Source organism: Girardinichthys multiradiatus, chromosome 23 (genome assembly GCF_021462225.1).
Source record: "Girardinichthys multiradiatus isolate DD_20200921_A chromosome 23, DD_fGirMul_XY1, whole genome shotgun sequence".
Classification (NCBI taxonomy): domain Eukaryota; kingdom Metazoa; phylum Chordata; class Actinopteri; order Cyprinodontiformes; family Goodeidae; genus Girardinichthys; species Girardinichthys multiradiatus.
In genome coordinates this window covers 27,320,739-27,421,697 of record NC_061815.1, presented here as the reverse complement: position 1 = coordinate 27,421,697, position 100,959 = coordinate 27,320,739, and the positions used below count along the sequence as shown (strand labels likewise).

The window sequence follows — 100,959 nt, the reverse complement described above, 5'->3', positions numbered from 1 at the left end:
TTCTCTATGGGGTTCAGGTCAGGAGAGTTGGCAGGCCAATTGAGCACAGTTATACCATGGTCAGTAAACCATTTACCAGTGGTTTTGGCACTGTGAGCAGGTGCCAGGTCGTGCTGAAAAATGAAATCTTCATCTCCATAAAGCTTTTCAGCAGATGGAAGCATGAAGTGCTCCAAAATCTCCTGATAGCTAGCTGCATTGACCCTGCCCTTGATAAAACACAGTGGACCAACACCAGCAGCTGACACGGCAACCCAGACCATCACTGACTGTGGGTTCTTGACACTGGACTTCTGGCATTTTGGCATTTCCTTCTCCCCAGTCTTCCTCCAGACTCTGGCACCTTGATTTCCGAATGACATGCAGAATTTGCTTTCATCCGAAAAAAGTACTTTGGACCACTGAGCAACAGTCCAGTGCTGCTTCTCTGTAGCCCAGGTCAGGCGCTTCTGCCGCTGTTTCTGGTTCAAAAGTGGCTTGACCTGGGGAATGCGGCACCTGTAGCCCATTTCCTGCACACGCCTGTGCACGGTGGCTCTGGATGTTTCTACTCCAGACTCAGTCCACTGCTTCCGCAGGTCATCCAAGGTCTGGAATCGGCCCTTCTCCACAATCTTCCTCAGGGTCCGGTCACCTCTTCTCGTTGTGCAGCGTTTTCTGCCACACTTTTTCCTTCCCACAGACTTCCCATTGAGGTGCCTTGATACAGCACTCTGGGAACAGCCTATTCGTTCAGAAATTTCTTTCTGTGTCTTACCCTCTTGCTTGAGGGTGTCAATAGTGGCCTTCTGGACAGCAGTCAGGTCGGCAGTCTTACCCATGATTAGGGTTTTGAGTGATGAACCAGGCTGGGAGTTTTAAAGGCCTCAGGAATCTTTTGCAGGTGTTTAGAGTTAACTCGTTGATTCAGATGATTAGGTTCATAGCTCGTTTAGAGACCCTTTTAATGATATGCTAATTTTGTGAGATAGGAATTTTGGGTTTTCATGAGCTGTATGCCAAAATCATCCGTATTAAGACAATAAAAGACCTGAAATATTTCAGTTAGTGTGCAATGAATCTAAAATATATGAACGTTAAATTTTCATCATGACATTATGGAAAATAATGAACTTTATCACAATATGCTAATATTTTGAGAAGGACCTGTATTCATAATCTCCCATGTTCTTACACTTCAGAGTGCTTTTTCTCTTTGGAGGATAAAACAAGCTTCTATCAAGATTTTTATAGGTATTAAAAGTAAAATAACAGGTTAAAAGGTGTCTTGTGTCTGCAAAGTTTGTGGTCTAAAGCTCAGCTGGAGTCTGTGTTTTTCTAGATGTTCTCCTTACCACCCACCTTCTGAAAACTCATGCATTTGGTTATACAGTGGTAATAAATGAATTGTGGTTAAGGATTTGAAAACGTATCATATGGCTGCAGAAAGATTTTATCCTGGAGTGACCATAATTAGTAATAACTATGTTATTGCAAAAATATTCATACTCCTGCAACCTTTTCACATTTTTTAATATTTCAACATCAAACTTTATTGCATATCATTTACATTTCATGTGATAGTACAAAGCAAAGAAGTGCAAGGTTGTGAATGGGAAGAAAAAGGATGAAATGTTTCAGAGTATTATGCTAATAAAATCTGAAAGGTTTGGCATACATTTGTATCCACCCTGTCCCAAATAAGTAAAGCATGCCATCAATATGATGCTGCTACCACCATGTTTCCAGGTGGTTTTTAATGAGCCATGTTAGTTTTCCTCCACACAGAAGTTTTGGACCCTGCTTGCTCATTAGATCAATTTAATTACTTTTGAAGATGATTTATTGAACTGCATTTTATTAAGATCTTTCTGCAAGAACAGATCAAGTTTTAATCTAAGTAGCTTCATCACTTCTGACATCAAACTAAACTATTAAGAGTTGAAGATTCAAATAAAAAATGGACCTACCTGTATTTCACTGCAGAGTTTGACATTAAATGATTTGGTTTACAGACCATTATACATGTTATTCCCCTTACTAAGAATGAACCATTTTCATTCCTTTAAATGCAATGTCCATAAAATCTGTTGATAAGATATTTAGTTCAGATTTCACTTCCAAACAAGTCCTCCAGTATATTAACTAAAACTAAAGAGACAGTAAGAGCCACAGGACCTCCCATTCCTTCTCCATGGAGACTCATCCTAATTATTAACAAACACTAAAGAAACACAGGCCCAGCATAGTGGTACCTGCTTAAAGTCTTGTTTACCTAAAAAAATAGCTGCTTTCTTATCAATTTTCCTTACTGTAAGATTGCCCATGTCAGCCTTATGCAGGCCGATGTGGGGGTTAGAGACTGATGGTCATGCATAACTATTCCCTTTTCCATATTTCAACCACAAACCGTAATGTATTTCATTATGATTTTTTATGACAAACAGAAATAAGATTATTATGAGATGGAAGAAAATCACACACTGTTTTCAAATACTATTTTACATATGATAACCTGTTGCAATTACAAATGCAAATATGTTGGGGTATGTCTTTACCAGCGTTGCACATGCAGACCAACATTTTTGGCCGTTGTTCTTTGCAAAGTGGCTCCAACTCAGATTTAATGAAAAACATAAATTTTATGTTTGTGCCCCTTAATGGTTTCTTGCAAACTTGAAATGGGACTTAATATTGCTTTCCTCTTAAAAAAGCTTTCTTCTACACGCAGGTGGACTGTGTTTACTAATAGTGTTTGAAGACAACTGATTGGAATAGATTTCAGGGTAAGGATGGCTGAAAACATATACAGGTCCTTCTCAAAAAATTAGCATATTGTGATAAAGTTCATTATTTTCTATAATGTAATGATGAAAATTTAACATTCATATATTTTAGATTCATTGCACACTAACTGAAATATTTCAGGTCTTTTATTGTCTTAATATGGATGATTTTGGCATACAGCTCATGAAAACCCAAAATTCCTATCTCACAAAATTAGCATATTTCATCCGACCAATAAAAGAAAAGTGTTTTTAATACAAAAAACGTCAATCTTCAAATAATCATGTACAGTTATGCACTCAATACTTGGTCGGGAATCCTTTTGCAGAAATGACTGCTTCAATGCGGCGTGGCATGGAGGCAATCAGCCTGTGGCACTGCTGAGGTCTTATGGAGGCCCAGGATGCTTCGATAGCGGCCTTTAGCTCATCCAGAGTGTTGGGTCTTGAGTCTCTCAACGTTCTCTTCGCAATATCCCACAGATTCTCTATGGGGTTCAGGTCAGGAGAGTTGGCAGGCCAATTGAGCACAGTGATACCATGGTCAGTAAACCATTTACCAGTGGTTTTGGCACTGTGAGCAGGTGCCAGGTCGTGCTGAAAAATGAAATCTTCATATCCATAAAGCTTTTCAGCAGATGGAAGCATGAAGTGCTCCAAAATCTCCTGATAGCTAGCTGCATTGACCCTGCCCTTGATAAAACACAGTGGACCAACACCAGCAGCTGACACGGCACCCCAGACCATCACTGACTGTGGGTACTTGACACTGGACTTCTGGCATTTTGGCATTTCCTTCTCCCCAGTCTTCCTCCAGACTCTGGCACCTTGATTTCTGAATGACATGCAGAATTTGCTTTCATCCAAAAAAAGTACTTTGGACCACTGAGCAACAGTCCAGTGCTGCTTCTCTGTAGCCCAGGTCAGGCGCTTCTGCCGCTGTTTCTGGTTCAAAAGTGGCTTGACCTGGGGAATGCGGCACCTGTAGCCCATTTCCTGCACACGCCTGTGCACGGTGGCTCTGGATGTTTCTACTCCAGACTCAGTCCACTGCTTCCGCAGGTCCCCCAAGGTCTGGAATCGGCCCTTCTCCACAATCTTCCTCAGGGTCCGGTCACCTCTTCTCGTTGTGTAACGTTTTCTGCCACACTTTTTCCTTCCCACAGACTTCCCACTGAGGTGCCTTGATACAGCACTCTGGGAACAGCCTATTTGTTCAGAAATGTCTTTCTGTGTCTTACCCTCTTGCTTGAGGGTGTCAATAGTGGCCTTCTGGACAGCAGTCAGGTCGGCAGTCTTACCCATGATTGGGGTTTTGAGTGATGAACCAGGCTGGGAGTTTTAAAGGCCTCAGGAATCTTTTGCAGGTGTTTAGAGTTAACTTGTTGATTCAGATGATTAGGTTCATAGCTCGTTTAGAGACCCTTTTAATGATATGCTAATTTTGTGAGATAGGAATTTTGGGTTTTCATGAGCTGTATGCCAAAATCATCCGTATTAAGACAATAAAAGACCTGAAATATTTCAGTTAGTGTGCAATGAATCTAAAATATATGAATGTTAAATTTTCATCATGACATTATGGAAAATAATTAACTTTATCACAATATGCTAATATTTTGAGAAGGACCTGTATGTGCTACACTTTCTTTACAAAAATATAAAAATCTGCTTTGTTTTCTCTATTTTTCTTCATTTTAACAACTAGGCACTGCTCTGTTTTGGCTGTTAACAATAAATCCAGATGAAAGATTTTTACAAGCACAACACGTTTGTTCTTGTAATGTGGCAAAATGTCAAAAAAGTTGAAGGGGTACTAATATGTTTACAAGGTGCTGTGAAAGATTTAATAAGGTGGTGTCAGTTATTCAGAGCTTCAGTCAGAATAATCTGTCATAATACCGTCAGTTGCTTCTGCTCTTTGTGTGCATCTGAGAGTGTATCAGCTCTGCAAGGGATATATCTCCAACCTGCAGGAGAGTGTGTGTTTGCACATCTTAACCTTGTGTCTATATGTGTGTGTGTGTGTGTATGTATGATGCAGAGTGATAGTTGCCACCAGCGAGGTTAAAGGGGTTCTTTTTGGAAAAGGAGAGGTGGACGAGAAAGAGGAGTGGAGGCATGGGGTGCTGAGGTTGTAATTTCACCCCGAGGTGATGCTGTCACTCCATCGCTGCCGCCTGAAGAGTCGGGGGGCCAACGAGTGGAGGTGGGGGTTTGGAATGTGGGCTACTCACACCCAGAGATCAGCTCTGTAAAAGGTGGGTTTCTCCTGCTGTTGTGTCTGTGCAGATGGGTCTTTGAGGCTGGAAGGTGGTTATGTTTTGTTGCATCGTCATGCAGCTGCAATGTGACAGATATTATCCCTGCTGGGAGTCATTTCCGGCATCCTACATGCTAAGATTCAGAAATTCTGCTGAAAATAACCAGCTGAAGGAAAATAATTCTGTTTGTGTACATGTGTAACATTGTATTTTTCGCGTTGTGTCTCTGCCATCTGGTCCTTTCAGTCCATCTCAGAGCTGATATATTTAGAGGCAAAGCACTATCAGAGCTTACAGCTGGCCACCTCTGATTCAATTCTGACAGCATCAAAAGTAATTCCTGCTCTTTTTGTTCTGCTCACTTTTCTGCATACCTCTTGTTTCTGTCTCTTATTCTCTTCTTGTTGACAGCATAATCTATTTTCTTTTCACTTCATCTGTTCTGGTTCTTCTTCTTTCCTCTCCTCTCACATAATTGTGACCAAACTCTGCTTTGTTTTCTGTATTTTCATTACATGTGTTTGTAATGTTCCTTTATACACTTGGATCTTCTTTCTTCAAAGGCTCATTGAAAGAATTTTATTTTAACCCATAACCCATTTCTCTCAGCTTTACCCTTTTTTTTCTGAGCTTCATTACTGCTGTGCATCGTGAAATTCGATATCTTGAAAATAGTTTTGTCTCTCTTCCACTCCTGCTTCCTTCCCATTTTCTCCATTTTCCACATTCTTTATTTTATCCTCTCTCCTCTCCAGCAGGAGGAGAAACGAGTAAGTCCATGTTGAAACACACATAAAGCAGAGAAACATCTAATTTGTGGAAAAAGACAAGCGATTAGTTGCTATTACATCTTGAATGTGCTTGCAAAGGCAAGCCTAATCTCATTAATCACGAACAATGGGGGTGGTAATCGAGAAGCATGTTTATGCACATTCCCCCGCACTGTAATCTCCTGCATGCTTAATAGCCAAAACAGAGGAGGTGTGCTTGTTTAATATTTTTTTTCTTATTTGACTTTGTTATGTTTCTCTTCCCAAACACTCCAGGTGCTTCCAGGATGTGTGAACCAGGACACCCATGAGAAAGCATTGATTCCTGGACTGACTGAACCTTTCTCTTCTGAATCGCAGACAACACTGACATGATGTAAAACACTGAGTTTTACATCCCACCTCCATTCAGCTGCACCTCCCTTCTCCTTTTCCTCATCCCTTTGGCAAATACTCCGTCTCATTTCCCTTGTCCTCAATCAGTTCTCTCTATTTCTTCTGTTTTCATGCTTACCATTTGCATGTTTATTGTCACAGTGTTTGCCCCTCTCTCTCTTCTCTCTTGTGTCTGTTCTCATCTATGCCTTTATTTCACCACATCTTAACTTTCCCATTATTGTGCTATTTTTTCTGCATTTTTCATTAGAGCTATTGGTCCAGGAGCAAAACACGATTCATGACTAAATATAGCCTAGGTAAAACATTATAAGATTACCTCTGTGCATCCTCTTTCTCCTTTCTTCTTTCTCACGAGCACCCTTTCCCATAATATCATCTCTGTTTTAGCCTTCATCTCTCTTGAGTTATGTGCCAGTTTCAGAGGAAGAAGATGAAGACCGCACAATGTAAATCCAGGAGTTTTCAGAGGCCTGATAAAGGTCAAACACACTCCCTGACAGAGTGAAGTAAAATGCATCCATGAGTTATGAGAAAAATAAATCAATAAGGTGAAACAGGACAGAATAATAAACATATTTCATAAAACTGTATATGTTTTAGGTGGTAATCAGTTTTTGGAGAAAGTGGATGCTTCTTGCTTTTTCATACACTTGAATCAGCTGCAGTGTTGTTGTTAATGTCGAGCCCTGACTTTAAATTGAACAGTTCCAGGGAAAAGTCAGAGACCCAGCCTACAGCTTGATGAGCCAGACCAGAACAAGTCCAGAGAGACGCACACCAGTGCTGGCGCTGGGTTAAACTGGGTCATCGCCTTCTAGCCACCACAGCACCACTCTGCTTAATGTTTTGCACATTGTGCATTTAAGACGTTTTTATCCACATGTATCTGTTAGAGTGAATGAGCACTCCAACATTGAATTCCTTAAATTGACTCTCTGAGAATCACATCAGTTAGTTTGCATTTTTTATTAAATAAATTGTACTTTGGATCAAATGTTGCAGAAGGAGAAAACAGCCAATGAGGTCTAGAGTCAATTCTTTCTCTGACTCATTTGCTCTTGCAGTCTTATCTGGTGAACAGTGTTTGGAATCAGACTCAGTAGTGTGGGGAATGGTGGAAAATAGTCCATGACCTTTGGAGATTTTGTTTGCACACAGTTGCATTGTGCATTAAATGCGACCCCAGCTCAAACCGACATCCCTGCAGTACAGTGACAAAAATAGTTTTTTTTAAGATTGCAAGTTGATTTTATGCAGATTTGGGTGATTATTTTTCAGGCTTCCTTTTAATAAATCCATTACCTTTATAAAGAAGCTTATTGTTAAATAACTTGACTATAAACAACAAAACAAGTTAGATCTATACTGTGTGAGAACTTAAGGGCCATGGTGGCCTTGGTCCCAAAACACCAACCTATACTATTGCCTCAGGTCAGCTCTGGGTGACAACTTTTAGAAGAGTTCAATAGTTCTATCCAATTGGATAGAACAACTATCCAATATCCAATACCTCCAACACCGGGAGAGACTAAATTCAACTTTTCTACACTCCTACACAACAAAATGTATCTAAGGGTTAAAAAAGTGGATTTTGCATGATATGTCCTCTTTAACTTTATGAATGAATTATGGTTTTTAAACTTTAATGTCTACACTTGCTCTTTAAAATTGTGACTTGATAAAAGTAATTAAAAAACAACAGAAAGAGCAGAGACGAAATTCTGAAAGCATCAACACATTATTTTTAATATATAAAAAATGTGTTGTGTTTATGATACTGAAATTATGAAGCTGCAGCTGAAAAACACCTGTTTTGATATTTTAATAAAGACCTCTGAATTCAGAAACAATATATTGCGCAGTTACAGTAACTTTTATTTGCATTTCCCTTTTTATTAACTGATGAACAAATAGTAACGCAGTGTGTGGTAGGTTTGTTGAGGTCAAAGTAGGAGTGTTTACGCTCTGTGTGGGTCTCTGTGTGTTTGCATTTGGCCACTGGGAGAACCACAGATTGAGCTCAGTGCGCTTCCTCCCCAGTGTGGGAGCTGTCTATTGTCACTAGTGCTGAAAGTGGATTACTGCTTCCCTTCTTAAGTAAATAGTGAATTTGATAATCAGGAGGGAAGAAAAGAAGAAGAGGAGCAGAAGCAGGAAGATGAGAGTCAAGCCAAGAGGAGTTCAGAGAATTGCCTTGTTACTACGTTCCCACTAGCTGGCTGCAGAGTGAGAGGAAGTTTTTACAGAAACTTGGACAGTAAGAGCACTTTTTATATTTGAAAACAAATCTATTTCCCTTAACACATCTCCATTCTTCTCTCATCTTTGTTCTTTCTTCCACGCATTTCACTCCTGAGCAGGCACTAATTTGGACACATTAGGAAGGTGGGATGGAGAAGACGGAGGTGGAGCGGGGGAGGGAATACAGGGAAAGCAGCAGGAGATCATAGTTTCTTTTTCTCCCCTCCAGCCTCGTATGGGAAATGGCAGCTCATTGAGAGAAGCGGACTCCCTCTGCCTCCCTCCTCAGCGTTGGATTCATAAACTGCACCACAGGGAAGTTGTGCGGGCTCTGATTTGAAAGCGCTGCTGCAGCTGTTGGTGGTGGACCTGGAGACCCTTGTCCTACGCTGGCTCTGCTCAGCCAGCTGTGTCTTGGGTCAAACAGGATGACGGGGTGTGCCAAGCGCTGCAAACAAGGACTCGTTAAGTTTGCCTTGACTCTGCACAAACTGGTCACTGGGACTCTTATCAAAGGTATGTTAAGAGATTATAATTTTGTGTTTTGTAAAGGTGCAGGTGTAAAAAAGTGTTTTTAGTGAGATGAGAGCAAGAATAGAGTAACAGAGAAACCTGCATATGAACTCCAAAAACAGAAGATAAAGTTGAGTCAACATCATCTTTCATCTTCAGCTGGTAAAACTCTTTTCTCGACTCCCCTCTGTCTGCAGTCGACCTTGTTCTGCTCTCTGTCTTCTCCAGAGGGATGGAGCGAAGGAGACAGAGATGAAGGGAGTGAGGAGCTAATAGAGAGGAAATATGTGGTTGAAACAGAGGGGATAGCGTATGTGCGTGATTGTCCTCTTGTGATAAATGTCTGTGATAAAATGTGTCGCTGTGGTGGTGGGGAAATTGAACTGCAAACACATAATGCTGAGAGGAAGAAAAGGTGTTTTAATAATGCGGTGCATTAATTGTTATCCTGTGAGTGTGGGTCTGTTTTTGCCCAACATTTGAATCTTAAACTGATATTTTACTTTGGAAGCATGGAAAGTGACACACACAATGCCTCAGATGTGCATACACTCTCACTCACAAAATAATAATAAACGTATAATAATAAACTCTTGATATTTTGTCCAGAGGAATGGGAAGCATGAAAGGAGTCAGTCAGTTACACATGTGCAGTTGACATACTTAGATGTCCACCCTCTCTCTCACTTCACATGGTCTTGTATGGCTCAAGTATGCAACCACAGTGGGAAGAATTACCCTCGAGGTCTCACACACTCATGAAGTCACGAAGGAGCTGATGCTGAGCCTTTGGTTACATAACAAATTACTCCTCAGAGGAATCACAAAGATATTAGAACAATCTCCTTTGTATGGAAAAAAAAACCCAACAGAAAAAACAAACACACGCAGGGTAAAAAGCTTTAAAGAACAAGCTGGATATGCGTGCAAATGTTTGCTGAAAAGACATGCAGGATGAATACACAGACAATAAAACACCCACACAAATGATAAGGAAAGGAACTACAGGAGAAAGAGGTCTGCCTTTGCAAGATATCACGCACAAAGGCACTGGTGCACATCTGGTCTTTTTCAAACCTCAGGCAGAAACTGAATCTGATTAGTGGCACTGGTCATAGAGTCAAAGGTACGCTGATACACATCATCACATGCTCCTTAAAGAGACATTACTGATTTGTATTTCAGGGATTGTGCATTTTTTGCAATCACAGTAATTGCTATGGGAAGGCAATGCTAAGTCCCCCTTTAGGAACATATCACTAGTGTTGTTGATACGATTAACATTTTGTTTTATTTTGCTTAAAAAGGGGACAAATGGGTTGGTCTTAAATAGATTTTCTATAAGTTACTATAACTTTCTGATGAGTGCTTGAATCTGTTTTTGATTAGTTTCAGATAATGTTGGATCCGGAAACTGGATATTTAATAATGGTTTATGGAGCCATTTAGAGCAAACTGGAAAACAAGAGTGGTTTCATTTGGCTTTTTTTTTTCTTTTTAAATGGTGCATAATGGTGTCTAATTGCATGTTTCCAATGATCACTTTTCCAGATGACTGGAATACAGGTCCTTCTCAAAATATTAGCATATTGTGATAAAGTTCATTATTTTCCATAATGTAATGATGAAAATTTAACATTCATATATTTTAGATTCATTGCACACTAACTGAAATATTTCAGGTCTTTTATTGTCTTAATACGGATGATTTTGGCATACAGCTCATGAAAACCCCAAATTTCTATCTCACAAAATTAGCATATTTCATCCGACCAATAAAAGAAAAGTGTTTTTAATACAAAAAACATCAACCTTCAAATAATCATGTACAGTTATGCACTCAATACTTGGTCGGGAATCCTTTTGCAGAAATGACTGCTTCAATGCGGCGTGGCATGGAGGCAATCAGCCTGTGGCACTGCTGAGGTCTTATGGAGGCCCAGGATGCTTCGATAGCGGCCTTTAGCTCATCCAGAGTGTTGGGTCTTGAGTCTCTCGACGTTCTCTTCACAATATCCCACAGATTCTCTATGGGGTTCAGGTCAGGAGAGTTGGCAGGCCAATTGAGCACAGTGATACCATGGTCAGTAAACCATTTACCAGTGGTTTTGGCACTGTGAGCAGGTGCCAGGTCGTGCTGAAAAATGATATCTTCATCTCCATAAAGCTTTTCAGCAGATGGAAGCATGAAGTGTTCCAAAATCTCCTGATAGCTAGCTGCATTGACCCTGCCCTTGATAAAACACAGTGGACCAACACCAGCAGCTGACACGGCACCCCAGACCATCACTGACTGTGGGTACTTGACACTGGACTTCTGGCATTTTGGCATTTCCTTCTCCCCAGTCTTCCTCCAGACTCTGGCACCTTGATTTCTGAATGACATGCAGAATTTGCTTTCATCCGAAAAAAGTACTTTGGACCACTGAGCAACAGTCCAGTGCTGCTTCTCTGTAGCCCAGGTCAGGCGCTTCTGCCGCTGTTTCTGGTTCAAAAGTGGCTTGACCTGGGGAATGCGGCACCTGTAGCCCATTTCCTGCACACACCTGTGCACGGTGGCTCTGGATGTTTCTACTCCAGACTCAGTCCACTGCTTCCACAGGTCCCCCAAGGTCTGGAATCGGCCCTTCTCCACAATCTTCCTCAGGGTCCGGTCACCTCTTCTCATTGTGCAGCGTTTTCTGCCACACCTTTTCCTTCCCACTGAGGTGCCTTGATACAGCACTCTGGGAACAGCCTATTCGTTCAGAAATGTCTTTCTGTGTCTTACCCTCTTGCTTGAGGGTGTCAATAGTGGCCTTCTGGACAGCAGTCAGGTCGGCAGTCTTACCCATGATTGGGGTTTTGAGTGATGAACCAGGCTGGGAGTTTTAAAGGCCTCAGGAATCTTTTGCAGGTGTTTAGAGTTAACTCGTTGATTCAGATGATTAGGTTCATAGCTCGTTTAGAGACCCTTTTAATGATATGCTAATTTTGTGAGATAGAAATTTTGGGTTTTCATGAGCTGTATGCCACAATCATCTGTATTAAGACAATAAAAGACCTGAAATATTTCAGTTAGTGTGCAATGAATCTAAAATATATGAATGTTAAATTTCCATCATTACATTATGGAAAATAATGAACTTTATCACAATATGCTAATATTTTGAGAAGGACCTGTAGGTCAAATGAGAAAAGGTCACGGCTGTAGCCATTGTGACACACCAGCTAATCTGAATCCTTTTCAAATTTATGTCAAACGCTGGAGATTTAACAAGGGGCTTCAAATTAGCATGAATCCTCTTGTTGGGGTAGTTTCACGTCATTGCAGAGATAAATTGGCATGTCATTTACACTCCCCATGCAAACCTCTAAAGTGGAGTGTTCGTCCAGTTCAAAATATCTTGCTCCTTTAATAACATGCTATTTTTTACTCTTGTATATTATTGTTTGAACAGAAAAACATAGCACCTTCAAGCATCTGAGACTTGTTACCTAGGGAGAACCAGAGAATCTCTTCCTGGTATTTTGTCTGACATCTTTACATTTTTACATATGTTTGCCTCCACTGAACTCAAATGTTCTGAAGATTACAAAAAGCTCACAAAAGCCATAACCCTTAAACCCATTTTCTAAATGGGTTTGTAATCCTAACTAACCTAAAAGAGGAAAAGTAGTTTCCTTTTATACATTGTGTTGTGATTATGAATATGAATATATATATTAATATTTTATTAAATAATATTTCGGTCTGTTAAGGGTTGTCCTGTGAATACCGGCCCAGTAAGGCGATGGTATTAGGACAAAATAGAAAGGTGTGAGATGAGCTCTGATATTATTGAACAGCATAAACTCTGCACACACATGGAATGAATTCACACAATTTCTTAAAATACAAGAATTTATTAACAAAAATAAGTAAACTCAAAGTCAAACATATTTCAATCAACAAACTCTTTACTATGCTAAAACAATCCAACTAAACTACCAAGCAGAATTAAAGAATAAGGAAGACTGATGCGCTATGTACAATTTAAACAAGGGAATCAAAGATGGTTAAAAACCACATTAACAACATTTCATTGCAATGTTATTTATGTTTGAGAACCAAGGATTATCTTGAAGAATCTGGTAATGAAGTTACGTTAGTCTTGGAACAAACTTAGGCAATAATTGGTATACCTTTAGCCATTCATAATGCAAGATCAGATAAAACATTATTTTCATAAATTAACATTTTAAAGAATGATTTGCTGAATAAAACCAACCTTCTGGATGACCAATCCTCAACGGTGTTTAGTTAGCTGCCTTTATTTAATAAAATAATATTTATAGAAACATTATTAAGGAAATATTAAAATAATATTTTAGAAAATATTATTTTGAATAAGAATCAAACCTTTCTGGATTAATGGGTCTTAATGGTGTTTAATTAGTTATCAAGTTTAGTAAAATAATATTTAGGGAAATGTTATTTCCTAGATTGGAAACTAACAACCTTTCTGGGTAAATGATCTTGTGCTGACTCAAAGAGGGCGAGCACGTGTTCTTAGCCATTAGCGGTTGGAGCTAACAAAAGAAACTTATAGCTGGTTACCAGAATCAAACACATACCTTTAAAATACTACTAATAAAAGGGTTAAAATGCATAAACATGGATGGCGCGTAATGGCCGATCTTCTATTACTAAAAACCACCCTTTAAATAAAGTTTGTCTTAACTTTAAAAAAAACAAAAAACTCGGAACACATCCTTAGCTGAATGCTAGTCTGCTAGCACTTTCTGTAGCTGAGTTTCATAACACAAACAAAACAAACATCATTAAACGAACATTTAGATTATTTAACTCTATTATTCAATTATTTAACTAATCTTCTCTGCCCAAACACTACCTCTTACGTGAACCGTGCTGAGGAGAAGTTGTCCGGGGCGATGAAGTTGAGGAAACATCCACGTGTGAGTAAAAGACTTAACTTGCAGCTAACCTCCGTAGATGAGGGGTGGGCGGCTAGTTCCCACCGTCATGGGAAGTCCGCAGTTATTCCCTTCTTGTTCCTGTTCCTGGCTGTGCTGGAAGTAGGTTATTGATATTTATTTTGAAAGTTCCAGAAAAGTTCTTACTGGCCTTTAATGTTGTAACCCATGGCTGGGGTCCCAACATTGTATGAACCGTATTTCACAAAAGTGAGTGCACTCTCTCTTTGTAAATATTTTATATCTTTTCATGAGACAACACTGAAAATATGACACTTTGATACCATGTAAAGTAGTTAGTATACAGCTTGTATAACAGTGTAAATTTGCTTTCCCCTCAAAATAATACACAGCCATTACCACCAAAACCACTGGCAACAAATGTGAGTACAACCCTAAGTGAAAATGTCCAACTTGGGCCTAATCAGCTATTTTACCTCCCTGATGAGACTCTTTAGTGTTTTAAGGTGTCAGGTGTGAATGGGGAGCAGGTTTGTTAAATTTGATGTTATCGCTCTCACTCTCAAACTGTTCACTAGAAGTTCAACATGGCACCTCATGGCAAAGAACTCTCTGAGGATCTGAAAACAGAATCGTTGCTCTACATAAAGATGGCCCAGGCTATAAGAAAATTGTCAACCCCCTGAAACTGAGCCTGTCAGTGCTCAGACCATATGCTCCACACTGCATAAATTTGGTCTGCATGGCTGTCATCCCAGAAGGGAGCCTCTTCTAAAGATGATACACAAAAACAGTTTGCTCAAGAAAAGCAGACTAAGGACATGGATTACTGGAACCATGTTCTGTGGTCTAATAAGACCAAGATAGACCTACTTTGTTCAGATGTTGTGAAGCATGTGTGGTGGCAACCATGTGAGGAGTACAAAGGCAAGTATGTCTTGCCTACAGTCAGTCATGGCGGTGGGACTGTTATGGTTTGGGGCTGCAAGAGTGCTTCTGGCTGTGGGGACCTACAGTTCATTGAGGGAGCCATGAATGCCAACATGTAGGCAGAGAATGATCCCCTCCCTTTGGAATCTGTGCTGGAGGCCAGTATTTCAACATAATAAGGACCCCAAACACACCTCCATGACGATCATGGCCTGGCTAGAGAAACTGAGGGTCAAGGTGTTGGGCTGGCCAAGCATATCTCCAGACCATGCCCTCCTCCACCTTTAAACAGAACGTGGAGCAGGGAAAGGTCTCTAACATCCACCAGCTCCTTGATGTTGTCATGGAGGAGTGGAAGAGGGTTAGAGGTGGCAACTTGTGAAGCTTTAGTAAACTCGCCAAAGAAAGTTAAGGCAATGCTGGAAAATAATATTGACACTTTGGACCCAATTTGGATATTTTCACTTGGGGGTGTACTCACTTATGTTGCCAGTGGTTTAAACATTAATGGCGGTGTGTTGAGTAGCTTTCAGGGAACAGCAAATTTACACAGTTATACTAGCTTTACATTGACTACTTTACATTATATCAAAGTGTCATATCTTCATTGTTATCCCATGAAAAGATGTAATAAAATATTTCCAAAAATGTGAGGAGTACTCACTTTTGTGAGATACTGTAAATATTTGATTTCAACTACATATTTTTAGAAACAAATGAGAAAGGTATCTGTGCTTTGCATGAAGTGTTGTAAGAACATTATAGAAACTTTCTTAAACTAGAAATAAAACATCTGTTGCTATCAAGAAAAAACAATGGACCATGTGATTGGGACGTTTTGCTGGCAAATGGTTCTTAAATGACACTTTAATGTTGTAACCCATGGCTGGGGCCCCAACATTGTATGAACTGTATTTCACAAAAGTGAGTGTACTCTCTTTTTGTAAATATTTTATATCTTTTCATGAGACAACACTGAAAATATGACACTTTGATACCATGTAAAGTAGTTAGTATACAGCTTGTATAACAGTGTAAATTTGGTTTCCCCTCAAAATAATACACAGCCATTACCACCAAAACCCCGGGGACAAGAAATTGCGAGACCTTCGGGGTAATTTCATTTACCTTGGTGGTGGCTCAGGGACATGTAAACTTAACAGAAACCTAACTAAGCAGCTAACAATGCCATTGGCTGTAGCACTATTCCAGAAGAGGGCAGAGATACAAAACTATCCCAGCTGAAACTGAATTACCACTTCTTGTTCCTGCTTGTAGACAAGTTAGTATTAGTGCTGCAGAACAGCTAGCTGCAGCAGGAAGTAAAAAAAGCAGATAAAGATTAAAACTCCAATGAGCCAATGCAACCACTTACTGACTTTTTCCATGCAACAACTTTTTAAGCAGATAATTATTGTAGTGAGCTTATTTAACAGTTTCCAATATTGGATCAGCTAAAAATGTTGATTTAATTTAGGCAAAGAAAAACTACCATAAATGCAGTTCTTTGAATTTTGAGAAAAACTTAAATTTGCACAAACTAGCTTATCGCTCATGGATTTGCTGCTGAAATTTGTTTTGTAGTTGAAACACCCATATATAAACTGTCCGTGGACCTATCCACAAAGGTAATATAAACATTCTCTTATCTGAGTTTATGCTTAAACATTTCAGAAGTACTATACAACAATGATGAATGTTTAAATCTAATGGTAGGGTCGTGTTTCATTTGACCTTATCTGTTTTTTTATTCATCGAAGAACTATTGAGTCTTTCTCCCCCTAAAATGCTGACATTATGTGGATAAGTTATTTCATCTGTTCCCGTTGCTGAGAGGCCTTGCCTGCTAAGCTTCAGTCTAATTTAAAATTACCTTTAATAGTCAGCATTTTCAAACCATTGGACTTATAGTCATACATTGACCTAAAACAGTTTTCTACTCCCTCAGTGGCAACAGAATGTTGACACTAGAACCAGCTTGGTAGGGTTCGGGTTAGGGTTAGAAACATAAACTACTGATTTTCTGTTTCAAGAGTTTACAGCAAGATAAGAATTTAAATAAGACTCTCAAAGGATTTCAGTGTCGTCTTTTAACAGAGCAACACTGACCTCTAGTGGTAGTTTTAACAAAGTTTTTGTCGATCAGAAAACAAGCATGCATTATCAGGACGTGTGCCTGCAATTTCTAACGAGAATCTGTGTTGACTGAAGAATGAAAGAAAAATAATTTAACATGAAATATACATAAAAAAATTTAACTTACATGACACAATCTCTTACTGTAACTCGTTTTGATCAAATGAGAAATATATGCAAAACAAGGAGTAGCATTCAATGTAAAGAATAGTTATTATGTCACTTGGAAAATGTACAAATATCACACAAAAAAATTTTAATTGTGGAGAAAACATTTTAGTTTACATTTAGTCAATAAATTGTTAATAGTTCATTTCTTTAAGCAAATAAATAAATAATGGAACAGTTTATGTACATATATAGCGAAGTATGCCCCTGATATGAACTTTAACCTAGAGAGTTGTCTTTTGGATGAGTCACTTTAAATAGTCTCAAAGGATCAGACATTTAGCGAAGGCAAACTTTTATCCTTGAAGGCAGCAGTCTAGATCGCCAAGTAAAATGAGTTTGCTTGGTTCCTTTTGTATTAGCAAACTGTCGTTATCCAAAACTAAGCTTGGGACCATCCAGACATGAAGACCTGTGCTAGAAGAAGCAGCGCTGTCTTTCATCCTTGGAGCGCCCCAAGGCTGATCGGTCAGTGTGAGCTGAAACCCAACTCATGTCTAAGCTGAGAGACAGGTGTCAGAACCACACATCCACAGAGACCCAGGCGGTTCTGTGAGAGTTAACACAGCAATGGCTTTCTCACATTACATCTGTCTTCCACTTTCCCCTCTCTGATCAAAGTTGTGTACTGAAGTTCTAAATGAGGTCTTAAACTCTTCAGCTTTCAGCTTCTGAGAAACTCATGAGATCCAGGTCATCCTTAGATTTTTGATCTGTTTTTATGACTGTGGTTTTAAGTATTTGATTCCTGATAGTTAAGGTTTCTTCTAAGAGGTAGTGTGTACGTTAGAATAAGGGTTGTTTGTTTTTGTTTGTCAGTTGTTTATGTTTTTTTACTGCACAATAACTAAATTATCTTCTTGTTATTCATAATCTAATCAGTTTGATCTGGTCTGAGCATTTAGCAATAATTAAAATCCAGGGGTTTCAACACTCCCTGTCTCTTCAGTTCGTTCAACGTCTTGTGGCCAGAGTTATGCCCTTTAATTTAATAATCTTTAAAAACAACTTAATACCCAATCTAACAAAAATACCCTTTCCAATACAGAAATCTCTGGACTGAGTGTTCTTCTTATTGTTATCTGCTGGCTGATTACACTAAATCACCTTTCTGACTCTGTTTTCCCTCTCTGTGCCTGTCAGCTACTTTCTGCAAGGTGTTATCCATAAACCTCCCTTGAGCTTGGTGTCATCTCTGCAAACATTGTGTCAAACTGCACCCAGCTGCATACAGCTTATAATTTCACTTATCCTTTTCATACAGCCACCTCTCTTTGCTTCCAGCTGCCAGCCTGCAGCAGCATGGACATGTTTACCGGCTCCTGTTGGCAGCTAACTAAATCCTGTTCATTTGAAAATCCAGCGCCACACTTCTCACCTTATTGTCTTTTTGTCAGTGAAGTTTGTAATGAGACAGGAAGTTCAGTGCATGGCAAGAACTGGGACACAACCATTGGTCCTTTTTGAGAAAAAAATTGCTATGCCACACAATCCATTAATAGTTTGTCCTGGAGGCTCTCTGAAAAGAAGTAACAAACTTCCTTCAGAGAACAAGTATGTCTACAACTCCAACTCACTTGTAGGCTTCATTCTCTTTCCTGTATATTTACCGCCTCAGCAGGAAGAAATAATAGTAAAAAAACCCTCTGTCCATAAAGTCACAATTTTCCGGTGTTATTCCAGTGATATTTGCTCTCTGAACAGCAGAGGGCATCAGAACATGCTTCCTTCCCCACACTAAAACACTATAACCACACATTCCCACGTTGTCAGAGCAGATGAGAGCAAAAAGAGTCATCTTAACCAAACGAAGCTTTAAATATTCAGTGTCTCAGAGCACTTGCTGACGAGGCAGCTCATCCCCTGATGGCTGATGAATGACAGACAACGAGGTGGATTTTTAGGATTCACTGTCATCTTGCTCAGCCAGTTAGGTCTGCTGTTTTCCCTATAAGCGTTTAATGAAATATTCAGCATCTTCATTTTCCATTAGATATTCGCTTGAGGTCCCCTTCCTGCTTTGAATCAGGAGGGGATATGGATGCTTGTTTGTATTCAGAGAAGTGAAGGAAGGGAAAGATGAGCAAATTGGAACAAAGTCTGTGCACATGATTGCACTTTTTAATCGTGTGAGTGAGCACATTTAAATATTTGTGCACGCATAATCTGAAGTGAATGTGTGTGCAGTTTGCCCAGTGTCTCGCTTCTCTTTGTGTGTTGCTTGGCAGCAAAATGCTGTCATGTTACTGTCAATGTGCCCCTGGAGGGAGGGGGGGGGCAGTACATGTTTAATGCAAAAATGGAGCTCATAAAAATTCCTACAGGAAAGATTCACTGGGGATGAGATGCCTTTTTCCACCCAGCAAAGCAATCAGTTACAAATCCCTGTGCAGTTAACACTTCCATCATCTTCTGCGAGGAAAATAGGGAGAAAAAGTGGACAAGAGTCTCTGGAAGTGTTTGCATTCAGTTCAGAATATCTACTGGGATGCTTTAGTTGAGGAGATAACTGTGGTGTATTTAAGAAATATGCAAACTTCACTTTTCAAGAACTAAATGCTGTGGTTTATCAAGTTCTCACTGTCTATGTTGAGAAACAGAGACACAAAGAGAATGACCCAGGATAAAGTAACAACAGGCAAGGTGATGTAATCTTTGAAACAAGAACAGCAAATAAAATTGGGTTTTTGTTTATATGTCTAATGCAGGCTTCATCTTCAACCATGTCATGGAGAGAAACTCAACCTGCAAACACCTGGAACAGCAGCAGATCCAGTATTTAAAAACATTACAATATAACCAGTCTGTCAGTCTGCTAGAGACCTGGTCTTCTTTTGAGCTAAATAGGGCAGCAAATATCAATGTATTTTCAGTTTATTTTGGATTGTCATGTGATGCTAAATTAATCCTAAACCAGCTTCATTTATATTAACTTTGTTAGAAGCAAAAATCTAAAGAAATGTAAAATGTATTCCTCAACAGAAACTGTATTTGCTGTATTCCATTTTGCTTCATTTTAAAAGATCTTTTCTTTAGTTTTATTGTTTTATTTTTATTACTTGAATTTGATATTAAATATCCATACGTACAAAGATGCTGGACAACTGGATGTGACACTGGGTGCTCTGTGTGGTGACAGAATCTTGTAGAGACTGAACAAGCAAAACATTTGCTCACTGTTTGATGTGAGTGTGAAGGAGGTAATTTGTGATCTGTAATTTAATGGAAATTATCCATGGAGAGACAATGAAGTCAGAAACTGTATAATATAATGAACCAACAAACAGATGAAATGACTCTGGCTCTTCTTGTTCTCTTGCTGCATATTGATTATATTGGTCAGAGCCTTGTCTTCGGTCTGGTTTTGTAACCACTGACAGAGGTTTGGCTTTGTTGGAGGAAACCTGACCTGCATTGGTATTTCTTTTCACTCCAATGTCAGACAGGGATGGTTGGGTGTGTCTCCTTTGTGGTAAAGCAATCTGTTAGTTGTGATAACTCAGATATCAGTAAGACTGAGGACAGGTACAGCTTTCACACTGCACCCCCCCCCCCCTCTCTCTCTGTCCTTTCATCCTCTCTTGCCTTTTTCCTCTGATATCTGTTTTTGCTGCCAGCTCTCTGCTCTCTTCCTCTTCCCAATCCATCCATCCTGCCAGATTGTTTGCTGTATTTTCAGTGTTGTCCATCTTTCCAGAGCTTCCTGCTTTCAGCTTAATCACCTCCTTATCTTTGTGGTCTTCACTGTGTCAGACTTTATCCAGCGTTCTCCTAATTAGAGCAGACAGCAACTAACCAGCCATTTTATTATTCAATGCCTGTTCACCATTTTCTGTGCTTGTCAAGACAACTTCTGTCTCTGCAGAGAAATGCTTTTATCTTTCATCATGACAGCTAAAACCCATGCTTTTTTTCCCCCTTCTGCCACCATTTATTTACCCACACTGCCATTCAGAGCCTGTAAAAGGTCTGTGGTTTGATGGTTAATAAATGATGAAAAGAAAATCTGGGTGCCACTCAGAATGATTCACAGCCCCCTGGATGATGTGATGAACCCTATTTCACAGCAGTTCACAAAGCAGTTATGCAAAATGATTCTATTAATGGTGCAGATGTTGAACCCTAGAGTCATTTTTCAAACATTAAACTTTTTTTTGGTTCTTTATGTTTGCATCATTCTGAACTGATTTTATCCAACTATTTGATGACTGCAGTTAATCCTGATGTCTTCAACTTGTTGCTATCATAGTAACTGACCAAAACCCCATGTTTCCGTGTCCTTCTTGAAATAAATGCCTCATAAAAATAAAATGATGTTTGTGATAATTAGTGATCTAATTTATATTTGGCTCTTATAAAGGACAAAGACAAATCTGTAATAATAGATAAACAATTTAAACTATTTTTATGCAAACACTGAGCCAGAGGACTGCAGCAAAACAAAAATGAATAAAAAGAACTATTAAAAACTCAATATAACTTTCTTCATTTACATTGTAACTAATCTGTGGGTAAATAATTTCGTCATTCACTCTAGGAATCGAATTCCGGAGGATTTATTGTTTGTTAAGAGCAAGCAAGTATATATTATATATAGTTAGGGACTTGTAATAAGCCATATTCTATCATATCTTAAAAATGTAGTGAATTCCACGCACAGCATGGGCTCTGGAACCCATCTCCTTGAGAGTGGCTGGACTCTCTTCTACTCTGGAGTGGCCCATGAGGAGAAGCGGCGGGCTGGGGTGGGTTTGCTCATTGCCCCCCAGCTCAGCTATTTCGTGTTGACAGGTCTTTGACTGTCGTTTCAGGCTATGGGCCGAGTGGTAGTGCGGAGTACCCGGTCTTCTTGGTCTTCCTGTCGGGGGTGCTGGATAGTGCCCCTCCCGGGGACTCCATTATTCTGCTGGGGGACTTCAACGCCCACGTGGAAAACAACAGTGACACCTGGAGAGACGTGATCGGGAGGAATGGCCTCCCCGATCTAAATCCGAGTGGTGTTTTGTTATTGGACTTCTGTGCTAGTCATGGATTGTCCATAATGAACACCATGTTCAAAGATAAGGGTGTCCATCAGTGCACTTGACATCAGGACACCCTAAGCAGGAGGTCGATGATTGACTTTGTTGTCGTATTATGAGGCTGCATGTTTTGGACACTCGGGTGAAGAGAGGGGCTGACCTGTCCACTGATCACCACCTGGTGGTGAGTTGGATCCGCTGGAGGAGGTGAAAGCTGGACAGACTTTTCAGGCCCAAGCGCATAGTGTGGGTCTGCTGGGAACGTCTGGGAGAGCCCTCGGCCAGGGATGTATTCAACTCTCACATCCGGGAGAGCTTTGACCAGATTCCGGGGGATGTTGGAGACATAGAGCCCAAGTGGCCCATGTTCTCCGCATCTATTGTCGATGCTGCTGCCCGTAGTTATGGCCGTAAGGTCTGCGGTGCCTGTTGCGGCGGCAATCCCCGAACCCGGTGGTGGACACCAGCAGTAAGGGACGCTGTCAAGCTGAAGAAGGAGTCCTATCGGCTGTGGTTGGCTTGTGGGACTCCTGAGGCGGCTGACGGGTACCTTGAGGCCAAGCGTGCCGTGGCCCGGGGTGTGGCAGAGGCATAAACTTGGGCCTGGGAGGAGTTTGGTGAGGCCATGGAGAAGGACTACTGGTTGGCCTCGAAGCGATTCTGGAAAACCGTCCAGCACCTCAAGGAGGAGGAAGCAGTGCTTCGCCAATACTGTTTACAGTGGGGGTGGGAAGCTGCTGACCTCGACTGGGGACATTATCGGATGGTGGAAGGAGTATTTCGAGGATCTCCTCAATTCTGCCATCACACATTCACTGGTGGAAACAGAGGCTGGGGACTCGGGGTTGGACTCTTTCATCACCCAGGCTGAAGTCACCGAGGTGGTTAAAAAGCTCCGCGGTGCCAGGGCTTCGGGGGTGGATGAGATCCGTCCTGAGTACCTCAAGTCTCTGGATGTTGTGGGGTTGTCATGGTTGACACGCCTCTTCAACATTGCGTGGGGACAGTGCCTCTGGACTGGCAGACTGGGGTGGTGGTCCTCCTTCATAAGAAGGGTGACCGGACAGTGTGTTCCAACTACAGGGGGATCACACTCCTCAGCTCCCTGCTAAGGCCTACGCCAGGGTATTGGAGAGGAGAGTCCGGCCGACAGTCAAACCTCGGCTTCAGGAGGAGCAGTGTGGTTTTTGTTCCGGCCGTGGAACACTGGACCAGCTTTATACCCTCTACAGGATACTCGAGGGTTCATGGGAGCCCAACCAGTCCACATGTGTTTTGTGGACCTGGAGAAGGCATTTGACTGTGTCCCTCGGGATGCCCTGTGGGAGGTGCTCCAGGAGTATCGAATCGGGGGCCCTTTATTAGGGGCCATCCAGTCTCTGTACAAGTGGAGTAGGAGTTTGGTCCGCATTGCCGGCACTAAGTCGGACCTGTTCCCGGTGCATGTTGGACTCCGGCAGGGTGCCCTTTGTCACCGGTCCTGTTCATAACTTTTATGGACAGGATTTCTAGGCGCCGCCAACGGCCGGAGGGGTCTGGTTTGGGGACCACAGGATTTCGTCTTTTGGCTTGTCCTCTTCATGTTGGACGGGGGTTCCTGCCTCAAGTGAAGGAGTTTAAGTATCTCGGGGTCTTGTTCACGAGTGAGGGAAGAATGGAGCGGTAGATCGATAGACGGATCGGTGCGGCTGCCGCAGTAATGGGGGCGCTGTGCCAGTCCATTGTGGTGAAGAGAGAGGTGAGCGAAGCTCTCAATTTACCGGTCGGTCTGCGTTCCTACCCTCACCTATGGCCATGAACTTTGGGTCATGACCGAAAGAACGAGATCCCGGATACAAGTGGCTGAAATGATCTTCCTCCGTAGGGTTGCCAGGCACTCCCTTAGAGATAGGGTGAGGAGCTCGGCTCGGGAGGCGCTATGAGTAGAGCCGCAGCTCCTTCACATCGAGAGGAGCCAGTTGAGGTGGCTCGGGCATCTATACCGGATGCCTCCTGGTCAATTTCCTCAGGAGGTGTTCCATGCACGACCCACCAAGAGGAGGCCCAGGGGACGGCCCAGGACACGCTGGAGGGACTATGTCTCTCGGCTGGCCTGGGAACGCCTTGGGCTCCCCCCAGAGGAGCTGGAGGAGGTGTCTAGGGAGAGGGATGCCTGGGTGTCTCTGCTGAGTCTGCTGTCCCCGCGACCCGGTCCCAGATAAAGACGGTGAGACGAGAAGTTAATGCAGAGATTGGAAAACTGAACAAAGAAAGGATAATGCTTAGATACTGGTTGTCGTTTTAGAATAGTGAGCCAGGTAGAACAAGGGCCCTTAAATTCTTATTTTTCTTTTGGAGATGTTTGATCTGTGCATAAATTAGACCATATACAAAATGACTAATTACAGTTTCTGTGAAAAGCACTTGGAAACTGGGAGATATACATTTCTTGAACTTGAATCTGGAGAATTTAATAAAACACTCAAAATGTCCGTTTTCATTTTTAAATGAGTTTTCCGAACTGCAACTCAGGCAGTTTTGCACCATGTCCCAGAAGAGCCGTTTTGCCAAATCTTTCTCATGACACTGTAAAATCTTAGACATTTAGCATTTTATGCACTTTCAGAACTGCAGTCTGGTAAACTGACTAATATGGATCATTTCATATTTGTAGGAAAACAGCAACAATATTTTTTCCATTAAATGCAATGAAGCGAGTGAAGGTCACAAATTCATCCTGGTAATGTACCCCATATGGCCGGCTGTGGGTAAAGCATTTGTGTCACACATTATGTATTCAGATGCACAATTGTGATATATGCGGTTAACATAAAAAAAGAAAAACAAGTCAAGAAAGGCTTAGGGTTGTGGTGGAAATATTTAATTTCAGAACAGTGCATATGTGGGCCATGAATCTTTGTCCTGCTGCCCAAAAAAAACATAAAATTATGTGCTTCAATCAGATTAGAGTCATAATATGTTTACAAAACGTCTTAGGTGTTTAGTGCCTCCTGAAACTGTGGTGTAATCTGTAAATTTTACAGAGATCAAAACCAAAGGATCAAACTGTTTCTCAGTCTTTCTGAGCTTTTATACAGCTTTTTCTGATGGGTTTTTTGAAAGTGTTTGAGCAGGAAAAAAGGTTGTCTTTGGACTGATTAAGTTAAGCATTGATGTTGCAACAAATTGCATCCTCTTATCTGGTCTTTACATGTAGAGCCTCTGTTTAATTAGTGATTTTTTATATCACTGCTGGTTTATATTCAAATACTTGTTTTTTCTTCAGTTTAAATATTGCCATTCTCTCTCGCTGTTACGTGGGTGTTTGTGCATGTTGTTAAACGTATAAGCATCCGTGGTAAGTTGAAATGAGGCTGCAGTGTACGTGTTACAATCCAAACATGCTATTAACTTTTTGTCTTAAAAGGGAGAGAAAGCGTATGTTAAATATTTTTTGAGATCTTACGCACATGAGCACTCCTGCTTTTCTATCTTTTTTGGATCTATTTACATTTCCCTCCCTTCTTTTTCATCTTCCTTTTTCTAAATATTTCTCTAAACTTTATACCCGGTGAGAAAGGGTTGCCAAGGCTATGGCCTAATAGCTTTAGCATTGGCTTTAGTGGCCTTGGGTCATCCTCGTCGATGACTTATTTGTAAATCGTTTTCTTTAACTATAGCCATGAGAGGAATTTCAATGAGCAGTGCCATCAATATTATCAGTGAAGCTTCCTAACTTCAAAAGCAGGGGAACAGCATGAAGCTAAACACAAGTGACAGAAGAGTAAATGTGAGGAAGAGCATCATTCCTCCTTTTGTGTTGGAGCTCTAATCTGTTTTTGTGTGTGGGGAATATCTGGCTGTAAAATGCAGGGTTTAGCACTGAGTGTTAAATCCCACCCACTGTGAATGAACTGGATTTAGGTCTTGAATTGGGATCAGTGAAATGGATTAGATCCTAACTGGTTGTTAGCATGCAATTCATACAAAGCTGTGTTCTGCACTGACTGCCTGATGTAGGGCCGGAGGCATGACAAAACTCACCAATGGTGACAAACTGACAAAACAGTTTATCATTTAACATTTTGTTTGTCTGAGTGGTTAAAAGTTACTCTATTAGATTTTATTTTACTGCAATGCAGCCCAGACTTTGCTGATGTACTCTAGTTTATGAGATTTCTGAGTCAGATCCGTCACAGCAATTAACTAAGTATATTAAGCTGGTTTTCCTACTGTCATTTAAAATAAGAAGAAGTATACCTGAGTATCCTACACTACTACCAAAAAGTTACAGATATATGGCTTGCTGGTGAAATTTATGGAAACCATAAAAGGTTCGCGCTACAGTAATATTATATTCTGAAAGTAGGGCATTTAGGTAGAAGCATGCAATGGTGATTTGCTTTTCTCAAACAATTTATACCACAACAAAAAACGTCTCAATAACATGTCATGTCCCCTTGAGCATCCATTACAGCTTGACAACGACGTCTCATGTTGTTCACAAGTTGACTTATTGTCTGCGGAGGCAAAGCATCCCACTATTCTTGAAAGGCGGTCTGTAGGTCATTGAGGTTGGGTACAGAGTTATGAGCCTCTAGACGGTGATTAAGCTGATCCCACAGTTTTTCTATGGGATTCAGCTCTGGAGAAAGTACAGGTCACTCCATTTGTGGTACCCCAGTCGGCAGCAGCTGTTTCCTGATGATGCAACCTTGATTAGCTGAAACGTTGTCGTCCATGAAGATGAGATTAGGCCTGTGTTGTCCATCAGAAGAACAATGACTAGATTCCTGTTTTTCAGGTAGTATGGGCTTGTCTCTGTACCATTCACAAAATGCAGGGCAGTTCTGTATTGACTGGACACATCTGCCCATACTATAACACCACCACCACCAAAGGCTTGTCCGGTGACAACAGTGGCTGATGCATAGCGCTCTCCTTGATGTCTCCAACAATGTTGGCAGTCATCATTTATGCTCAACGTTAAATCAACCTTTTTCAAAGAACAGCACTAAGGCCCACTGGTCGCTCATCCAGATGTTCTCCCTGGCCCATACAAAACTGTGGTGCCTGTGCCTGGTGGTGTGGTCAGGTACCCTTGCAGGTCCTCTAGCATGCAGACCATGCTGATATAGACAGTTTCAATGGTCTGATGTGACACTTGGGTGCCTGTCACCTCAGTTATATGCGCCTGGAGTGTGGTGGCATTCATCATCCGGTTCAGCAGGACACTGTTCACAATGAAGCAGTCATTAGTTTGGGATGTAGCCAAAGAACGTCCACGTCTATCTCTTTCTGTGACTTTTTCCGGTCTCTAGCATCTCTGTTGCCACCTGCTGATGACTCTCTGTGACACTGTAAGCTCAGTGGCCACCTTTGTCTGACAACAGTTTTATCAGTGTGCATTCATGTTTATCACTCACACTCTTAGTGCATCATTAGATCATAGGTTGCACACGGTCAACCATGGTGGGACCTGTTGGACACATACTGACTGATACAGATTTGTTACACCAGCTTCATGGTCCGGTGCTGTGGATGCCTGCTTTTCAGGTTCTGACTGTCAAAGTCACTCGTCAGGGTTTAAACATATAAGCTGTTGGGGTTTCGGGCGCCTGGTGTTGCTGTCTCCTCCTGTGACCACCAGAGGCTGTCAAGGAGCATGAGGAGTTGGCCAGTTACAGATGTTCCTCATCCAGAGCTCGTTAGGGATCACCTGGAAGGAGTATTTAGGAGCCAAGTCGCCAGTCCTTCTTCGGCTGAGTGTTTGCCACTGGGGTAACGTTAAGCCCTCGTGTACTTTGGCTTTACTCTGTACTTCGAAGTATTTACATTGTACTTTCTACTTCAGATTCTGTACCTGTGAGGTGTTGGAGGACCCAGGACGAGCTCCAGACCCAATCCCCAATGAACCACCAATCTACAGTTGCTTACAAGTATCTGTCTGGCAGATTGGCTACGGATCTCAGCACTCCCCTCTGACATCTGAGGACAAAGATCAGACTGGCTTTGCCACTGGCTGGCGGGGGATAATGCACCTGAGCTCCTCTGACACCTCCATGGACACTAGCACCCTAGGACCCCTACTGGATTACCTCCCCCACCCCCAGAACTACCAAGACAAGTAAGCAGGTTTGGTGGAGGGAAAACTTAATCTGGAACTATTCCTGAACTAACTACACCTGTACTCCTCTAGAAATTCCTGAGACGCCTAGTGACCAAGGCTGTGATTGTTTCACTGGGCCTGATCGGTGTTAGAACTAAGCCGCTGAGAATAAACTGGTTAAACTGCTCTGTGTCTCCTGAGTGTGGTCTTGCATGTGGGTCAAACAGCTGTCCAGAACTATGACAGAACACTCAGCCCAAGCTGACCCAGCAGACCCGCTCAGTAGAGAACTAGCTGATCAACATCGATTAATCCAGTCACATGATTCTATGTTGAGGTCCCTCCATGATCAATTGACTGCCACAAACCAATGCTTGGAACAAATGGCGGGGGTACTTCAGAATCTCCAGCCCAGCCAGGTCTCCACACCACCTGAGGGTGATACTGCTCCGCCGAACTCACAACATTTGGCCCTCCTTGGCGTCACCTCTCCCAACCTGGAAAAGTTTTCCGGTGATGTGGGTTGTGGTGGCTTTTTGCGTCAGTGCTACCTAGTTGTTAATCGCTCACCTCACTCCTTCCCACATGAGGACGCAAAGTTATCAGTTTTCATTCTGGGCATATTAACTGGGAAGGGTTTGAAATGGGCGGAGGCCAGGTTTCAGGATCCCACTAGTTTCGGGTGCACCTTTAAGAAGTTTGTGGTTGAGTTTAGAATCACCTTCTCGGAGGAATCCAATCGCACTGGCTTATCCCGCTGGCTCTGGAGCCTGAAACAGGGATCTAGGTCTGTCTCTGAGTTCGTGATCGAATTTCGAACTCTCGCTGCGGCTTCCGGTTGGGATTCCTGTGCCTTGAAAGCAGCGTTTTTTCAATCCCTGAATGAGGCTCTAAAAGATGAGCTGGACACATTGGATGAGCCAGACTCACTGAACGAGTTGATCTCCTTAGCAGTAAGAATAGATAATTGACTAAGAGAGAGAAGAAGACAGAGACAGGACAGACAGGCAACAGGACAGGGTTTTAGCACTCCACCTCCCAGAGAGCCCCATCCGCTGGCCTCGGCAGCACCAGCCTCCGACCCTGAGCCCATGCAACTGGGCAGAGCCCATCTCACTTTAAAGGAGAGACTAAGAAGGAGAGAGGCGAACGTTTGCCATTATTGTGGTTCACCTGGACATTTCATAGCCTCATGCCCGGTGCGGCCAAAAGATTGGGTCCGTCAGTAAACACGGGGGATCTGATGGACCGATCCTCTTCTTCTCCATGTCCCCGTTTCACTCTCCCAGCCAAGCTCCAGAGCAAAGACTCGTCATATAACCTGACAGCACTCATTGATTCGGACTGCGAATGAAATCTCATTGACAGGAGCCTAGTAGATCATTTACAAATTGAAACTGTAGAGTTATCCACCCGTTGAATGTTACAGCCTTAGATGGGAAATATCTACCCTAAATAACTCACCGGACCAAGCCCATTCCACTCATCATCTCAGATAACCACCGTGAAAACATTTCCTTTTACATCTTTCCCATATCGCATTCCTCCATAGTTCTTGGGTTCACTTGGCTGCAACTACACAATCTGCACCTTGACTGGGGAACGTCCAAAATTCAATCATGGTCCATTAACTGTCTCTTCTCCTGTCTGCAGTCGGCTGTCCCACGCGGTATTGCTCCGGCATCAACCGAGGAGGCGGACCCCAGTGATCTGTCCAGCGTACCGGCTGAATACCACGATCTGAAGCTGGTTTTTAGCAAACAGCAAGCCTTGTCTCTCTCCCCCCACCGCTCCTATGATTGCACAATCGACCTGCCACCTGGCGCACCCAGTACCGCTACTTTCCTCAGCCTTTGAACCTGTTCAGGGTGCGACAGTTTTTACCAAACTGGACCTCCTAAATGCATACCAGTTGGTCCACATCAGGCAGGGTGACGAGTGGAAGACAGCTTTTAAGACCCCCCTGGGCCACTTTGAATACCTAGTGATGCCTTTCGGACTGTGTGACGTACCCGCCGTTTTCCAAGCCCTTGTAAATGACGTCCTTCGGGACCTCCTGATTATATTCGTCTTTGTATATCTAGACGATATTCTGATTTACTCAAAAGACCCATTGAGCATCGGAGGCACGTCCGCCAAGTCCTGCAGCGGTTGTTAGAGAACTGACTGTACATAAAGGGTGAAAAATGTGAGTTCCATAGGTCCTCAGTCTCCTTCCTAGGCTTCATTGTGAAGGAGGGACGGCTGTGTTCCGACCCGTCAAAAATAAGAGCGGTACTTGAGTGGCCCATACCTGACTCCTGAAAGCAGCTTCAGCGGTTTCTTGGCTATGCCAACTTTTACCGATGCTTTGTCCGGGATTTCAGCCACATTGCTGCACCTCTTACCTGTCTCACTTCTACTAAGGTCCCCTTCACATGGACGCCTGAGACCGACTCGGCTTTCTCTGCTCTAAAGAGGGAGTTTTCAAATGCACCCATTCTCCTCCAACCTGACCCATCCAGTTTGTTTTGGAGGTGGATGCTTCCGAGTCAGGGGTTACGGTGGTGCTGTCTCAGCGTTCCAGTGAGGATAATAAACTCCATCCCTGTGCTTATTACTCACACAGATTGACACCCGCAGAACGCAACTATGACGTAGGTGACCGATAGTTACTTGCCATCAAGACGGCTCTGGAGGAGTGGCGCCACTGGTTGGAGGGAGCGAAACATCCAGTGCTGATCTGGACCGATCATAAGAACTTGTCTTACATTCAGTCAGCCAAGCGGCTAAATTCACGGCAATCTCGCTGGTCTCTATTCTTTTCTCGTTTCAACCTCACAATTTCCTACCGCTCAGGCTCCAAAAACATCAAACCAGACGCACTCTCCCGCCAGACCTCCCCAGACAAAACCAACAAAACACCTGACTCCATCCTGTCCTCCGACTGTATTGTTGGTTCAGTGACCTGGGAGATCAAAGACATTGTTTCACGAGCTCTACGTGATGAACCGAATCCCAAAATTGCCCTCCCAACAGAACTTATGTTTCAGCCTCGGTTCGCTCCCAACTGATTCAGTGGTACCACTCCAAGACGTTTTCTGCTCATCCTGGGTCAGCCCGTACCGTTGCCATGGTCACTCGGCGGTTCTGGTGGCCATCCTTACATAAGGATGTAAAGGAGTATGTTAATACATGTACTGTGTGTGCGAGAAATAAGCCCTCACATCGACCTCCAGCTGCGTTATTACAACTCCTCGCCATACCCAAGCACCCTTGGTCGCATGTGGCCCTGGACTTTGTTACAGGATTACCAGCATCCAAAGATATGACAACTATTCTCACAATTGTTGACCAATTTTCAAAAGCCTGTCATTTTGTTGCTCTCAAGAAGCTTCCCTCAGCCTTTCAGACTGCATAGCTTCTGGTCAGACATGTTTTCCGGCTCCACGGAATTCCCCAGGAGGTCCTGTCCGACCATGGCCCACAATTCACCTCACAGGTATGGAAGCAGTTCTGTTTAGCACTAAACGCCAAAGTCTTTCTCACATCAGGATATCACCCCCAGTCCAATGGCCAGATGGAGAGGCTAAATGAAGAACTGGGAGTGAGCATTTACTTCGGATGATTCTCATGTTTCTGCCGCCACAGGGCTGTCCCTGTTTGAAGTCTCATTGGGCTACCAGCCCCCACTTTTCCCAGCTGATGAAGCGGGGATATTTGTGAAATCCGTCCAGCATCATGTCAGCCGCTGCCGGAGGGTGTAGTCCACTACACTCTTGGCACTTCGACAGAGTGTGGAGCAAAACCGCCGCTATGCAAAGCGACGTAGGATACCTGCGCCCCAGCATTCCCCGGGATAAAGGGTTTGGCTGTCCTCGCAGGACGTCCCACTAAAGTCTGTCTCCAAGAAATTAGCCCCACGCTTCATCGGTCCTTATGAAATTGTCTTGGTCCTTAGTCCGACTGCTGTCCGTCTCCGCCTGCCTTCTTCCATGCGCATCCATTCCACCTTCCATGTCTCCCGGACCAAGCTCGTCCAGACCAGCAGCTTGTGCCCTCTGGCCGAGCCCCCTCTGCCCGCCCCGGACCTTGGGGGCCACCCTGTCTATCCCGTCCGCCGGATTGTGGACTCTCGACGGCGGGGTCGCGGCTGGCAGTTTCTGGTTGACAGGAAGGGTTATGGACCATTCCTGGGTGCCCCTCTCTTTTCTGTGTGACCCTTCTCTGGTCTCGGATTACCTGGCTTCACTTCCTTAATCCTCTTCGGGCCCGTTGGGGGGGGGGGGGGGGGGGGGGGGGGGGGGGGGGGGTATGGGGGGTACTGTTGGGGTTTTCAGGCGCCTGGTGTTGCTGCCTCCTCCTGTGACCACCAGAGGCCGTCAAGGAGCACGAGAAGTTGGCCAGTTACAGGTATTCCTCATCCAGAGCTCGTTAGGGCTAACCTGGAAGGAATATTTAGGAGCCAAGCCGCCAGTCCTTCTTCGGCTGAGTGTTTGCCACTGTGGTAACGTTAAGCCCTCATGTACTTTGGCGTTACTCTGTACTTCAAAGTATTTACATTGTACTTTCTACTTCAGATTCTGTACCTGTGAGGTGTGGGCGGACCCGGGACCAGCTCCAAACCCAATCCCCAAGGACCCACCAATCTACAACTAACATTCTGGTTACAAGTATCTGTCTGGTGGACTGGTTCCGGATCTCAGCACTCCCCTCTCACTTCTGAGGACAAAGATCAGACTAGCTTTGCCGCTGGCTGGTGAGGGATAATGCACCTGAGCTCCTCTGACACCTCCATGGACACTAGCACCCAGGACCCCTACTGGATTACCTCCCACAACCCCAGAACTACCAAGACAATTAAGCAAGTTTGGTGGAGGGAAAAGCTTAATCTGGAACTATTCCTGAACTAACTACACCTGTACTCTAGAAATTCCTGAGACGCCTCATGCCCAAGGCTGTGATTGTTTCACCGGGCCTGATTGGTGTTAGAACTAAGCCGCTGAGAAAAAACTGGTTAAATTGCTCTGTGTCTCCTGGGTGTGGTCTTGTATGTGGGTCAAACAGCTGTCCAGCACTAAGACATAAGCATTGCTAAATAGCAAAAGAAACAACACAAACTGCCCAAAAAATCACTATATATTTCATTGATTCCTCATATTTTTTTGTGACAGTAACTGAAATGCTAATGGAAATCTTTACAAATGTATTTGTATCTGCTGTTTAATGACTTACAGACAAGAGTCCACTACAACAATTGGATGCTGATTAAAAAAAAAATCTTGATGTTTGCTGGAACAGTGGACTGTCACCAAATCTGATGACCTATTGGACTGAATCATCTGCAGTTGAACATCTCAGGGCTGCAACTGCTCTTCTATAAATGCTTTGCTGTCCAAAATGGCAACTCATCCTGTTCTACCTGTTCTGGTTCAAGGTTTCACCTAACACTTTATTTTTCTTTTCCAAAAGTGGAATCTGCTGGGATTATTTCAAGGTTTACTCTTCTGTTATTGGAAAATAAGTTGATATAAAATAAGATACTATTTAATTCACTTTTCTAGAAGAAAGTTTTCTTAGAAGAAAAAGAAAGTTGACTTTGGTTCTCATAAAATCAAAAAAATCAGAAACAAATGGGCTACATGATAGTCAAGTTACCAGATGAAACTTTCATGCCACTACATTGCAACAAGGCAACCTGTGTCATGATCCATGGGTTTTAGCGTTTTGGTTGTCACTTAGTTTTGTATTTGAATCCTTTTAGCTTATGCTTTATTTTTCGTTACTAACACCATTCAATATAGATTATTCTGTTTTTTATTTATTTCCTGTCTTCTATTCTTTGTGTATTTGTTTAGATTTGTATTTTAGTGTTTACCTTTGGGTTTGGTTTAGTGAGACTCATTTTGTGTCCTGCTCCCTGTGTTGAAATGTTTGTGATATTGTCACAGTTAGTGTAGCGGAGGACCCCAGAATGCAGACATGCCGGCAGCATGGTAAGAGAAATGATTTTATCTTAGAAAAAACAAAAACTCACTCAAAAGAGGAGGCAGGAACAAAACAATAAACGGGCAGGGAAGACAGGCAAAGCATGATCCGTAACACAGGGTGGCATGATCCGAAATGTTTCCACGATGAGTAACAGAACAGGTGTGTATTTATGGAGCGTGAACCAGGTTAAGCAAGGAGACAGATTCGCAAGGTGCAGGTGAATCGAATAAGTTAATTGTCAGACAGGAGAGTACAAAATGTGGCTGGAGAAAAACGGAAATCCAAGGATACAAACTTATAGAAATATGACTAGAAAAACATGAAACTAAAGCACAACCAGATCCAAAAAACCTAACTTGACAAAACATGAACTAGAAGACAAAAACTAAAGCATGCAGGGAAAATAATAAATCATGACAGGTATTTAGTTACTTTCCCTCAGCTGCTCTGCTTAGGTTCTCACTCAGATGCAATGCATTTTCCTGATAAGTCACACATAGTTCTCATGCCACTCTATCACCTCACCAGGAGTCAAATGCCAGCCCATTTCCTTTCCTCCTTGTCAGGTCCTTACATTGACTTTTGTCTATAGTCCTTCTTGCCTGTTTTTTTTGTTATCCTTTTAGTCATTGCTTTTTTGTTCTTGTCAGATGCTTCTCAGTTCCTATTGTACCTGTTTTGTAATTATTTTATTTTAATAAATAATCATCGCCATAAATTTGAGACTTTTGTTCCAGTCTGCCCTTGGGTACAACTACAACCAAAAACATTGTGCTTTTAATACAACAAACTGCACAGAGACACACCTTAAAAACATCTGGATAAACCTTTTTGGAGTGAAGGGACCAAAATTTTACCTCATGGCCAAAACTGCAATTGTTACAATTGGAGTGTAGTAAGCCAAGTCTGTGATGAAAAGTAAAGTACTGATGTTTTATGGGACATCTGAGCCACAAAGGCCCTAAAGGTGCACATAGGCATTAGTTGGATGTTCAAACATAATAATATTCCAAAACACAACATCAAGTCAACCTGTCATTGTAGCAGTAAAAAGAGAAGGTTCTGAGGTGGCAATCCTAGTCTCCTGCCTCAGTGAGTTCGTTCATGTAAGATTGCCAAAGAGTTCACAGGAACTGGAGGGTTTTTGTCAACATGAATAAGCAGCTTTACCATCCAAGAAAATGAAGTGCCTTCTCCAAAATGACCACAAAGCCTTCAAGGTGTCATACAGGTTAATAGGGCAATACTATATCACAAGTGATAAAAATGTTATTGTGTTATCATTTTTATTCTCTGGAAAAATAGCCAAAAAATCCCAGGATATGTAAACTTATGAGCACAACTGTATATCAGTTACTGTTTTGTTAGCCTTCATAACTGATGCTGGTTTGATGATGAAAATATTTTGGAAACTAAAACACAGATGTGTCAAAAAATGACAAACTTATCTGTAAACATGCTCTCTCACAGCTTTAACACTGCTTGTTTTTCACACATTTTCTGACGGGGTCATGACAAATCTATTCAGTGTAATGGAGAGGCTCATATATTTGGACTTAATAGTCAAAGCATGTTTGACGCAAAGCGTGGATGCAGATGCTTGCATGTGTGCAGCAGCATATCAGTATCAGATATGCAGCGATTGTTTTGGTGTCCTACCCTCTAGTAGAGTAATGACACGTACACACCACCAGCCAGACTTGTGCATGTAGAGATAAAGCTGCACGTACGCTCTCCATAGTCACGCTGAATAGCAAAGGGGGGCATATCAGTCTGTGTCTCCTTTATTTCCGTTCACCTCTTGCTCTCTTCATCTCAGTCCATCTCTTTGCTTCATCCTCAGTCCTCCCACCCTGCTCTCCATCTCCTGTTTCCCCTTTCTCTATCATCATTTTCTCACCCCCCTTCTTTTGTTCTCCCTTCAGTTTTGTTCTCCTTTTCTTCCCCTCCCCTCAATCTGTCTCCGTTTTCCCCCGTGCAACAGTGTGCAGCCCCACGTCCCCCACCAGACAGACAGAGACAGAGCGACTGAGATGAACAGGAGGGGAAGCAGGGAGAAACAAATACATAAAGAGACACGGAGGAACTGATGGAATGGCAGTGGTTTCGGGGTGAAGGGAGGTTCACATTGAGACGAAGGGTTTTTTAAGAGTAGAAAGAGACCAGAGGCATGAGGAATAAGCAGCTCCAGTGACAGCGTAGACAAAGGCAGTTTCAGAGCGCGTCTGCCGCTCATTTCATTTACACACACACACTCACACACTCACACAAACACACACACACACACACACTCTTTCCCTTTTTCATTCATTCACACACCCTCGAGCAGAAGCAGCCGAGTTGCGTGGGTGTGAGGCGGCATGAGAAGTGATATCTGTACTTCCACAGATACAGCCGGCTGACGGACTCACTTAATCACAGATGACACACACCTGCTGGGTGTGCACTCACTAACACACCTTAATTATAGCATACACACAGACATCATACACACCTTTACTACCATAAGAAGTCAACATGGGTCTGGTGATGGGAACCTTCTCTCTGCAGTCCAAGCCGGTGACCTTCCGCAAAGGTAAGAATTCATGCTTTAAAACGGAGTTGTGTATTTGCTGAACATTTGCACATGCATGCAGCTGTCATGTTGCGTGTTCGGGAAGCCAATCTGCATGTTTGCTCTCGGGAACATGAATATTGTACAAGTTGGGAAACAAATTATGTAGCAGGCCATCTGTCTGCTGTTTTAACTGTGGATTTGGGAATATTTGCGTCTGTGTGGCCGTGCCACTGGTTATGTCTATAATAGGTGATGGCATTTGCCCGAGTACTTTCCATGCCAGCCCGCTTCCTGTCTGCCCCGCTTCAATTTGACAGCTGCTGACACTTCACACATGCTTGCTTACGTTCTTTTGCATACCTAAGTGTGAGCAGCTTTACAAAAATTACACGAGTAAGTCTTTAAGGGTCCTAAATTATCTGTGTGTTATGTGACATCTGTGGTTGTGTGTGGTTATGCTGTAAATCACGGTGGTGTAATCCCTCAGCCTTTGAACATGGTTTGCCTTGTATTTGTTGACCTCATACCTTGGCATTTATACTGAGGTACTTCAAACATGCCTAGTAAAAAAAATGTTTTTTTTTATGTCTATTATAAACAGAGAGAAACCAATTAATAAAATGTTTAATTGGAGAACTAACCTCAATAGAATCTTGTGGTAAAGGCTGCATATACTGAGATGAAAACCACAGACGCGTTGATATTAACTGTATGTTGTGAATTTTCAGAAAGTTACAGAAGAAATGCCTTCAGGTTGTCTGTATTTTCTGTTCTATAGCTGTCTAACACTACAGTCAGAACAAACAGCTGTAAAAACTCATCAGAGACCGTGTAAGTGGTTCACATATATAGCATCTTGCGTGGGTATTTTTTTTTCCTGACCTGCGTGGCAGCAGCTTTCAGCAGATACTTCAGATGTTTGCTGAGCTGATCCTTAAGGCAGATTTTCAACCTTTCAACGCCAAAATATATCATGCATTATCAGTGGCGGTTCTCTGTTAACCGCTACTAATGAACTGCAACTTGGGCAAGAACCTTCTTTTGCTTCAACCAGAACCACACACACACACACACACACACACACACACACACACACACACACACACACACACACGCACACACACACACACACACATACACACACACACACACACACACACAAATGCAACCAAACACACAATTTAAAAGGTCCTTCTTCCGAAAAACAAAAACCTTTGACAATGTAACTTTTCTTTTCTTAGGTTAAATTCTGTGAATAAGATACCAACTTCAGCAGCATAATCCATCCGCAATATTTTTTTCTCCTTTCAGTACTTCAGTGTTCAGAACACTATTGAGTGCCCACTCCATTTTGACTAAACATGAATGCAAAGCACAGAAAAATAATGCTTCACCCAGGCTTTGGCACCCTGGGCGATAAGCCTCTGAATATCATTTTTTAATAAAAAATATTTCTGAAATATCTGTCTTTAACTTTCCTAAAAAACCTGCTGTATTGCTAGATATAGTTCACATGTTCTTTGTACAATCAGAAAATGAATTGTAGAAAATATATCTTTTTGGTTTACTTAACCACATCAGCCTTGCATATCAATTATGTTACATTTTCTTCTTTGTGAAAAGCGTCCAATAAACATTTCAGTTTTTAAAAATCCGCAAAAATAATTCTGACCATTATTTGTTCAAGCAAAAGTTCAAGGTAGTTGATTTCTTAATTGACGTTAACATGTCAGAAATGTTGGCTTCGCAACAGCATTTAAGCAGACATTCTAACATTTTGTTTCATTTAATATTTTTGTTGAAACCCCTCCTGTTTTATTTAGTGGAACCTATAAATATCTGCAACTTTGAAGTTTTCATGGCTTCGGAACGAAGAGGAGGAGGAAACAGATGAGAAAAATTGGGGGTGAAAAATTGAGGAAAACTCAGAGAGGAGACGAGATTGCTTCTCAGGGGCTGGAGTGTGTGTGTGATGGTGAATGTGAGTGTGTTCACCATCTGCTACAGTGCAAAAAGTTGCCTAATGAAATCTGGGCAGGATTTATTTGGCAGGGAAGGCTGGGCAACCCTTGATCACAGCCCAATGTGAGGGAAAAGCCAGCTGAGAAGGACTCAAAGCTAAATCACTGAGGTGTCAGCACTTTGAAGGAAAAATGTGTTTGACCTCTTTGCTGAACTTGTGATGTACCACCTGACTCAACAAAATTAGAAATTGATGACTTGCTCTGATGATTGTCTTTACAATGAGTTACTCTCAGAGAATAAGACCTATGTTACTTATTTATTAGCTTTATCTATTCTCTCAAGTCCATTTTAACCACCAGTCTACTTTTAAGGATGGATGTGGACATGCAAAGCACAGGGACCTCAGATATTAAACTGAACCTAAATGTCGAACTTGCAGGGTTACAGATTTAGTCAAGGCAAGTTCTTATTGACTTTAGTGTGTTTTAGGATTTCAAAACGCTAAGTATAAGACCTTGCTAGGATGTGTTGTTAAAACGTTTAACTGAATGGATGACTGTGCATGTGAAAGTTTCTTCTTGATGGGGCAGAGTTTCACAAATTTTATTTTCTAATTTAAAAATCCAGAAAGCTTTGAAAACATCTGACATTGACTGTAGATATAAATTATGGTTATCGTTTTTAACGCGGTAAGTTATTTCAAACGGCCGTTTTAAGCAATTTTTCAGTCATGAACCAAAGCAAGGGACCATCCAGACATCAAACACCTGTGTCAGCTGTAACATCACCACCTTCCATCCTGGAGCGACTCCAGGTTGATGGAACAGCTGACCTTCCAGGTGAGAGACAGGTGGCCAGAACCATACCTACAGAGACCTAGGCAGGTTCCTTGTTATGTGAAACAATCCAGACCTGACGTAAGGTGTGCCGTTCTTTCTTCTGTGGTGGCTGTCTAGTACTGGTTAAGTTGTCTGATTGAGATGGTGGCCCTGAGACATTTTGCCTTCCAAACACGCTTAGACCTTTGTGAAACCTGTAACCCGCTTTAGCAGAATAAAAGAGACAAAGGCTATTCTGCTTTTCTACTTTTTGTAGACTGAATGTCTTTCGATTTTTGTCTCCACATTTCCCATTTCAACTTTACCTCTTAGGTTAAGATTAAGTATAGAAGTCAGATTTAGGCCTTAGAATCCTCTTTGCCTTTGGCTTCTGATAACCTAGTTAGTAATTATTAGACTTTAAATGAGTTAGGTGTTTTTGATGTTGGTAATTCTTTGTGTTAACTATTTGCGTTTAAAAATGTTATAGTTTATAAATAGTTATAATCATCATATAGTTATAGTTTATAAATGTTATTTTTATTATTATTAAGTAATTAATTATTTGTATTTTGAGTGTTTGTTTCCTGGTGAATATTTATTTATCTTTAATATAGAGTCTGTAGATCATAAATAGTGTTGTTTGTCGTTATTTGTTTTTTTAAGATCATCATTGGTGATTGGTTATTGGTTGTTTGATTAATTGATACTAAATTTTATACTTGATTTTGTTGGTGATCCGCTCACAGTTAGATAACCAATATAGTATTGTCATTTTCATGGTCTGGAAATAATTATCTGAATTAAATGTCAGTGCATAGATTTTTAATCCATGCTTTGTTTAAGACCACTGGTGTGTTTTTTGGCGATTTAGTCATGTAAATGTTTTGAGCCTTATATTACATATTATGTACGTTCTGCCCAACCTTTTAAGTTATTTACTTAAACAGGGGTATTAAGCTTTTTAGAAAGTTGCAACATGCAAGTTATGCTATCCATTTCAAACATCACTGTAGCTCTGTACAGCTACTTAAACAGTCAAACGCAAATCAGCTGTTTTCATTGTTTTCTTTAAGTTAATAATTATACTAAATAAATTAGAAAAATAGCACTGTCCAGACATTAAATATATAAATATCTATAGTGTGTAGTTATTTTCTAGCATCTGATTCAAAAAATGAAAAAATGTGGCCAAAGCTTCTGCTTTCTGTTGCATAATCTATCGATATTCTATACAGCTCTCATACATTAGTTAGGACAGTGGAGCACATTCAGAAGCTTGATTTTAATGTTCTTCAACAAATTATTATTAGATCCCTCCTGAAGATCTTTAGAGGGCTGTCCCAACTTTTCACAAACAGAGAAGGAGACAGCACCATCAGGTGAAGTTAGAAAAATGAACAGACTGGTGGAGCCAAATAATGTTTCCATCCTCATGACTGAAAAAAGTTTTATTTTTTGCTGTTTAGTCAAATAAAACCACACATTAATAGACTGAGACAATGAGAAGCTGTAGATTCAATGTTCCCTGAGGCAAAATAACTGGAGCTGGTGTCAAAAAGACACAGATAATTATCTGGTTAAAGGTCACATTTAATCCTGTATTTGTAGATGAAGCTGATCTTAGTATTAAAGCCTTCTGTAAACCCTCTCAGGACAACACAATGATGTGGATCTCTGTGTGATCTTGTGCAGTTGCAGATGTGAGAGGTACGGCACCCTTTGATGGTTACATGTGTGAAAATGCTGCCTGACAATAAAAATAGACTCATGCAATTCCCACCTTTCTTGAGTTCTCACATCCCACATTTTCCACGTACTGTAAAATAAATTCACAACAGACTTAGTCAAGTTACCAGAACAGAAAGGATAAAAGTAAGAATCTATTGTTACTGCTCGCTGTTTGATGTTGTAGGCACCAAGGATTACAGAGTTAGTTAAGTTACTGCATGATTCCCAGAGAGTGGTAGCAGGATGTCTCTTACATATGCAGTTTCGAGGCAATGACAGCTTAGACATTTCTGAGTTAGCAAAGACAGCATTTTAAACTTTTTACTAACACTGGTGGAAACCAGGGGAAAGCAGGATTTTAAATTAATTAGGATTTAAATTCTGCTGAGGTATTATTCTGAGCAGTAAAATGGGTTCTCTGGAAGAAAGCCAATGTAATAATGATAATGCATCAAACACAAAACCATCATCTAAACCATCCTTTTATTTACAGCGACAAACTGTTTTGTTTTGGGATTTTTTCTGATATGCAGCTGAAACAAGATATTGTCATAGACTAATATTAAATCAGATTAATCGTAGCCTAGGTCAGTGAGGATTACTAAAATTTATTACATTTCTTAAATGCCAGAATAATGAGAGATTGATTTTATAACTTTGTTTAACATCAGAAATTCCCATATATTTCCTTACAATTTGGTAGAATTGCCTTTTAAACTGGGCTGCACGGTGGCGCAGTTGGTAGCACTGTTGCTTTGCAGCAAGAAGGTCCTGGGTTCGATTCCCGGCCTGGGGTCTTTCTGCATGGAGTTAGCATGTTCTCCCCATGTGGGTTCTCACCGGGTACTCCGGCTTCCTCCCACAGTCCAAAGACATACCTGTTAGGTTAATTGGTAACTCTAAATTGCCCTTAGGTGTGTGTGTGGTAGTTTGTGTGATGGACTGGCGACCTGTCCATGGTGTACCCCGCCTCTCGCCCATAGACTGCTGGAGATTGGCACCAGCTCCCCCGTGACCCACTATGGAATAAGCGGTAGAAATGACTGCCTTTTAAACTTAGGTCAAGCATTTTGGGTATCATTCCTTGAACTATTCTCCTGACAGAACTGGCTTTACTGAGTCAGGTTTTCAGGCCACCTTGCTCCCACTCACCTTTCCAGCTCTGCTCAAATATTTTCTATGGGACTGAGATCAGGGCTTTTTGATGGCTACTCCAAAACATCAACTTTGTTGTCCTTAAGCTACTTCAACTAATTTGTTGGTGTTCTACGAGTCACTATCTTTTTGGAAGACCCAATTGTACCCAAGCTTTAACTTCCAGGGTCATGTCCTGAGATGTTACCTATTTACACACAATGTTCATTTCACATCATAACATCTATTTTGTGAAGTTCACTCCTTCATTCCACAGCAAAAAACCCAATTCAAAACAACACTAAACTAAATTAAACAAAAAAAAAAACAAAAACAAAACAAATACCATGATGCTACCGCCCCCACGAAGCTTCCCCCCTTTTCTACCAAATTTAATAGGGTGATTATGGCCAGTCACTTCAGCTTAAGTCTAATCAGACTGCATGGCATGCATTTAAAAATCAAGGTATTTCTTCCTGAATGTATTTGCAAACTTCAATCTGACTGTTTTTGTTGCATTAGAGAAGTGGCTTCTTCCTCACTCAGTGACCTTTTGGCCCTTGTTGGTACATGACTTGATTCACTGAGGATAATTACACTGTCCTAGTTTTTATTACTTTTGCTCTGGGTTGATTTGCAAACTTAGCTTCAAAACACATTCATCTTTGGGAGACAGACCTACCTTCCTGAATGATATGATTGCTAGATATTTCCATATTCTTTCTACTTGCTTATAATTGTATATAATAATAAAACTTTGATGAAAGTAATAAAAGAAATCTCTAACAATATTATCTCTTATTATTCTGGCATTTAAGAAATACAAGTAATGGTAACCCCAAATAACAATAGAAAGGGAATGTGTAGACAGTTAATTGAAAAGTTGCATGATTGAGTTTCTACAAAGACAGCTGTTGTGATTATGAATCTGAAAATATTATTTAGTATTTAATATTAATATTTTATTTATTTTATCAAATCCTATTTTGGTCTGTTAAGGGTTATCCTGTGAATACCAGCCCAGTAAGGCGATGGTATTAGGACAAAATAGAAAGGTGTGAGCCAAGCTCTGACATTATTGAACAGCATAAACTCTGCACATATATGGAATGAATTCACACAATCTCTTAAAATACAAGAATTTATTAACAAAAATAAGTCAACTCAAAGTCAAACATATTTCAATCAACAAAATCTTTACTATGCTAAAACAATCCAACTAAACTACCAAGCAGAATTAAAGAATAATGAAGACTAATGGGCTATGTACAATATAAACAAATTATGATTAAAGATGATTGAAAATCATGACCGAAGGAGTGATGCAACATTACCATGCAATGTTTATGTTTGAGAACCAAGGATTATCTTGAAGAATCTGGAAGTGAAGTTAAGTTAGTCTTGGAACCGACTTAGGCAATAATCAACAAACGTTTAGACAACCATTGACAATGCAAGATCAGATAAAATATTATTTTAATAAAATAATGTTTTAAATAATGATCTGCTGAATAAAACCAACCTTCTGGATGACTAATTCTCAACGATGTCTCATTAGCTGCCTTTATTTATTAAAATAATATTTAAAGAAATATTATTAAGGAAATAGTAAAATATTTAAGGGAATATTTTGGAAAAGAGCCAAATCTTTCTGGAGAAATTTGGCTTACTGGTGTTTACTTAGTCATCAGATTTAGTAAAATAATGTTTAGGGACACATTATTTACTAGCTTGAAAACTAGCAACCTTTCTGTTAAATATTCCTTAGCAGGCAAGCACATGTTCTTAGCTTGTTAACAGTTAAAGCTAACAAAAGAAGCTGATAGCTTAGCGCCAGAATCAAACACACACCTTTAAAAATACCATTAATAAAAGGGTTAAAATGCATAAGTGCAGACAGCGCATTATGGCCAATCTTCTGTGTTTAAAATCATCCTTTAAATAAAGTTTGTCTTAACCTTAAAAACATACAAACAAAGAACACAAAACTGAACATGTGTGCTGCAGATAGCCTGCTAGCACCAAGATAGCTGAGTTCAACACAAACAAAACCAAACTTCATAAAATGAAAAACGTTTAGATCATTTCATCCTAAATATCTCTCTATTACTCTGCCCAAACACCTAACCTCTGAACCATGCTGAGGCGGAGTTGTCTGGGCGACGACAAAGTTTGAAGAAAGCTCTGTGAACAAAGGGTGAGCTTCCAGCTAACCTCCGTAGCTGTGGATGAAAGACGGCTCGTTCTGTCCGCCAACCAACTGCACATTACCGTAACCACAGTGATGCGGGGCCGTTGTCCTTCCTTCAGACTCGGCTTGTAGAGACCGTGTCTCTGCAGGGAATTCTCTGGAACACAGTTTGCTTCTGCAGGTCTCAGAGAGAGAAAGTCAAGCCAGGCTTGTACCTTAATTATTATCCCCTTTCATGAATGAATACTGGATACACAGACAGTAATTCATTCTTTCTGTACTTAACTTAATGCATATGATCGATGATCTTATGACACCCTTGGACCCAGTTTGAAGAGTTTATGTCTGTTTGCCAGCAAAGAGACATTAGCGCGCTGCCTCCCCTATCCTGGTCCCGCAGAGGAGCAGTGGAAGAGAAAGGACCATTGGAAAGGTGGAGGTTTTATACGGGCAGTGGCATCATGGGAAGTCCGCTGCTACCCTCCTTTCCCGTTCTGAAGTTGTGCTGGAAGTTGGTTAAATGCAATTTATTTTGAAAGTTCCAGAAACGTTTGTACCGGAGTTTTCATGTTGAAATCCATGGCCGTGGTCCCAATATAGCCTTAAAGGAAAAATGCTTGTAAACTGCTTGTAAGCACTAAAATCCAGTGATAAACACTGAGGCAAGCAGATCTGACACATAGCTTCTCTGAAACTGGCTAAATTTGCTTAAAACTAGCTTCTCAACATCTTCGCCTAATGTAGAAGAATATCAAGAGAACAAGACAAAACATACGATCAAACATTGCTTTCATTCTCGTTTTTTCATCATCTGCTGTGTTTTACACTTTAGATGAATGCAATCCATTTACAGTCCTACTCAGGGCAATTTAGAGTGATGAATCGACCAAACTGAACAAAAGATAGTTGCTAAACTATATCAAAAGTTATGTATTTTTCTGTGTCAGTTACTGAATGAAGCTAAATGGATGAGGTGACCCACATATATTTTTAGCTAAAAAGGCAACGAGACAGAATGATAAGCCACTGACCCACCAGCTCGTAAGGACTTAGGTTGGCACTAAGGCATTTATCAGTATGTGTCTTTCTTCACCTGGGGCAAAAACAGGAAATTTATTTTCCATTCCTTCCCAAACTGCTCTGGATCTATGAAATATTTCCCAGAGGTTATAAACTACAAAACCTGGACCTTGCAGACACATTTATCTCCCTATTTTTTCGCTTCATTTGGTTCTGCCTTTGCTTTCATTTCTCTGCTCCCTCACGCTCTGTCAAGTATACTCGCTCTCACCTCATTTCAACTCTTTTGCCTTAAAAAAGTTGCTCCTTTTAGGTTTCCACCATCCGTTTGTGGAGCTTTTTTCTTGCCTTTGTTGTTTCTGTCTCTTCTGTGCCCTCAAATCTTCAAATCTTTTTCTCTTCGGAGTCTCAGCATAGATACTAAAAAACTATCAGCTTAGGTTCAGCAGACTATATTAAAATAGAAGTGGGTTTCTTTCTGTTCTCCTGAAGAACATTTGGAGCAGTGTTTCCTTCTGCTGCATGGAAAGAATACCTTTCCTTTTTTAAGCTTCCCTGTTGTCCTCCCTCTCAGTCTCTCTCTCTCAACCCTTCACATCAAAAGACATCCACGAAAAGGGCCAATTAGGACAGCAAAAGAACTTTATTAGGCAATTGCTGACATGAAACGGGCTCTTGGTTAATCCCGAGCTAGGAGCGTGGGCATGAGCTTCCAATGATGAGATTTGAAAACTACAACCTCAAATCTCATATTTCTTCACACTCTGCTGCTCACCATGTTCATATTCACAGCAGGTATAATTTTTATTTTAAAGAATCAGCCTGCCATTTTGGATCCTCTGCCAGCTTGTGATGTTTCAGCGTAACAAATTGAACCCACATTGAGCCATTTATAAAGAACAAAACTGCTGTACCAGTAAAAATACATTATTCACATAAGGTTTTCAGAGAATTTCTTTCTTTGGTTTTTCTAAAGATAAATAGCACTTTTGATTCAGTTTATCTCTGGTTCAGCCCTGTGGGAGCCCTCAGGTCTTGGGAACACTGGAGCCAATGGCAGAGATGCTGATGATGAATATAGACGGCTCTGAATATATGGTTAGTGCTGCAGTTTAAGGAAACAGATGCAGTTGTTGTACGCACAAAATGTAATGACAAATAAATGAGTTGTTTTCAGATTAAAATGCACTTAAAACAAAAGCAGCAAGCAGAATCCTGTATTAGGTGAAGTCATTGCAGTTACTCTAATGTCAGTAATCAATAGTAAATTCCAGTTTATTTTCTAGCAAACACAAATGTAAGAAAGTTCCTGGTTTGGAAGCAATCTCACAGCAACCTGCAGAGTATGGCCCAAAGATTCATGTTCACTTTACACACGATGGAGTAGAAACAAAACATTTTCACAGTATTATACGTTTAGCATGAGCTAGCCTTTAGCTTTACATTTTTATCCTCAGACTTTTAGTTTTTCTCCTTGATCTGGGCTAACCGGCATCTTTCTAAAACAATGAGCTGTTCAGAACTCAGCAAATCTTCTACCCTTATTTGCTTCTTGGCTGAATGACAACACATAACTCTCATGTTACCTGAAAATCCTTTCCTGATGTCATTCCAAGTTGGTCTGTTTTGCGTGATTGAGTATGAGTTTACACCTCAAAAAATAGCTTTGATCCAAGCCTGAAACCAGAGTCAAATGAGTTATGCTTCCAATGTGATCAGCAGAACATCTAAAACCAGAACAAAAGAAGATGTGGGTGGATTCTCTGGTGGTTCAAAAGCTTCCAGCATCTCAAATCCAAAACTTCCATCTTAGATTAGAAATAAGTCATATAACTCCTTAGAAAAAAGTCTAAGTAATTTTCCTCTATACCTCTGAGAGTCTTGATAACCTTTAGCTCTTGAGTCGTTTTCCCTGTTGGACCATCGTCTGCTACTACTCCTCCAAGCATGTATTGCAAATGCATTGCAGCACAACGGCGATGCAGCTCAACAAGCGTCGCAGCTCTGACGTCACCCGGGTCACCTGGGACGTCAAACTTTTGTTGCCGTTTCCAACATGTCTCATGGGACGATTCAATGGAGGCGCATATCTAGAGAGACAGCAGCTCACAGGCGAGTAACTTTCCATCCACACGGCCATTCCCGGAAGAGCTGAAAGCTGGAAATCTGTCTGATACAATAGGGTCAGAAGATTCATAAACTGATCAAAGATGCCGCCAACACTTCAGCGTAGGTGAAAAACCCACAGAGGTGCTTCCAAGGAGTTTTCCTCCTTGTCTTGTTCAGTCGACTTCGATGGTTCCTCATATTTTCCCCGTTCTGGACGGAGGAGAAGCTGACCATTTTGAGTTATCACGAAAGCATGACTCTTTGTTTGAGATTTGGGGCAATCAGCTGCTCGTGGCTAAGGCGTGGCCCACCGCCTACCAGCTGATAGTCACTATTGAGACATCAACACACCAGGAGGGCTTCTCTTTCCAAGTTAACCCAAATTGCACATTTTGTCCCAAAACTGCTGGTTTGATCTTCATAGACACTCAATGTGCATATATTTTCTTTTATTATTATTGTTAGGTAGTCATTTTTATCCCCTTTGTGTAGAATAGTGGTTAGGTGAAGGTTTTTGGACCATAGTAGTAAATATATCAGGGCTATATGGTTTCAATAAATGTTCACATATATAAACAATAAGTGTTTGTGTTTATTTTGTGCAAGAGTGATTTATCTGTCAAAATAAGGTCAACAAAATAAGTTTCCCCACCATTTGGTGGAGCAGCTGATTAAACAGTGACATTTAGCGTGATTTTTGGTTGATAATTATTCATTATTAAATATAATTAACTAATTGTAATTATTAAGTGCTTCTGAACCCATAATCACAACACCAGAGTGCAACTCTGATTTCTATTCGTAAGCAATGATTTTTGGTAAAAAATTATTTTTCTGAATTATGACATTTAAATATAATTTTTAATAAATATTAATTAAGCAATAATCATAATCCATACCTCACTTTTATGAAAAAAATAACAATTTCCCAATAAATTTCTACTTCGAAGTCATAACCTGGAAGTAGAAATGTATTTATAGTCGATAGTAATTTGTGTCCATCTTAATTTCCTGCTTCAGTAATAGACAATTATTTTGTGTTGTACTCCTCTACAACTTTCAGTGAACTTTTATTTCTTTATTTTTTTAGCCAACATCAGCTATAAAGGACATTGCTTTTTTAAAATTCTGTCACAAATGTCCCGTTTTGGAAGCCACATTCCCACATTTCCTTTACGGTAGATCCAGTCTTATATCTGAGCTGTCAGCTACTGGAATTTGAAAGAAACTTAACTCATGTATTTTTCTTCTCTGATTTCTTGCATTTTCAGTGATAATTTAAAGTTTTGCAAACTAATAATTTAGTATGACATTAAACATTGAGTTATTATGATTTGACACAATAAAAAACCTCTTTAACAACTGTATGAAAATACCACTTTAATTCACAACAGCACTCAAAATGTGGCGCACAATATCATTTGAATTACAATGTGGACCATGAAAACATAAGGGTTTTGAGCCCATTTACTGTATATTTCTTGTAGTTTTTGTTATGTGTGTTTCACATGTTGCCTAGATGCTGGCCAAGACATTTGCATGCATGCTGTTTTTATTTCTGTTTGCTGGTTGTTAAATTGACCAACTCAGAGATGTTATCCAGCACAGCCTATGCTACTCTACAAAGAAAAACATTGATAATCACTTTAGTTCAACCCCAACTTTAAACTTAAAGTCCTTATTCATTCTTTTATACTTTTATGTTCATCTATTTAAAATACAATTGTAAGCAGTTACATCTTAAAGTAAAGTTCATCATCTTTTGCAGATTCAGTTTTGGGATACATTCAACACATTAATAAATAGAGTATTTGCAGTGGAAGTCATGTAATGTTTTCTGTTACAATAACCAACCTTTTCCTCTTTGACACCTCAAACAAGCTGGCTGACCTATTTGTTGGTGAAATTATTTTCAAAGTTTATGTCTGTGTGGCTCATAAATACATTTTGTGGCTTCAGATGATCAATAACAGCACTCGGCTAATATTTTTATTAAAGCTGAAAAGCTGCAGAGAGGGGTATAGTATGGAGAGACAGTAGAGAGGAGTGGCCAAAAACACTCCAAAGTGGCACATTAAAGTAAACCATGAAATATGGTTGTGATCAAAATCACCATCCTTCTAAAAGTATCAATATTACTATAACAAGGAAAACTTTAGTTGTGATAAGAGTTCTTTCTTCTACTTCTTTGGTACTGCTTTTGATGTAAGAATATAAGAAAATACTGTTAATTCAGAAATTAAAGATTGTGGAGACAGATGAGTTTTACAAAATGAAACATATGTACCTTACAAAACAAACAAGTATGACAGTTCTTCTTAAACTTTTTATCATCAGTAATGCCTTACTAAATATACATTTTTCAACTACCACTAGGCCTTCTAACATTTGGACTTTTTCATTTGTTGTGAAATATTTAACCACTGCTTGTTTAAAGTAAACATGTCCAACTTGCAAGTGGGGGAAATAAACAGGAAATGCCCATGAAATAAATGTTTCCAAGAGAGAAAGAAAGATGGTCCTCACCAACTCTAACCCCAAAATCCAATGCCATGTGTCTGACACTGTGGAAGCTGCATTCATAAACCTAACCCTAATTCAGTTGCACTTCCAGCAGTTTGTTTTTATAAATTCTTTTGCACATTAAACCATGTACAACCTTTACTAGTGATTATGTTCCTTTAGTGTTTGAATTCCTCAAAACATACATTACTCTGACCTTGTAATGGTTAGACTGGTCACTGAGTACAACGGCTGGCAATTGCTACTTGATTTCAACTTGTTACTCGATTGAAGTAAATGTTATATAGTTTGGTTTGATGTCTTTCCAAAAACCAAGGTCTGACTTGCAAGGTAGACTGAATGCAGCTTAAGTAGCCATTTACACTTTTGCCTTGGTCCACTGCCATCTGCTTCAGTTTCTACTGAGAAGTTTTTGTAATATTGTCTAATGCACTTGTCATGATCCCTGTATTTAGGGTCTACTTTGAGTTTTCATTTCTGTAACTGTATAGTAGGTCTTTCAGGCATAGAAGCTTGAATTTATAGTGATTATTGCAGATCTTTGTTTCCTTTGTTAAGACTACTGTTTCACAGCCTCAGTAAAGTTTATCTGCCTTTGTTTCTTTGTTCACTTATCCAACCATTACTTTCTGTCAGTGCCTCAGCTCCCTGCTTTTCCTACGGGTTAACGTTCCCTAGGCTGTTTCACATCCAGCAATCAATCTCCCAAGTACTTCAACACTGCTACTCCTCTCTGTAGTCTTCACGTTGTCTCCCAGTTTTATTGTTCCTCTCGGATAACCTCCAGTTTGTGAGTTTGTCAGCTGTTTAAATCATTCACTCTTCAGAGCGTCCTGCCTGCCTACCTGCCTCTTGCATGACCCAAACCATGACAGCACTTCTCTTTTGAGTGGTATCTGTTTAAAGCAAAGATCGGTGTGCTTCAGCTTCTCATCGTTTTTCACAGTTTGGGCTGATTAGCTCTACATTACAGCTGATTTACTTAACATTTACTTTGTAAATAGTAGATAAGGTACCCCAAATCCACCAGTGGTACTTGTGCCCCAGTCTATTACATGCAGTGTTCCTCTAGCGATAAACATTAATTAATTGCAGTGGATGTCTTTGCATCAGAGCTGAGGGTAGTTTTTTCAGCACATCACCCTGAGTGCATGTCAGACAGTTATTTTGTTCTGTTTTAGTCTTGTATGTAAAACTGCGGTAAATATTCTCAAATCAGTCTGAATGTGATCATCTACCTGTTGCTGCTTTATTTTTTGCATGAAGACCTCACCAATCAGGACAATTCTGCATGAATAACATTAAAAGGTTGTATCCTATTAATTTAGAAAAACACAGTCCTGGCAAGCTCATTCTCAGTTCATCAATACTATATAATAGCAGATCAATATAATATTTTATAAGTGGAAACAGGGAAGAAGCTTGTAATATGTCTTGGAATTATGATACAGAGAAGCAGTGGTGTGAGGAGTAATCTGTGCACCTATAACTATTAGTATTGATTTTCCTAACAGGCTCATTCCCAGTCAGCCATGCTGCCTCTGATGAATAACTGCAGATGCTTTGTGTGTACAGGAGACCATCATATAGCACTGTGAAGAATATATAAGTGTTCAGATTAATCTTTTAAAAGGTAAAGATTGAGCCTCAGCAGTTTAGCACTGAGGTAGATCTTTGTATGCACTGTTAACTTCATTGAGCTGATGTGCTAAAGCTTCCCCTTGTTTTTTAATCTTAATCAAGATCTTAACAGTTTCATTTTCTTTCAGGCTCACTCTCTCAATTTGGCTCATTCTCTCTGTTCTCCCACCCTATTCTCTGGAAGCAGGTTTGCGTGCCCCCCTTTGCTCTCTTCTGCATTTTCTATCTTGCAGTTCCAGTCGCCCACTCTCTCGTTTCTGAACCACTTCTCTCTCTTTCATCGCACCCTAATCTCCCGCTGGAAGCTTTTCCAGTGTACTTTGTCATTCCTCTTTTTCATCATCCACTGCCAAGCATTTTTGCATCTGCAAAGCTCCAGCTCTTTTCCCTCTCTTCTGTATCCATCGGTGGAATATATAGGAAGAGGCGTATCTACGCACTTCACACTCATGAGGTTTATTTTGTTGTCTCACCTTTGTACTGAAAAGTGTGACAGGGGCCTTGTAGAACAACGTGCAGCTTTTCACTCATGTCCTTGTAGGGAAACACCAGACAAGTCAGTCCCAATACTCCACTCACAAGCACAAAAATGGAAAACAAGCATACACACTGACTCCAGCCTCTCGCTCTTTGTGCTCTGCAGACAGACATTAAAATGATTACTAGACGGAGAAACATTTCAGTCATAGTGTGGAAATGGGCCTGTCAGACACTGCAGGGAGATGACGATTTGAGATTAGAACAAGCAGGGAACTGTGTTTGAAACGACAGGAACATTACTCCATTACAGGAACATGGATTTGTAGGGAGAGATTGTTAGATAAAGATGAGCTGGTTGTATGACTAAAACTGACACATAGCGGGATGGAGAGAGGTGCTTATGTGTTGTTTAAGTCTAGAAATGAAGTGGAGCGCAGCAGAGATGTGAAGAAAATGTTTGATAGCCTGTGAATCCAGACGGAGTTACTGAAGAGGAAGCAGAAAGGAAGAGTTTGTATTTGTGTTTTGTAGCATGGCAGGGTCTTACTCTTTAATGCTGGATTCCCACAGAGACCTCAACCCTTGATTGGTCTTTCTGACCGTGATCAGTAAATGTGTAACATGTATGTGCAACCATATGCACATGTGTGCTTCTCTCTGTGTTTGTGAAAGCATGTGTGCGAGTGGGCAGGGTGAAATGATTGCTCCCCACTGATGTCCGTTCTGGCTCTCTCAGTGTTGTGAAGAAAAAAAAAAAAACACACTCTCATACAATCAAATATTCATGAGCCTAGTTTTTACAACAGCAGATTGCAGATTTTTTATTCACCGAACCAAATCTTTTTTGACTAATTCCCCTTATGGCATCCTTACAATTACAGTTAGTTCTTTATCTGAATGATGATGTCCTATTCTTGCATAGCTGCTACATTCGCAGAGATATTATTACAAACAGATGGCTTTAAATAATGAGTCAGTGTTTCTATTCTACAAACTAGCTACTGAAAACGTAGATGTAAAAGCAGACATAAGCTTCATTTGTAAAAATACTGGAAACTATAATAAACAAAGGAGAACTTCATTATAGCACAGATTGTATCCTGAGGCTTGCAATCTTTTACATCTTTCAGCTCAAGCTGTCAGGCTGTGATAACATGAAAAGCAAGGTCCCTAAAAGTAAACACCCCTTACCCAAAACACATGCAAGATTGTCTTAAAATATAATGCTCTGTTGGAGTTCCAAGGTCATTTGTGAGGATGGGATTTTGACACAAATCCTTCATGTACAGTGGGCATAAAAATACACACAACTGTAATAAAATGCTTGGTTTTTGTGATGGAAAAAAAGAGACCACAATGATTTAATTCACTTTTTTATTCATTTCAAACCTTGTTTCGCTTTAGTGATTACAATTAGGTAACGGAAACAATTCCAAGTATTTCTTCTTTCCTGTTGGTGGGTCATAACTAGATTTTAAATAGAATTTTAAAATACAAAAAGCAGAATGGAAAGCAAGAGAGTAAAACAGAATGAAAATAGAGGGAAATTAACAAAATTTGCATTTAAACTCAAATAGGCTGTTTATTAGATGGTCAAATGTGTGAGAAATGTACCTTTAAAAAGTCAAAATCTGAGGAAAAACCTGGCTTTCATTTAATATTCTGTCAGGCATTAACACTGTCAGAAACCCCTGATGGCAAATCCAATGAGGCAGGAAATGTATGCATGAGCAGGGCCTCTAACCATGCTCCATCATTGCTCTAGCTGGATAAGATGGCATTTTATTTCTTTTTTTAATCCTGAGGAGGTGGCACCTAGTGGGGAGTCCATGAAGACCCAGGCAGGCCCTTGACCTAAATTAAGACCCTTAGTGATGATGACTCCAGCCCAACAATCACGAGACAGCATCAGTGAGAGAAGGAAGACAAAAGTGTCTTAAGACATCTCATCTCATGCTCCAAACTTGACCTTTTGGACTTTGCAAGGGAAACACCATATATGACATAAAAAGGTGGAAGAAAGTTTTTACTTCTGACAAGAAAAAACTTAATTTAGATGATCCTGATGGTTTTAGATTTTATCTGAACAGAAGTAGGAGGTACCATGATCTGGGCAACGTTTCTGAAACTAAGAATAGGGCTTCGGGTTTTGCAGGGGTATCAAACTGTGGCTGGCTTTGTGGAGATATTGCAGCAGGGATACCTTTTAAACTTAGGAAGCCGCACTTAGTCTCTCTTCAGGACATTGTTGAAGTTGACACCGCCTGTCTGAATAACCCCTAATCTCGACTGTTCTATTTGTTCACCTGATCTAAACAACAAGAATGGCGGGACTACAACAGCCGAGTCTTTTTTTGACACTTCTGTTCTGTTTTTGGGTTTTATTAGTATTGCTCTTAAAGTTTGGATCAGCTGATGAAAAGCCTTTCTTCTCCACTAATTGTCCCCTCAACTTTATAACTGGTTGTGCTCCATTGGTAGAAGCACCTCTCTTGATCAATGAACTTTTCTTTGTCAGAATTATTTTAATTTAGGCGTATTGGAGCCCATTCTTTTAAGAATGAAAAGCCTGTGTTAGGCCATGCCACAACTTGTTTGTTTGGACTTCAACTAGACCACTTCAAAACATTAATTTTGTATTTTAGAGCCATTCAATGGTGGACTTACTGGTGTACTCTGAATCGTTGACCTGCCGCATAACCAAAGCACACTTCAGCTCAAGGCCACAAATGGTGACCCAACGCTCCCCTTTAGGATTTGCTGACTATGAGCAATGATCAGTTAACAGTAAGTTTTGTGATTATCAGTGATTTTTTTTCTCATCTGTTCTTGATCTTTCTTTAATGAGGGTATAATTTGTTGCTTTTAGAGATATTTTAGCCTACTTCATGTTGCCAGGTAGTTTCTGTTTCAGTGATCTCTTGATTCTACAGATCTGTCCGTTATCAGACCTGGATGTGGCTGGTGAAATTAAACTCCAGGACCAGGTTAGTTTGCATAGCTTTTTTATTTTATGAATTAAATCATTATTTGAAAACTGCATTTTTTATTTACTCAGTGATGAATAAACTAGATGATTTAAGTCTGTAAAAAAGTAAAAACAGTAAGAAATCTGTAAGCAGGTAGATACTTTTTTCTTGCACTACATGTCATAGCTAAAATGGAAACATTCAGAGATTATTTATCATTATCTAAATTTTTACACCCTAAAAACCTGGCCATTTAATAATGGTGTTTACATCTTTCATATTCAGTGTAAATGTTGCTGCAGACCCTTTCATGGCAGCCGAGCTCCCTGATGGCAGATGCCTCCCCCAGCAGGACAGTGCATCCTTTCACACAGCAGTAACTGTCCTAGAACAGCATGGGCAACAAGAAAAAGAGCCAAAGATGTTGACCTAGCCTTTGGTATCTCCCCTAGATCCCAATCTGATTGTGTAATTCTCTTCAAGCAAGTCCAATCCACGGATCAGCTAAAGTTTCCAAGCCAGGAACCACAGGACATCCCAGATACTGATGTAAAAGATTTGACCATTAATCAAAAACCTTGGTGCATGAACTGGGTTCTTGTGTTCATGTTATTAGATTAATGTTAGAATTTTATCAAGTTCATGCACTATGTACAACAACAAAAAAAGTGGTCTAATTAAAAATCATAAGTTTAAATTTTGGTGTTGACATAAAAGGAACATTGCCACTGAATATAAAGTAAAAAAAAAAAATAAAGCTTCTATATTATATTATATTGATGTCAAAAGATCACTTTTGAGTCAGATTAATCCAAAGAGTACAACTGTGCCTCATTTTTGAAATATAATGACCTGGTTCAAAGGTTTATATGCATGAAGGTACATTTAATGGCTCGTTTTAGGCGGTGCGGCTCCACTCCACCCCACTCTGCTTCACTCTACTCAGTACCTGTTGTGCTTCCACTGAGCCACTGACAGCTGAAGCTATGGTGGCTGGAGCCCCTGTGTGAAATTGTCACATTAAATGATCTGCATGAAACAAAAAAAAAATTAATAAATAGAAAATAAAAACATAAACAAAATAATAATGTATTATTGTATATGCAGGGATATCTTTTTTTCATGTATAAAATGATTCACTGGGATAATTATCTGGACCCGAACCCAGCCAGAACTTATAAAATAAGGCTCAGGGGTTCTGATGTGAGGAGGAGTGTGGCAGGAGATGCAGAGAGGAGAGACGCTGCTGTCTTGACTGGTAAAGCTCCAGAGTTTTGGGCTTCATGAGGAAGTTTTTGTCTCAGCCATGGCAATAACGAGGACAAGGACTTTTGACCACGGGGAACTTAGTTTTAGGTAGGATATTGGATATTCGCGCGCCGCGGATACAGCGGGACTTCCTCCCGTTTGATCCGAGGCAGGCAATCTGATTACGGGCAGCTGCTCTATGCCTGCTCCCTCCTCCTGCAGATGCTGGTTTGTTTAAGGACAATAAATTCAATACATTTCAGAAACAAACTCGCTGGTTCATTGTTGTGGTGTTTTGTGTTTTATGTGTGATCAGCTGATTTAGGATGTTATAAATACAGCGCCCCCCACCTGCATGTAATTCAGAAAGCTGATGTGCCCTTTTTCTTTTCTTTCAGCCTTCAGGCATGGTTTATGATTTGTAAAAAGTAAAATTAGGTTTCGGTATGACCTGCTCCGGCCATTGTTTCCTTAATATTGTTCTAGTCGGTCTTGAGTTTTATTAACATTTCCTTGCACTACCTCAGCGCAAACCTTCTCATTTCTCCCGGTCCCATGGAAAAAACTAATGGAAAGGTAATGGAAAGCTCACAAAGCGAGCCGAGTGAAATGGAGTAGGTCCAAATCGAGCCAGTGGTAAAGGGGCATAAGTTAAACCACATAGTGCTGGCCTTGTGGCTCACATAGCAACCATAAATTGGTTATTTCTTTCACACGTATTCATTGTCTCTTTCTGCACGGATAAAAAAACTTTAGGACTTAGGATTTCTGTAAGATTGGCAAAGATGCTAAGATGGACAAATGCCACAGAATCAGCAATGGTTCAATAAAAGTATGTACAGTTATGTAATGTGTTTCAAAATCACCTCTAGTTTTTAAATTTTCATTAATAGGCTTTACCACCAACAGTTCCTGGTGATATAAAGTGTAAATTTGTAATTGAGGAGTTATTTTAAGGTCTACATTATACCCCCTCCATTATAGAGATCCTTAAATCTTTAAATAAAAAACACTTTTTGGCAGAAAGCTACAGTCCTAGAAGGCTTTGAATCTTGTTTAAAGTGTGCCACAATTCACGTAGGGGATGATGCTAACGTGGAAGAAGATGCTCTCGTCAGATGAGACCACAATTAAAGTTGCATGCATGTGTGGAGGAAAGAAACTGGAGACTGGGGACTAAGACCTTCGTTCAGCAGGACATTGACCCTAAATATACAGCCAGGGCTGCAATATAATAGTTTAGATCAGTGTTTTTCAACACTGGTCTGCGAGGCACACTGCCCTGCAAGTTTTAAATGTTCCCCTGCTTCAGCACACCTGATTTCAATTGATGGTTGATTAACAGCCTTTTGCTGAACTGCAACCATCTAGATCAGGTGTGTTAGGGCAGAGAAACATCTAAAACATGCAGGGCAGTGTGCCTTGAGGACCAAGTTTGAAAAACACTGGTTTAGATCATAGCCTAGCAGTTAGATTGGATAGAGAGCAGCTGTTAACGCCAGTTTTTATGTTCTGCCACAAATCTTCAAACAGATTTAGGTCTAGACTCTGACTGGGCCAGTCTTATCAAGCTTTAGTGATTTTTCAAAGAATGGGCAACAATTTTATTCTGTGGATGAGAAAAGCTAGTAAAGGGAGCTGTGGCTGCAGTTGGTTCTACAAAAACTTGCCTTGTATTGGCTTAATACAAATGCAAATTCAGAAGATGGAAAACCACGTCTCCTGTGCCTCCTACCTTACAGTCATTCACTTCTTTAGTTGTTCTGTCACATAAAGTGTCCACAATAAACAGTATGTTGAAGTTTGTGGTTCTAATGAGACAAAATATAGAGAAGGGTTAGGGTATAAATACTTTTGCAAGCCACTGTATTTGCAGTTGTAGCTGCTTCCCAGATTTTGTGGACTGTAAAAAATATTTCCAACTTGTGTGTTCAGCTCTTACTGACATGAACACACAATCCTACTATATTATCAGATACTTGTCTTGATCCCCCTATTTCTGTCCTATTAAACTTCTCAGCAACTTCCTCTTGGCCTTAATCCCCCTCTCTATTCACATCCTCGACTTTAAGCGCTTTCCGTTTTTTTGGCCTATCTCTCTTTCTTGCTTTTTTTTCCTGCCTCAGGAGATAATCTACCACCATGCATACATAAACTCTAAGTCCCTTGATCCATCTCGCTGGTGTGCATAAGATTGTTGGGGCATCGTGGATGAATGAGCAGGATTGATGAATGGGGAAGATGGGGGTGTTGATAGATTGAAGTGGCCTTCTCATGAAGAATGCAGCAAACACTCAGGGACCTTTATAATTTCCGTCAAAGTCACATGTGTTCCTGTTACCCCACAATTTATAGCCGCTTCTCTAATCAATTTTTACGGCTGAATTTATCTGCATATTTGTTCACCCTCTGAAGGTAACAGGTGCTTTTAGGTGGACAAATGTAATAGGGGGATGTTTGTTGTTTTCATGCAGAGTGAATCACTCAATATTATCATATCAAGGGGCACACTCATATTAATTTATAATTTAGTGAATCAACATCCTGCTGATTTCATACTGAATTACTGATGCCCTGCTCCTGCAGTGGGCTTCTGGTGAAGTTGGGAATGTGATAGATAGATAGATAGATAGATAGATAGATAGATAGATAGATAGATAGATAGATAGATAGATAGATAGATAGATAGATAGATAGATAGATAGATAGATAGATAGATAGATAGATAGATAGATAGATAGATAGATAGATAGATAGAGAGTGAGGGAAAAGGGGAATGAAAGAGGGAGGGAGAGAACAACCCCTGATAAAAAACAAAGAATGGGGAGGGGTGTGAGGAGAAAAAGGGGTGAGAGAGAGCGAGAGAGGGCGAGCATTTCGAGAAGGAGTGAGAAAGCATGAAAGGATGACGGAGAGAGGGTTTATGCCAAGAGCAGCCACTGAGAGAGGAGAGGAGGATGAGAGGAGGAAAGGAGGGCGAGGGAGTGTGTGCTGTAGCCGTCCAAACACGTGACGAAGAAATACAGACTTGAGCATTCAGACGCACTTGTTTCCACAACGACAGCGGCAAATATGGGGGCTGTGGTTGGCACCTTGACCATGCAGACCAAGCAGAGGAGGCTGTCCAGGGGTGAGGGAGCACACACAAACACATGCATGCACAATATCTCACCCACACATAGACATAAACTCATGCATGGATCTAAATATTTCTGCAGAGAAACTTAAGATTTTCCCCTTTTTAAAGCTAAGACAGACTTCAGAACAAATATATACAGTGTACATATGCAAGCTGCATAACTGCTGGTGTTCTTTTAAGATAAATGAGAACAAAAGTGGAAATGTGTGAGGAAAGAGCAAAGGGCAGGTTGTCTCAGAGAGAGAAATGCACCTGTTTATTCAACAGTAAAGTTTTACTTTGACAGTGTGTTTGCAGTTGTCTTTTTTAACTGCACAAAGATCTATATTTCTTACCGTTTTTAAGCATATTCACATATTCTGATCTAATGTTCTTTACGACACATACTAGTATATTTTTCTTACTGTCGATGTGTCTACCGGCAATATACATCACATTGCTATAGAAACTGGGTGCGTTTAATTTGCAATGTTAAGACACTGTCCTCATCAACATCAATATTAAAAATATTAACCAAAGTACCAACAAGTTTTGAAGCTGTGGTTCATGACAATTTTAGAGCTATTATAACAATCATATTCCAGTTTTTTTTTTACCCAAAAAACCCCCAAATGCTCTGTTTTGGAAAACATCAGCATCCACAGTGTATTTAGTAGTCCAATAAAAAACACTGTATTACCTTAGCCACACAGCAGGTGCTTGTAGCATTGACTTTAATTTTTGTCTGTACCCGTAAGTCAGATTTTCCGAGGTCCCAGTTGGAAATGCAACTTATATATTGTGCCCTAAAGTCATAATTCAGATGGAGAAAGTCAGAGCTCCTCGAACAGCCCTGAGTTCAATACTTAAAATGTCTTCCACTCATATAAAATGTTATGAAAATCGCAGATATAAATTATTTCTCAGCATTTCTGATGGTTTGTGTCACATTAAACCAGAGGTACAAATAATAATGTACAACTGAACATGTTGCCTATCGAACATGACTCTATTTGACACTACTTTCATTCCAAAGTTTAGTGTGAGTGTAAAAAAATTAAGATAAATGCATTATCATCTTGTACAGTTAAAAGTTAAATGATAATCCCAACACATAGCAAATCCCACTGGTCTTTCAAACACTCTCAACTAAATTGTGACGTTATTTCCAGATCCAAGGCCTTACTTCCAAGGCTCAAATGCCATACTACAAAAATTCAAAACAAGATCCTGAGAATGGTTAAGATAGCACAATGTATATTATCCCAAAGTTATATCAGCTTGTTTTCTTTGATACTGTTCATGATTTCCTCTCATTTATTAATGTCTTTACAAAACATTTGAAGTTTAATGGAAACAGCTTTAGGACAAAACGCGACAGATGTGGAGAAAGCTATGAAAATGTCTTTGCTGCTGTCGTGGTTTCTAGCACAGAATACCATGATTGGCATGTGCAAAGTTGCTCATTTTTTCAAAAGCTAGTGTCAAAACAAGATAATGTCGTAATCATGTTAAAATTAGTGGGTAATTGTGGTACATTAATTCTTTTACATCAATTCTTGAGTGTTGCTTTTGGTATTTTGGTATCTTGTTCTGAATAGTGTATGTATACTGGGATCAAATGTGACCCAAGTGCTCACAGAATTAATTAATTAATCAGATCACTCAGAGAGTAAGTGATGCCATTAGTTTGACCTATATGTTCAAGCATCCCGTATCCCGAGATGAGTGAAGGGTTTTTCTAGTGTTGCGTTAGATAAAGTACTGCTAATATTGAGTCATTGTTGCGATATTTTTATCGTAGCTTTGGCAATTCTGTAGCAGTGGCAAACATTTTTGGCATACATGGCACTTGTGAGAGCTGTGGAGCTCATGCAATTGAAGTTTTCAATGTCCAAAAAATCTGTGGCAGCCTGTTTTACCTAGAGATCAAATTATGTATGCTACTGTGTGAAGTGCATTGTAACATGAGATGTGAGGGTTAAATTTCTATGGCATCATATCTTCCTACACCACTGAAATGGAATAGTGTGTATCATAATGTTTGAATCTTGAATTTAAATTCTGCTTTAAAAACAAAGGTTTGTGTCTGAAACACAAATGTGGCAGAAAAATCTAATATTTGCAAAATGAGTGGGGAGAGCAAACTGGGCTTTAAACTGTCACTTTTCTAACTTTAACAGTAGTTTACATGCATAAACAACAACTCATAGGGAGTTTAATTTAAATAAGTTAATTTTAACACATGCCCTCCATATCAGCACCACAACAGTTTTGTTAGCATCTGAATTACAAAAAGCAGTTTCTGCTACCGCTTGCATTACTGTTACATTAAGTTGCATCGTCTTTTAGCTACCAGTAGGGGAGGGGTGTGGTACTGCAGCTTTCTGTGCAAATGCATGCACAATTGTATTTTACAAAAGTTTGTAGGACAAAACGTTTTGCAGTGAACTATTTTTTGATCTGAAGACTGTATTCATGGCTTTAAGTTGTAGCATTCGGATGTGATGGTTAATGGAGATCATTATGTGTTGAAGAGTCTCCAATAAGTAGTGAGACAACAACCTGGATGAGTGTGTGTTACTCTGTCTGGCTGTGTGCACTAATACAAGATATCAGTGCTGGTAAACCCACATGTTGTAGGTATTTGTCACTCTGCTCACACACTGCTTCTCCGTCTTGCTGTTACCTTGGAAGCATGGTAGCCATGGCAACAAAAGATGTGGATTTTGGGGTGGGAGGGGTCGGTGGTGTGGGGGGTTGATGAGATTGGGGGCTTTCCTTAAGTAAGCACAAAACACAGAAAGACAGATGGATTTCTGCTGTTTATCCCTGCAGTGGCATCTTTTCATCAAAACCTGTTGCTTGTGAGAACGCTTTTTTGGCCTCGTTGATTATTTTGATAAAGTCACATAAACCTTTACTCATAAAATATTGAGCAAATCCAAACTGGTATCAGTAATGAATGAGCACTATAAAGCTGGAGATCATTGCCAGTATGAAAATATCCCCTGTTAATAGTGTGCAGTCATTTAAGCTTATGTCTCCAGGCAGGCTGTTATCAGCTTTCAGTCCAAATTAGACCACACAGGATATTTTCCAAGTGAGCGCATATGGCTGGTTTGATCTCTTGAATAAGCCCTTTTTTCCCTCCTCCACCACAAGCCCAAACACCTTCCTAAGGGTGTGAAAAAAAAGAAGGTGTAAATTTGTTGCTATTTTGAAAAAATAGGTGGTTGTAGAAGCCTTCGCAGCGTGCAAAAGTATGAAAGCTCTTTGTGCAAATGAAAACAAGGCTTTTTATTACCACCACATTGGTCCTGCGACAGCATGACAGAATGGGGAATGGAGCCGGGGCAATTTGGGGGTTGTTTGTAATTCTGGTGTTGTGTTGTTAGCTCAGAAGCTGTCTAATGCTTTAGCTCCATGTGGGGTTGGTGCAGCAGTAAGTGAAGACATTATTTCTGTGGTGTTGGGGATAAGTTACCCAGGATGACAACAATGACCACAGCTCAGACAGGGAAATAGTGTACGATTGTATTTTTTAGAGATTACTGGCCAGGTACTCTGACTTTAGAGTTATCAGTATAGTTTCTGCACCAAATCGGTCAACCTTTTTCACCTTCTGTTACAATTTATTTTCTTTAAGCTTTTGACTTGAGCGGTTGGTTTTGTTTTATCACTGTCATCTTTTTGTTGTGACCTGAATTCATCTCCTGAGAAGTTTGCTATAAGTATTTTCTTCATGTCCCTGGTGAATGTTCCTCACTTTCTCCCTGCAGCAGTGCTGTTTCACTTCCTGCATTCTCTCTTCTCTTTACCTGTCACTTCATTCTTCTCATCCTGCCTTTTACTATTTGCTTTCTCCTGCTTCCTATGGCATCTTTGTATTCTTGCTTTGCACTCTTTCCCTGTGGCTTCCCTGGTTTCTTCCTCCCACTCCATTTTTTTTTTTTTTGTTTTGCTTCATTTTACTTTCCTCCACTTTTCCGCTCACATGCCACCAACACAATCTGCTCCTGCAGTCATCCTCATTACAAAACCTCTCCCCCTTTTTTTTTTTATCTTTCTTCTCCTCTACTCCTTTTCCTCCATCACCCACACTCTCATTAACTTGTGGGAGTGCTTATTAAGTCGTCGTCATCCCTTGGCATCCCAGCAGTATTTGTGTGTACACATGTATTCCTGCAGATTTAGTCTAGACTTGTGTTTACTCAAAAATCAATATTGGCACGCTACTCAGTGTGTCTAAATGAGCTGTACTTGACTGACTCTTTCCAAATATAATCAACAGTGGCACACTAATATGTGAGGAAGTGGCGTTGTGTATTTCTTTGTCTTGCACAAACACACAAAGCTGCAGCTACCCTCCAGCGCTTCAGTTCTCCTTCACAGGCTGATGATGTGTTTGTATACACAAGCTGGGGAGTGCAAACTGTCTTATGTGCATATTGTGATTTTCAATGACTCCTCAAGTAATAGTTTCAGCCTTTTAGTGTTTGTGTGTGAGCGAGTCACTGGATTTAACCACCCAACAGGCCAATCCTGGGCTAATCAGGGCCTGTTGGGTTTTCTGTGGAAAACAATTCATCTCAATCCAAAAGGTTTGCTGTGTGGAGCGCGATTATTAGCACTTAAAAGCAAATACAACTGTTGCAATTAAAATCTATTTTAACAATGCTGCCTCTGCACCTATCTAGAAGCTCACAGCCAGTTGAGCTGTTACTTTCTTGGAGAGCGACCCCTTTCTGAAGCCCAGTTGGCAGATTAGGCTAATTCAGATTATGTAAATGACACACTCTGGAAAGAATTACAGGACACAGAATGAGAAGGCAGAGGAGAGGGGAAGGCAAAGAAGGAAGTTTGGCAGAGGGAGAGATAAGACATGGAGAGAAAATAGTAGAAAACACAAGAAAGGAAACAATGGAGTTAAGGGCTTTAGGTTGTGATATATAGGGTGAAGAATGCTGGCTATAGAAAGAGGAGGTTATAGATTTCAGGATTCTAAACAAGCTTCACAACAGAAAGTTTCCTGTTTTCACTCACCATACTCCACAGTTGTTAGAAGCTCATGCGAAGAATGAAGGGTAGCTCTGAAGTTTGTTTTCAAGCTTTGGTTAAATTCCTTTCACCTACTAAGTCTGCTGGGTCTGCTTCAGAAAATGAATCATGCAAGTTTCTGGATCACACCTGTTAAATGAAAACCTTGTTAATGACTCACAAACACAGTGTTTTTATGTTTAAAGACAGGCTTTCTAAAGATGTTGGGGCAGTTACTTCTAAATGCTAATGTCTCTTCCTCAGTTGTGAGAATCAAATTATAAAAGCAGTGCGAGGAACTTAATGAAAAAATCTAATTCCCTATAACAGAATTGTCTTTATTCAAAGCTCAATGTTTTGGCCAGTTCATCGTTAATACGAAGTGCTGAAGGCCACTTTCAGTGAACTCTTTCTATGAATGATGTTGAGTAATTTAAAACTCAGCAGTCATCTTGGATAATTTATATCTTTTTGAGTCCTCTTACAATATCTAATCTTCTGTGAATGATTGAAATACCAAGTACTTTCATTGAAATCAAATCTGTTATTTTTTTTTTTTCAGAATCTTGGAACTTCAGAATTTAATAAAATAATATTTCAAGACTTTTGATGATAGAATAAATCTAAAATGGAGAGAATTATAATCCTCCAGGCCATAAAACCCTCTCTGTTTGCCAGTACATTAAATGTTGACGTTTATTCTCGTTGCATCTGTCTTGCTAGACTTGAAGACTTCATGTTTAGGTTCTTATATGTATCCAAAATCTTCATAAAATAAAAAATAAAACAAGTTGAAAGGCTAACGAGAGGAGATCCAATTAACTCTATGTGCATTCAGGACGATAACTACAGCAAGAAACATATTTAAAAATCTAAGAATAAAATTGACATAGAGGCTGTTTCAAAACCTTTGGCCAGTTCTGCTTTGCATCCAGTCTGACAGAGCTTCCTTTTTGGCACTTAAAGTATTGATGTGATGCATCTACTGCCATGTTATGCTCAAAAGAGAAAGCTACAGTATCAAGTGATGTCTGCCCACTTTCAACATGCTGTATCTTCTTTCTACATCCAATTAGTCCAAAACACACAGCAAAAAGAAACTCTTAATTGATTTTAGAGAAAAAAGTAAAACTTCTATAAGGTCCCAGACAATCACCTGACTTGTTTCCAACTGAAAATCTATGGAAAGATCACCTTGTATTGAAAGGACCCCTAGAACCTTAAATATTTGAAAAGTACTTGTGTGAAAGAATGGGTCAAGAACCCACCCGAAGATTACATGGAACTAGTTTCCCCATACAGGACACATCTTGAAATTGTCATTGCCAAAAAAAGTCAAGTCAAGTTTATTTATATATAGCGCTTTCCAGCAACAAGGCACTCAAAGCGCTGTACATGAGGAAAAACATAACAATGATAGAGAAAATCAAACACAGAAAAACAAATCAAAAAATGACTTTAATAATCCTTGGGAGTTTACTGGTAAGAGCTGGTTCTAATCCAATCTTTCTAATAGAGGTAATTAGCTCATTAAGTCCTCTGTGGTAAGGAATTCATCCGGTGCTAGAAGAAAAATTATAATAATAATAATCCTTGAGGTCGCTGGTATGAGGCAGTTGTGGTCCCATCATTCAAATAAGCTGAGTCACTGGTATAAAATAGTTTAAGTCCAAACTTTAAAAAAACAATAATGTTTGCCTGTCACTGGTATGATATAGTTGTAATACAATCCTTTTAAGAAATCTAAAATTCTCTGGCCATTGGAGTAAAAACAGCTTTAGTCCGAATTTTCAAATACTAATAATATTTGGCTTTTGCTGGTAATCCTTCTGAGAAATCTGAAAATCTATGAAAAGTAATGAAATCACACATTTAGGTAGATGAGAAAAGAGACCACATTAGGTGTTGTGACTATGAATCTGAATGTATTATTTAATATTTAATATTAATACTTTAATATTTTATCAAATAATATTTCGGTCTGTTAAGGGTTGTCCTGTGAATACCAGCCCAGTAAGGCGATGGTATTAGGACAAAATAGAAAAGTGTGAGACGAGCTCTGACATTATTGAACAGCATAAACTCTGCACATATATGGAATGAATTCACACAATTTCTTAAAATACAAGAATTTATTAACAAAAATAAGTCAACTCAAAGTCAAACATATTTCAATCAAGAAACTCTTCACTATGCTAAAACAATCCAACTAAACTACCAAGCAGAATTAAAGAATAGGGAAGACTAATGGGCTATGTACAATATAAACAAGTGGATTAAAGATAGTTGAGAACCATGACCGAAAGAGTGATGCAACATTACCATGCAATGTTTATGTTTGAGAACCAAGGATTATCTTGAAGAATCTGGAAATGAAGTTAAGTTAGTCTTGGAACCAACTTAGGCAATAATCAGCATATCTTTAGACAACCATTCACAATGCAAGATCAGATAAAACATTATTTTATTAAAATAATAATAAAATAATAATGTTTTAAAGAATGATCTGCTGAATAAAACCAACCTTCTGGATGACTAATTCTCAACGATGTCTCATTAGCTGCCTTTATTTATTAAAATAATATTTAAAGAAATATTATTAAAGAAATAGTAAAATATTTAAGGAAATATTTTGGAAAAGAGCCAAATCTTTCTGGAGAAAAGGGGCTTAATGGTGTTTACTAAGTTATCAAGTTTAGTAAAATAATGTTTAGGGACACATTATTTACTAGATTGAAAACTAACAACCTTTCTGGGTAAATATTCTTTAGCAGCAAGCATGTGTTCTTAGCTGTTAACAGTTAAAGCTAACAAAAGAAGCTGATAGCTTACCACCAGAATAAAACACACACCTTTAAAATACCATTAATAAAAGGGTTAAAATACATGAGCGTGCACGGCGCGTTATGAACAATCTTCTGTGTTTAAAATCCCCCTTTAAATAAAGTTTGTCTTAACTTTCAAAAAACACAAACACAGAACATAAAACTGAGCACGTGTGCTGCAGATATTCTGCTAGCACCAAGATAGCTGAGTTCAACACAAACAAAACCAAACTTCATAAAATGAAAAACATTTAGATTATTTCATTCTAAATCACTTCTATCACTCTGCCCAAACCCTAACCTCGTTTGAACCGTGCTGAGGAGGTGTTGTCCGGGCGACGACAAAGTTTGAAGAAAGCTCTGTGAACAAAGGGTTAGCTTCCAGCTAACCTCCGCAGCTGTGGTGAAGGACGGCTCGTTCTGTCGGCCGGCCTACTGCACAGTTACTGTAACCACGGTGATGCGGTCCCCTGTTGTCTTTCAGACCGGGAAACTGCTTCACTCGGTGTCGTAGAGACTGCTGGGAATTCTCTGGAACACAGTTTGCTTCTGCAGGCCTCAGAGAGAAAGTCAAGCAACGCTTGTACCTTAATTATCTCGTTCATGAATGAATATACTGGATACACAAACAGTAATTCATTCATACTTAACTTAGTGCATATGATCGATGATCGTATGACAGTCTTGGATCCAGTTTGAAGAGTTTATGTCTGTTTGTCAGCAAAGAGACATTAGTGTGCTGTGTCCCTCCTGTCCCGGTCACCACCGGCGTGGAAGAGATTGATTCCTTGGAAAGGGGGTGCTTTTATACAGACAGTGGCATCATGGGAAGTACCCCTTTCCCTGGCTGTGCCGGAAGTAGGTTAATGCAAGTTATTTTGAAAGTTCCAGAAAGGTCTGTACTGGACTTCATGTTGTACACATGGCTGTGGTCCCAACATAGGTAAGAAGAGGGAAAAAAATAATATTTCACACTTTATCCTTAGCAGGATACAGTTTGAGATAGCAAAAAACCTCAGCACAAAGAAGCAACATATAAACAAAATTACATTATGCAGGAGGATGCGGTGAAGGCAGTGTGAAGGGGTGCATATGTTTATCTTGAGCATGTGTGTGTGTGTGCATGTGAGTGTGTGCAAAGTAAGTCCGTGAAGCACTGTCACAGAGGCCATTGTCCTTGATGATACGTTGGAAGGTTCTGAGCAGGTCCACAGATGTTCTCAGGGAAGGGAGGGGGCAGAGGGAGCAGAGGGTCATGTTTACATAACTTCCAGGAGAAGTTGAAGATATCCAGCCATCAAGGCCGTGCAGGGTGCCAGATTCAGAAAAACAACAATTATTTGAATTAGGCTGACTCTTCATTTTCCATCAGCCTTGAGAGTCTCGCTGGTGCTTCTCAATGGCGAATCCAAACATCCAAATTCCTGGTCTTTCTCCAAGATTTATCCCATTTCACACCTGAGTCCAGGAAGCACAACCTGCCTGCGATCCTGTGTAAGGATCACATCCAGTCTGCGAATCAGCTCACGTAACATCTCAGTCTGAGTTTTGATCGCTCTGCAGATCCCATCATACATGCCAGGCAGCTTTACAATGGCCAGAACAGTTGCTGACGTTTTTGAATTTCTTGATATGCCAGGTAACCGCCAACTCCAAAAAGCAGAAATCCTGTTATCAAACATGCAATTTTGTACACATCTTCGACATCCTCGACTGAAAGACACACAATCCTCCACTTCTGCCAGGAGTCCATCGTGTATCTGGAGAAAAATGTCCCATCTGGACAAGAGGGTTCTCCTTCACCCTGTCTTCTCGTTGAGAAAATGTTATCAATTGCATTGAGAGACTAGCTGACCAAATCCAAAACTCTGAATTTTGGAAGATATGCAAAAAGAGGCTCCAAAAAGAAAGACAAGACACAGAGCTGAAGCAGGGCCAAATTTGTACCATTCTTGACTTGTGGTGCTGGGTTGAACAAAATTTATCCGAGGACCATACATGATCCCTTTGCCCCAACATTCTTAAATTGAATTAATTATACCCCTTTAACATTCATAATTTTTTATTCACAATATGCAGCATTGCATTAACAAATCCATTTCACTAAGTCTGTTGATTTGAGCAACATCGTTCTAAATGTGATACCAACTGCAGTAAGGTGCTGTCCTTAATATTTTAAAAGTGCCTAGCTATGTCAGTTTCTGGATTTCCCTGTTAATTAAAACTATTATAAATAACATTTTTCATCCCTTTAGTCACTTCTCCCTCCATGTGTTTGCTTGTAAAACTGAGCAGTTGTATCTTGATACAAAAAACGTCTAAGTTACTCACATCGGATTTGCGGGCGTGTTTGTGTCTGCATCTAGTTAGTGCAATCTGCACCCTAAATTGGGTGTAGAAATAATGCGAATAGCATGCACAAAATATGTGCAAAACTTAGGAGATGGCTCTGCTTTGTAAATTCCCCTCACTGTCTATTGCTGTGTTTTTTTTTGCTGCTTTGACTGTTACCTGTGTTTATTGAGAGGCTTGTTAAGCAAGCAAAATGTGGAGAAATGCCCACCCAAAAACCGACCTAATATCTAATATCCTCAGCAAACCAGAAGTTGCCTAAAACGGACTCCTGACTCCTTCATGCTGTTTTTTCTTGTCACCTTCTAAATGGACTAAATTTAAATAGCTTTTACCCCACAAGACTCATTCACCTATCTGCACTTACAAGGTGAAATTCATACACTGATCACAGGTTGGTAGGCAAAATTGGGCTAAGTGTCTTGCACAAGGACACTTTGAAATGAAACAGGGGATTCTGGCATTAGGCTCTCTACTTTCTGATCCCAGATACCTGCTATTCTCACGAAGCCCTTCTGAACAGCCTGCTTCTTGAACATAACCTTTATGGCTTTATAATGGCTATTCTCCTGTGTGGAAGGAGCTGTTGTGCAAATAGATATAAATGGTGCAGTTAAAGGCAATAGAAACATAAGCATCTATTAGATACTAACTAAAACATAGTTTTTATTATTTTGTTTGCCATTGATCTTTGTTATTGTTACACACTATACCTTTCAAATCAAGTAAACCATAATAAACAAGCAAAAAAATCTCCCAAACATGATTAGCTACATGGATCTTATTGAATCTTAAGCTTGTGTTGAACAATGGTTAATTATTTAGGTCTTTGAATGCTCAGCAGGGATGCATGGTGATCAAGAACTGATGCAATATATGGGTTATCATTTAAAGTTCTTGTGACTATATATCATTAAAACCTTCTCTTGCTCATTTTGAACAAACTGGATCAGGACACAAAGTGTGCTTTTGATAATGCCATTTAAAGTTTGTAAGTGTTAGGTTTGTGCAGCTGAACCACTCTGCTTGGATTGAACACATTCATATGTTTTGCTAAGGAACAATTAGTGATGCACTAACCAGTTGATCAAAGACTGAAAAATCTGATTTCCCCCTAAATATTAAATCCATTAAACCTGAAAATTGTCACTTTTTTGGCCTTTTAAAACAACATATACATTAACTGATATACCTTTAGACAATTTTTCTCTCACATGGAACTGAATAGGCCTCATATTTTAAAACAATGACAGCAGCTTTGCACTTTTTTTCCGCTCTACAATCTTTTCCTTGACCTGGAAATATTTAGCTCACATTGCACCTGTGAACCATAATAAAACTGTGGGATCAGCAATAATATTTTGTGTTACTCTGCGCAACTCCACTCTTTTATCTACAGGTCCTTCTCAAAATATTAGCATATTGTGATAAAGTTCATTATTTTCCATAATGTCATGATGAAAATTTAACATTCATATATTTTAGATTCATTGCACACCAACTGAAATATTTCAGGTCTTTTATTGTCTTAATATGGATGATTTTGGCATACAGCTCATGAAAACCCAAAATTCCTATCTCACAAAATTAGCATATTTCATCCGACCAATAAAAGAAAAGTGTTTTTAATACAAAAAACGTCAACCTTCAAATAATGATGTACAGTTATGCACTCAATACTTGGTCGGGAATCCTTTTGCAGAAATGACTGCTTCAATGCGGCGTGGCATCGAGGCAATCAGCCTGTGGCACTGCTGAGGTCTTATGGAAGCCCAGGATGCTTCGATAGCGGCCTTTAGCTCATCCAGAGTGTTGGGTCTTGAGTCTCTCAACGTTCTCTTCACAATATCCCACAGATTCTCTATGGGGTTCAGGTCAGGAGAGTTGGCAGGCCAATTGAGCACAGTGATACCATGGTCAGTAAACCATTTACCAGTGGTTTTGGCACTGTGAGCAGGTGCCAGGTCGTGCTGAAAAATGAAATCTTCATCTCCATAAAGCTTTTCAGCAGATGGAAGCATGAAGTGCTCCAAAATCTCCTGATAGCTAGCTGCATTGACCCTGCCCTTGATAAAACACAGTGGACCAACACCAGCAGCTGACACGGCACCCCAGACCATCACTGACTGTGGGTACTTGACACTGGACTTCTGGCATTTTGGCATTTCCTTCTCCCCAGTCTTCCTCCAGACTCTGGCACCTTGATTTCCGAATGACATGCAGAATTTGCTTTCATCCGAAAAAAGTACTTTGGACCACTGAGCGTCCAGTGCTGTTTCTGGTTCAAAAGTGGCTTGACCTGGGGAATGTGGCACCTGTAGCCCATTTCCTGCACACGCCTGTGCACGGTGGCTCTGGATGTTTCTACTCCAGACTCAGTCCACTGCTTCCGCAGGTCCCCCAAGGTCTGGAATCGGCCCTTCTCCACAATCTTCCTCAGGGTCCGGTCACCTCTTCTCGTTGTGCAGCGTTTTCTGCCACACTTTTTCCTTCCCACAGACTTCCCACTGAGGTGCCTTGATACAGCACTCTGGGAACAGCCTATTCGTTCAGAAATTTCTTTCTGTGTCTTGCCCTCTTGCTTGAGGGTGTCAATAGTGGCCTTCTGGACAGCAGTCAGGTCGGCAGTCTTACCCATGATTGGGGTTTTGAGTGATGAACCAGGCTGGGAGTTTTAAAGGCCCCAGGAATCTTTTGCAGGTGTTTAGAGTTAACTTGTTGATTCAGATGATTAGGTTCATAGCTCGTTTAGAGACCCCTTTTAATGATATGCTAATTTTGTGAGATAGGAATTTTGGGTTTTCATGAGCTGTATGCCAAAATCATCCGTATTAAGACAATAAAAGACCTGAAATATTTCAGTTAGTGTGCAATGAATCTAAAATATATGAATGTTCAATTTTCATCATGACATTATGGAAAATAATGAACTTTATCACAATATGCTAATATTTTGAGAAGGACCTGTATATAGTGAAGGAGTTTTCTTTAGGAAAACACTTTACTTTTGTTTACAGTGGCAATGTCATAATATATGATGATACATATTAATGCAGTGCAATGTTGGTGAAAAAAAGCTGAAACCCTGTGTTCTTTTAAATCAAAGTTAAAAACCCATTTGTTTAGAGTTGTCTTTGGCTGTTCTATTTAAACTAATTTCTGAAACATAATTAATTTCTGTCTGTGGTCCAACTTTTGTTTACTTTTCTTTATTATGACTCTGCAATGTGCTTTTTTATGTTGTTGTGCAACTACAAGTTCGGTTTGGCTATTGCCAACCACTAATATTTATAATTAATAATTAAATATTATTAATTATAATTAATAAAAAAGTTTTAATATAGCTTTAATATAGCTTTAATATCGGTCAGACTAAAAAATCAGAGCACCACTGTTGGGCAACTGTCATTGGTTAAATTATTAGCAACTATTACTAATTTAAATTGACAATTAATAATCATTAACAAAGTCTGAATTTTTAATTTTAGCCAAACAACTTTCTTCTGTCTGTCAGGTACTGTACTGTTAATACCAGACTGGTGATGCGGTATCATAGAACAATTGGTGACAGCGAAAATTCGAGCACTGGTGTTTTGAAACAGCAAGTCCTGCATAAATATAGATAGTAAAAACAAACAGCAACTTTCCAAAATAGGAGAATTTATTAACAAAAATAATTTAACTTCAAGTTAAATTATTTTAACTAAACTCAAATAGTTTAGTTTTAGCTTTTTAACAGACTGCTACTACACTAGTAACACTGAACTACATTACTAAGTCAAATGAGAGGAATGAGGAAAACTAAAAACTACAAAAAAGGAACAATGGAATGAACCATAACCAATAAAATGATGCAGTATTACAGTTCAGTGTGAATATTTTCATTTAAGAACCTGATATTGTCTTGAGGAACTTTTAATGAGATCACATTAGTTTTAAAACTAATGAAAGGCAACAACAACTAATTCATAATGCTAGTCAGAAGCTTAAATACAATATTATTTTACAAAAAATAAGTATGAATCCCAATATTTGTTAACCAGCTATCATACAGTGATGGACTACTAAAATTGACAGCGAGGAACATTTATGGCCTCTCACGAGATGGCGAACGAACAGATATAAAGCTGACCGCACTCATGGTGGAGGTGATGACGCCACATCCAGGACTAAAGGTTAAGCTAACAAAGGAAAAATTGCATGTTTAGCAACTGTTACCTATCATTATTACAAATATTAAAGTGTATTTGTTGTTGAACATAGCGGGGCTAATGTTGGCCACTGTTTAGCAATAGTAGAGTTTTCAGCTTTTACCACTGGCAGTTAACAGAGACGTGGTGAGAGGGAAAACACAGATAATATAGGTGTCCTCAGGCTACCGAACCATCAGTTAAACCACTAACTAAAATAAGTTTTGAACACAACCCAAAACAAATTTATAAACATCAAGGCTAGGTAGCCTGCTAGCACTCAAATAGTTTAGTTTTAGCTTTCTAGCACCACAAACAAAGCAAAACACAATGAAATAAACATTACTGAAATTGTTTTATCCTAAACTAATTTTCTCCACCCAGACACAATCTCTTACGTGAACCATTCTGAAGGACAGGAGGACAGGAGGTCCAAAGGGTGATGTGATGTGTGGCGGCCAACAGCTCCTTCAGCTGCCTGGGGGGGAGTGTCTACTCAAACTGGACACAAGCGCAGCGTGCCAGGCTGGAATGAGCGTCCTGATATGAGTGGTGCACATGGCTCCTACGCAGTGTTCATTAAGGCAGGGAGGGGGAAGGCCTCATCATCAATTTGATTAGAAACACTGTCTCTTCTGTGGTTCAGATTCTTTTTCTGCAGAAGCTCAGAAAGAAAGGTTAAGGACAGCTTGTCTAACTCTACAGTCGTATGCACAGGCAACAGACCGCATTTAACTTTTTGGAATCCAAGGTTCTTGAAGAAGTAGTCTAACTCGGACAGCGAAATCAGACATCCTCCCATTGTCCCCCCAATGCTGCTCTAGTGAAGAGCGGGAAGGAGGTTGTGATGCTGCTCCGCGTGGAGATTTTTTCTGTTATGTCATGGGGTTTCCAGGTGTGACTCCTCATTCCCGGGGGTTGCCCTGAAAACAGGTTAATGCTGTGCATTCTGGGATTCAGAGGTTTTGCCTGTCTCTTTTGTTTGTGTAGTTCAGTGGTTGCTCTTCATCCATGGCTGGGCCTAACAATGTGTTTTTTTTCCTATGTTTTCATCATGTAAAGTACTTTGAATTGTCTTTATGCTGAAATGTGCTGTGCAAGTAAACTCGCCTTGCCTAAAAATTAAAGTCCCCACTTTGCTCATTATTACACCTGTTGCCTCCAACGAATATCCACATAACAACAGCAGCTTCTCTGCTGATACAGAACACAAAACATCAACATATAACATAAATATGACATACGAATTGTCTGTTTTAACCAAACATGCAATGATCAGGTTTTTACTAGCTTGTGCTGCTATATAATTTTCTGTGAAGAATAACCAGCTGATTCCAATTCATTTTATTCACATTGAAAAAATTGGCAAGTGGGTTTTTTTGTTGAGGGGTTATTAAATCAAAAAGAAAACGAGAGGACTCCAAGGTTATCCACATTTTTGCAACAGATCCTTTGTGCATTAAAATACGCCTCTGCATCAATAAAAATAATTGCACTTTGACTTTCTATCAACTTCTTGAACTAATCTGGCTGTTTTCAATTTCAGACAAACCTGTATTTTGTGTGTTTTAGCTGTAAGGCTTCGTAATCGTTCGCAATGTCTTAGAGAAGGAAAACAAGCCTCTATTCAAGGCTGCACATGTTGATGCTGTTTGTGCTCAAATCACAACTTTGGCTCATGTCCATCTCTAGTTATGCTTTCTTCAAATTGTTTTAACATCACAAAGTTCAATTGGGATATATTTTTTTACATTTTAACTCACAGCTTTAACACTATCTTTCACGAAAAACACACCCATAGATCCATTGATTGGCTTGACTGCTTGTCCTTGCACGGTCACGGGTGGCTAGTGCCTATCTCCAGCAGCAGGGAGCTAGTACCTATCTCCAGCAGCAGGGAGCTAGTGCCTATCTCCAGCAATCATTGGGCTAGTGGTGGGTTACTCCCTGGACAGGACACTATCCATCACATGGCAACAATAACTGAGAACATACCTAAGAACAATTTAGAGAGACCAATTAACCAAGCTGTAATGTTTTGAACTGTGGGAGGAAACTGGAGTACCTGGAGAAAAGCCCGATATGCACAGGGAGAACATACAAACACCATGCAGACAGACCCTAGGCCAGGATTCAAACTCATGACCTTCTTTCTGCCAGACAACAGTTCAGTCAGGCAAACGTTCTCCCACTGTGCAGACCCAGGTAAATAGGTGTCTGGAATAAATGTTCAAAATGTTAGGTGGCTCTCAAAGAATCAAAAAAGGCTCTAATGTAGGCTGGATTTATGTTCCCATTTAAATATTTTCAGAAAAAAACTACCTGTGACTGAAACTGAGTTGAGTTGTGGGTGGATTAAGATAGTAAACTGTCACAAATTAGTCTAAGGTTTAAATGTGTCCTTGTTAGTGTTATAAAACATTATGCTTTAATAGATGTGTTTTCCACTCCTGTGCAGTGTCCAAGGTCCTGAAACAAATACAACATTCACATATTCAAAATTCAAAGTTTAGATGGATATTAAAGATATGTGACTATTCACCTTTAATGAGGTGCATAACATTGTTAGATGAGATCAAATATTCACAACTACCTTAGATGTTTTGACCAGGATCATCATTATGTTTATATCTGCTTATGTTTAGAAAAAAACATTTTGTTAATACATTGGAATTTGCTCTATTCTACTCAGACACATTTGTTCTTTGTCAGGACTGCAATGTGCTCAGTTAATTACTATATGTACATCCGCTCGGTGTAAGTTTAAACTGCTAAACTGACTACTCTTATCTGTGCATATCCTACATGGCCTTTCAGCCATTTAGGTCACATAGGTAATTCTCAACCAGCCATTGCACTTCACCTTTCCTGTCAGCAAACAACTTACTCCTTCAGGGCTCAGAGTAATATAATCAACACCCACAGTCAAATCTGTTATTCACAGAATAGCATTAACACACCTGATAGATATGTTGTTCAACAACCACCCGAGCCTTGTAATACCTACATTAAAAGCATTTGCAGTTCATCTATTTCATGTTTTAAAAGCAACAAGTTATTATAAGTTAGTTATACCTTTTTCATGTCTTAATTAATAGGGATGTGCTTTGGTCCGTTTTTGAAAAATCAGAGGTGCCTTTCAAGTTAAACAGCGTCAGTGGGGTTAACAGAAAACAGGGGAACGATAAACTATTTTGTCTACAAAATCTCAATGTCTGGTCTGCTTCTGTCAGCCTAACTGAGATGGGCAAATATTGTTTACTTTTTATGTGCAGCACCTGAAACTCTGCTGAGCCTTGATTCATCCTCTGTGCGATTTGGACAAAACAAAGGGTATTAACATACTGTATATTTCCAATAGGTCCACACTCCTGGTAGGACAATATTGCCTGTCATGTGATGTGAAGTGATGGATTTTAGTGTCATGTCATATGAGAATATTTTCTCTTTGTAGTGACATCTCCTAATCTATTAATGTAAGATTGCTGCAGTGATTTTAGTATGAATCTGCTACTGAGTTTATCTTCATCTGCTGTGTTTTTGTATCTTGTCAAATAGAAGTATTGCTATATAATCACAGCTTATGACCTGAATAAACACCAAAATACAAAAGGAATTTGTCCTGAAAAGGTGAAGTTTACACTGATTAATACTGTTCTAAATGTGTCATAAAATAAGGTTAAATGCTAGACGTTTCTCTGCATTTAATTGCTCTTGGCACTGCAGCTGTAATTTAGGAGCTGCAAGTAAAACAGACCTGTGACAGACAGCTCTGTGGTGCAGTAGAGCCCCCTGCAGGCTACAAGTTGACAGCTTCACTGGAGTTCACTTTGTTCCTTTTATCAGTAACATTTATATGTATATTTGGCTGAGAAGTTTATCAGAAGGTAACTTACAAGAGTCAAGCTTCAGAACAGTGAGTTACTGTCTGTTATGATCCTCAGGTATTTAAGCTTTTGGGTTTCTTCTGTGTCTCTGTTTTCATAATTTTCCTGTTGTTTACGTTCTCAAAATGTTGCCTTATTAGTCCATTCCTGTGTGTTCTGTTTCCTAGTTTGTGCTTTGTACATTTGGAATTATTTCTATTCTGTTAGATCTCTGTTAGATTTTTCTCCTTGGTTTGATAGGTTCTTTGTATCCAAGTTCAGCACTTTTTGGTTAAAGTAGTTTCCCCCCCTCACTCTGCTTGATTTCTGCCCCAGTTGCTCCACATTTCTTCTGATTAGCTTATTTGGTTCCTCTGTCATCTTTCACCCCTGCCTCGATATTTGAGCTCCTGACTTCTCATTGTTCACTGCCAGATTCTTTCGTTAAACCGCCTCATACTCTGTTACTCTGTTTAATTGCCCACGGTGTATGTCTTGTTTTCCCTGTACCTCAACACCTTTAGGTTTTTGTATTTTATTATTATTATTGATATCTATCTGCATGTGGGTCCTCCTGTTTAGTATGGGAGAAGAATCTGGCCAACTGGACCCAGCCGTTTCCTATTAAGATGAGAACTTCAAAAATTTTACAAATATAGTTAGGGTTTATTTTGACAAACCCTTAGAGCCTTTGTGGGCAGCAGCCAACTGCATTTATCAGCTGAATGAATTGATTCCTCTCCTTCCTCCTATGGGCTTAGAGGAGTTGTTGAAGGAGACTAAGAGGAATTACAGGAAAGGATTGACTGAAATTTGCTACAAGCCACCTCTGCCTCTGCCACAGCTTCAACCTCCTCCACCACCACCAGGTCGGTGCCTCCCTCTGCTTTCTCCTCTGCTCGCGGCAGATGATGCCCTCATAGACATGCCTCTACTCCTGTCCCGGAGGCTCTGGTTGATGCCACCACCTTCCCCATTACTACCTTACTTTCTCAGCCTAGAGGAATACGTCTCCCTAAAACCTCCACTTCTGTTCTAGAGGTTCTGGTTGATGCCTTTACTCTTTCCCCAGTGTCACAAGAAGTTTTTCCAGTGATTCTCATGTCTTCAGCACCAGAATTTTCCACATCCTCATCAGTAACAGCAGCCTCAGCATTGTCATCTTCATCTTCTGAGTCATCATCACCATCATTGTCGCCATATGTACCTTACACCGATCGTTATTAATATAATTGGCATTGCCATCTGCACCACCTTCTCCATCATCATCATTGCCATCTACACAACCACCTTTCTACACCTCTACATAACACTCACGTTCCTGTTATCCAGGTGGACCCGCCTAGTGTTTCTGTTCCCAAGTTCTGTTAGAGTGTCCAGGTGGACCAGCCTCCATCTCACATTCCTGTCTCCGAACTCTGTCGAGGGATCTTCGTCCATGCTGTCCCTGCTGCTCTCCAGTGCCAGTCCGAGGGTTCCAGTATCCCCTGTGCTGCTCTCTAGGGTTCCACCATGGGTTCTAATGTCCGGTGGACAGGTCTCCACTGGCCTCCTGACCTCTTGCGCTGTTGGTGTCCGGGTCATCTTCTACGCCTCCTCTATCTCAAGTCCCAGCCATTCCAACATGGGCCTCAGAGGGCCCTTTGCTGGACCTGACACCCACTTGAACTCTATTTCTCCTTTGGACCACCTCTTGGTCACCCGTCACATCTATGTGCTTCCTTGGGATGACTTCTGGGTTGCCTACCTAAGTTCTGTGCCTCCTTGAGGCAATCTACAGGTCACCCACCTAAACTCTGGTTGTTTTTTGTTTCTTGCTTTAGAGAAGTATGACTTTATCAGTAAGATACATAGGATGATACATGGAGACTATTAATAATGATAATTATCTTTGTAGCTTGCCCCACTATCTCAGAAGCCTGAATCAAAACAGCCTGAACTGCATCTGGCTTGTTTGTAGAGATGGCAATGCAAGACAAAGTTCACGGTAAAGATAAAGTTGTGGAAATAAAGATATTGCCCTCAATAAGATACAGTAGATGTGGGATTTGTATTTGCTTCATGGCTATACCTTGCTGTAATTATCCAAAACAACAATGGAACAAGTTTTACAAGTAGAAAAATAGAGAACAATTACTTAGAGCTACACAGGCAAACTGTGATAGCAACATTTCCAAGGTAACCTAGTGCTAATATTTCACTCACAACAACCATGATTTGAACAAGAAATGTTACATTTGATGAAGCAAGAGCATGATCTATAGCTGACGTTTTAATAGACGCTGGGGATTACTTTAACTAATTTCCAAGCAGGCTTAAGTAGGGGTACTATTATGATTAAATATAGTATTTCTACCACTTTTGATTTCTAGATGATTTCTAGATTATATACTCTGTAAGCTGCCATAGAAAACAACAGCTGCTGCAATAATGAGGGCCATGACCTTAAAGAGTCTAAACACTTATTTGGGGATTTCAGATCGCAGATGATCCAGCACCATCATATGGATTCAGTTTCTGTTCTGCTTTTCTTCTGAGAAATAGCCTCAAAGGTAACTGATTAATGACTGAGCTGCTTCCCATACCCTGACTAAAATCGTTTTTCAGAACACAAAAGTCATCTTAAACATAACCTTACTCTAACAATGTTTTTCAGTCGATCCCTAACTTTTATTTAACAGTATGAAAGAAAGGTCAAAGAGTGGTATAAAATTTGGATTCAAGATTCAATTCTGCTGACTTTCCACTTTGACCAGCATACATTGCTTGTCGGCTTTATATTTTAAGAACAAATCACAACTATTTTGGAAATAATGTATTGGTTTTTATAGCTCTCAAGGTATAACTGAGACATTAGCTGAATATAAAGCTTTCAGTTTTGATTGTGTGTTGCTTTCTGCTGCATCCTGCTGGTAGTTTTATCTGGTTGTTTGGCTCCCGGCTTAGATCACCCTTTAAACTCTGGTGCTCAACGTGGAGTCAGTTTAATTTTTTTACCTGGGGTTTTGATTTAAAAAAAAAGATTAAGACAGAGTGTTAGGTCAGAAAAGTCACTTTGTCATAAATAGTCCACTCAGTAAAGATGATGTATGCAAATGGGAACAACTGATAAAGTGCTGATCTGCTTGAGCACACACAGAGACATAATCCCATACAGCTGAAGGTGAGTTCATTAGTGTGACTGTGCAGAACACAGTGGACCCTCCAGTTAAAATACAGCTCCAAACAATGAAGGACACAGAGGCTGTAATAGGGCTGGGAGCAAAGGGGCGAGGGGGACAGAAAGAGAGTTTCTGGGATGGAGAAAAGGTTGGGACATGGGAGGGAGATGCATGGGGACATGAAGAGATGAGAGGATAAATAGATGCAGGTGAGTCCAAATATCTCTGTTTGGTGGAGCAGGCTCAAGAAGCTCAAAGTTCATAGAGTAGAGGCGAGGAGGGGAAACAGTTGTTCAGAAGTTACATGTTCTTGTTTAACATTATGTGAAGTTGTCATTAGTAAGTGACCAGAATGGAAAGAGAGGAGCAGAAGGACAACAGCTTACAGACTATAGCCATCATTCTGTTGTGTTGTGGTGCTTTCAAACTGCTGCATCTGCTGGGAGTCATCGCTGTGGAGGGTGAGTTAACTTACAGTTGTAATCCTGTTCGGATTCAGTCAGAAGAACAATTGTTTCAGTCTTTATTCACCAAGCTCATGAAAAAAGGATGATATAAAGACTAAACAGGGTAAAATGTTCCTTTTTCTCTGCCTCCACCTCTTAGTTGTTGTTGGTTGTTCAGTTGTAATAACTGAGGAGTGTGTGTGTGTCCTTTCTACGCTTTGTCTTAAAACTTTCCACAATTGTATTTCAATTATTTTATTTTGAATAATCCTATCTAGTAATGCACACAACTTAATTTGCATGTATATATTTTATTGTTTTTGTAGAGACAAAGAAACAACGGAGCAGTTGGCAGAAGAGAAAATACATTTGCACTGATGTTCTTATTAGTTGAATGCAAACACATGTTCAGTCATTATGCTATGTTATGCTTATTCTCTAGTTAAAATCCTATCTATCTGCTTATATGATGGAATTTTGGACACTATTCAGTCCACGCAGCCAGCAGCAAAACACCAACCATGCTAGTCTTATCAGTCTTGAATAATAAATTACGAAGAACTGCCTGTGTTGCATAAGATCAATTAGATCTTATGCAACACATGCAGCAATTTGTTATAAACTGCGCATCACTTAAAAATATTAAATAAGTGTTGTAGGTTCTTTTTTTCTTTTGGTATAATGTTTTTAGAAAAATGGCCTTCTGCGCAGAGGTTGATTTAATCATTGAATAAAATCCTAATTGCTTTAAAGTGTTTTGTTTTATGTTTGTGTTTGTTATGTGGAGTGCCTGCGTTTAACTGGACTCCCTGATAGAATACTGTAAAGTCTGACCTCCCTGTTTCATGAAGCATGTGACCTTCAGCCGGTTGTGAGCGTGTGTATATAAAACAGGTTCAGGGGGGAGACGGTAAAAGTTATGCAGTATTTTAAGTACTAACAATTCTTATGGTTCAGGCAATGAAAGGGCATCATTCTGTAAAGCTATTGCTTGATAAAATTGTAACAGCATTTAAACAATGATCTGAGTTCAGAAGATATGTAACATATGAATAAAATGGTGAATTTTATGGCTGTAAAGAGCAAACCCAACATTTCTAGTGACATGTATAAAGGGTAAAGACATTTTGTGCCTTGTGTGCTGGATTTAACTTGTTTCAAATGGTGACCTCAGCAGGGCGATAGAGTTGCATTTTACCATGACAACCATGTACTCGCGATTTATTGAGAGGACAGACTTGGAGAGGTGCTGGAGTAATGAGGCTTTGCAAAGCTCCAATGGTTTTCCCCCAGACATAAAAATGTCTCTACTTCAAAATTGCCAATGTTTCAAAGTTCGTTCGTTCGTTCGTCGTCTTCCGCTTATCCAGGACCGGGTCGCGGGGGCAGCAGACTCAGCAGAGACGCCCAGACGTCCCTCTCTCCAGATACCTCCTCCAGCTCCTCCAGGGGGAGCCCAAGGCGTTCCCAGGCCAGCCGAGAGACATAGTCCCTCCAGCGTGTCCTGGGCCGTCCCCTGGGCCTCCTCCCGGTGAGACGTGCCTGGAACACCTCCCGAGGAAGGCGTCCAGGAGGCATCCGGTATAGATGCCCGAGCCACCTCAACTGGCTCCTCTCAATGTGGAGGAGCAGCGGCTCTACTCCGAGCTCCTCCCGGATGGCCGAGCTCCTCACCCTATCTCTAAGGGAGTGCCCGGCCACCCTACGGAGGAAGCTCATTTAAGCCGCTTGTATCCGTGATCTCGTTCTTTCGGTCATGACCCAAAGTTCATGGCCATAGGTGAGGGTAGGAACGTAGACCGACCAGTAAATTGAGAGCTTTGCTTTTCGGCTCAGCTCTCTCTTCACCACAACGGACCGGCACAGCGCCCCCATTACTGTGGCAGCTGCACCGATCCGTCTGTCGATCTCCCACTCCATTCTTCCCTCACTCGTGAGCAAGACCCCGAGATACTTAAACTCCTCCACTTGAGGCAGGAACTCCCCTCCAACCTGAAGAGGACAAGCCACCCTTTTCCGGTCGAGTACCATGGCCTCGGACTTGGAGGAGCTGATCCTCATCCCAGCCGCTTCACACTCGGCTGCGAACCGCCACAGCACATGCTGTAGGTCTTGGCTAGAGGGAGCCAGCAGGACCACGTCATCCGCAAAAAGAAGAGACGAAATCCACTGGTCCCCAAACCAGACCCCCTCCGGCCCTTGGCTGCGTCTAGAAATCCTGTCCATAAAAGTTATGAACAGGACCGGCGACAAAGGGCAGCCCTGCCGGAGTCCAACATGCACTGGGAACAGGTCCGACTTAGTGCCGGCAATGCGGACCAAACTCCTGCTCCGCTCGTACAGGGACCGGATGGCCCCTAATAAAGGGCCCCCGATTCCATACTCCTGGAGCACCCCCCACAGGGCATCACGAGGGACACAGTCGAATGCCTTCTCCAGGTCCACAAAACACATGTGAACCTGTTGGGCAAACTCCCATGAACCCTCGAGCACCCTGTAGAGGGTATAGAGCTGGTCCAGTGTTCCACGGCTGGGACGAAAACCACACTGTTCCTCCTGAAGCCGAGGTTCGACTATCGGTCGGACTCTCCTCTCCAATACCCTGGGATAGGCCTTACCAGGGAGGCTGAGGAGTGTGATCCCCCTGTAGTTGGAACACACCCTCCGGTCCCCCTTCTTATACTCAGGGCGGATCTCATCCACCCCCGAAGCCTTGCCACCGCGGAGCTTTTTAACCACCTCGGTGACTTCAGCCTGGGTGATGAAAGAGTCCATCCCCGAGTCCCCAGCCTCTGTTTCCACCACGGAATGCGTGATGGCAGGATTGTCCAATAACAAAACACCACTCGGATTCAGATCGGGGAGGCCATTCCTCCCGATCACGCCTCTCCAGGTGTCACTGTCGTTCCCCACGTGGGCGTTGAAGTCCCCCAGCAGAATAATGGAGTCCCCGGGAGGGGCACTATCCAGCACCCCCGACAGGGACGCCAAGAAGGCAGGGTACTCTGCACTACCACTCGGCCCGTAGGCTGAAATGATAGTCAGAGACCTCTCCCCAACCCGAAGGCGCAGGGATACAACCCTCTCATCCACTGGGGTAAACCCCAACACGAGACGGCTGAGCTGGGGGGCAACAAGCAAACCCACACCAGCCCGCCGCCTCTCCCCGTGGGCCACTCCAGAGTAGAAGAGAGTCCAACCCCTCTCAAGGAGATGGGTTCCAGAGCCCACGCTGTGCGTGGAGGCGAGCCCGACTATTTCTAGTTGATATCTCTCGACCTCCCGCACAAGCTCAGACTCCTTCCCCCCCAGCGAGGTGACATTCCACGTCCCTAGAGCCAGCCTAAGCATCCGGGGATCGGGCCGTTGAGGTCTCCACCTTGTTTCAAAGTCTCGATTGAAAAGACAACATAGAAAATTTTGCATTACTCACAACCTTAAAAGAAATGGCTCTGATCACGTTTTACAGGTCAAATCCATAATTACTACAAATTATCAGTAAAAAAAAAAATCCAGATTACAAGTAAAACTTTATCTAATTAAGGCTGAGACTTTTCACAAAAGCTGGAAACAGAACAATTTTCACTTGATTTTAGTCTACCCCATCGATGTTTGTTTCCTCTTTGTGGGCTAGAACTTTTATTTTCTAGGGTCGCTGTGCCACTGTCCTGCAGCTCAAGACTCATTACAGGTATATTTTATTTAAGACATATTCATTTCTGAAGTTGAATTATCATTCTGCGCCGCTCCGTCACTTGGATGTTATCTTGAAAGGGTTCTCATTAAACATCACATTTTATTTATTATCAAAACATCTCTGAGATTTCTTCCTTTTTTGTTTCAAGCTTTTATTACTTGTCATTATGACCACTTTATCATGTTCGGAACTTTATTAGTATTTCTATTAAATTATGCACAGTTATAACAGTATGCATAATTATTACTGTGTAGACAGCTCAGGGGTCTGTGAGCTGTGAAGATGAGTGTGTTAGAGAGAAGAGATGGAGGGAAGGTGTTTGAATTTATGCTGGGATGTTCACCGACAGGCATATGTGTGAGAGGAGTCAATGGTGTGTCCTTTCTCCTCTCCCCTGCAGCGAGGATGATGAGTTGATAATGATAGGGCCCGGCAGAGGACGGACATGGGAGTGCTAATCTGACCTCTACCTCTCTGCGCTGCCATGTTTCATCCTCTCTTCTACTAATTAACTGGAAAAATAAAAAAATAAGACTCCACAAAGGTTGAACTTATATTTGAGGATCATGTTGGTGCTTGTCATTACATCTTATAAGAGGATATGAGATTTGGATATATTTTTCTGTTTGGCAGAGTGGAAAGATTCTGTTCAGCATCATTTATATATCACTTCCTCTGTGTTGTAGAGACTGTGATGGCATGTGATGGGTGAAAATTTGAAACACATGTGAGTTTTGTGTTTATTGTGTTGGTTTCCTTACAATTCAAAATCCTTCCTTTTTTTTAAAAATAAATAGTAAAAGTCAAAGGTCTAATGTGGAAAGTACTAAATTTAACTGAGTATTTGCTGGTTCTTGACAAGCACAGAAGAAGAAAAAAGAGTAAATACATTAAATATAAATGATTTATTTCCATACCTTATTCCCAACTGAAGCCAATTTAGCCTTAAAACATATTTGCAGAATATTTGTTCCAGGAAAGAATTTTTTTCTGTCCTGGAACAAAATCTACTTAATATCTTTATTTATGTAATTTTATTTCCATTTTTGTTCTTATAGCAATAAAAAAAATAAAAATAAATAAAAAATCTAGCTTTGTATAAAATGTGACCAATTGTATATTTGCTTTTATTTCGTTTTTTTTTTCCGCCTGACCATAATAGAATACAGGATAAACAACCACGGACACACTCACACCTAGGGGCAACTTAGAGAGTCTAATTAAACCAGTGTGTGTTTATGGTCTGTGGGAGGACGCTGGAGTACCTGGAAGAAAACAGAACATGCATGAGGAGAAAATTCAAACTTTGTTCAAAAAAACCTCCTGGCTGGGAGTCAAAACAAGAATCTTCTTGCAGGAAGGCAACAACTGCACCACACTGCAGCTCTGCCAGCACTGCTCACGTCTTACAAAATGAATCTCTCCAAAGAAATTGTTTTTATTCCCACAATTCTTTAGGGCTTCTATGATTTCTTGTTCTATTGCTTAAATGTTCCAGTCAGTGGTTTTTGCAAATTGTGTATTAAAGGACTAACACTGATAACACTAATAACCGAATATCTGCAGTTAATTCACGTTGAACATTTATATTAACAAATCAGACTAATGACTCTGCTAATTAATCTGAAAATATATAACATTTGGACATAAAAAATGTGTAGAATCAAATCCATTCTAATGTTAACCTGATGTGTTCATCTGTCCTCTTTCAGACAAAGCTGATGATGACTTGGAGATGACCATTGTGTGCCATCGGCCAGAGGGCCTCGACCAGCTTGAAGCTCAAACCAACTTCAATAAAAGAGAGCTCCAAGTGCTCTACAGGGGTTTCAAGAATGTAAGAAACTTTACAAGTGCAAAGAGAAGAAGTCTGAGAAATCTTTTGCCATAAATAAGTCCTCTTTATTTTTTTTAATTATGATATCTTAAACCCAGAACTCTCATGTGGAATGTTGTACATGATTATATTCAGGCAGGAATAACTTCAGAGCAGTAAGTTATTCTCTGATGGATACCCTGAACATACATTAATATGGGGATAAATAATAGTCATTAATACAACATTATTTTTGACTTGTAAGGAGGCTTTCTAATTTGTAAGAAAACTTAAGTAAAATAGGCTGCTATGGTTTGCAAATGATTCATACACAACCTAAGCGAAGCATTTTGTAGTTCTTTACCACTGTGCTGCATCTCCTCTGATTTTAGCCAAACACATTGCAGAGGTTGGGAGCTGAGGAGACCAAACGTTATAGTTATGAAAGCAAGATGTTGTCTTGTTTAAGCCTAAGAAAGGATTAACTGCTGCATATGAATCAGCATTTTGTAAATCTGTTTTTTTTTTTTGGTATTTGAAATATAGGCCCATTTTAATTTGATGCAGAAGTTATGCACTACATCATCAAAATCAAATAATTATTTGTTTAAAGAAAAACTAAACAACAACAAATGCGGGCAGTTTTATTTGATGACTATACTGATTCATTGTTTGCTTGTTATATTTTTTTCATTTCTTACTCAGTATTTCATCTCCTAAGGTAATATATTCGTACATACAATTTGCAGAAAATGTTTGTGAAACATTGAAAGTTTAACCTTCCAACAACAAATAAACTAAACCTTGATTTGAGGAAACATGTGTTATCTACAGGCGGCAGTTCATGAAATTCTGTTAAGGTTCAGTTTTTTTCTCAATGTGTTAGTGGTTAGTTTGTCTCTTCTGGCTCTTTTGAATTTCAGTGACAATTAAATGTGAAATAGATTGACATTTTGACAAAACAGTCTATTAAAGTGAAGAACAAGAAATAAGTTAGGTTAAAGCTCTCTGCAACGATTTCAATCTGCAAGGCAAAAAAACTGCAATAAATTATCATAAATTGTTTATTAAAACAAGCTGTAGCTTGTAACAAGGTTATTAAAATCTCCCTTATCACTAACCTGTCTAACTCATTTTATGTTGTCTCCACCTGTTAAACTGTAGAATAGTGGATTTATTCTCATGTTTCAGCATTTGCTCTTTGTTGTATCACTTGTCTATATCTCAACATTAATGTATTTTATATTTTTAGAAATTTTCTGAGGATATATGACTGTTACATGCATGTATTATTTCCTCTAACATGTCTATCCAGATGTCTGTTAATCTTCTGGCCTGATTCCTGCTTCACACCTGCCACATTTCTTTCACCATTTTTCTGCTCCTCTTTTCTTTTAGGAATGTCCCAGTGGAGTTGTTAGCGAGGAAACCTTCAAACAAATCTATTCACAGTTTTTCCCACATGGGGGTAAGGAGCCTGTGTCACCTTTGCCTCTGTGTAGACTTTAATGTGTTAACTGTCCCTTTTATTTGCTGCTGCAGATGCCAGCACCTATGCTCACTACCTGTTCAATGCTTTTGACACCGGACACACTGGATCAATTAAGTTTGAGGTTTGGTTTAGTGAATTTTACAGCTCTTCTTGGTGATTGTCACCATGTAAAAGTGTTTCCCCTCTCTAACGTTTTTTAATTTGGGATTGAATCTTTATGTTTTCGTTTTTCAGGACTTTGTTACGGCTTTGTCCATCCTCCTAAGAGGTACTGTCACAGAGAAACTCCAGTGGACCTTTAATCTCTACGACATCAACAGAGATGGATACATCAACAAAGAGGTTTGTGATATTTTTCTTTTTCTTTCAGCTGTGGGTTTTTTTTTTTTAACCTCAGGCCTCTTTAAGTCTCTCTTTTGTTCTGTTTCACAGGAGATGACAGACATTGTCAGAGCAATTTATGACATGATGGGGAAGTACACATACCCTGTCCTGAAAACTGATGCGCCCAAGCAGCATGTGGATGCCTTCTTTCAGGTAGAATCATCATGATGGCTGCATTAAAATCTGATAAAGCACAAACACTGATGAGTGGCACTAACAGCTACATCTGGAAACTGCAGTGAAGGAAAACTAGTACTTTAGAGGGATATCAAAACTAAACAGAATGCTAACCTCACAATGTTGAGTCTTATAAAGATGAGTTATTTTATACATGCAGTGTATTGCAAAATTATTAATACCTCTTACATCTGTTTATGTTTTTCTGTCGTGTGAAAACCGCAAACTTCAGTGTATTTTATGTGATAGACCAACACAAATTAGTGCATAATTGTGAAGTGGGAGGAAAAGCAAGCAAAGTCTTGAAAAGGCTAGAGTCTATTTGTATGTAGCCCCATTTTTCTGATACCCCTAAAAGTTCAACCAACGGCCTTTAGAAGGTACCTAATTAGTAAAAAGAGTCCACGTGTGTGAGCTAATCTCAGTATAAATCCAGGTGTTCTGTGAAGGCCTGTGGAGTTTTGTTAGAGAAGATAAGTGAACAAACAGCATCATGAAAACCAAGGAACACAGCAGTTAGGTTATGGAGAAAGTGTGGAAAACTTTGAAGGAGGGTTGGGTTATAAAACTATATCCCAAGCTTTAGGAATCTCATAGAGTACTGTTTAATCCATCATCTGAAAATGGAAAGAAGATGTCACAACTGTCAAACTAGCAAAACATGGTCATCCACCTTAACTGACTAACCAGAGAAGCAACCAAGAGGTGCAAGGTAACTCTGGAGGAGCTGCTTGGGATCCACAGCTCAGGACAACTGCTGTGCACTCCAACAGTCTGGCCTTTATGGAAGAGTGTCATGAAAAAAAAACCACATTGCTGAATGAATCCCAATTTTCTGTTTACCAGTGACACAGCAAACATCTGTAAGAAGATGTTCTGTTCTGAACATACCATCACCAGCTTAATACATGGTGGTTGGAGTGCCATGATGTGGGTATGGTTTTTAGCAGGGACAGATAAACTTGTCAGAGTTGATAGGATGGTGGATGGAGTGAGCAAACACAGGGCAATACTGGAAGAAAACCTGTCAGAGATTGCAAAGACTTTATAGGCTGTTGTGGAGGTGCACTTTCCAGTAGGACAACCACCCTGAACATGCTCAGACTACAAAAAATGGTTTAAATCGAAGCATATTCATGGGTTAGAATGGCCCAGTCAAAGTCCAGACCTCGATAAAATAAGAGTTTGTGGCAAGAGCTGAAAATTAATGCTTACAGATGTTCTCCATTCATTTTTTTTTCAAACAAACTAGCAAAAATATGGTTCTACAAAGTATGATCCCTGGAAAACTGAATACGAATGCATACCACACTTTTCAGGGTTTTTTGTAAAGAATATTCAACACCTTGCACATTTTCTTTCCACTACAGTTATTGTGTTGGTCTAACACATAAAATCCCAATAAAATACCTTGTTTGTGGCTGGAATGTGATAAAAGTAAAGTTCAAGACTACTGTTGTAAGGCACAGTATATTTTTAACATGCATTCATTTGTCCACAGAAAATGGACAAAAATCGAGACGGTGTCGTCACACTTGATGAATTCATCCTTTCTTGTCAAGAGGTAGAGTTCATCTTTTAAAGTATCCAAACCAAGAGATCTATACACTTTTCTAACTTATTGTTTATAAAGACATTCAATCTATGAGTTTGCAGTTATTGTAATGTTGTTGTTATTTCTACAAGCCAAAAATACTTTCCCCAGATATGACCACCTTAAATGTCTGCACAAAATTATTCCTCCAATAAAACTAACATTTCTCAGCAATTATCAAAGACCTCCCACCTTCGCAAGTTTCGCTATAGTAGCTATTAATTATGGTCTTTGCTATCTTCCATAGTAGTGTGTTTGTGTTGAAAGACATCAAGATTGTATTATCTTTTACCGCCCCCTAGTGGCTAGTAAAATGAATTAAAGTGTGGTTGTTGGATGGCTCTCTGTGAAGTCAGCTTTTTTAATTTCTTTCTTTTTTGCACAGGATGAAAACATCATGAGGTCTCTGCAGCTCTTTGAAAATGTCATCTAAATGACAAATGTCAGGAGGGAGATCGAGCAACAGATGAGAACACGGAGCAAGAGATGGGGAAATAAGGAGAATAAGGACAATGAGAGATCGACAGCAGTTTGCAGGAGTGAAAACACCAAAACCTTAGATAGAAGCGAAACAAGGACAACTGCCACTTTGGGTTTAGAAATGTATCTGTGGGGACAAACCTTCACTGGTTTTGGAAAATGTCCTTTACATTTATTTGGTATTTCTGTCTCCTTCATTTGTTGCTGTTGTGGCTTACTGTAAGCGTGGATTGCGATTGGTTTTGGCCACTGTGTAAATACGCTGCCAGTCTCTTCTTTGGTCTGGTTTATCGCTTGTTACAAACTCAAAAGCAGCTTCCAGATGAACTGTCTTAAACGATGAACTGTTTTCAGCATAATTTCACGTAACAGTGCAGCAAAACTGAACAAGTTTATGAAGCATGTAGGACAGAGGCCCACATTATACTGTATTTAGTGCATACTGTATATGCAAAGTTGGTGGCAGAATATTTTTTCTCAATCCTTATTTTGGAGACTGCACATCTATTTGCAGAGCTGAACTCAGTCAGTGTGCGTTAAGGTGTCGTAAAGTCACTTCTTCAATGTTATAACAACTAAGCTGTGCTATAGGTATTAACTGTTGTTTTTGTAACTTTTTTTTACTGCTTGATGTTTGTCTGCTTCTTATCCTGATGCCTGTCTGTCCTTTTGTCTGAGTGGATATAACTCTGTAATTTAATCGTATAACTCCTAAATAAAGAGCTCGTGAACTGGCTTCTATATAGAGAGACATGAACATGGGTGTGCTTGTGTGTGTGTGTGTGTGTGTGTGTGTGCGTGTTTGTGGTGTCATGACGTTAATGTCCTGCTTGCTAAACAATTTATATTTTGGCATGTGCATAAATCAGTTCATGTTAAGGAACCTTTAACGAAGAGAATCGTGTTTTAGGAAGAGAGGAGAGTTTTGCTTTCAGCTCTGTCTTGTTTAAAAACCAAACATTGACTCCGAGTGACCAACATTTCACTGTGAGAGGAGGAAGGATGACGGAGGAAGGCAAAGATCCGAGAGCTAGACCTTATCACTGATTCCGGAGGAATGGAAGCCATTTTTCAAACACGAGCCATCGTTCAGAAGATTGCGCAGGATTGAATGATTTAAATATTTTACTTTTACTCACTGTGCTATACCAATAATGTCATCTGAATGAGTTGCAGAAATCCAGACAAGAAGACAGAGAGGTAGACAGCATGTATACACTAAAAACTGTCAATTCAAATGATGTGTGTATTGAAATATTGTATAAAATCATATTTATCAATAAACTTTTCATGAAAAAACAAAAAGCTCATGTAATGTTTTTACCATTCTACCACACGTGTTTTTCCCCTTCTGTACCTTATAATAACACACAGTTAAAATCCTAAAAATCATTTTTGCTGCACCAGAAAGGAGCGTGAATGAAAAATAAAAAATCACAACAACAGTTTATAATATTATTTACACATGTACAGTAATAGTACAAAACAGAGTTTTCTGGCTCGATTGAAAAACATAATGTGCATATGGAAGGACTTCAGCAACATCTCTGAGCATGCATCACTTCTTTTATCATTCTAACTTATAGCAATGGGTGAAAAATTTCGTACCTCCTGCAACCTGTTTTCGTTTTATTACAACTCAAACAACGTTTCTCGCCCGAAATTAAATATTTTGGCATCTTTTTGTTAGGCCCAAGTGTTGCTTTTTATATATGCAGGATGGTGAGGGTGCATTAGAAACATTTTTTTTTTTTTTTTTTATGAGGGAGCTGAATAAGCACCACAAAAATGAAAGAATGATGAGAAACAACATCAGCTTTTGTTTCTACTTTGACACATGTTGTATTTTAGCTGAACTGATGCACCCAACAATGGGTATTTTCGGGAAAAAGCAGACTCATAAAACAATAGAATCCCATGTTTTCCTGTGTGAAATTAATTACATCCCTCAGACAAACGGCTGACCAGACATTTCTTCCCCCTCTTATTCTAATGAACAGAATAAGTGCAAGCATAAGAGGACAATTACATGGTGGCAAGGTTTCTTGAAAGGGTCTGCTTTAGATTTTTTTTTTTTTTGCTCCGTTTTGATTTTTCCACCCACCGTAGTAAATTGAAATTAACCCAGTTTCTGCTTCTGAGTGCGCATCACTCACCAGATTTTCATGTCCAGTTCTAAAATCCTCCACTCAAATAGATGGGACCCGTGCTTCAGTATCAAGTCACATTTGTTCCTCCATAATGCATGAATCAAAGTAAGTCCCAGTGGTTTCATTTAATTTATCTGTCCCTATTCCCTGTCCTCGGCCCACGGCTGGAGGTTCTGCAGAGCATACAGGGAGGAGTTGTGGGCGCATAGTGGATCCGACACCGCCGATTCGCTGAGGGACTTCTGGAGGGCGGACTGCTGCAGCTGTAGGATGAGGCGATTGGCCTGCTGACGCTCCGCCTCTCTCTCTTCGGCTGTTTGTCTCCTGAAAGACGGCAGGAAGGGTAATGAAACACTTAGGAAGTCATTGCAACGGAAAACAAATGGCGTTTATCCACGAGAAAGACACTGCAGAATCTTAAGTTTCATGTTCCAAGGTGTGCAAGGATATATATATATATATATATATATATATATATATATATATAGTAGACTTTAAACCCATAGAAGAGAAACAATACTTGCTCATACCTCATCCATTAATACTTATTTAGTTATGGATTTAGTAAAACAGAGAGTTACACTCTGGGTCATCATCGAAACAGAGCAAATTCACTGCTAGTTCAAGTCTCCTACCAACCTCCACTTGGTTCTGCGGTTCTGAAACCAGGTTTTGACCTGCGCGTCGGTCATCTTCAGACTCTTGGCCAGAGCGGCCCGCTCAGCGCTGGCCAGATACTTCTGCCGGTGGAAGCGCTTCTCCAGCTCGCAAATCTGGACTCTGGAAAAGGAGGTTCGGGGCTTTTTCCGCTTAGGAGGGGTCCGGTTCTGATACGGGTGACCAATCCGCCTAGTGACTGCAAAAGGCACCAATGCCGCTGCAAGGAGGAAGGAAGTGAGTGAAAAATCCAGGAAACATATTATGTATTGATGTAAAAAAAAAAAAAAAAAAAAAAAAAAAAAAAAAACACAGTTCACTGAATAGAGACCAAAAACCAAATATCACTCAAATGCACCATGTTGGACAACAGTTTCCTATTTACGTTGTTTCTGGTTTGGGATGAAAGTTAACTACCCGAAACTTTATCATATTCTGGTGTTTTAAACAATACATTTAAGGAAAAAATAAATCTTCAATTAAAAAATGTTTTATTATAATATATATTTTATTTTGCTTTGATTAATGGGAATTATTTGGCCTCTTCATTGTCAAATTACAATTTTGTATTTATTTTACAAGCCTTTATTTATAATTATCAAATCCATAACCTATAAACTTTAACACAAATCATTAAAACTGTGTCTGAAAAAGCTGCTTGCGTGTGTTTTTAAACCAGCTTTAAACTGTTACACCTTGTACGGAATTTAGCACATTTTAATCATATATAGTATCCAGTTAACAACTAAGGTTAATTTTCTTATTTTTCAATGGTAAAGAATATTAATTAAAGTTTTATTATTTCATCTCAATTGTAACAGGACCGTTGTCTTGATGTTTAATGATTTTTAGGACATTTATTTTGCTCATTCCATCTGATGTATATAATCCTAGACTGATTTAACTATGAACGTGAATCATAGAAAGGTAGTGTTTATAATAACACTGGATCTTATCATGTTGTCACTTTTTGAATATCCTAATTTGTTTTTATTGACCTGTTCGGCACTTCTGCTCCTCTGTAAATACATTTTGAGTCCAGTTGAGTAGAGCTGGTGTTGATAATAATTTCTTCATGCAGCTTTTGCATTCTTTAGAAATGTAAATATTTTTTAACTATTTTACAGCTAACATGTCTGCTAGCTCTAAAAAGCCAGCAGACATGTCCTTTTGTACAGGAGCCGTTATTGCCGTTTAAAACATTATCAAATATTAATGAGGGGATCCCATTAGGTCTGCCAGCTGGCCTACCTGATATTCTGTCCTTGGCGAACCTGTTTCCTATCCAGGGGAAGCACAGCCCCCCAAACCCGGGAACAGCGCTCTGGACAGGTGCCGGGGGTCCCGGGGCCGTTACAGGTCTGTGAGCCGGGACTCGTATCACACCCCGGCTGCCCAGATTCCCGTTCTCTCCGTACGAACCGGACGCCTCCACTGGAGGCATGATCCCAGAGAGGGAGATGGACAGCGCTGTGTATGAGGGCGCGTTGGCACCGCTCGGATTTCCTAAACTATAATAGGCGTCCCCGTTGCTTAAATCAGATCCACTCTGTCTCCCCGGCGTGCGCCCGCTTTCCGGCTCCGAACCGGCTCCCAGAATTTGGTCGATGCCGAAACTGATGGGTTCGTGGCTGACTGGTTTTGGAGGAGGACTCGGTGCGCTGGGTGCTTGCTCCATCCCTCGCTCGGTTCCTGAAAGGATAGGGAAACTGGAGAAGGTGCTTTCAGATGGTGATCACAATGAGGTCAAACTGCACCAAAACCTATCGTCAAAAGTCTCTCCATTGCTGTGCATGTCCAAAAAAATCAGCGCGTTCTCTCTAACAGGCCTCTTCTGGAGCACTGAGTCCTCTCTGCCGAAAGTTTGATGGGCGTTTGGAGAGATGTGACGCTCTGTCCTCCTCTCAGCGCGTCAAAACGCTCCGTCTAGGAGCTCCGTCCTCCTCCAGCCCTCTGCACCTTTCATTGGCTGGCAGTGGAATGACTGATTGAATGTCAGCAGAGGGGAAGGCCCACGGTTTGGCACAATAATCAAGATTTCCCATAACCACGGGTGTCAGGGTGTTTTATATGTATATATGGTAAGATATGGCATCTTCAGGCCGTGTGAGTAAGTCAGACTTTCATTTAACGCTCTTTAATAATATCAATACAGAATAAGAAGCGCACTTTCACTCCATGACATTTCTGGCTTATAGAAAAAATGAAAATTTGAGAATAACCAACGTTCTTGAAGAATTATATAATTTCAGCCAAATTACGCTCTTTGAGATCTGATATTATAGTGTTCAAAGCATCTAATTATAAGTTTTGCTGCCTTTAGTATCTAAATAGATGCTTCTCTCTGCTTTATTCTTTTCAGACAGTGCGCGTTATTTGTCCCCTCGCTGTTTCTGACACATCTGCAGTTTGAATGATCTCACACATAGACAAAGTATGTGAATAAAAACCACTTGAAAACTGTCTTGGAGCTATTAGGGTGTGCTCTGTTAAGATGGAGCCTGCTTCTGCAGTACGTCTCCTAAAGAGACCCGAAATAAATCAAACACAACATTTCAGATAAAACAAAATCTATATGATCCCCTTGCCGTTATTTAGACTATTGGGTATTTGGGGTTTTTCATTTCATGTTAATATAACGCAAAATATGTAGCCAGATATATTTTGTCATGTTTTTGTTTGGTTTTTTTAGATGATGGGGGCGTTTGAAAGCAAACACATAATATTATAACATTGTAAAAGGTGTTTTTGATTGCAATCCAGTGCGTAATTACGCACGTTTAATCGGTGACATGACAAACCACCTCGTCGCTCTTTTAAATAAAAAGGGTGCTCGTGTTGAGCACTAACAGAAAACAACCAGCACCCACTGAGCTTGGCAAACCCTTCCTTTACGCGGCCTTATTTGTTCCTGTGATAGCCAGTGCCACATTAAATGACCTGACAAGGGAAAGCCACGGGCTATTCCAGATAAAGTGTCCGGGCTCTGGAAGCTACTAAGCGCTCAGATTCAATGTAACCTGCGCCCAAAGTGACCGGCTAATCTCATTTTCACTAACTTGTCTCATGGACAGACAAATGCGCGTCGGCTTTGGATGAGGCATGTGGCTTTTTAAGCTATCACATTACAGCAATTTAACAAACTGGTGGTTCATATATTTGCATAGTGACACTATTATTGTCTTTTATTCAGCTTTTTAATTATTTAGCACTATTTGTAATATTTTACGCAGAAGTCTGCATTGTTTACCATCACTGTATTACCATTTTCCTATTAATTTCAAATATATTTTGCAACCAATATAAAGCCATTTAACAAGCTATAATTAGAAAACAATTCTCCAAATATTGGTAAAATATATTTATTGTTCGGCTGCAATATGAGAGATCATGTTTTCCAACTTCAAAAAGGAATATATATATATATATATATATATATATATATATATATATATATATATATATATATATATATATATATAGATAGATAGATAGATATACATATCATTAATCTATATTTAAAAAAATCCATCCTTCTTACAATAAAGTGTTATAAAGCAATATGATATGATGGGACAAGGCCGGAGGTGTTTGTTTGACAATATGGACAGTCAGAGTGTTGGCCGCTTCACCCTGGCATATGTGAGCTCACCGGTGGCTTTTGATGGGGGAGAATTGGTCTGTTAAAGCTGTCATCGTTTTAGACAATTTTATGTTTCTTTCGATGACGTTTGCAACTGAATAATTTAGCTCAAAGACCAGATCTTAGCATATTTCACCCCTGTGCAATGTATTGGGTGTCTACAATACGATTCTGACACTTGTTGAACAGTTGCTACACTGAATTCAGTTCAAAATAATAATGAAAAGATTGATATGGAGATAGCCAAACACCCTCCGAAGTTTACCACAGGATGATGATGCAGCGGAATGAAGGTTTCAGAGCTCAAATTTCGAGTTATAAATACACGAAACATAAAAAACTTTCACTAGGCCGATAAAACAATCTCCTAAAAATGTTACAATAAAACCCAAAATATCCAAAAACCACGAAACAAGCATCAAACTCATTTTGGTAGATGTTTAAGAAAAAAATCAAACCCCCTGCAAATCGTCCCTTTATGTCACTGTATATTTATGGCAGAGGTGGGTGTTTTCCACGTCCATCTTAAAGCTATATATATATAAAAAAACATGCTAAAAATACGTATCCTCATACAAACTCATCAAAACTCCAATTATGTGTTGATTTTATTTTGTTTTGTTTATTTGCATTTATTGTATTCACAAAATACATAGAACATCTTGAAGACCTATAGACCCTACCGTACAACGTACCGGGTTTACAGTTCTGACATCCCGAACCATTAGTAACCTGGTTTAGTTTTAAAAAGTAAATGAACATATGTAGTTAGGCGAACACAATCCGATGGTTGACAAAGGATGGTGATCTTCGTGTTCCCAAGGGGGAGGAAGCAATCCTGGACCCAACCAGCGGAGAACAGAACATATGATATAAAAGGAGTAAAAACAAGTTCTGAGAAATAAAAGGTGCACCGTGTGGAGCAGCCCATTAAGAATCGTATAAAATGTTTTAATAAAAGTTAACATACAAAAGAAACAAACAACAAGATAAATTAGGTTGATATTGAGGACAAATCCGCAACAACTCACTTTCCACTAAATAATTATGCTATGGGTTGCCCATTTATGGTACTAGGGGTGATTGCTTTCCATAGTAATCAAAGCCATGACAATACATATTGTTTCATATCAAAATCACGTGTGCTGTGTTTTTGTTCATTTATATTTGTTTTCTGGTCGGAAATCACCTTTAGGTTGAATTTGTCTGAACAAATACAGCAAGTGCAATTGATTTGAACTGCACAAGCCCTTTTTGTGACTCCTGCCTTGACCTGAATACCTGTTCTGTCGAAATAAAGAATTGTTGCATTTTGTCACATTGTGAACACTTTTGAGCAGAAGGTGTCCCATTCATTGAAGAAGGTGGATGTTGGTGATCTGTTATAACCCAGAGATGGTGAAACGTTGTGTTTACCCTCACATGGACAAGGATGATATGGATTTATTAACAGGGAGGACAGTGCCAAGCTTACAGCTCCATAAAATCCACACATTCAGAGCGTCTGCGAAACAGAAGTCTTGAGGTCATCCCGTTTAAAGCTAAATATTTAGTTTCTGAAATGCTGCAGTCCGCATGAACAATTACAGATACATCAATCCATCTTTCTCGTTTTTTTCTCCTTCCAGAGGCAATATAAAAGCTGACACCCTGATTCCAAAAGTCCAAAAAAGAAGCGACAACAAAAGAGTGAAAGAGTGCGATTTGTTTGAGAAATTACCACTTGATCTGCATAATCGGGGGGTTTTGGGCTGCAGCTCGGTACCCGGGGGCTGCGTTTTTATTGCGCGTCTCCTCTCCGTTATCAATTTCAGCGGAGCGCCTGACTTTTTAAAAGGAGGGGACGAGGCCGGCTGCCTCTGAATAATGAATGACACGCTTTTATATTGTCGCTAAAGTGCCCGTGATGTTACAATATGAAAAGGCAGCGGTAAGTAATAGTGCATTTAAGGGGGATGTAGTGTATTATTATGATGTAAAAGAGAAGGAGGGAGAGGGAGACGAGCGGAGAGCGGCACCGGGAGAAAGACAGAGATTGTTTTATTACAATAAGAGGAGATGAGTTTGCCTCGCAGCGAAATAGGGGACCAGTTAATGAAACTTTACCGCAGCTAACGATTTCCCCTCCCTCGCTCTAAAAACCCACCCTTATGAAATATTTAAACTATTTAATATAGGTAGTATTAAGCGGAAAGACACTTGCATCGGCCATATGACAGCATTTACAAAGCTGTGAATTTTTTAAACCTTGGGCAGACACAAAGCTTTAATGTCCACTTTGCCTTCAACTCATCCGGCAAAAGTTGTGTAAATCTGCTTAAAAACCAAGGGAAAAAAGCGATTTACTAATTTCTCCATCTTTTCTCACGGAGATATAAGCTTCTCCCATTAATATGAGCCTGTCTTTAATGGGTGGGACGCTTCCCCTCGGTAAGGGAGGGGTATTGTTTCATATTGACATGCTCAGTGGGATTGTTGGATGAGAAGAGAGCAATGGGATCCCCCATCAGGGACCCGGATAGGACTATCATTATCAGTGGCGGTCCTTGCATGAACGTCGCCATGGGCAGGAACTCCCCCAACTAAAACACACAGGAACTTCACACCCGAACATTGTTCTGAACAAAAAGGAAAAAAAAAAAGTGAATGAAATATGAATTATATAACTTCTGAGAAACTTTAATAACAAAACAAAAGATCTGTCCTATCCTGGTATTGTACTTTTCAAGATTTCCCCGTTGTGCTTTATTTATCTTTCTCAATCCACTCAATATGTTCCTAATGCCAAACAAGGTATTGAAAAATCTCTTTTTTGTGCTTTTATAGAAAAAGTGTAGTTACAAAGGTTTTATGAGTCTCGTAATATTGAGAAAAATCTATTTTACTGCATAGAACAATCCATTTTAGGATTGATAAGTCTAAACAACTTAGGTTTCGATACTACAGATTAGCAAATAAGTAAAATAGTATTTTCTTAGTGGAGACCTGGAATAGGTAAATCCGGTACCTACATCAAACCAGTAGTTAGCCACAGTGTGCAGCTATACGTCATTAAACAGTTAACAGCAAAAAAAATTGGAGGTTGCGGTGTGTTGGAGGGTTGGTGCTGTTGCTGTCCCATTGACATGCAAACCAGCAATAGAAAACCCATCTGGGGTGCAGCTAACAGATTTCTTTTTTAAATGATGCCCTGGGTGAAGAGCCACCTCGTCCATATCTAAAACCACAACGAATCATCACACATCTTTCCTTGGCTGTTGCCAGAGGACTGGTGGGCCGCTCTGCACCCATGGACACAATTCA

General features: G+C 40.2%; 2 protein-coding genes and 1 long non-coding RNA gene across 3 annotated transcripts; 2 read left to right on the top strand and 1 right to left on the bottom strand.

The window, feature by feature from the left end:
- Nucleotides 1-8,676: 8,676 nt before the first annotated feature.
- LOC124860425 (Kv channel-interacting protein 1-like) lies at nt 8,677-91,694 on the top strand. Its single transcript, XM_047353754.1, has 8 exons — nt 8,677-8,955; nt 86,976-87,100; nt 88,478-88,547; nt 88,622-88,692; nt 88,806-88,913; nt 89,004-89,108; nt 90,634-90,696; nt 91,112-91,694. The coding sequence occupies exons 1-8, from the start codon at nt 8,868-8,870 to the stop codon at nt 91,157-91,159; spliced, it is 678 nt and encodes a 225-aa protein (XP_047209710.1). The 5' UTR covers nt 8,677-8,867; the 3' UTR covers nt 91,160-91,694.
- On the top strand, nt 54,758-55,863 carry LOC124860427. Its single transcript, XR_007036350.1, has 3 exons — nt 54,758-55,138; nt 55,285-55,338; nt 55,606-55,863. It is a non-coding gene; the product is annotated as an uncharacterized LOC124860427 (long non-coding RNA).
- Nucleotides 91,695-92,294: 600 nt separating the features above from the next.
- On the bottom strand, nt 92,295-95,929 carry LOC124860424 (T-cell leukemia homeobox protein 3-like). Its single transcript, XM_047353753.1, has 3 exons — nt 95,265-95,929; nt 93,996-94,233; nt 92,295-93,680 (listed from the first exon to the last, which is right to left on the bottom strand). Exons 1-3 carry the CDS (start codon nt 95,689-95,691, stop codon nt 93,497-93,499), a joined length of 849 nt encoding a protein of 282 aa, XP_047209709.1. The 5' UTR covers nt 95,692-95,929; the 3' UTR covers nt 92,295-93,496.
- Nucleotides 95,930-100,959: the final 5,030 nt, after the last annotated feature.

Coding starts and splice junctions, on each gene's coding strand:
- LOC124860425 (XM_047353754.1), top strand. CDS start 8,868: ATGACGGGGTGTGCCAAGCGCTGCAAACAAGGACTCGTTAAGTTTGCC. Junction 88,914..89,003: donor ATGGATACATCAACAAAGAG/GTTTGTGATATT, acceptor TCTGTTTCACAG/GAGATGACAGACATTGTCAG. Junction 90,697..91,111: donor TCATCCTTTCTTGTCAAGAG/GTAGAGTTCATC, acceptor TTTTTTGCACAG/GATGAAAACATCATGAGGTC.
- LOC124860424 (XM_047353753.1), bottom strand. CDS start 95,691: ATGGAGCAAGCACCCAGCGCACCGAGTCCTCCTCCAAAACCAGTCAGC. Junction 94,234..95,264: donor CGCCAAGGACAGAATATCAG/GTAGGCCAGCTG, acceptor TCCTCCTTGCAG/CGGCATTGGTGCCTTTTGCA. Junction 93,681..93,995: donor AACCGCAGAACCAAGTGGAG/GTTGGTAGGAGA, acceptor GCCGTCTTTCAG/GAGACAAACAGCCGAAGAGA.